The following is a 106377-nucleotide window of genomic DNA, read 5'->3' as shown; positions in this document are numbered from 1 at the left end:
TCTAAAATTTAAAAAAAAAAATACGTAAATTCTATTGTTAAATCCAAATTTTTTTTTTACTTACGGCAAAAGTGAAGTCATTTCTCTCTTTTAATGACCTTCAGTAGGTGATCTATGCTGTTGTTTTAGGAAGACTGGATGGACTATTGCAACTCTCTATATGTGGGTATTAGTCAAAATGGCCTGAATAGATTGCAATTAGTACAAAATGCGGCAGCGAGACTTCTGACAGGGACTCTCAAGTATGAGCACATATCCCCAGTTCTTTCCTCTCTGTGCTGGCTGCCTGTTAGGTCACGGATTGATTTTAAACTATTATTTTTGTTTTTAAATACTTAAATGATCTGGCACCACCTTATCAGATCTCCTACATGTATATAATCCTGGTAGATCACTAAGATCTTCTGATCAGTTTATTTTTTCGTTACCAAGGTCCCAGTGTAAGCAAATTGGGGTACGGGCTTTGGCTGTTATCGCCTCAAAAACGGATCAGGCTTCCACCTCACATCAGACACGCTCCAACTCTATCTGTTTTCAAAAAGCTTCTGAAACTCTATCTTTGTAGTTGGAGAGTCTAAATTTGTTGTGACTGAAATTCAGACTCCTCTATGTGCCAATGCCAATGCCACAAAAGGTTCATAGGGCTGCCATTGACTCCCAGAGAAGAGGAAGAAAAACCAGAATGGAGACAATAGGTGCCTACAGACCTTCGGTGCTTGGGCCCTAATAAACAACTATAGATTGACAGGGTAGCCCATTTCCAAATAAGTGATTTCATGACCTGGATAAGTTATGTTAACAAATAAAGTCATAATATAAATCAGTGTACATTTTTCTAGTTATGCCAATTTATATTATATTTTACAAATTGTAGAGACACAGTGGCCCAGTGGGTAGCACTGTCACCTTACAGCAAGAAAGTCACTGGTTCGAATCCCAGCATTTCTGTGTGGAGTTTGCATGTTCTCCTTGTGTTGGTGTGGGTTTCTTCTGAGTGCTCCGGTTTCCCCTTCAGTCCAATGTCATGTGCTATAGGTTAATTAAACTTATTTGCACATAGTGTATGTGTGTGAATGAGTGTGTATGTATGTTTCCCAGTACTGGGTTGTGGCTGTAAGGGCATCCGCTGCGTAAAACATATATGGCGAAATAGTTGGCAGTTCATTCCACTGTGGCAACATCTGAAATAGAGACTAGGCCAAAGGAAAATGAATGAATGAATAAATGAGTTGCACATATTCGAAAATCTTTATAATAAAAAAACAAAAAAAAAATGCATAAGTCATTTAGCCTTAAACTATTGTTGTGGACAATGGGAGGCAATTTACAGCAAATTACAGCTATTAAACCACCACCTTATGCTTTAAAATAGCAGGGAATTGAGTGTCTCATTTGTGTGCAGAGAAAGAGAATCAACACAATGTGTGATCGATCTGAAGAGAATGTAATTTCAGTTGGTCTGACCATTAATTTTAACATTACAATCTTTGTGACATTTTCCATAATAATACTATATAGCACAAATGTCCTCAGCATTGATCATCAGAAATTGAACAACTCATTTTCTACTCAGCCTAATCTGTGCAGAATGACTGAGTTAAAAGACTGAGAATATATCCTGGCTGTTATCTTCCATCATCTGTCCTCATTCTCTACACTTCAATTGAAACCAGTGTAATGGACGAGTCGTAAGAAAAGATTTCATATCCAGGCTGAAAGGACCAAACATGGAGATGGAAAAGTTGAAGCTGGCAGACAGAATCACACCGCTTGCATAACAGTGCAACACTGGCATTGTTGAATCAGTTCAACCAACTGGTTTCTGCTCATGGAAAATATCCGTCTAATGAATACTGGTAGCAGGTACAGAAAACAAAAAGCACTAGAAAATGGAGAATAAATGAGACCTTTTATTATTTGGTCTGACTGATTCTACATATTTTGTATTAAATCAAAATGAATCTGGTTATTTTTGATCAAAACATTACTTCATGACTTCAGTACAAACACTGCTGCTGCCTGTTAGAGCTCCTTCTCCCCATATGTGAACTATGCAGACTGATTATTCCAGATATCTACACTTTTTACTATCTGTTCTGGGCTCAGCTATACCTCACCTGACAGTCCATCAATTTTAATGGGCTGGCTGGGCTCAGATGCCCTCGGCTGTGGAATGTTGGGTCACCTCGCTACTGTCATGTCATGCCTCGGTGGACATGGTGTTAACAGCAGGTGGTAGATATCCGTTGGCCTTGGTAGGACTGTTTTGTGTTTACATGCAGTAGTGACACTATCTCTGTTCAACAGATGCGCAGCGTTCTTACTAAAACTCCTCCCTGAATGCTGCTTATACAATATATACCTTTACTGTGTGTGTTCAAACTCACAGTAATTTAGTCATCTTGTCATTATTGACTGGTAGTGCTTCACTTTGTTATTATCTACACATATAACTGCCTTAAACCATTTAGGCTTATTTTATCTAAAAAAAAAAACTCTTAAATAATAGATGTTTGTTGGCATTGATGATTCATTGAAGAACCTTTAACATCTGTTTCATTCCATAAAAAGTTTCTCTATAATGAAATAAAGGGTCTTTAGGTCATCAAATTGATCTTAACAGTTATGAAAAAGTAGTTCTTAGAAAAGCAAAGCAAAAGTTGCTCGTCAATGGCATCACTGTGAAAATGCATAGATTTATCACACATTTTTTTTATAGCTTTTTTCCAGACTTCTGTTTTCCAGGGATATAGTTTTTGGTGCCCTGTGCCTATCCAGCTGGAGCTGTACATGGAAAACTCCAGATTTTAAAGCTCACAGTTACACTCACATACATACAGTTGAAGTCAGAATTATTACACCCCCCCCCCCCCTGTTTATTTTTTCCACAATTTCTGTTTAACAGAGAGAAAAAAAATCAGCACATTTCTAAGCATAATAGTTATAATAACTAATTTCTAATAACTTATTTAGTTCATCTCTGCCATGATGACAGTAAATAATATTTGACTAGATATTTTTCAAGACACTTCTATACAGCTTAAAGTGTCAGGGCTTAACTAGGTATAGGTTAACTAGTGAGGTTAGGGTAATTAGGCAAGTTATTGTATAATGATGGTTTGTTCTGTAGACTATCGAAAAAATATATAGCTTAAAGGGGCTGATAACTGTGTCCTTAAAATGGTTTAAAAAAAATAAAAACTGCTTTTATTCTAGCTGAAGTAAAACAAATAAGACTTTCTCCAGAAGAAAAAAATATTATTAGACATACTGTAAAAATTTCCTTGCTCTGTTAAACATCATTTGGGAAATACTTAAAAGAGAAAAAAAAAATTAAGGGGGGTAATAATTCTGACTTCAACTGTACATGCACTGGCCTAGTAAGTAGATGGATGGATGAAGGGACAGGCAGATAAATAGTGTTGTGAGTATGCATGGGCTGGTCTATGATTTTGATGGTATGATAACCTTGGATAATAATATCCAGGTTTCAGGGTATTATGATTATTGCACTAAAGTTATTTTTAAAAGTCTGTGTAAAAAAAAATAATTAACCCTTTAGAACACAATATATTTTATTATGAAGAACATATTAAATATTTTGGAGCAGTAAACATGTCAAGCTAAATAATTAAAAATAAATCATTGACTTCTGGTGCCTTCATTTGAACACAGATTTCTCTACATGTTAAAATTGCATTTTTTTATGTTTTTTTTTTTTTGCTGGAGAGACTGTTGTCCTAAAAAACAAAACAAAAAAACAAAAACTTGAATAAACAACGTACACATACCTTAGGAATGGTATAACAGAAAACTTTGCCAGTTTTAAAACCTTGACTTTTCCAAACTGCGGTATACCTTGAAAACAGGTATCATCCCATGCCTAGTATTAATCCATTTTAAAAACAGAGTTGTCCCAGAGCAATCCTGATTGCATACTGCCCACCGCCTAGGCCTACTGTAACTAAGTAAAACTGGACCTGGAACAGAGCTGCCTATATTTATCATCAGGTTCTAAATGGTCAAGTTGCAAACTAACTATTACTTTTACTGTTTGTATGTGATATAATCTAAACACACAATTTTATTTTTTATAATTTGCACACAGTTTGAAACATTAAACATTGTCCTAGCCATTCAAAATTTAGACACTAGCTTAACTAAAAACAAAATTAATTATCAGCTAAATATTTACAGTTTTCAATTAGCCATTACTTTTTTTTAAAACCGTAAAGAAAAAAAACTAAAAGTTGTTATTCAGAAAATGTTAAAATATTTGTTAAATACAGTTTTCACTCATTTATTTTCTTTTCGGCTTAGTCCCTTTATTAATCTGGGGCCGCGAAAGCGGAATGAACCGTCAACTTATCCAGGATATGTTTTACGCAGCGGATGCCCTTTAAGCTGCAACACATCTCTGGGAAACACCCATACACTCTCATTCACACACATACACTACAGCGGATTGGACTTGATGTGCTTGGACTGTGGGGGAAACTGAAGCACCCGGAGGAAACCCAAGTGAACATGGGGAGAAGATGCAAACTCCACACAGAAATGCCAACTGGCCTAGTCGTGACTCAAACCAGCGGAACTTCTTGCTATGAAGTGACAGCACTAACAAGTGAGCCAGTTTTATTGTTATCAATTTCATTTTTTATTAAAATGTTATCATATTTTTATTATTTATTTAATTTTTATTTTTGCAGTCATGCATTTGTTAGCACATAACCTCGTACTTATTCAGATTTATTTAATTGCTATATCTTAGGTTATAATTAATTAAACAATATGACATACTAGTTACTATTATATGGATTAGTTATTATAAAAAGCTTTACTAAAAATATAAAAGACAAACCTTTAGCCACCCAGACCAGCAGTCTTTTATGACCGAACTGCTCAGTTTGCTGACATAATACGCCCTCTGGTGGCCATCAAACGAGCCGCGCCACATAAACAACATCTACTTGACTTTTAACTAATAGTATGTTAAAGCATCTATAAGCATGTAAGTTACATGCGTAAAGGCTAGGTAGTTTTGCATACAGTATTTGTGAACCTTAAACTCCATCATTGCCATGTTTTGAAAAGTGACAGGGGGTGGACACTCCCCCTGACTTCCGCCCGCTCGTGTCAAATTGCTCTTCCCTCAACTTCCTGTCGCTGTAATTCCTCATTGCTAACGGAGGCTCCCTTTTAGCCTAGCCAGCTAACTCCAGAGAAAAAAAAATACAGAAAAAACAGCAATGAACTTGCTTTAAATTCACGTATGATATTAAATTGTTAAATAATACAGTCGTAAACCGTGAACGATTATAGATCGATTACATTTTCTGAGTCAAAGCGTTTCCGTTAGATTCATACTGTACATAATAATGCTAGAGTGGGACTCTAGATGTTTAATTAATGGCAGCTGACGGGGAGATTTGCTCATTTTTGTTCATGATTAATGTTTTAATTGTCACCCGACTAATTCAGATTATGACTCGACTGTGAAAACGAAAGTTTCTCCTTTGTAGAGCGATATCGATTTGAGTTGACACCTGTTAGCTAGCGCGGCTAGCTAGCGCTCTCCTCGTACTGATTCTACTGGAAATGGTGAGTGCTTCTGCACTGCTTTATTTTATTGTGTATTCGCGAATGACGTTGGGTTTGTAAGATATGCTTGTATTGAATGGCGGCTGAGCCTGTTTTTGAGATTAACTTGATAAGATAGATTTTTGAAAAAGTCTGGCCTGCATGCTAGCTGATTTTTGGTAAGTGTGTTTGAAAGGCAGAGATATTCATTTCAGCTCAATGTTTTCTGTGTAAACTGCAGAGTGCTGTGTTAACATGTCAGCCAATCCGTCGTGGAGATCTCACCTTTTTCTCTTTGAGGCACAATCATACGTTTACAGTAATATTCAGGCTCTACAACAAGTACGTTACTAACGTTGCATCAGTATCTTGTTATATGCCACCAAGCAATATCAATGCAATATATTCAGTTTTAGGACTCTTGATACGTCTAAAAAGTCCTGCTTGATGATATGCTAAACACAAGTTGTTATGTTGTACTAAAAATTTAACTGCTATTTTTTTTCTCTCTCTTTTTTGCTTTAACAAAACAAAACAACAGACACTGACTAGAGATCACAAGTGCTCAGCATCACATTATCATCATCACAGCATAAACTGCACCTCAAAAAGAAGACAAAAAAAATACACAAAGTATTAATAATACAAGCATAGACTAATTAGCAAGGCTTAATGCTCATCTACAAAGGTTTTGCAAAATAGTACCTGATGTCCTGGGAGCTACATACTTACAGAGAAGATCTGATAAATGGTATACATTTTCTCCTTAGTTTGTGGGTAATATATTCCAATGACAAAAGATCAAATACTCTCTCTGCCATTCTGATACTGTTGTATACTGTGGTTTATAGGATATTCATTTAAGAAATGTATTTGTATGGGCAGCATAAAGTAAGGAGGTTAAACAACTTACTGTTTGCTGAACCCTTTAAATTAATGTCCTTAACTGAAAATTTTGAGGATGAAGGTCACGTCTTGTGGTAAATAAAAGATTTAATCTTCCACAAATCTGTTCCCAAAAGTCTTTAATATGTATACAAATCTAAGTACATTCTTTCTTTCTTTTAAATGCAAACAAATTGTAAACTCCAAATTGGAAATTTGCGGTTAATTTACAAATTAATTTCTTAATCCTGAGGTCATTAAGAATCTAGATGACCTCTTTAGTCAAATATTAAGGATTTCTTGCTAGGGCTGGGTTATTTGGCTTAAAATCAAAATCTCGATTAATTGTAGATTTTAACTTGATTACTGTTAATGAACAATTAAAAAAAAAAATTGCCCTCTCCGCGCCGCCCACACTAGTGAACGCTACTAAGCTGAATAATCAATGTAGTTACATTTTATGATAGGTCAGCGTGGGCATCAGTTACGGCGAGGGCTATGTGACCGTGTGAAGGCTGCACCAGGCCATACGCTGTGCTCACTGCAGAAGTGTAAACAGAGCTGGGTCACGTGACTTCACACATGGTAGGGAAAGTAATTGAAAACATTGACCTGGAAAAATCAGACCTATCATAGGTTCTTAATGTCGATTTCGATTAATAGCCCAGCCCTAATTCTTGGATTTTCACAAAAGGCAATGGCTGCTATCTGTCACTTTAAGGGTAAAGAGAAAAAAACACACACAGAGACAAAACAAAAGGAATGCCTATGTTGCCTACATTATGAAGTAAAACAAGTGCAAGAAGTTGAACATTTTTTACCACATCAGGGCTCGAAATTAACTTTTTTACTTGGTAGCACCGGTGCTCCCAACTTCAAATATTTAGGAGCACCAAAAAAGTTTTAGGGAGCACCAGAAAAAATTTAGGAGCACCCACCAAAAATGAATGAGCACCGCTGCAAATTGTTTTTTAAGGGATTTATTGTATTTTAAAACAACATTAATAGGACTGACAAAAACTAGAAACAACTGTCTAACTAATGCTGCGAAGACATTGATATTTGTGTGCAATAATTCCAAAATGAATGTCTAATAATTACGCCATAGAATATTAATGATGATAAAAAATGACAATAATAGTAATGAATTCCATTTCTCATTATGATACTGCCTTGAATGTGCATGAATGTATGTTATCTGCTATAAAATGTCTGTTACTTCATGAAAAATAATTGTATAGTTTGCATCAAACAAAAATGAAGCATTGCAGTAAGAAATTTATTTTGTACTGCTGTTTTTATATGCATGTCAATTTAATAAATAATATTTCTGCTACAAAACAAACAAAAGATTATAATAAATCATTCAATTCAATGATGAAAGCTGCAAAGCAGTCATCAGTAAATAAATAAAAAAAATATATACACCTCAAAAAAGAATAGACAAAAGAAATTAAGTAAAGTCTCGCTTCTATCACTCTTTAAAAGTTTTGGTTTCAGTTTGTGTCAATTTAAAGGTTCAGTCTGAGCTGATCTTCATTTTTCTGTGTTAGTGGAAAAGCAGGCGAGTCAGCCGACCCAATATATGAGCAGGCAGAGCAGGATTCTTGCGCTAACCGTCGGCGCAATACCGGTCTTTGGTTTGAGCCGCAGTTTCAGTGTAAACTTAGTAAAGGCGAGCTTCTTTGGCGATGATATGTACAGTATTAGATTTGACTTTTAGTGGACATTTGCGCTGAACACGCAGTGAACGCAACGCATGGAGATTCGGGCACCTTCTCCAAGAAGCGCGTACTCAATTGATCTCAGCTGGCGGATCATTATTCACCACGTGACGTGTCATGATCGCTTTTATCTGCGCCTCAACTTTAGGTAGGGTTTGCAAACCTGTGTGCTTTAAGTTTTTACTCTTCAGCCGTTTGCATTTCCCGTGGTCATAAAAGCTCCTTCCCTGTCATCTGACAGCGAAATACCTTGAGTGAATGACAGCTAATATGAACCAATATAGCGGCAGGGAAGAGCGATTCAGCACGTTTTTACAAAAAATCAAAACAGGTCGCACTACAACCATTATCTGCAGTCGCACTAATGCGCCCAAATATATTATGAGGTCGCATAGATAAATTTTCAGGCGCATATGCGACCAAAATGGTCGCAATTTCGAGCCCTGCCACATGCTTTAACGTTATTTGTGGAGTCACCTCCAAAGTTGAACTATAATGGAGTGAATCTTCTGCATGTGTTTTCAAGGCCTGTGAGTAAGCATTTCATGAAAGATTAAACCATTCAGGCCAAATAAACCAAAACGCTTCTAGCTTCAAGAGAGATAAACATTATACAATGCTGTCTTATATTTAGTCATATAGACTCCCTAGAAAATCATAAAAGACTGTCTATTTTATCTGTATTTTTGCTCTAATCTATGAATCTGTGCTTGAATTTAGTTTTATTATATTTTATGTAGATGCACTGCCCCACAAAATCTAAAACTATGTCCAAATATAGCTAAATAGTAGGGCTGCAGGATTAATCAAAAAAAGATCACAATCTCGATTCGACCCTACACACGATATTAATTCAGCTTTTCTACTATTCAGCTAATTATATATTCCAAAGAATATTATATTCAGGAGAGAGGAGTAAAGGCGGACGGACAAGTCTTCACAGCAACATGGACACCTTCAAATGGTGTTAAAAGTGTCACACACTGTATTTATAAGATATAATTCACCCAGAAATCTTATTTCTGTCTAAATGTAATGCATTTGCGGCTGGGAAATCATATGAGGCGACCATGAGCTGTTTGTTTATTTCCAAGAACGCGCGCGTGCATACCAATCACGGCTACTTTAGTGAACAGAACATACATATGCCGTGAATAACAAGTATTAAAGTTGTAAAAACGATTCTGTTTGTTGCACAGAGCGATTGTTTGAGAGCCGCGCTGAAAGAATGATTTGGATGGGGAAGTGAAAGTGAAGCTGGTGTTACACCAAATTCAGTGATGATCGTATTCTGTAACCATAATAGGCCAATTTTGGGCTTGAACTTGCACCCACAGCCACCGACGTGCACATCATTTAAATGATCATAACTAATTTTACAGTGATAATTATGACAAGCATTTGATATGTTTTTTCTTCCACAGCTAACAAAGTGTGTTATGCATAAAAACAAATGATTACTGTGTCAGTATAACAACTCTAGCCTATATATAATGTTGAATATTATGCAAGAAGGAATCTGGTAATGACAAATGTCTCATTTTACCAGTGAAAACAAATGGTATAATAATGCTGTCTATGACAAATGACAAGCACATGTCTCAAACATAATAATTTAACTTCAGAATTATGAATAGATATATTCTGATGTCATCCTTTTACTGTGAATTAACAAACAGGACATGTTGAAAGTCTGATTAAGTCCACCATAATGACTATACAAAACTTTGCATTTTAACCAACAGTAGACCCGCACACAGGCCTATTATTATTGTTATTATTATTATTATTATTATTATTACTTTTTTACCATATGTTTGAGAAATAATAATAATAGCCTACCAATATTAACCTTTATTTTACATCTACAGAATCTTGAGAAAATCGTAAATGATTCACATTTTAGCCAGAATCATGCACCCCTACTAAATAGCTATAGCTAATAGATATCGCAATGCCAGATTTTTCCAATATTATGCAGATCTATTTTAATTCATATGTAGTTCAGGAATCACAGGCATTAGTTTAGTTTTGCCTGTGCATTTTTCTTTACTCTTAGAGTTCTAGTAGCCAGTTACTTTCATTTTATATATTTGTTATATTTTATTTTTTATATTTTATTTTATGAATCAATAAGGACTGCAGTTTAGGCAGAGATTATTTCTTAATGTTCTGCTGAGAAAAAAAAGTCACCCGTGTCGAATTTTGATTAAAGAAAGGTGAATTAACAGCAAGTTGTCATTTTGATTGAACAATCCCTTCAACCTGGTCATTGTATCGGTCAACAGGTAGACGCCCTCATGTGCCCATGGAGAAGGTGGCTTTTGAGGGGTGGCTGGAGTCAGTTTCCACCTCCTTCCTGGTGCTAAGTGACCAGCAGCGCAACCAAACCCTGGACCACCTCATCTCACTGAGCGGTGCCGCCCAGCTGCGACACCTGTCCAATGGCCTGGAAGCACTGCTCAAGCGGGATTTTCTGCGCCTGCTGCCGTTAGAGTTGGCCTTCTACCTGCTGCGCTGGCTGGACCCCCAGACCCTGCTCACCTGCTGTCTAGTGTGCAAGCAGTGGAATAAGGTGATCAATGGCTGTACTGAAGTGTGGCAGAGTGTGTGTCGAGACCTTGGCTGGCGCATCGATGAGTCCATTCAGGACGCTAGACACTGGAAGGTAATATATCTGAAGGCCAAACTGCGCATGAAGCAGCTGAGGGAGGAGGATGCGTTTGAAACCAGCTCTCTCATTGGACACAGTGCTCGAGTATATGCTCTTTACTACCGGGATGGGCTCCTCTGCACAGGTACGTTACCATTAGGATGTCTTTGCTTTGGTGCTGTGTTAAGACTTTTTTTTTTTTGTTTTCTTTTGTTTTGTTGTAAAATATTTTTCATTAGGATCTAAGTGGGATGCTGACTGGTTCTTTTAATCAGTTGTTTGCAATTATGTGGTTCTGGTGATTCAGATAGAGGCAGCAAGTAAAAAACTGAATGAGAGACATAGAGAAAACTCCATGTTTTTGCGATTTATATCAATAGAGATAGAAATAGAAAATAGCCACATGTGTTGGGCATGATCCTTGTACATTGAAGAGGGCCGAGTTTTCTACTGAACTATATTTGCCTGTCATTGAGGCGGTAGATACTGCGTAAGCAATTACATTGCATGAAAAAATACTATAGTAAATTCTATAGTATTTGGAGAAGCCGTTTTAACATGAAGTGACACAACATCTGATGTACAGATCCCACTGGCACATATGCTAAGGAGTGTAGTGAGACTTCTGGTGGCATGTCCGGTTTTCACTGTCATGTGTTACTCGGTAGTGGCTCAGTGTTGCGCTGCATGTCACTGCAGTGACATCGACACCCGGCGAAGCTTAATGACACTAATCAACACGCGCAAAGCAATATTTAGTCATTACGCGACTTTTAACATGTTTTATTGCGTTGCAACTTAGTTTTTATGCTAAACTACTCCATGATGTTGAATTTAAAAGCATTTATTTTATGTATTTGTAGTTATACTTCTGGTATTTATTGCTACTATACATGTCACTGGTTATCAAACTTATTGTGCCATATATTATTGCATCATGGCAGTATTTGGAAGTATGCTAAAGATAATTATTTGAATTAAACTGACATAGTAATTATATTGTTGCTGTGGTAAGACACAACTGTAGAAATAAACAAGTTATTGAATAGGCTTCAGTTTTCTACACTATAATTATATATCATCATCAGCTTGTCGGCGGGGTCTTAAAGTATTAAAAGTTGATAAATCAATGTTGAGAAATTTAAGGCTCTTAAAAAGTCTTAAATGCTATTTGCATGGTATCAAATTTATATATTTTTGATTGTAAAATGTATAGTTTAATGCTAAAGTTTGCCTTAATTAAATCTGCCAATATCAGGATGCTGTGTAGTTTATGAAAGCAATAAAATCCTGTTAGGTTTGACATCATGCTGCTTTGTTTACTGCAGTAACACCATTATTTCTGCACCTCTATAGGCGCCAACCTGCTGAATTTGCTAGATTAAATAGATTGTTATTCAGTATATGAATAAAGTTTGAGTTTTGGGTTTGTTACATTAATATTTAGTAAATATACTTTTAAGTTAATCTTGCCAGTGTTTCTGGTGAAAACCTTAAAGAGCCCATATTATACATGAAATAGGGTCATATCCTGGTTGTAAGGGTCTCCAACAACAGTCTAATATGCATGCAAGGTCAAAAAACACTTTCATGGTCTTATAATCTGCATTTATTTTTACCTAATTATCCCAGCGACTCCTGTATGAATCGTCCAGTGATTCATTTGTTCCCAAACCCCTCCTTAGCGCGAAGCTAATCTGCGCTGATTGGACCGATGACAGTCTGTCGCGATTGGTCGACTGCCTTCAGTCAGAGAGGGAAATGGCCAATAGCTAATCAGCAATTTAAAAAGTAATCACAGTTCATACACGCTCGATAGTGTAGACGTGGATTTTAGCTGCCACACTATGGCGAGTGGATAGTGCCACGGATAACCGAACGAAGGAGACAGTCGTGTACTCGCCATACCACACACACACAAAAACACACACACACCTCCGGATGACAACGCTCCCGCTTCCGCCCGCACCCGCCAGGTTTTAGCCTAAGAACCCGCTCCGTTTTGTGCCCGCCGCGCCCGGTCCCGCTAGAGCGGAGAACACAACCAAAAATCACTGTCTGTATAAACACACACACACACAGCACTCTCTCTCTCTCTCTCTCTCTCTCTCTCTCTCTCTCTCTCTCTCTCTCTCTCTCTCTCTCTCTCTCTCTCTCTCTCTCTCTCTCTCTCTCTCTCTCTCTCTCTCTCTCATACGCGCGCGTGCGCACTAACACACACACACAAGCACCACGCAGACTCTCTCTTTCTAATTCGCATAGCAATATCCGTGATATTGCTAGACAGCCCGCTCCCGTCCCAAATTAAACCCGTTACCGACCGCTCCCGCGGTTTATTCGGAAATTTATTCCCGCGGCTGTCCCCGCGCCAGATTTCTGCAGCGCGGGAATAAATTTCCGAATAAATCGCGGGAGCAGAACTCTAGCACAGAGCTCCATAAACAAACAGCACGCGTCGCGTTTTTAACGTGACTTTGCACGCGATAAGATAAAATATCCAGTTAACCTGATACAGTACACGCGGTTACAAGTAACAAATCACAACTAAATACATTTGCAAGCTAGAGTCAACGAGGCAACAACTTTAACCGCACGTACTTACACTTGAAAAATGGAAGAAACCCATCCTGACGTCCATCAGTTACTCTTTACTGATCCTTCCTTTAACAAACTCAGATGAAGTATTCTTTGTAGCATGTAGCTTCCAGAAGTTTCCAACTGCTTGGTTATAATGCTGAGGTTTCATCTTTGGGTAGAGACTCAATATATCCATCTGCAGTGTGACTTCAATCGACCGGCATGTTTGTGTGCGTGTGTTTGTGGGTGTGCGTGTGTTTGTGGGTGTGTGTGTGTGTGTGTGCGTGTGTGTGTCTGGGTTTCTGCGTCAGAGGGCGGGGCCTCAGGTTTGAAATCTCCCCGGTTTGCGCGTGCACGTGAATAACTTGGTTTCGTTCGTACGTCATGGCGAAACACCTAATGAGTCGGTATCAAGGCGACTCGTTTGAAGCACTATGAGTCGACTCTTTTATAGATGAATCAACCGTTTTAAACACTGTACTCTTACAGATTTAGGCCTTAGCTGGATACTTCACTTCACTTAGAGCTGTGTTACACACTACATGAAGGGGAATTTTCAAAAACCCATAATATGGGCTCTTTAAGAGGTTTTAAAATCTTTAAATGAATGAAAAGAGCCTTAAAAAGTGTCTTGAAAGGTATTGAATTTCACTCTGATTTCTGTATATATTCTAATAATGCATCACAGTTTACACTAACGTCACAGTGTTTATTACAGTTTATCAGTTTACTGTGCCACAGTATTCGGTAGCAGTCATTAACAGAGTTGTACACATTATACACTTGGTTCAAAAACATGTTTATTATAAATAACTATACTTTTTTCCCTATGCGGATATCATTCAGACATCACAAAATAACCAGTGAACGCATACAAAGGGTGGATGCATTGTCTACATTATTATTATTATTATTATTATTTTAGAGGGGAAAAGTGCTCCTCATGAATAACTGTCTAGTTTTGCTCACATGGGCATTTCTTTTTTGTTCTGTTATTGAACTTACTTTTAAACATTCACCGCTGCTGCACATATAGACGTTAATGTTATGGTTGTTTATTTTACCAAAACGCCAGTAAAGACTTGGATTATTGCAAAACAAAACAGACATTTCATTGCAGCGATTAAATGGCAGGGCACGATTTTGTATACATGTAGTGGTGGTGTTTGTATCTGATTTTTATATAGCACATATTTATACACATAGTTAGGCCTGTATATAATCTTTATTGGTGCTGTCAAACAAATTATAGCATTCAAATAAAATATGTACACACGGATGTATTAAATAAATGTTTGTTACATGCCACCTTTTCCTCCCCCCTTCAGAGGCAAAAACTTTTGGAAGTCTATAAAAGCTGTTTTGCATTTCTTATTTTGGCCGATGTAAACAATTATAATTAACACAAAACATAAACATTTACATTTTCTGATAGCGATTTCTGTGGAGAGGAATTTTGCACATCATCAATGACAACATGTGAAAACCTATTATGAGATGTAGTCACTTCTGTATGTAAATGTGAGGTCGAATGTAAGCATGTCACAAAAGAGACTTTTCCATTTCACAGTTACATAAAGATATAGTTCACCCAAAAAGTTACATTCTACCATCATGTAATGAAGTTTTTCCAAACCAGTTTGATGTTTTTTTTTTTTTTTTTTGTTATGTTGAAGAAAAAAAAACAACAACAAATACTATGAAAGTCAATGGTTACAGGTTTCCTGCATTCTTTAAAATATTCAACAGAAGAACAAAAATCAAACTGGTTTGGAACATGTCAAAGGTGGGAGACTTTTGGCGGAATGTATATCTTTTTATTGGTTTAAACCTATTTATAATAGAAAATTGTTATTTATAAACTGTTTATTTATCAAAACACTATCTGTTTTTGCCATAAGATAGCCATTGAAGGTGAAATGGCAATACATGCTAAATTCTCTCTTCCTTTTGATTACATCCCAACATTAAAAGTCCTAAATTAAAACTGTCAAAATTGACTCACCCATGTCATTCCAAATTAATTTATTTATCTTTCAGAGTATAAATGAAAGTCAGTTTTAGTGTTTTTGTCTGTCCATTTGAAAGTATATTTAACCAGATCTTTAAAAAAATGCTAAATGTTTGTAGAGAGATCAAAAACAAATTAATTGGAATCAGGTGATTTAATTCAAGTCTGCTGGAGAGAAATGATTGCTGTATATAATGGACAGATTTTTGCTTTAGTTCACAAACAAGCTCTGAGCAGTGGACATTACCAAAAGCTCAGACAGACTTGGATTATCTGCCTAGTTCTTGCAGAAACACAAATGTGCTGCATGACACTGAAGAATTAAGAATATACCCTTTTTGCAACCCTGTTATGACTCGTTTAACAGTCATCATAATCTTAAATCCCAAGGTTTTTAATATTTTGATTTTTAAAAACTGTATGATTGTTCATATGCATTTATGAATGAAGTATATTATCTTTGTGTCAAATTACAAAAATTAATCGCTTTTTTTTGCGATTAAAAAAAAATCGTTTTTATTTATTTTATTGCCTTTTTCTGAAAGTCTTTGTAACACCATCGTAACATGTTTCTTTTATTATTTCAGCAATTAGGATAGATTAAAAAAAAATAATTAGTTGTATTCTCCCATTCACTCCACTCTTAAGTTTATCCAGCTGTGACATTTTCTGCTTCTGAGAAACCCGGAAATGTGAAAAGGGTCTATTGGATCTTGTGTCAAACAAGCATTCTTTAGCTTCCATGAGCACATTTAATGCTGTGAACATTTCTTGCTGGTCAGTATTCATGTGTAAATGCAAGCCAAATATAAATCAGTTATTTATAGATGTTTTTGGTTGGACTAAAATAAACTGCTCAGGGCTGTGATGTATCTTGGCTTTTAAGAGCATTGTGTACGTGCAAGGTTACATGTTTTTCTTAAACATGATCGTGCCAGAACTTGTTCCATGTGCTACTTAGGAGTTGCTGTCCATTTAAAAAGTGCTGAAATATAACCTTCTCTTGTGGGTTAGCTATTAAGACAGGTCTATATAAAGCACCTACCAGCAGCAGACAAAAGGCACGAAAAGAAACTTAAGGTTAAAGAAAATAAAGTTCTAAATAGAAAATGTCCAGTATTTGGATGCATTTTATGAACATACATAAAAATCTTTTTTTAAAAGTTATTAATCGCTATTTTTTTACAGTCTTTCAACCATATTTTATTTCAATAGTTTTATTCTTTTTTTGTTTTTCAGTCATTTAGTTTAATGCGTATTTCTATTATTGTATTTTGTTTCTATTTTGTTTGTTTTCTACCTTTTTTATTTAATTTAAATTAATAAATAAAATAAATTAAATTTAAAAAGCATAATAGCTTACAAAAAATTACAAAAACTTAAATTATAATCACACTCTATATAAAGATTTGACATCACATCCAATTATAGATTGATAGATCATAGATTATATTGATTTCAGGGTTCAACGCTAAGGATTGTTTTCTACTGGCCCAATCGGACCAGTGGTTCAGATTTTTACTTGCCCTGCCAATATTGTCACTGGCCCCACCAAAAAAAAGTTAATAGCTATTTCTTAGCCATAAATAAAAAAATTTCAAAATGTTTGTAAATCTAGAATTTAAATAATTAAAAAATGTTTATAAAGTGTTTTGCAAACAAAAGTAGCAAAATGTGCAGGTATTTTTTTTGCAAAACAAAAGATGACTGACCTGCCAAACTAACGGCAAACTGGACAAAACATCACTTCATTTTTTTTTTTAGTCGTGGTGTACCCTCGTAAAAGTCTGGTTCCAAGACGTTATACACAAATGTTTTCGTTTAGCATCATCACTCGATGTTGCCGCCATGTTGCTGTCTCTTAGCTGTACTGGTTATTATGGAAAAAAATAACATGCTCACAACATCCAATCAGATAAGAGGAACCGAGAAGGTAGCATTTGAAGGCTTAAAAACACAAACGGTTTCTGTATTCTGTCTGTATTTGCACGCAATTGACAAATAGTCACAGGCAAATTAAACTAATAGTGACATGGCATTAGTGGCCCAATCGGGCCAGTAACGATCCTGTCTACTGTCCCGAGCATCTCACACGCTGGCCCCGGGCCATCGGGCAGTCCTTATTGTTGAGCCCTGCATTTGTAGATGAGTATATTTCAAAATGTTGCAAAAAAAGGGTTTTACATAGTAAAAAAAAATTTTCAACCTTCAGAATTGCAAATATAGGCTGCTTGTTTAAATGTATTAGCTACAGATTTATATATGTGCTCGCCTATGGCTATAAATCATGTAATCTGCCGATTGTTCTCATCACTTTGTCTTTGGATGCACGTAGGGCTTTAACAAACACAACAGAGCACTAGTAGATCTACAAAATTTTTTGAAGTGCTGCTTAAGTTACAATCCTTTTGGGAAATGCAACCTCCAATGCAACCTCCAAGTCTCTTGGATTTTTTTTTTTTTATTGATCTTATAGGTGTCTATTTCTGTGTAAATAGACTTTCACTCAACTGACATATCTTTTGTAATTGTATAAATAATATCATTGTTAGTATTCCGAAGATTAACACATTTTTAGAATAACATAAGGGTTTTCCTTTTTGGGGTAAAAAAATGTCACTACTATTCGTCTGTAAATGAGCTCAGTATTTGATCTCCAGTTTGGAGGAGGAGTTCATTACATATTAAGGATATATTTGGCACTACATCAACACTGTTGATTGAATTTATTTATTTGGTGATAAATGCATCAGCAAGTAATAGAAATCAGGCTTAGTGTCACACTGATCACACTGATTATTTTCCCTCAGGTTCTGATGACCTGTCAGCCAAACTATGGGATGTCCGCACAGGCCAGTGTGTCTATGGCATCCAGACCCACACCTGTGCCACTGTCAAATTTGATGAGCAGAAACTGGTGACTGGGTCTTTTGATAACACCATTGCATGTTGGGAATGGAGCACTGGTGCCAAAATCCAGCAGTTTCGAGGACATACTGGGGCAGGTTGGTTTCAGGCTCTCAAAGTAACATCATTATTCCTTTGTTTTTCTTCTCTGTTTTTTTGTGTCATGTTTATGGTTATGTCACAACATATCAATAGCAGAATTTTAAAGATTGACTTTTGTTGCAGTGTTCAGCATAGACTACAATGATGAGTTGGACACCCTGGTCAGCGGCTCTGCAGACTTCACTGTCAAAGTATGGTCCCTTTCTGCAGGAACGTGTGTCAACACTCTTACTGGACACACAGAGTGGGTCACTAAGGTAAGACTCGTATAAACCAGATCTCACTGTGGAACGAAACATAGTAGTTTTTATTCAACTGATTTTTATTTTGGAGTTGGTGATCAGTGGTAACTGTTCGCTTTTCATCTGTGCTTATTTAGGTGCACCTTCAGAAAAGCCAAGTGGAGTCCATGATGCACAGTCCTGGTGACTACATACTACTGAGTGTTGATAAATATGAAATAAAGGTAATGCATGCCATTTTTAAGAACCAAAGTGTTTTGCAGACTGGTGTTCCGGGTTAAGAATAGTGTTTAGCACTTATAAAAGTAAGGTGTCTTAAAAGTCCTGGTAACATGGTCAAAAGAAATATTTAAAAAACAAGATGCCATGAGACGTTTTAATTTGTATATATATTTTTTCTTTATTTGTTTACAAATAAATTACAATTATGCACATATATATATATATATATATATATATATATATATATATATATATATATATATATATATATATATATATATATACACATACATACACACACACACATCAAAAGCTTTATACAAAATCATAAAAATATTAATGCGCACTTACTGCAGATGGGATCTCTAAGTGCTGTTTTCTTAAAATTTCCATGGACTAAATCCAATCATTTTACTTGGAATTTCATTGCGCAACAGTTTTTGTTACTCCCAAGTTTGTTGTTGTCCAAGAGAAAGCTTCTTATCTTAAGAGTCACTTCTATTTGAGCCCTGTTCCATGCATTGGTGAAAAAGTCAATGAAACACATTTGCATTTACTTGACAACTTCAATGTTCTTTATTTTTTGCTGTATCCAAAACTCTTACACCATTTTATCTTGCTTTCAAATTTGTCACAGAAACCAGTGTTATGTGCAATCCTGTATTTGTGAGTTTTCTGTGACTGGATGTGCAACTAATCCTGTGACAGCAATGTTTTCTTTTTTGTTTTGCTTTTAAATATTATCACCATTAAAACAAATATTTTTGCGATATCTCTATTGACCTTATTCTTTAATGCAGAAGTGCACTCGTTTTTGCAATTGTTGTAGAATTTCCACTTTAGTCGCCTTTGGGAGAAATGACTAGGAATACTAAACAACAGAAAACTGTCAAACCACTTACTCTACAAACAAGTGTTTGCATGACTATACAGACCAAGTAGAATAATATAATAAGAAAATATATAATTTTGCAACATCAAGCAGCATAATGAGCTGTTTTTAACGTCAAAAAATAAATGGCAGTGAATGAAACCGGAGGTCTTGTACAGGAAGAATAAGGTAAATAATGAAAGGATGACTTTGTAAGGACACAGTATTTATGTGATTTTTGTCTCTGTTTCTCTGTAGGTGTGGCCTATAGGCCGTGAGATTAACTGCAAGTGCTTAAAAACTCTATCCGTGTCAGAAGACCGCAGTGTTTGCTTGCAGCCACGATTACAGTTTGATGGCCGGTACATTGTGTGTTGTTCGGACCTTGGCATATACCAGTGGGACTTCGCAAGCTTTGATGTCATCAGGTTCATGCATTTCATCTGTCCGTTTACATTATCTTCATTTTATATTAGAGACATAACTTTTAATATACATTTTAACATTTATGTCTGTAAGTAAATAATTAACATGATGTAAAATTAAATGTAAAAGGATTTGTGCAATTTTTTTTTTACTAATTTCACTAATTAAATAAGCTAAATTGTTTTATTGAATTGATCTTCTCAGAGTCATCAAGCCACAGCAGGACCCCTCCAGCCTCTCTCTGCTTAGTTTTGGTGAGGTTTTCGCTCTTCTCTTTGACAACCACCATCTCTATGTTCTGGACTTGAGGACTGAGGTTACTGTGGGCCGCTGGCCACTGCCAGCCTACCGTAAATCGAAACGTGGCTCTAGTTTCTTAGCAGGCGTCACTTCCTGGCTCAATGGACTGGATGGCAAGAATGATGCAGGCCTAGTGTTTGCCACCAGTATGCCTGACCATAGCATTCATCTGGTTCTCTGGAGAGAGAATGGCTAGGACATGGAGGAGGCAAATACTAGCCCTGTGCTTTGAAAGCAGGCAGAACTTTACAGCAAAAAGAAGAAAAAAGGGTGCTTTTCATTAAACTAAACAGCCAACATTGTTAGATAATGCATGGACCAAAGTGTTTCCCCCTCCTCAACTTTGTTTCCATTCGCATTATGGATTCACTCTTGCTTCACTTTCTTTCCTAGTTACTTGCAAACCATGCATTCAACACTCATAGAAAAGGAGACCACTGGAGATTGGCAGTAGCTTTTCTCCATCATGTGAATCCAATTCAAGGGTTTTGTTTGTTAAAGACTTGAGAGATTTCTCGCTGAACTTGAGTTGAGTCGCTTTTGCTTTCACACCAGTGAAAGTTGTTAAAATGCTACTGCACCACCAGAGCGCAGATCGCTCCACAGCAGGCACGAGCAGGGGAGGTGGCATGTTTTATAGCACAATCACCAGGATTGACAATGAAGTACGTTGTTTGTTTTTTAAATGTTTAAAGTGTTACCTTTTCAGCAACTTTAGTTCTTTTGGACAAAGAGAAATGTTGCCTTAAATCTATGATTTCCTTTCGAAGAAACTGAATTTGCAGACCTGTGTGGCTATAGGCGCTGGATTGCAGCCCAAACATCTGTGTTGGTCATTTTGCTGGGTCTTAAAAAGGCTCTGATGAAATGCTGTCTGAATGAGTCAAATGGGCTTTTGTATGTAGGTCCTCGCCGTTACTGACCCTTGGTTTTTAATTTTCATTCAGTTTATTAGTCATGTGCCTTTGTTTTAACACTTAACCGTTTGCATATACAGCGTGTCACATTTTGAAGTTCAGTCCTCCCTCAATGAGAAAAGTCTGTTTTATGCTTATTTTTTTAACCTAATGTAATCAACACTGTAAGAGTTAGTCTTACCACTATTTAGCCAGACTAGATCACACAAAAGTGTTTCTTGTGAAAGTCGTTGAATGTTCATTTTTAATCTTTATTTTTAAAGACTGATCTTATTTTTGCATAATCCAGGGCTAGCCAGCCTTTTGTCACTTTATATAGCTGCTTCTGTAGTTCTGTATATCCCACTGGAAGATTAGAACAATTTAACTTTAATTTTCCTTCCCCAAACCATCAAAACAGATAGTTTAATGCATTTTCACTGTATTGCTCACTTACTTCAGAGTTTAGATGCTGGGTAAAAGTATGATTACCATTGGGGGGTTACGACGTCTGTATGCACTGGTTGTGTTACTTCACTGAAATGCAAACCTCACAGACAGTAATGCCATCCGTCCATCGCTAGCAGAATTCAGGTCTGTTGTTTGTATAACAAAACATGCTGTCTCACAAATAAACGACAGTAGCTAACTATAAAAGTTGACTTTTCTGACTCTGATTGGATGTTTTTCATTTTTATGACGTGTCTTGTATGTTTTGTGTTTTATGCGCATCTATTGATAATCGTAAGTATAAGTTATGAACTTTGATCATTTCAAAAGTATGTTCCCGCTCGACGGAGAGGCTGGAACGCGTTTCTAGAATCATTGTTTACACCTGTTGTTGCTGATCCGTCCATTAGGGGGTGAAGGATATACTGCCAAATAATCTATTTTCAGTTAACACTTACCTACACCACCTTTTACCTGTTTAACACATTGGGATAAAGGTAGGGGTGGGTTTGGCTAATTAATAAGAGGTTAAAGGTTTTTCTTTGGGGAAAGAGGACTTGAACTTTACCACCTTCTCTCCCACTCTGTCTTCGACAACCAGTTTTTTAACGGTCAGACATCCGTCGTATTGGCCAACCATCATATCAAAGTTTTGGGCTATTGCCAATAACTGCTCAGATGTAAATAACAGGGTATTCAATAAACATGTGAAATATACAAATAAACATTTCAAATATGAAATACTTGGACCACAAAGAAAGCTGGAAAACATGCACTGAAGAGCTGAGAATAATCACTATAACACGTCCAGCACCACTACAGCTAACCCACGAAGAGCTTCTCAAGTTTGCAGGGCTTTAAGTACTGTTTGGAACTACGATTGGAACTGAACACATTCTACGCATCACAGCTTACTGCACACGTTTTCTTTTAAAGACAAATGCCTGAGGATGAATGCAAATGGGATAAAAACAAACACAATTCAAATTAATTATCCATTTAAAACGGCTTTTGTCACCTAGATCAATTTCAGCTATAGGATAAACTGAACTTGGGGACAAAAGCTGTTTTAAATGAATATTGTTTGAAATCTATAGAAAAAGAAGCACAACAAATGAAACTTGAGAGGGTTTTGTTAAACTCATACCACAAAACGGACATTTATTGATTTAAATAATTTGTAATACATTAATTTGAAGAATTTTGCCTTAATCCATACACGTAGATATGTCATTACCGCAAGAAAAAAAATAAATATTAATTTATTTATAGTAAAAATTGTAGTGTTTTCAAACCATTTACAGTAGAGAAATGCGAGCGAATCCTGAAACTGCAACCTTTCCGGTGCCTGTTGCCAGACTGTAAATTTTAATGTGGTGGAGTAGTGTGATATGAAACCGTAATATCGCCCTTACCAAGATAATCCCTAACACCAACCCCAGTATTATTCAAATACAGTGTCGGTAGCATAATCTGATGTGTAGGAAAAAATGTCAGGGCCCTGTTTGTGCACGAACACCCTTCTCGATAGTTTGCATTTCTTGCTGCTTTTAATCATTTTGCACACTAGAGGACGATGCTGCAACAGATAAATGGGGGTAAAAATGTGGAATGAACTAGTAAACATTTATTGCTGTATCACGACGTTAAATTGAAACTTGTATGGTTTTAACATTTGATTTTCATAGACGAAAAAACCCGTTTGTTAATACGTAAAGGTGAGTGAATGGTTTCGTTTCTTTTAAGGCTCAACTATCCCAGGCTTGTCTCAATATATAGTGCTCGTAAAAGATTAACGTAATTTCCACAGTTTGACGTTCTCCTTGCAGTTTCGGTGTTGTGCTCAATTGTCTCTCAACTCGTTTATATTTCCCCTCTTCTCTTCTTTGCCTTCTTTTCTTCCGCGCTCCTCCTCCCTTCAAAAACTCCAGAACTCACTGGAAGGAAGGAGTTAAATCCAGAATAACATGCCATTCCCAATGCTTCCTATATTGCCTCTCTGTCGCAGTGCCACTGCTGAGTTAATGGACAATTTGGGTTTGGAGCATTGGCGTAATTCCAAACATTTATGAACATCACAGTTTACACAGTCTGGTCCAATTGCTCATCCATTTTGCCAAACAATACAGTTTTTGTCTGTGACGAAATATGAATGAAAAAAATGTTAGTATAAGCTTTTAGGGATGGGAAAAATTATTAATATATGCTTTGTGATTGATTATCTCTGTATTACATTTTAATCTATTTTAAAATTTAAATTTTATACTTTTAGAGATGTATTTACTCTTTTTTACATGCTGCTTTGACCTTAAATATTGTTTGTTTGTGTGTGTGTGTGTGTGTGTGTGTGTGTGTGTATATATATATATATATATATATATATATATATATATATATATATATATATATATATATATATATAGTACTTTTGTCAGAATTTCTATAGGCTGTCGCATTTATTTATTTTCTCAGTAAAGATTTTTATGGATCCTAAAGATAAAAATATCTATTTCTATTGCTAACACATTGACTATAAAACAGTTAATACAAGAAACATCTTATTGACCCATTTTAAAATGCACCTATTTTACCCATTTTTCAAGATTTAATTAAAGTATTTTGTGTCTCCAGAATGTGTCTGTAAGGTTTAAGCTCAAAACGCCCATCAGATTATTTATTATACCTTTCAGAATAATGTGATTTTCTGCCCTGAACACAATGTAGCTGATTTTATTGCCTGTGCCTTTAATGCTCTCCCTGCCCACTGTTATAATTGTACTGACATGCGACTGTGATGATAAAGACGGCAAAATCGCTGTGAATCATTACTGTTTGAAAACTTGTGAAACTCATTCTTGATCACATTTGATAATGATTGTTAATCACAGAGAGCTGAACAGATCTGTTAATCCTGGTTACTTTGCGCACATCCTGTCTTGTTGATATGATCATACGTGTTCATATGCAAACATAAGGAAATACGGTTAATATGGAGACATGTTGCTACATGGCTGTCAGTCAATTCGGTGGGCGAGAAAACCACACTCCTACGTCACATTGCGGTGGGCCTCAAAATGGAAGGGATTTGAATCCTATTTTAACATCAGGAAACTTAAAAAAAGAGACTTGTTGTATTTATATCACCACAATATGACTGTGAACACACTATACCTACAAACAGTTCTGTCCATCAGCTTACAAATGATGATTTTCATCATGGGTGCCCTTTAAATGTGCAGCCAAAATTCATTCTTACGTTGAAATGATTATTTAATAGAATTTACTTATATAATTTCTGATATTGTCCTAAAACAGAGCTTATGGGTAATGTTAACCGAATAAAAGAGAGAGTGTAAATTTGGCTTCAGTTTAAATTGATGTTTTCAATCCTAGAAATGTTTGCTCAATGTCATTTCAGTGCCGGAAGGATTGAGGAAAGTTACCCGCGGCAAAGGGTAAATTATAAAGATATACAGTAACAAAGATGAAATCAAAAGTCAAGCATACCCTTCGAATGAAAGTAAGACGATTTATGTTGTTGTTTCAGTGCAGAAGGTCTTCTCATTCTTTAGACCACCCACGTGAAAAGATTTATATCAGTATGCACTGAAACCACAAGCAACTACAATGCAAAGGATCACGCTGATGAACTCCATATGCTGAAAATCGCAAATGCCAACAGCAAGCACAGCATATTAAGTCCTGATGAGATGTGCTTTTCTAATGCTTTTAATTATTTGTGCATGTTTAATTAGGAGTGCTCTAAATGTATTGAAAAGGCATGTCTGCACTGTTTCTAATATTGGATGAGAGAATACACTCATACCCACGCACACACACATACACACACTGGTGTTTATTTTCACCCTGTCCGCAGACCAAACATGATTACAAGTTGTATAGTCAATATTTAGATATTGTGGTTAGGCCCTCAGCCATGCTCTTTTCTCCTCCCCTCAGTGTGTACATGTCATCAGACAGGATATTCCCACTTTTACTGCGCTGATCTCAGTACTGTGATCGTTGTAATCTCTCCCAGACAGTTGTATGTTCTTTTAACTCTAATGTATTTGTCAGGGCATGTGCTCAGCAGGGCTGATAACTTCCCATTCCCGGTCACTGCATCAATCCAGGCTTAACACTCACTCGCTTTCCTTCTGATTAGTCCCTGATTTATTAGGGGTTGTCACAGTGGAATGGACCGCTAATTACCCTGGTATATGTTGTACATTAAAAAGTGCCAAAATACACCAGTTGCCATATCATCATGATATTGTTTACTTGACAAAATGTACAGATATGGCAGAATTTTTCCTCTGATGTACAATTTTTGTGTACAGTGTAGCAATGTTTTATCTGATTTGCTGACAGTGGTGCAGTTTCTTATTGATATCAAAATTTAATTACAAAACTCACTACAGTCAAAGACTTTAAAATATACAAGACATGTCACTCCTATAGTTTAAATGGGGAAAAGTGTAACAGTCAACATGGCAAATGAATCCCCACCTACTAGTAAAGGAGCCAATCATTGATCGATTTAGACTGACGATTCTCTGGGGGAGATGCTCAGACCAGATTTGTGCTTTTACGACAGTTTGGTAGTCAACAAACGAACTGGATTCTTAGTGAACACTTTCTTCACATACATAAGAAATGTATCCAAATAAAGCTTAAAATCTCTACTTTTAAATGAACCAAGTGCACTTGAAAACTAGGGTTTTCTGGTTGACAGTCCGTCCTGTCAAACGCACATAACATGACAGCAACCTCTCAAACGCCCACAAAACAGTAAACAAAGAGTCGCTGGGATTTCTGGAGGAGATTCGCCATCAAGATTAAGTTGTGGATTACTTTAGAACAGCAGCACGATCAGATGATCATTATTCAGAGGTTGATCATGTGTAACCTGGCTATAAATGAGGTTGGTGTCGTGATCTCGTTCATTTCGGTTGCGCATTAGCTCAGGCACCCTGAAAAAATGCAGATTTTGTTTTATTCAGACGTCTCAAACTTATGAGATAGATATTGTTTATTTTTATTGGTGATTCCAAGTATGTAATGCATACTGCTCGAGAGGCGTTTCATAGATGGCTGCTGAGTGAAACGAATTGCCTTCAAGGCACTTTGCTACAGTTTTACCAATACTGCAGCTGTTAGACCACATACTGTACTTTTAAAACTTTTTTAGCAGAGTATTTAATTGTTTAGATTGCAAATACGCGGTTTATTTTCAAGCATAGTGCCTATTTGCTAAATGCGTTTTGATGAGTTCAGAGATGGGACTTCCAGCGTAATAGCCAGCCTCTCTTCGCCCACTGAGAGCCACCTCTGGTGGTTAATTATTTAGAAGTATAAAGGATGACTAATTACAGCATGACTGTAAAGTAGCAATATTATATGTAGTAGGCATGGGACGATATCCGGTTTCAAGGTATACCGTGGTTTGGAAAAGTCAAGGTTTTAAAACCGCCAAAGTTTTCTGTTAAACCGTTCCTAAGGTATGTGTGAGATTTTTTATTTTTATTAATTTTTTTTTATAACAACAGTATCTCCAGCAGAAAAGAGATTCCAGAGATGCTGTTTAAAATTGTAATGAAATCTGTGTTTGCACAGAAGTCAGTGATTTATTTGAATTATTTTGCCTGACATAGTTGTTGCTCCAAAATATTTAGTGTTCAAAATATATCTGTCCATGAACTGTGCATATATTCATTCATTTTCTTGTCGGCTTAGTCCCTTTATTAATCTGGGGTCGCCACATCGGAATGAACTGCCAACTTACCCAGCAAGTTGTTACGCAGCGGATGCCCTTCCAGCCGCAACCCATCTCTGAGAAAAATCCACACACACATTCACACACTCATACAATACAGACAATACAGACAATTTAGCCTACCCAATTCACCTGTACCACATGTGTTTGGTCTGTGGGGGAAACCGGAGCACCCGAAGGAAACCCACGCGAAGGCAGGGAGAACATGCAAACTCGACACAGAAACACCAACTGAGCCGAGGTTCGACCCAGCGACCTTCTTGCTGTGAGGTGACAGCACTACCTACTGCGCCACTGCCTCGCCACTTTGCGCATATATATATATATATATATATATATATACAGGACTATATGTTTTACAGCTCAATATATTTTATGCCGAAGGAATAATTGGTCAATCAAAATCTGAAAAAAAAGTTGATGTGTGAGGGAAACAATACAACTCTCCAAGAGTATGCATAGTTTATCCACACCTATATGTAGGCCCACACGGAATCTGTGCGCACAGACGTCCTCAGATATTTAGCCCATCATTGAGTCTATGTATTTACCTGTGTGCAAATTTATATTTATTCAGTTTTTAAATTACATTCAGCAATATTAATGACCAAAATCAATGTAATAGAGATGATTTATTTACAGTACAGTTTATAAAGTAATATAAATTAGGAATAGTAATAGAAACATTTTTTGAGAGACTTGCATTGTTTTCCAAATAAATCGATCAAATTGGGATCTAATTTGGTTACATTAAATAAAAGTTTAATATGTATTATTATTAATTTAACATATTAAGCTTTTATGCGATTCAGAAATAGCAAAAAATGTCCGCCAAATCTGTTTGGCCGTACCTGATATAATGTACTTTTCCAAAAAGATGATATAATTCCTCTATTCTGCCATTGTTAAAGTTTATATTCTGTTATTTGTTTCAATTAGAAGGATTTTTTTAAATTACATGTATATTGTCATTGCTATTGTTATAGCCATCAGCTTTGATGTGAACTAGTGTATTAGAAAAATAAAGACCTGACTCTTTTTGGGGTAAATAAGATATACTCGCTAAACAAGGCATACTCACCAGCTTTTGAAGTTCCTCAAAATGGTCAACAGAAGCTTGTCCAACTTTGTGAGCAAGACTGTAATATAAACGAACTAAATTACAGAATGCACAACCCAAAAAATGTGCATACGGGAATTTAAGGCAATGCAAGGAAAGCTCATCTCTGTAGACATACACATCGATTTATTAGCACAAGAGATGGCATTTATCTAACCATGGTATGCTAATGTTGACATGAAAAATCTGAGAGAAAGAGACCGAGCGTAGAGGATATACATGTGGTGGAACAATTTGGGACAGTAAGTGTCTGTAACCTTGTGCTACCCTAAACGTTTTGTTCATTATTTGGATTGCAGATGTTGTTGAGAAATAATAGACTGATAAAAAATGATGTGTTTAAGGGCTTATTATTTCAACATCTCCAGTGAATCACTTAAATAATTATTTTTCTTTATTTAAATGTCTCATTCCTTTATTTGAACAAATCCTTCAAACACATACCGATGCATTAAAGGTATGTAAACATCTCTAAGTTTTGTCTATTTATTTTTTTTTTTCATTTTCAGAAACACTCTTTCATTGGTGTTGACGTTGGCAAGCACAAGGCCCAAACAATTCAGCTCTCCTCTGTCTTTCCAGCCCTCCACGGACAGACAATGGATCATTCACGTTGCCCTGCCTTCATGCCACTGATTGGCTTACGGTAAAAAAAAAACATTCAGGCCTCGTGGGAACTTTCCAGCCGAGATGATAATCAGCAGGGGGAGGGAAGGGAGAGGGACAGATACAGGATACAATAGGCAAAAGAGACATTTACATCTCATTTCCCCTCCCCAAACAAATCAACAAAAACATAAGCCTAATGAGAGGGACAGAGCTGGTGTTTTTACACTCATTGGACTACTTAACCACTTGCTCTTGGTGGAAATGTGATGTATATGCATTTAAACGTGAATGCAGCTTGTAATACAAAATGTTTAGGCTTGTTTTCTGTCTTGAGTTTTACAGAGAAAGAAGGTAACTGGATGTAGATTTGGAAATTGGAACTGGCAGCCAACAAACAGCTGCCTAAAATATTTCACAGAATAAGTTTATAAATTGTTCAAAATTGTAAAATTATACAGCGAGAATGTTAGAGCTCCGCTCAGGACCACCGTGAATTCTCTTAATCAAATCGTCCTGGCACATGAGAGCTGTGATGTCATTTAGCTCACATGGAACAGATTTGCTCTGCTCTGCGATTGAAAAATTGGTAGGACGTTCCTGAGAATTTGTTACATCACTTGGAAGAGCTGCTCACTGACATCCAAATAATCCGCAGTGATATTTGTGCAGCAAGGACAATCAACATTACAACAAACTTTCATATGAGGCCAATAACTAATGAAACAATAGAACAATAACTAATGAAAATCAGACAAAAAACTGCACTTAACCGTTTTAAAAAAGGCTCTAGACACAAATCAACTGAAAACATGTTTTTGCACGTATCCATTGAATGTATTTCATCTGTATTTTGAAATAGGCGTAAATACACTACCGGTCAAAAGCTTAGGATTTTGAAATGTTTTAAAATAAGCTTATGCTGCTCACCAACACTACATTTATTTAATCAAAAATCCAGTACAAATTGTAAAATTATGAAATGTTATTGCACTAGAATAACTGTTCAAAAGAAGTTTATAATTTAATTTATTCATTTATTTCAGTGGTTTTGAAAGAAGATGAATTTTCAGCTTTATTAATCCAGTCTTCAGAGTCACATGATCCCTCAAAAATCACTCTAATATTAATTATTATAACTATTATTATTAATATTAATAGTGATATTAATAAAAGCAATAATGACTGGAGTTATAATTTTATTTGAAACTACATACAATAAGAAAGCAGTTATTTAAATTTTCATCAAATATTTAACAATTTAACAATTTTTTAACATTTAAAAAATGCCGCCTTGATGAACAGAATAACCTAAATTTTCTTTAATAAAAAAAATAAATAAATAAAAAAACTGACCCCAAACTTTTGACTGGTAGTGTATTGTAAGTTAAAAGAGAAAATATATATTTGAATGGGGCTAAAGATGATTAGTGCAGTGCTTCTCTGTCCTGATCCTCGCACCCCACCACTCTGCACATTTTATATGTTTCTCTTTTCACTTCAGACATTTGTTCCAACTCAAATAGTGCAATGCAAAGTGACTCCACGGGATATTCTGCTATGATTTCAGTTTGAGGGGGATATATGTTTCATTCAAATTACATTTTAGTGTGTGATTTGAGAATCAATTTTTTTTATATTATATATTTTAACATTTTTGTTACTGTATATACACTACCGGTCAAAAGTTTGGGTTTAGTTTTTTTCATGGTTTTTATTTTAAGAAAATTATTCTGTTCATTAAGGTGGCATTTATTATATGTAAAAAAAAAAAAAGTTACATTTTAAAATATTTATCAGAACTGTAAATAACCACTTTCTTATTATATGTGGTTTCAAATGAAATTATTACTTTAGTCATTTATTGCTTTGTTTTTAACTACAAAATAACAGTTATTTCATAGAGCTATAACATTTTACAATTTTACAATTTGTAGTGTGTTTTAGATTGAATAAATGCAGCTTTGCTTTGCTGAAGCTTATTTTAAAACATTTAAAAATCTTACTGACAACAAACTATTGACCAGTAGTGTATTTTGCTGTGTATAGTGCTCAGGTAGAAAACAATGAAAGAGAAAGAGTAGGGAGCAGGGAGCAATGCACACTGCCAGTCGGAACAAAATTCATGTGTGGAGCTGATCTAAAGATGATGTTTTCTAAGTCATGGGTATTATATAAGAGAAACATGTAAAACATGCGTGAAACACTGGATTAGTGGATTTTGGTAATGTGATTTTGTTCTTTCTGTGTGTTAATGCAAACAATTGAAACAATCGATCAACAAAACCAGATGCTGTATATATCAATTTACAACCTTCAAAATATATTTTTCAGAATCTCAGTCATTGCTTCAAATCTAGTTCCCTGTAGAAATACATATACAGTTGAAGTCAGAATTAATAGCCCTGTTTATTTTCCCCCTTTTTCTGTTTAATAGAGAGATTTTTTTCAACACATTTCTAAACATACTAGTTTTAATAACTCATTTCTGAAAACAGATTTATTTAGTTGATCTACTTCAACTGTATTTATATATTCATTTCAGGAGCAAACTGTTCCGCTCTTGAGCAGTTATGAATTAATGACACTTTAATAAATATTGATTTAACAGTATTGTTAGACAATAGTAATTATAAAAGTTTCTTTTAAAGTTGTCAAATTCTAAATTGATTATACGTTTTATTTGTATCTATTTATTTATATACATCATTAATGGAAAATTACAAATGTGATACCTGCAACATTTTTAACATGTTGCAGGCACAGAGCCGGGATAATATGTTTGTACAGGATTGTACTGATTCAGTTACAATCATCCATTTCATTTGCAAAGTCTGTTTCTTCTTAATAAGTTATTAAATAAAATTCCATCCTGTGCTTTTTTTACCCACTTTACTTGGATATTGCAATTACTGTATGTGGAAACAATCAGTTGCAAAATAAAATTTCACGTCAACTGTAATGTCTTAATTGCTTTGCATTGCAGCAAATGAGAAATTATTAATTACTTAATAATATAACAATTTTTTTGTTTTTGTTTTAAATGTAAATCAAACTAATCCGTGTGGTCCAGCAATCTGATTTTAATTTTTAGTTTCTTTTTTCAGAATATCAGCAAAACAACTAATCCAGGTTTGGAACAACTTGATCTATCTATGTCCCTTTCAGTGTATCTTCAGAATTCATATTATTCAAAATATTGACTTTTAAAATATGTCTGTACTTTTGGTTTTATGTGAGAATATAGGCTCAATTTATTACAGTATAACACCTATAATGATATTAGTCTTACATTTTCAAAGAAGTTGCCATGTTATTAAAGAAACATTTTAAAATTCTGATCAAGAAAACCTCTTTGTAACTGGTACATCCTTCAGCTCTGTTCTATTCATTTCACAGATACTTTGTAACTATGCCCATACTCTTTAAAAATTACCAGACCATTACTTTAGGGTCAAGTGCACTTTACAGGTTGTCTAAGTGAGGGCGTTAACGGGCCAACAATGCATTTAACACTTCTAGCTAAGATATATGATCAGGCTCTTTACACACACACACACACACATGGTTTTATTTTGATAGCCAAGATGGATATGTGACATGCTAACTATTAGTAACAGGGAAAGAAATTTTTTTTATCATTTACCCAGGTCAACATGTGGTAAATGTATAAACAGGGTCTTCCTTATAAAATGACAGAGGAAATGGCTGCAGCAACTCATTCAGAAACATTTGCTTAAGATATGAAAAAGAAAGCAGATGGTAAAACAAATATAGAGCAGTGAAAGAGAGAAACGGTTAACAGCTGTTTCCATTAAATCAGCAAGAAAGGCCGAACTGGTAGAGACGTGCTGTTCTGGCAACAAACTGATATCACAGTGTGCCTTTGAGAGCTTCTTGAAGAGAGAGATCCTGGTGAATATGTTTTTGCCAATGAGGCTTGCTTGTGTGTAATCATTTGTGACAGTGGTGGAGACGTGAAGACTGAGACTTCTTGAGGGCCGAGAGTGCTGTGTGTATTTTTTCCCAAAAAGAAAAAGAAAACTCAGCATTCCTATTCTGGAGTTATGATCTATTGTCATTGTGGGCAATAGTACAAAACAGTTTTAATAGGAAAATGAGTTATTGCCTTATAGAGAGTATATGTCTTTGTTTCGTTTGGTATTTTTAGTGCTTTATTAAAGATGTTTAAAAAAGATAACGCATTTAAAAAATTTTTTATAGTTTTTGCAGACATAGAAAAACAAGGGACAGAAAGACAAACCTATCATCAAACAATAATCTGTGCAAAATGTCAATTAAATCATGAAACAAGGGAAAATGGAGAAATACAAGACATATACTATGCATCTGGGTAGTATTCATAGCACTTCACTTTCCACATTTTTTATGCCTTATTCCAAAATGGATTAATTTCCTCAAACTTCTACACACAATAGCCCATAATGACAATGTCAAAAAAAGAGTTTTTGAAATTGTTGCAAATTTATTAAAAATAAAAAACCTGAAAAATCACATGTACATAAGTGTTCACTGCCTTTGCTCAATACTTTGTTGATGCACTTTTGGCAGCAATTACAGCCTCAAGTCTTTTTGAATATGATGCCATAAGCTTGGCACACCTGTCTATGGGAATTCTTGCCCATTCCTCTTTGCAGTACCTCTCAAGCTCTATCAGGCTGGATGGGAAGCGACGGTTTGCAGCCATTTTCAGATCTCTCCAGAGATGTTTAATAGGATTTAGGTCTGGGCTCTGGCTGGGCCACTCAAAGACATTCACCAAGTTGATGTGAAGCCACTCCATTGATATTTTGGTGGTGTGCTTGGGATCATTGTCCAGCTGGAAGATGAACTGTCACCTCAGTCCGAGGTTAAGTGCACTCTGAAGCAGGTTTTCATTTCGCATGTCTCTGTACATTGCTGCATTCATCTTTCCCTCTATCCTGACTAGTCTTCCAATTCCTGCTGCTGAAAAACATCCACACAGCATGATGCTGCCACCACCATGCTTCACTAGCCTGGTGATGAGCGGTGCCTGGTTGTCTCCAAACGTAACACCTGGCATTCACTCGAAAGAGTTCTGGTCTCATCAGACCAGAGAAGTTTGTTTCTTATGGTCTGAGAGTCCTTCAGATGCCATTTGGCAAATTCCAGGCGGGGAGTGGCTTCCGTATGGCCACTGTACCATACAGGCCTGATTGTTGGATTGCTGCACAAATGGTTGTCCTTCTGTAAGGTTCTCATCACTCCACAGAAAAACGCTGGATCATTGGGTTATTGATCACCTCCCTGACTAAGGTTAAAGCTGTAACATAAAAAATGTGGAAAAAGTGAAGCTCTATGAATACTTTTCAGATGCACTGTACAACCTACAAAAAGAAACAGCAATGGATGTAATAAGAGAGAGAAAGAGAAAAACGTACAAATTAAACAATACGATTAGACTTTATGGTGTTTTAGAAAAAAAAAGACTGGATCCCACATTTTATTAAATTCCTTATAGTTCCCAAAAGTGGTACATTTAAAGCTTTCCAAATGTAAAGTGGGGGTGAGTCCAAGAAGCCAGTCAGAAAAAAGAGGCCTAACTAGCTAATGGCCTAATTAGGCCTAATTAGCTATGATCACAGACAACCGGTTAAGAGTCTCCTGGAAAATATGACCAGCCAAAAATTGCTTTCATTGAGATAGAGAGTAAAACACAATTGTAAACGTTGGCAAAGAACTGAAATATTTCTTATCAAAAATGCTGAATTTGAACACAGGACTAAAAAAGATGTGCTAAGGTACCCTCAGCAGTTTTACACAACGTCGCATGAAGGGTAAACCGAGGGATAGAATATACTAAGCTTAGTTAGAGAACAGTGACGTCTGTGTAATACTTGGTACTGCATAAGGTTGTACCTAGAATTTATAGAACATGAATAAAAAGTTAAAAGGCATTGATCTCAATCAGTCTCAGAGATTAACATCCCCATGTCTTCATTCCAAGCGACTTTCAAATGAAGAGAAGAAAAATCTGTTCTGTTTTTAAAAGCATTAACAGATAAAAAGGTTAGGCCCGAATATAAAGCATTTCATTAATTAAAAATGATGCAGCAACTGGTAAACTGAAGTTTTTCATCTGTATTAGTATTATATACACAACTTAAGGTGAAGAAGGGCAGTGAGAGACATTTTGGCTTACTTCATTTCTGGCGTGTGTCCAATATTGACTAGATTCAGACTGAATTACAACAGCATGCATACACAAAAACAGCTAGGGCTTTTCTAAACCCCAAATTATACAAATAATTACACCAAACTCTGATCTAGATCTTTCCACTGAAAGTCCTCTTTTAGTTTCCCCCCGAAATCGCAAAGCCTGGGCTACTTTTCAGGAAATAATGATAAACAGGTCTGACAGCTTGGCAAGAAGGGACAACCGACTCCTCAGAGAGATTCTGAATACATTTCACAGCAGTCCTCTCTATAAGAAAAGGAAATGCCAACATCTTGCAGTAATAGTCTCACCAGATCGAACAATTTCGTCCTTTGTGAGCAGTGAAGCCCTGAGCTCTGGAGTTGCTCCGAGTCCGCTGTGTGAGTGAAAATACATGGGGCTCATGTTCTGTTTTCTCACCGAGTTAACAGAGTTAAACTGAGTTTAATCAGACCACATCGCAAAACTGCAGAACTTTCTCATTACCGTTAATCTAATGGTATGCCATTGAACTGCTTTACTTTACTAAAACATATTTAAAAGAAAGCAGCATCAGAAATGGATGTGCTGTATTACAGTTATGCTGTGGAATGTCAGATAATTTGCATGAGACTGTTTGCTCCTTTCCTCCCAAATGGGCCATCTAATCTCTCTAATTGGGAAAGGGAGAAAATGTTGAAAGGTGGGGGTGGAGGGCATTTTTGGCCAGCTGCCCAAGCTTTGTGGTTTGAGCGCAGCAGTGTGATAGGGTGTAGCATGGATAACACAGTCCCCTCTGTTCTCCAAAACTGTCTGTTCTCTTTCTGTAAATTTGGGCCAGGCGATGATTGTGATCAATCACTGACAGATAGAAAGCACTCACATTTTCCATGAAAATGTAGTGTACAAGAAATCAGTGCTATTTGTTTCAAGGATTTAGGTTGTGTAACACATCATATGTGACTTCTTAAATATGGCCATTTGTTTTGTATAAAGCTGTGAAGGACACAATGGGGCGAAGATTTGGGGTGAGAACAAATGCAAAAGAATAACTGTGTGTTGTAACAGCTGCTATTTTGCTCCATCAGCAATCAAACTGACGAGAGGCTTTTCACTTTGCACTTCATCTGGAGTGATTGTTTTTCTAAGCAATGCTTTTATCTTTAAGTAAAGAAAGGTTTTACTTTGTAACTGAGAAACTATGTTAGCACCTTGTTTTATCACTGGGGTATGAAATGCAGCTCCATGTGGTGTCAAACATGTGCAGTGTAAAACAATGGTGTTTAAAAGTTATGAGGCTTAACAACTGACAGTCTATCACATCTCATACTCTTTTGCATTAGACTGCAATGAAAACACCTTGTGTTATAGAGAAACCGTTGACAAAAGCAATGGGAGATGCAGCAGTTTGAGAGAAGAGAATGTTTTATTCTTAGCTGTATAGTTTGTATATTTCACTGAGGAAACTTTAGGCAGCAATATATATTAACTGAATGCACAACCGTTGAGCCTTTATGTAAAATGGTTGTTTGATGCAGTCATCCAGCTGGTAAAGGCAATATTGCCTAGTATTCTATTTACTTTTAGAATGACCCACAGTTATCTTTTTCAAAGATCAAAGGATTGGTCATGGCCATGGGACCTTGCTGACCAAATGGCAAATGAAGTGCACACGGCATATCTTCACAGAAATATCAACATTATTAAACTACAAGTGTTTACCATTAGTACATAAGCTTTAATGGTTTAGCAACATCAAGCATAACTGTTGTGTATAGGTTTTAAAAATCTAAACAACAGTTATTTTGGGCTTTTAGGACTTGTATGAGATCCACTGAGGACATATTGAGAATTTATTGCAAATATTTACCCTAAAATATTCAGGCCATTTATGAATATTTACAGAGTGTGAATTATCCCAAATAACACTTGATCCCCTATGTTAGTAACTTTAGACTTTATTAGTAAGAAATAACTTTCTTCAGTATTAGCTTTCTTAAATATTATTAATCAAAAATGTGTCGTATAAATATACCCCCCATTATAATTCATACCATTGTGATGCATTCAATCCCGCCAATAAATGGAAAAATATTATTCAGCAGTCTGAAACTGGCAGTTCTAGAGCCCAGACTGACATCTTAAGTATTCACAAAACACTTTTCTAGTAAAATAGGTGTTTTTATCTGCATGCAGCCTAAAAAAAGGAAACAGAAAAATTAGACATAATTTGTATAGTTTGACCTTTACTAACCTCTAAAATAGGCACTAAATATTTCTCAAACGCTGAAAATGTATACATTTTGTTAACGAATTAGATGTAATTTAAATACATTCATAAATTTCATTTACCAAAGTATGTAAAGTATGTATTACCAAACTACTACTAAAAAGTTGACCCCCTCTCCCTCTCGATTATCAATGTGTAATTTGCAAACTGGCTATTTCATCAAAATCATTATTGCAAAAACATCTTTGAAATCTTTTTGTTCAAAGAAAATCCAGCTTTTTAAATTCTTTACAGAAAAATAAAACATCTGTCTGCCAAACAGCTGTTAAATTGTGTGACATAGAAAGTCATAAATCAGAGTAAAACTAAACTGTATGAAACACAAAGACTTGTTGAAGTGTGTCCCATTTGTTTTGGAATTCAATCATTGGTGAATTAGGAGGTTTAATTTAGTTAAAGAATGTTTTTTTAAACAAATGCAAAGTGATAATTTTCCAGAAAAAAAAAACCAATTCCAATTATTATCTAAGATTCCAAAGCAGACTAAAATCCATTGTTTTAATCAACCAAATTTTTAAAAAGCTAATTTGAATAAATCATAAATAAACAGATTGTGCTTAAACTGAAATATTTCTCTAGCTTATAAAAGTTGTCTCTTCGTTTTGACAGGCTGAGGTCTGTAATACAAATAATTGGCAACAAGTTAAAACAAAAGTTTAACAGTTACTTCTGAACATGACGTTTGTTTTGCTGTTTTGGTGCTAAGGGTTGGGCAAAGGCATCAGATGAGACATGCAAGTCACTTTGATAGCCAAATATTCTGTCTTGGGGTAGACGGCATTCTCGACCTTCATCGAACTCTGACCGCCACCCTCCAGATGACGTCAGAAATCACAACAACTGGTGGGACCAATAGTGTGCTGCGTGCAGATCTCAGGGGTCTGTGCGACTGCATAGACGCAGCAAAAGTTGGCTTGTCGAAGTTAGTTCAACTTTTCCTACTACTTTGATTTGAATAAGACGCAGTGCGAGATTGCATTTGAGATGTTTTGATGTCATTTAAACTCTTTGTTTATTACTGGATTACTGCAAACTGTCTCAATGCGCATCAAGATACCTTGCACGTTTTGCCCTCGCGGCAGTGAGCAAATGTGATTCATTTCAAGCAGTTGGAAGTTTTGTCCACTGTGGGATTTCAGTGCGTGGAGAAGCAAACATGAGCACCTTTACTAGCGTAAACTGGTTAACAACTCGCGACCAGGAGGGGGTATGGAACAAGGGGAGCTGTTTGTGACAATTTCTCTCGAGAAACCTGGATTACGGACCAGCAAATGGAAACATTTGATCCAGAAAGTTAACTTTTAAGCTGTTGCATGCGGGCACATGAAGGAATGGCAAACTCTGGCAACTCAGTCACTCCCTGCCTGTGGATATTGTTTTTGTCCATCGGCATTGTGTTCTTTAATGCTTTATCCACCGCGTCTCCGACACACAACCAGCGTTTGATATGCTGGCAGGCTATCATGAAGTGCCAAGGAGAGCCTGATTGTCATTACGCGTATACTCAGTATGTTCACGCGTGCGATCCGGTGATAAAGGGCAACAAGAAGGTATGTCCCAGCCACTGCATTTCTTCCATCATTCAGCTCAACCTAACAGTGAACGGCCCTGCACTGGAGGACTGCGAATGCGCCTCGGACACGGTGTGTATGATGACTAAGCGAGCCATCGAGCCCTGCATGCCCAGGACCAGCCACATGGGCTGCACCGAAGCCCGCAAGCAGTGCGAGAAGGACCCCGAGTGCAAGACCGCCATGCTGGACTATCTGTACCACTGCAGGAAACTTTTCGGAGGAAACCGCTGCTCGGACGACTGCCGGACGCTCATCGCCAACATGCGCTCCAACCCCAAAGCACAGCTCCTGGACACCTGCGTGTGCGACGGTAACGAAAGGACCACATGCGAGTATGTCAAATTCAGCATGAAAAACTTATGCTTTGGCGACGGTTATGGCGGGAGTGGCTTTTCAGATACCGAGGACGATTTGGAGGAAGACTACGAGATGGATTATGAGGACGAAGCGAGCCATGCCCGGGAGTTACGAACACAAACGAGTTTGATTGTGTTGTCCACCATTTTGACCTTTTTTCTTGTACTGTATTAAGATACTGTTTTCATAATTTGGCCTCTGAAACTTGTTCCCATCACAAATAATCGGGCTAAATTTAAAATTCAATTTTAATCTCATACTTCCCTCAATGCAACATCTCAACGTTTTGACCTTTCTTCTCAGAAAAAAACTATATAAAACTTTATAAAAAGAGTTTATATAGTTGTAAATTTCAAGTTGTGCTATTTATTTGGTTTGTATTGTTTTTATTTAGGACTCTAAACTTACATTTCACACTTTAGCCTACGTTAGTCTTGTGAGATATAACTCGGATTTGTGAGAAATAAACCCAGAATTATGAGAACGCAAACTCACAATTGTGAGAAATATATTTACAATACAGAAGGAAAAATGTTTAGACTCATTAAGAGTAGTTAACTAGAAGTAAAATTGGCAAGAAAATTGATATTATGCAAAAAAAAAGTAAGAATTCTGAGATGGTAACCCAAAATTGCAGTAAGTGAGTAACAAAAAAAAGTTCTGTGGAAAAAAACTGTGGGTTTCCACCACAGTTCAAAGACATGCACTATAGGTGAATTGGGTAAACTAATTTGGCCTTAGTGTATGAGTTTGTGTGTGAATTGCGAGAGTGTATGCATGTTTCCCAGTACAGGGTTGCGGCTGGAAGGGCATCCACTGTGTAAATCATTTGCTGAAATAGTAGGCAGTTCATTCATTTTTGTCTGCATAGGTATCCACGTATTTATCCTGGATGAAAATAAACGGTAATTTGGTTACTACAGCAAAAGTACACATGCATACGTTCCATGATCTGTATTGGATACAAGTAGCTTCTTAGCCTACTTATCACTTATCACAAAACAGGCTTAAGTTGTGCAAAATGACATTCTCGCACTGAAAAACCCAAAAAGTTAAGGTAACTCAAACTACTTGAGAAAACTGATTGTAACAAACCATTTGAGTTAAAAAAAAAAAACTTATCCTAATGAGTATTGTGAACTTAATAAGTACACAGTAAAACCCAATAAATGAAATGACTCAAACCAACTGAGTACTGTAAAACCCAATAAGTTAAGTCAACTCAAACCGTTTGAGGAAACCAATTGCTACGAACCATTTGTGTTAAAAAAACTAAACTATATGAGTACTGTGAACTTACTTCATTTAAGTTGAAGTAATGAGGTATTTAATTAACTCATTACCTTCAACACTGAGTTCAAAACTCTTTTCAAAAGAGTAGAATTAATTTTCAGTAAATTTGGAGTTAAATACACTCATTTCATTTGATAAAGTTCACTGTTGGGTTTTACAGTGTATGAAAAACTATTAGAGTGACAGAATAGAAGCACCCCTTAATAAGTGATCAAATATTATGCATAAAGCATTTCACCCAATTTGCAGCCTTTCATTAAGTGATATTTTTTTATTGAGCAGAAGGTCTTGTCTTGAGTTTGTTGTTGTTGTATGGTGACTTTTCTTTACATCTGCTTTTGATTAATGTACAGGTACACTAGAGAGATTGCCAACTGTAAAACAAATCAGGAAAAGTGGTTGAGCCAGAATCACATAGCTAAAGGTCTTTCCAAAACCTAGTTGAGCTGCCAAAATCTACACAGAATGAAAATACTCCAGTTGTCTTTGATGTAAAAAAAATATGTGCTCTACTATATATTAAGTTATTTTGAACTATATGGTTGAAACCGTAGATGAAAATACTGGAAGTTTATTTTTGTATGAAAGATTGTTTAATGTAAATTGTAGGTAAACAACATATTGTAAATGTGTATAGTGATTCTGTATCATATAATTGTGTAAAAAATGTTGATAATGCAGTGTAAACCTCACAATGCTCATAAAGATTGCCTTCAAATTATTTCAAAGATCAAATTACTTTTCTTGCCTGGTTATTTCATACACAAAAAGTGGCTGTACATTTTTAATAAAACAGCTGAAATAATTATACATATGAAGAGTTTAGAATCAAAAACCTCTAAATGCCATCTGAATGTTCCTCTAAAATGAACGTTTGTATTAGGCTCCTGTGTGTATGTGCAGTAACATCACTCTCATGGCAAAGAAAAAGTCATTTTCCTTGTCTTTAATGTGAAATATCCTAATATAAACAAAGGAAAATGTTTTTTAATGGAAATTTCCAATGGCACTTAGAGTTTTTAGCATCTAAACTCTTCATATATTTATCTTGCAGGCCTTTTTTTTGTCAAATAAATTAAATTTTACCATACAATTGAAAGCAGATTTAAAAAAATTACATACTGTTTAGTATTTATGCTAACTATATAGCATAATAAATATTATAAATTTTAAAAGGAGATTATAAAATGTATGGCTTTCAATAAGAAAATAAAATAAAATTTAGTTTCCACCTGACATCCGCCGAAGTTTAGAAATGTTAAGGCATTATCATGAGCATGTGCTAGTCAAACATTTTGGCTCTGCTTCTTCCTGCACTTGACCTTGTAAACATAAATGTTTACAGAGGGAGTTAGTCTAAGTTCCCAGAGACTTTCCGTATTTAAGGAAACAAATGAGGTTGTCTTTAAACGGGATCAGGGTTGAGCATGAGCCAAGCAAGGCCTTGACTGGCTTATTTGTTCAAAGCCTGAGTGTTTATTTAAAGTCTTCACTCAAGCTGACAAGGAAAAAAGCAGAGCTCGCGTGAATGAAGCCTCAAGTAGCCATCACAAACACACTCGCTCAGCTACTGTGTGTGTGTTTAAGTGGGCTTGTCATTGAGTTTGCTTCTCAGCGTGAGTAGCTCTTGGCTAGTACAAATCTCCTCTTGGATTCCATATGCCTCTTTGTTCTCTGAAGTTTAATATAACAATGCCAGCCTGATACCTAGTTTGCATTCCAAATACAAAAGCGCAGAAAGGTATTATCCCGTAAAATATAATAGAAGCTGCCCTTCCCCCAATACCTGGAAACTGCTAGATTCTCACAGAAGTGAAGCACTGGGGAAAATAGTGAATTTTGATGCGTTTATCAGGAGAGCTGTATCCAAGATGGCAGACGCGGTGCTCAGTTCAATTTGAGGGAGACGCGGGACAAGGCTTCTCAGTGTTAATGAATGAAGGAGAAGTCGAGTGGCACTTCTGTCATGCTAATACTAAACACACAATAGAGGTGGCGCACAATGAGCAGGCACTTCATTCTGTCTTCTAGTGACACCTCTAGAAAGAGCGCAGAGAACTTTCTGGAGAGAGCAGAAGGGAGAGATGGCACAATGTGAATTATGTTAATCTTGTTCTGTGGAGGAGGCTACTTTTTCACACACAAATAAAGTAGATTCTCTAACACTTTTTCTACCTTTTATTGGTTTCACGAAAAGTATCATGTAGAAAAGCATTCTGCTTTATATAAACATGCTTTATATAAATAAGGGAGTATGTCAGTTTTTACAATTAATGTAAAATACAAATGTGTTTATTTAAAGCATAAAATGACTTGGTCAAAAAAATGCCATGTCATAAGTAGTTTTTGATGGAATATACCAGATAATCAATCATAACAACAAAAAAAATTATTATTATTTTTTTTACCAATAGTCATTTTCTGAAAAATATCTGAATGGCCTTTTTTTTAAGAAATGCTAGAAGACCTTTATAGAATAAAACTAATATAAACATTTTACTCAAACGTATACAGTTGAATTGGAATTATCAGCCCCCTGTTTATTTCCCCCCCAGTTTCTGTTTAACTGAGAGTAGATTTTTTTCAACATATTTGTAAATATAATAGTTTTAATAACTCATTTCTTATAACTGATTTATTTTATCTTTGCCATGATGACAGTGAATAATGTTTTACTGGATATTTTTTAAGCCTCTTCTATATGACCTAAAGTGACATTTAAAGGCTTTACTAGGGTAATTAGGTTAACTAGGCAGGTTAGGGTAATTAGGCAAGTTATTGTATAACAATGATTTGTTCTGTAGGCATTCAAAATATCTATAGATGAAACCAGAAGTTTACATACACTCAAAAAAAAAAGAACATAATTTTATTTTAAAAAATGTGTGACAGTAAATCATACTAAATGTTTACTATTTTAGGTTCAATAGGATTACCTAAATGATTTACATTTGCTAAATGCCAGAATAATGAGAGAATTTTTTGAGAATTGTTTAGCTATTTCTAGACAGTCAAAAGTTTACATACATCTCTGTATTTTTAGCTTTGCTTTAAAAATATATCTATGGTCAAATGTTTTGGGGATCCTTCCACAAGCTTTTCACTATAGTTTGATGGAATTTTCTATAGGATTGAGATCAGGGCTTTGTGATGGCCTCTCCAAAACATCCACTCTGTTGTCCTTAAAGCACCTTTCACCTTATTTTGCAGTATGCTTAGGGTCATGGTCTGTTTGGAAGACCCATTTGTGGCCAAGTTTTAAGTTCTTGCTGATGTCTTGAGATGATGCTTCAGTATTTCTAAATGTTCTTTCTTCATGATACCATCTATGCTGTGAAGTGGACCAGTCACTCCTGCAGCAAAACAGCCCCACAACATAATGCTGCCACCTTTATACTTCACAGTTGGGATGGTGTTCCTAGGCTTATAAGCTTTGCCCTTTGTCCTCCAAATGTAACACTGGTCATTATGGCCAAACAGGTCAATCTTAGTTCCATCAGACCACAGGACATGTCTCCAAAAATTATTCATTTTCTCAGTGTAATTTTGCAAATTGTTATCTGCCTTTTTTGTTGATTCTGGCTTGTTGATTTTCCCATGTTGTCACACAAGAAAGCAGCGTGTTTGAGGTTTTCCTTAAATACTATTCTACAGATGTGCCTCGAATTAATTCAAATTTTGTCAAATAGCCAATCAGAAACTTCCAAAACCTTGACACCATCATCTGAGCTTTTTCAGAGGCGTAATAATCTTATTGCATGTAAACTTGACTTTCAAGAAAAGTTATAACAATTTCTCAAAAAAATATCTCTTTAATTATTCTGCAAAACAGAAACAAATTTGATAATCTTAACTTACCTGAAAGAGAAAAAGTTTAGTCACATTAACATGACTTTTTAAACAGTGTATGTAAACCTGTTTTCAACTGTATAGCTTTAAGGGGCTAATAATTTTTAATTTTGAATTTTTTTATTCATTTATTTAAAACTGCTTTCATTCTAGCCAAAAAAAAATTAACAAGACTTTTTCCAGAAGAAAAAAAAATATCCTACATACTGTGAAACTCTGTTAAGCATCATTTGGGAAATATTTAAAAAAGAAAAAAAAACAAAGCTAATAATTCTGACAATAATTCTGACATCAACTGTATATTTAGTAAACACAGAGCATCCAAAATAAGTGGTTTATTAAATTATGTATGTCAAAGCATAATAATCCATACTGACTCCTTACTGAACTTTTCAATTGTTTGCTGTGAGTTAGAAGTAACAATGTGAGGTGAACGGACTATTCACCCTCGTCAGGTGAAGGGCCCCACCGTGACTTTGCAAAAAGGGAGCCATTTCTCAGATCAGGCATGCTGTGTTAAACCTGTCACATCCAGTTTTTGCTGAGAACAAGCCCCTTTAAACCTGACAACACTGCTGTTAATCCAGTTATATCTGCTGATTTGAGTGCATGAGAAGTGAAAAACAGCAGAGTTAAAAACATGGTTCTATTTCAGTTCTTGTGCCAGCATGATGAGCAGCTAGAGTTGAATTTGATGCAAGATTCAGCATGTGATAAAAATTCCCAACCATCCTCTTATCTGAACTGACTTTATCTACATCAGAGATCATAGCATTACGTAAGCTGCAAGACAGGGACCGATCTCTTATTGTGGATTGTTTTCCCAGATTCTATTTCAGCTGTTGATTGGGGCTTAAACCAAACATAAAAACCATTTGAGATTCGGTTGTTAGGCCAGTGGATGGGAAGATGGGGGTTGGTTTTAAAGGGGGTTCTTTAAAAGAAGGAATTTGGGGGAAGGGCTGGCTGTGAAGGGCCTTTTCTGAATGACCCTACATGGACAAACAGAGAAGACCCCTCCACACCATCATAATATTTCAGGCTGCATAGTGACAGGACTGCATTGGTGCTTATGACTTGATTGCACTTCTATGTCCATTTTTTTCTTCAATCCAGGGGATGAAAAACGAGGAAAGCAGTGAAAAAGAGTGCGAGAAGAGAGACAAAACTGTGCTGACATGGGGCATAACTTAATTTTCACGGTGCCGAGACAGATGGGAAAGGTAATGTGGCGTGACGGCTCTTAGAAACTTTAATAGATGCCTTGACCTCAGGGAAAGTTCCAATCTGACTGCACTAAGACATTTTTCTTCTTCTTTGGGGGTGGAGCACAAGGTGCACCTTTCAGCTTGGTGCTTTGAGATATTTTCTTTTTCTCTAAAAAAAAAATAAAAAAACTTATTTATCATACAGAAAAATGTGTGTGATGGAATTTTACCATCAAACTGCTCCAGTTCAGTAGATTCAGAATATGTGAAATAATTTGGAGTCTTGTTTTGGGATGAGGTCTCAGTCCAAAGCCATTCCCACCACAAGCTGACTCTTGAAGGGTATTGAAGCTGAAAGGAGCTTCTCAGAGGCTCAATAGGGAGTTAAGAGAGCTACTCTATTAACCTGACCTCTAGAGGCCCAAGACGAGTGAAAAGTGAGCCATCTACCTAAACTTCACAGCTGTTCCTTGTACATTTATTCCCTTTGTGTGCTTTTGTATGAGCAAATTCTTTGTCTTTATTGACAGATGGCATAATAACTAGTTTTACCTTCGAATTTTGATCTTGCTCTTGCAGTTTGCAATGTGGGAGAGAATAAAAAACAAATGGCGAATTTAGCATGAATCTAAACGGGTTAGTAATGTTTTATTATAATTTTGGTGTATATGTATAATAATGTATAGAACATATGGTGTATATTTGTTATAATGATTTGGTTTGCTTTTGTAATTTTGTATTGTAGTTTATTTAAAAACCCTTTGTGAAGACATGGGTAAACAGACTGTAAACTTTGTGATACGTTACCAATTATGACCACAAGCTGGCAGTGTTGTCAATGTCATAAAACAGTCTTTACGAGAGTAAATGAATGTTAATACAAACCAGCTTGTTTATTTGTAGTTTTATACATATATATTTTTTTAAAGTAGTGTAGTTTTCTGTGTCTTAACAGTAGTCTTCACTGGTCTTGTCTCCTTTGCAAATTCCATTTGTCAGACCTCGATTATTGCAAGAGCGTGAGCGCGTGCGGCGCCCTCCAGAGCAATGGGACCAAGCAGACCAGCAGCCCCAGTTTCCCAGCTGCTCAAAAGTCTTGCCTAATAAACAAAAAACAGAGTAAATGGTCCACTCGAATCAGCAGAAATGAAAAGTTTGAAGGTTTCACCGCCTGTTTCATGAAACACACACCTTTCATCATTTCCATGTCAATGATCTGACACGCAACACCTTCAGAACCTGGTAAACACATGCATTTACACTGTCCATCTATCTGGATCACAGTGCCACCGTTCTGGCAAGGCTGGCACTTGCACACACTGTACTCTGCCACATATTCATCCAGAGCTCTTTTAAGATTGTCCCGCCTCGGCTGAGCATCAGGAAAGCTCAAAGGGATGGCATTGTAGATGGGTTCAGGCTGCCATATAAAAATGAAAACAAATTTTTTTAATTACACGACATGTCATGTAAAGCAAATTTGAGAAGAGTCTCACCTCACTCTGAATGAGTGCTGGCAGAATGGTGATGGTCTTTGCCCATTCCACATATTGGTTGTAGTCTAGAATGCCATCTTTAGTGAGCTGAGACTTCATGGCTACTGCTGAGGCTGCACTGCCCCCTTTCACTTCAATCAGGACCTTATCAATAACCCCCTTGTTGTTTTTCTCATCTGGTGAGCAAGTTTGTGCACAATAGTTTTTAGAAATATTGTAAATGAACCTTTTTATAATGAGAAAGCATGCATCTCAAAAACCTAAAGGTTCCTTTTAACATGTCCTTCATGTAACACAAATGAGAACTTGAGGAAAAAAACGTAAGCCTTTAAGATAACAAATAAGAAAACAGATTTTTAGATGTGTGTATAGATGTTTCCCAGTGATGGGTTGCATCTGGAAGGGCATCCGCAGCATATAGCATATGTTTGATAAATTGGCGGTTCATTCTGCTGTGGCTAGAATAATAAGGGGACTAAGCCAAAAAGAAAACAAATAAATGCATTTTTAAGATGTAATTTCTAAGCGAGCCATACTTTTACAAAGGCTGGTTTACTTTCAGATGAAATTCTCTGATTGTCAGGCTTCAAAATGTTTATAAAAAGGTGATGATAATAATAACAATAATAATAATAATAATAATATTTCCCAGAGACGGGTTGCAGCTGGAAGGACATTCGATGCGTAAAAACTTGCTGGATAAGTTGGCGGTTCATTCCGCTGTGGTGACCCCGGATAAATAAAGGGACTAAGCTGAAAAGAAAACGAATGAGTGAATAATAATAATAAAAATATTATTAATAATAATAATAATAATAATAATTTGTCCTTTTGATTGTGCAGTTTAATCCAAGTCTTCTAAAGAGACATTCCCCCAGTATTACAGACAAGGCTTAAGCCTCAAGCATACATTATACTGCAGTCCTGCAATAAAAGAAAATTATTTTTTACTTTTTTTCTGCATTTATGTTTATGTAAAAATATGCTTATTTTTTGTTATAGGTAATATGTCTTTTACTTCACTAAAAATATCACTGTAGTCAGATCAGACCAACTAAAAGCAAAGAAAATATGGAATGGAGATGGCTAATGATGGCATAAAAATATGAAAAAGTGAACTACTCAAATGAACTTCCTACAAAAAATTACCTTAATACACACAAAAACTGGACATGATTTGGCTGTTTTAAACGAGTGTAAATGAAAAATAATATTGTTGGGGGTAAAATTTAAAAGACATGGGATGGTTTTAGATTTATTTGCTCAAGAGAAAAATTAAACCCGTTATAAATTTAGAATGTTTTTTTTTTTGTTTGTTTATGCAGAGGCCTGGCTCTGGAGCACAAATAAAAATGTAAACAAAGGTTCTCTTGTGTGCACGCACATTATTATTGAAATTGGCAAAAATGTACAAAATCTGAAAAATATTCATGAATAATCGAAGGCCTAATATTAAAGAACAAAATCAACATGGAGTGTGTGTCACATAGTTGTCTTTTTCTTTTTTGTTTGTTTGTTTGTTTGTTTTTAGATTCGGTACATTAAAATTGGCTGTTTTGTTTCCAAAAGCAAACAGAAAAATAGATTTCTAATATATTTTAGAATGTTCAAATGTATATCTAATATATAGGCCCACCCGGAATCTGTGCGCGCAGAATTCCGCAGATTTTCCGCAGATTTTTAGCCCATCCTTAATTCTGTTTATTTACATGAGTAAATGTGTGTAAATCTAAATTTATTCTGTTTTTTAATTAATTTCATTAATATTATTGACTAATGTGGAAATGTTGATCTGATTTATGTACAATGCAGTTTTTACAGCAATATTTTTACCAATATTCTCTGCAGAAATAGCAATTTGTGAGTAAAAAATTTCTGAAGTGTCAAGAAATATAACCTTAAAATGAATTAATAGAAATTGACCCCTGTTGGATATGAAAAAATTGCTTTTATTCTTTTTTTTTTAACAATAAATCTAAACTTTTTTTCCCCTCTTCTCACCTTGGATTTCAGTATTTTATTCCTAAAATGCAAACCAATGTCCAGAAACCTTTTACATTAAATGTAGGTTAGAAGTTTTATGTGTTTTCAAAATTAAAATATAATGTTTAATAAGCCAGCTTATGGCGTAACTGCGTGCTTGGGTAAATAGATAGAAAAGTACAAAATATCCACACAAACACTGCATGGTTTAGTAGTGCCTGTAAAAAAATCATATGTAGTTTATCTAATAAAAAGTAATATTTCTCGAGGTAATTGGAATGTAAATGTTTGAGGACCCCATGGAGCCTAACTGTGATTTTTTTTTTTCCTGGGATGCTCTGGGTTAATTATCCCAATTAAACTATGCATTATTCAGGACTTAAGCCCTGTCTGTGAAACCAAGCCATTATCTCTATATAAAATGAACAGATTTAATTAAGGCTTTTATTCAGAGCAACCAATGTTACCACATTAATCCAGTGTTTACTTTATGTGTGAATAAAACCCTAAATTGAATCAGTTAATCTTTAGAAGATGTGTATGTTTAACATATAGATTTACTGATGTATATCGCTTTAAGTTATTTAAGTCAGACTCATACACACCTGTGTCTGTGTTTGTTAAACTATTGCAGTCGTTTAATGGTTTAACTTCTCCTCCTCCTTCTGCTGCTGGGGTTAATTGGAAGTCTGCTTTAAGTCCAAGCTCAAAACACTTTTTGACCGTGGCTTCAGTGACATCTGTGGTTAAAGTTGAATCAAAAGAAGCCATTATAATTTAAAAACACTTTCAGGCTGAAGACATATACCTCACATTAACATTGTCATTTAAATACCATGTACAGTATTTTCACATTTCAGTATTTTGATCTTATTTTGAAGTTATAATAGAATGTTCTGATGTTGCACAAAACTTCCAGTTTTCACAGAAAAAGAAGTATTGAAATATTTGATAACTTACGCTTTTGTTTGCGTATATCCTCATTCATTACGTAAACAAGTTGATATTCTCCACCAGACTTTCCGTTCTTAGTAAAATGTGTTCCATATTCCTCCAAGAAACTAAAATACTGCCCCTTCTCATACTGTAGTGGCAGAGCATCAACATCATCCAGGAACGTTGAGGACACTTCTAGCCCGCGCTGTCTCATGCGGTATGTGGCCAGCTCCACTCTGCCTTTTACTCTCATGAAGGTCTTTCTCTGAAATAGAGAAGATGTGCTGGTCATAAAAGCATGAAATATATATATATAAACCTGAGAAAATTACAGATTTATGCCAAAGTTTTATGCCAGCAGGTGGCGTTATGACTGTGACTCAATATTGTCATGTTTATGTTTTTTTAGGAGAGAAATCTCATCGAACTTGTAAATTTTCAGGCAGATCGGATATTGTTTGGCCGAGTTAAAAGTTGTTCGCCATTCATGACGAATACACTGAACTTTGTCAGTCTGGCACGGACATGCTCTTGCATTATACTGACAAAACTTGAATTTAATCTGATCAAATTTGTGGGAAGAGTTTGTTACAGTGTAAAACATGTCATTTCCTGTTGCCAACAAGTGGCGCTATAACTGTAACTGATATTGGCATGTAAACGTGTTCAGGTCAGGACTGTTATCAAACATGTGGATTTTGAGGCAGATAGGACAATGCATGTCTGAGTTATAACAAATTCCTGTTTCGGGGCGAATCATCAAAGTTTGACAGACACAGACACGCACTTCTACGAAAACTCTAGATCTTCACAATTTAATGTCGCTAAGGCTTTTAGATAAAAAAAAGCCAATTTCTGTAATGATCTGATAAAATCCTTAGAAGGAAAATTCCCTAGAACGCCTGGAAATGGCAAAACTGCACTTTTTCAGCAGAGGAAGTTTAAACTATCCAACTTCCTTTGGGGTTTGAGATTTCGCTCCAAGACACTTTTTTTGTGGGTATTGGCATGTTTGATGTGTGTCAATTTTCATATGTGTGGGGGGCCACTCAGTAAAAAGTCTATAGGTGGCGCAGTCAAGTAATTTCGCCACATTTCTGAAACTTATAACAAACGTAAATTGTCGCCACTTCTGGTGCGTGTGCAAAGCTTTGTAAGTTTTCGAGCATGTTTAGACCCTCAAAAATGCGTTTCATTTTAGAAAAGAAGAAGAAGAAGATTAGGCTCAGCCCCTAATAATGTCAGCCAAATGCGGAGGCGCTAAGCCATGCATAATCTTGTAAAAACTATACAACAGTTTTTAAACTTAGTGATTTTCTCAGATTTTTAGCCCATTAGTGAATCTATGTATTTACCATGTGTGTAAATTTATATTTATTCAGTTTTTAAATTAATTTCACTAATATTATTGTGATATAATAATAGTAATATTATAAAATGTCCATACACTCTTAGAAATAACGGTACGCGAACTGTCACTGGGGTGGTACCTTTTCAAAAGGTACACATTTGTACTTAAATAGTCCATAATGGTACCTCAAAATTATAAATTAGTACCCAAAAATTTTAAGAGGAGCACTTTTGTACTTTTTAGGCACTAATTTTTACCCTTGAGGTATTAATATGGACCTTATAAAAATGTGTACATTTTGAAAGGCCACGCCAGTGACAGCTCGCATACCTTTATTTCTGAGTGTATCATTTATTTTCAATACAGTTTGTAAAGTACTATTTTCTGTCTTTTAGCAAATCTATTATATCAGAGACTTGCTTTGTTTTCCAAATAAGTGGATCTTGTTAGATTTGCATTGTAAACATTAAATAAAAGTTAAAAATGTGTTAATATTTTTTTATTTCATTTATGAAGTTTTTAGTTATGATGCTCCTAAAATCAATCCACATAAATCCGCAGATTAAAAAAAAAAATTCTCCATAGAAATAGCCAAACATGTCTAAAGATTCTGTCAGCCCCTAATCATGACATATGAATTTCAATGAATAAAAAGCAAACAAGTAGAAAATAGTTATTCAGAAGAAAACAAGCAACAAACAAGTAAACCTGAGTCTCATTCACCTTGGTTGTCGTGAGTTCTGATAGCTGTTTGATGATATTTGTTGTTGTTTGCTTATAATTAGCCCCTGCTGATCCACTTATACCAAATCCAGGAGCGGCATCTGGGATCCCACCCGAGACTCCTGGATCACCGCCAACACCAGCTCCACCACTCGTAGCGGGGCCTTCACCTCCACCACCCTCAACGGGACCAGCAGCTGCACCACCTTCATTGGGACTGGCAACCTCTCCACCCTCACCAGCACTTCCAGCATTGCCACCCTCACCAGCACTGCCAGCATTACCACCCTCACCAGCACTGCCAGCATTACCACCCTCATCATTTTTGGAAGTCTCAGTAGGTGTAAATTTGAAGTTTAAGCCTATTTCAAATGTCGATGAGGTCTCCCTAGTTATCTCTTTTATTAAAGAGTGAATATCCTCATACATCTCCTTAGAGCTGCTCTCTTCCACCTTTGTCTGAAGATAAAGAGACATGGGTTAAGACTAAATATCTTTGTCAGAATTTAACTTGTTTTATGTCATTTTTGTCATATTTGTCGTCTTATCCCTTTAACTGGCCCACCAAGAAAAAATGTTACTAGTTAACACACTCAAAGCAATTTTTTCAACACGTCCAATAATTATAATACAATAACATCAAAACATGGTCAATCATTTGGTAGAGCGGGCGGGCAGTCAAAGGGTTAAGGTCCTTTTTATTGCATGTTTAGTGGCTTCCTTGCAATAAATCCTCAAAGCATTTGTACAACTAAAGTTGAAATCATTCAAAGAGAAAGCTGAAAGGCCTACCTCATAGTGGAGAACTCCAACATTCCAGGGTAGTCGGTTATATTCCATTGAATTAGGATCTCGGATCCGGTTACATTGGCCATTATAGACTTTGTTATCAAAGGGGTTATTTCGAGGTCCAGATCCCAAAATATTTATTCTGTAAAGACATAACTGTTTACAATGATACACACAGACTTTGTTTATGTAAGAATGTGGTGACACTTGCAGTCTTTGTGTTGTTTTGTCAGTCATTTATTTATGTATTCTATTTTTTTTTTTTTTTTGCAATTTTACATTTTATTCATTCTGTGTCACAGTGGTCACTAGTTCTAGCCCTGGCTGGGTCAGTTGGCATTTCTTTGTGGAGTTTGCATGTTCTCCTTATGTTTGCGTAGGTTTCCTATGGGTGCTCCGGTTTCCCCCACAATTCCAAAGACATGCAGTATAGATGAATTGAAAAGGCTAAATTTGCTATAGTATGTGTGTGTATGGATGTTTCCAAGTGTTGGGTTGTAGCTGGAAGGGTATTCACTGCATAAAACACATGCTGGAGAAGTTGGTGGTTCATTCGGCTGTGGTGAGCCCTGATAAATAAAGGCACTAATCAGAAAAGAAAATGAATTAATGATTTTATTCATTCATTCATTCATTTTCCTTCGGGTAAGTCCTTTTGTTCATCAAAAGTTGCCACAGCGGAATGAACCGCCAACTTACGTTCCAGCATATGTTTTACACAACGGATGTCCTTTCAGCTGCAGCCCAGTACTGGGAAACATCCAAACACTCATTTACGCACATGCACTATAGCCAATCTAGTTTATTTAATTCACCTATAGCTCATGACAAACACGGGACATGCAAACTCCACACATAAATGCCATCCGAAACTCAAACCAGCAACCCTCTTGCTGTGAATCAACAGTGCTAACCACTGAGCCACCGCGTCGCCGTCACATTATTTCGGCTTTAAAAAATTATAAATATTTTTCTTTCTTTCATTGAAAACAAAATCGTTTTTGAATAATGTTGTTAAAGGAGACCCTTTTATTTGTATTTATTTTTGTATTATGGAAGACAATAGCTACCAGTTATTCATTATTTAATATTATTTTTTGTGTTCAACTTAAAGACACTCATCAAGGTTTGAAACCCCATAAGGGCGAGAAAACTGAAATTTGTAGGTGAACTATATTTAAAGAGTTTAGATTCAAAAACCTCTAAACGCCCTCTAAATGTTTTCTTAAAGATGAGCATTTTTATCAGGCTCCTGTGTATATGTTCAGTAATATCAAAGACTAAGTCCTTTTCCTGGTCTGTAAAGTGAAATATCTCAACATAAGCAAAGGATTTAAACATTTAAAATGCAACTCTGCTGCATAAAAATATGTATTTTATTATTATAAAAATGCATAACTTACTTACTTCATGAAATCCTGGTTAAGTATTTCTTTTGAACACAAAACATGATGTTTTGAAAAAGGTTGAAAGCTGGAAACTACTGACTTACACAGTTTTTCTTTTCCAACTATCAAAAATGTTTATCATTTCCAGCTTTCTTCAAAACATCTCCATTTGTGCTCAAAAGAAATGTTGTGTTCATAAAGAAACACTAGTGCCTTAGGCTATGCTCACACTGCTGGCAAATGTGGCCTGAATCTAATTTTTTTTGCCTACATGTGACTTAGATGTGTTTTTGTCATGACTGTGAGAACAGCCCAAACTACATTTAATCTGATCTTTTCAATTCCGATTTGTGCCACTTTCATATGTTGTTATAAATATTACACAAATCTGATGTTTTGCAATTCGATCACAGTGTAAACGGTTATGCAGGATTTCATGTGACTTTTACATCATTTTTGATTGACACACATTATTATTCTGTAATGCTGCAAACACCCTTACTCATCAGCTGCATAACAGATTAGCACACAGGGAAAATACTTTACCAAAAATTAAAGTTATTCATTTTGAATATTTTTAGAATGACAAAAGGCTGCTCATTAACCCTTGATGAGTTCAAATTACAAGTCATCAGTGTTTTCAATCACAAAATACTTATTTTAGATCCCAAACACTGAAATGCACATTAGTACTAGAAAAAAAAAAAAAAAAAAAACATTTACAGCTGATAAAAACACAGCAGTTGTCTATGAACATGGCAGTAATCATATTAAGCCTAATCTGACAACAAGCTTTATTCATACAGTACACACACTCTGTGCATATATAACCCCACCAGTCCTACACCACCCAACCTGATCCGAGCTGGGATCGAAATGATGACCTTCCGCAAGTGAGTTGGTTGCACTAACAAGGAGGTGAAAGACCATAGCCTCTAGCATCTGTCGCTAGAGCACCTGTACAGGTCAAAGGAGTGAGGTTTACCTGCACAGCACTTCACTTGCTGGCCTTCGGTACACATGATTGGACCATTATGTGCTGTGCGTAGTTTTACTTTTGCACATTCTGGTTAGTTTAGGACCATGATCTGTTCACACTGGAAGGCTGATATTGGCCACATTTATAACAACAGTATGAACAGCTATGCTAAAAACATCAGATTTGGGCACTTACAGCCTCGAAGTATGAACGTAGCCTTAGTAAATAGCAATCACATTTTCATTTTAGGGTAATCTATCGCTTTAATATCATGAGTCATAGTCATAAAGAGATTAAAAAAATGCTCCAACCCGTATCCAGCTTTGAGGGCTATGTCAGACTCAAATACAGCTGTCTTGCCGCAGGGTGACCTTATGACATCACAGTCTTCTTCATCTGACTCATCGGTCGGGCCACAGTCGTTATCCCCATTACATCTGAGATTTTTGTTTATGCACATTCCTGAGGGGAGAGTGACAATCTTAATACTTAATATTGTGAAGCAATTCTCCCTACAGCTAAACAGCTGTTGGCCATCTTGCCACAGTCAAAAAATAATAATACTGACTTGTAAAGGTGCACTGCCACTGAGAGCTTTTGCAGACAGGAGGATCGTCCATCTGGCATTTGGTTTTGGGTACACAAAGTCTCCGGTCTCCAATTGGATTTGAGCAGACAGTGCCCTTAAACTGGCCAAAGACTTCAATACTCCTAGAGCGATACTGGGTTACACAGACACAGGGGAATGCCAGATATTTCTTCAATTTGGTGAATTATTATTAAATGCAGAATGATTTCAGATGACAATATACATTCAGGAGAGGTAGAGAGATAGAGAGGAGAAGAGGAACTCCAGTACCGTGGTGTTAGTGCAGGGGTCGCAGGGTGACCACTGGGACCAGGCACTCATTTTGCAGTCAACTGGTGGTGGATCGTTTATTTGCCGCACCTCCCGTCTGGACCCTTGACTTTAAGAAAGATACATAGTGATCAGATTTAGCATCTTTGCAATTCTCAAACTAAAAGTAAACAGAAAGGAATACACTCCATTGTTTTGTTGTCAAATTTGCGCATACATACACCGGGTCTGTTATGCTCTTTCCATTAGCCTGATAAAGAAGACATATTGTCACACATAAAGCAGCTAAAGCCTTCATGGTGAAGCTCTGGACAGGTCACTGAATGTAGAAATGTGTACACTTGTATTTAAGCATTGGTTCACTGTTAATAATTAACATGAACCTTTCAGAGTTGACAAGAGGTTTGTGTACATCTCTGTGCTTTCCCAAATATCACATGATCACACACCATTTACCATAACCGTCTAATGCTAAACTGTTACATTAACATATTTAGAGCTGTTTTTTTGCCTCGTTTTAACTGCAGATTTTCGTTTACCGTATCATTTCTTATGTTTTTCTTTTTTTGATTTCTTTTTATATTTATTTTATTTTTCACAGATTTTACCATTTTCTATATTATTATGTACAATAAGTTTAAGGTTATGCACATTAACAATATTTTATCTGGTAGTTTTAAAGAACTTTTCAATCAAATATATTCTCAGTCCCTAATATAACATTAAGTTTGTTCTTTTTTTGGTGCAGAGCATTTCAAACGTTAAAACTGCTTAAATAATTGGGAGATAGGGAACAGATGCCAAATATTGCTGAAGGAGAGTTCACAGTGATCATGTTGGGGATTTCAGTGACAGCAAGAGTCATCTTAAAACACTGAAAAGCTCCCAAAAATTCAGAGTTAAAAGAATGGGTCAATATAATGACTTAAACAGCTTTGTATGAATGTTTAATTAACAAATCATATAATAAGGACAAAGCAAGGGTCCCTGTACAAATCCCAGCATGGGAAGACTTTTAGTCTTATGTGACAGTGTCTTGTAACAATTTATTATTACTCACCAGGTTTTCTTTATAATATTGTACTTCTGTATATAGTACAGTTGTTAAATCTATACGTCCTGGCTTTACATTTAGTAGACCAGTGATCATTTGTAGGATGTGTTTGTATTATTGTCATGAACCAGAAGAAAACAATAAAAAAAATCTTAAAAAAATAGAAATGCTTTAATGATAAAACAAGTTTTAAAATAAACAAAAACATAAGCAAGTATGTCAATGCACAAAGCAGCCTTTTTTCTGGCCATGAGAACATTGATTTCAGATGCATGTTGAAATCTCAAACAAATACTATTGACACATCTTTCTTTTTTATTGACAAGTCCAAAAGTTTTTAGGGGGTTGAGAATTAACTGTTTACTTGGTGGATGTGTAGAAATCTTAATATTCACTCAAAATCCTCAGTATTCCAGCATCACTTCCCTCTGAATTCTTGAAATTAAAAGTATCAGACACAAAGAAGGGTTTTTGCTTCATTTACAGGATTTGTATTGGCTTTTTGGTAGAACAACATGGACTGTCCTGTCATATAGGCTTTTTACGCTTATTTCACTGGGTGTACTTAATAGAGAGTTCCATTGAAATTATTTGTATTCCCTCTATTTGGTTTAGATCATAGGTCTCAAACTCAATTCCTGGAGGGCCGCAGCTTTGCACAGTTTTGCTCCTCCAACCCTGATCAAACACAGCTGATTCAACTAATAAAGGTATTCATGACTCTTTTGAACACCTCGATTATTTGGATCAGCTGTGTTTGGTAGAGTTGGAGGAGCAAAACTGTGCAAAGCTGTGGCCCTCCAGGAACACTGTAGTTTAGATCATATTTATTAGGTTGGACTCAATTTCATTTATTTTCCTTAGGCTTAATTCCTTTGTTCATCAGGGGTGGCCACAGCTGAATGAACCGCCAACTTATCTAGCATGTTTTATACAGCGGATGCCCTTTCAGCTGCAACCCAGTACTGGGAAACTCCTATACACACTGATTCAAAAACATACACTATAGCCAATTTAGTTTATTCATATCACTTCTAGCACATTTCTTCGGACTGTAGGGACCCGGAGCACCCTGAGAAAACCCATGCAAACATGAGGAGAACATGCAAACTTCACACAGAAATGGGAATTGAACCAGCAACCTTGTGTGACAGTGCTAACCACTGAGACACCATTTTGCCCCTTTGAACTCAAATATGTTAAATAAATACAGTTTGTTCAAATTAAATGCTTCAGATCCTGGATTTATTCTCACAGAAATAGCATGCCTTAGGGCAGTGGTCACCAAACTTGTTCCTGGAGGGCCGGTGTCCTGCACATTTTAGCTATAAACCCTAATCAAACACACCTGAACAAGCTAATCAAGGTCTTGCTAGGTATACTTGAAACATCCAGGCAGGTGTGTTGAGGCAAGTTGGAGCTAAACCTTGCAGGGACACCGGCCCTCTAGGACCGAGATTGGTGACCCCTGCCTTAGGGCTTGGTTTCCTACTTTTAATAATAATTTTGCCTTTAGCACTTATTTAGCCCACATTTGTTATAGATTTCCAGTGTTTCTCGAATGACACCCAGTTTTGATGGCTCAAAACTACAACCTTCCTGTCTTTTGGTTTATTTATTTGAAATTAAAGTGCACATTTTTTAACAGTGAGAAGACTGCTAGCAAATAGTGACTATTGACACTGAGTACTGAAAGCTCTGTTATCTCTCTTTCCCTGTTTTCAGAGTGACCTATAAACATGCACTAAATCTGTGCCAAGTCAGCTGTCTTCTCCGCACATCAAATTCAGCCATGCCACAAAACAACACAGCTCTGAGGGATTCTTTGTGCAGGGTCAAAGAAGAATGTTGTCCATGCAGGCAAAGTGGAGATCCATCAACGTGGATCCTGTCCTGTATGCTAAAGCTATGTGCTGAGAACACCACTTTTTAATGTTTCAGACACTTCCTCTCGACTCACTCAGGAAGGTGCAGGGGGACGTGAACTGCACTTATCTCCTCTTTTCCTGTTTTTGGCCACTATTCTTATGCAGACTTTGTGCAGTTTTCTTCAGATTAGCTAAGCTTTAAACCAAAAAATTACATTTATTTAAGATATTTTTTCACATCAAGGAGACGATTGGTGAGGAGCAGTATTAAAAACTCTAAAATACACTTAGACCTTTTTTGCTTAGTCAGTTCTGTGATTTATGCACCATTAAGACATATTCTTATTAAATGACAACTTATTTACATTATGGGATGTTTTTTTTTTTTTAAAGTTGTTTACATTTTAAGACTTTTTATTCATAAAGCAAATGTTACACTCATATTGTTTGGTATGTGGAATGCAAAAACTTTAAAGCTCAATATCTCAAAATAATATCTTATAATTCCAATGTGATGATATGTCTCGCTAAATTCCTAATTTGAATTCAATTAAAAAAAAAAAAAAATTCTGTTAGATTATGTCAACAAAACTTTTTTTTTTTCATTTGGCTTTTAGAATGCATGTGTCTAAATTTCAGATAAATTATCCTTATGACTGCCCTATTAAAAATAAATAAATAAATAAATAAAAAATCTGTTATTTTACGGGGTTTTTTTTTTCGGCAGCTAGGGGTAAAGGCTATATCTGATACATGGGCGCCAGAAGTGTGATATGCCAACACAATCTCACGGCAATTAGTAACTTTTTCATTTAGTGGCTAATTCGTATGAATTCCTGGCAAAACGTAAAATACTTACGTTTTCTCGTGAGATCAGGCTGGATATGCACATCAATATCGCAGCATTTTTTTGTGACACTGTACAGTTGGGTTTAGGGTTGTGGTGGGGGTAGACGTTATTAAGTTTCAATAAATGTGAAATTTAACAAATAATGAAAACAATTATCATTAACTTTCTGCCAGAACCATATCCAATCTAGCTACTAGGGTGCTGGAAAAAACAACGTAAAATAAATTACAAACATTTACCATAAAATAACAGACGGTAAATTACAGAAATTTACCAGAAATGTAAATTTTATTGTTATTTTATGGTAAATGTCTGTAACAACTGTTATTTTACTGTTTTAAAAGAAAAGTTTTTTTTTTTTTTTTTACTGTGTGCTTTCTGGTTCAGGGTCACATATAGCCATAAGACTTGATGCACACATTTCAGAATATAGTCAGTCATTCAGGTAAGAGCACTGTGTTCGAACTCCTCAGGAGTGGGCTTTTTCAAAATTATTATTAGTATTATTATTATTATTATTTTTTAAATAAAAGGTATTTAAATTCGCTTGATTTATCAATGGATGTTTCTAATGAATGTGATATCCTAAAGTAATTGAGGGATTATGAAAAATCTATAAATTTTCAGACAATACATGGTTTTAATATGTGTTCTCCAATGATAGTAAGATAGTTACTCTATTATATTGATTGTCTGATCAGCCTTCAGAAATGACTGATTTCAAACTGATGTTATTTAATATGCAGTGTTCTTAAGATTGGCCAATCTTTAAACCAAAAATTAGATTTAGTTAAGATATTTTTGCATGTTAAGAAGAAGATTGGTGAGGAGCTATTGAAAACTCAAAAATACACCATCTAGACCTTTTGTTGCTTTGCCAGTTCAGTAATTTATAAGAAAAAAAAAAGTAATATATAAACAATGCATTTTTAGCATTTTATTCATTGTAGATTGATCGAACTTGGGAAAATGTGTTTTAAAGCATCATCACTTTACATTTACATTATTTTTAGATGATTAAAATTTGTTCTGTTTCAGTAAATAATAAATAAACTAAATTAATGGAAGAATTATATACAGATGAAGTCATAATTATTAACCTCTTTGAATTTTCTTTTTTAAATATTTCCTAAATGATGTTTAGCAGAGCAAGGAAATTTTCACAGTATGTCTGATAATATTTTTCCTTCACGAAAACGTCTTACTTGTTTTATTTTGGCTGGAACAAAAGCAGTTTTAATTTTTTTAAACACCATTTTAAGGACATAATTATTAGCCCCTTTAAGCTATATTTTGTTTCGATTGTCTACAGAACAAACCACCACTATACAATAGCATGCCTAATTAACCTGCCTAGTTAACTTAATTAACCTAGTCAAGCCTTTAAATGTCACTTTAAGCTGTATAGAAGTGTCTTGAAAAATATCTAGTCAAATATTATTCTCTGTCATCATGGCAAAGATAAAACAAATCAGTTATTAGAAATGAGTTATTAAACTATTGTGTTTACAAATGTGTTGAAAAAAATCTTCTCTCTGTTAAACAGTAATTAAGGAAAAAATAAACAGGGCGGCCAACAATTCAGAGGGGCTAATAATTCTGACTGCAACTGTATATATATATATATATATATATATATATATATAAAATTTTTACCTTGATGAACGGAAAACACACTATAGTGTAGCAATAGTTTATATACTTTAAAAAATCATGGTTGCCTTAAATTTTTAAGCTGAATCAAATTAACCTTATATGAGTCCATTAAACTTATAATCGACTTAAAACAACTTGCGTAACTTATAAAATTAAGTTAGACCATGATTAACTTAGTTTAATAAGTTACAATGAACTAAAAAAAATGCTGTCATGACTAATTGATCATATATTTTCACAGAGTACACTTTAAAACCCCCAAAGTTAAGGTAATTCAAACCATTTATGAAAACCGATTGCAACAAACTATTTAAGTTTAAAAACTAATCCTTATGAGAACTGTGAACTTAATCATTTTAGGAAAATGAAGCAATTTAAAAAAGCTAATTAAAGCAAATTAAAACCTGATAAACGAAGAAAACTCAAATAAACTGAGTACTGTAAAACCCAATAAGTTAAGGCAACTCAAATCGTTTGAGGAAACCAATTGCTACAAACCCTTTGAGTTAAAAAAACTAATCTGAGTACTGTGAACTTACTCCATTTAAGCTGAAGTAATGAGGTATTTAATTAACTCATTACCTTCAACACTGAGTTCAAAACTCTTTTCAAATGAGTATTAACTTTCAGTAAATTTCATTTCGTTAGAAAATGTTGACTGTTGGGTTTTACAGTGCAGCAAAAAAAAAAAAACTTTTAGGACATATTTAAAACAAGAATCTTTTGACATATTAAAACATTTTAAATACCATTTAACAATATTTGACATATTTTTAAATGTCTTTATTTGTGTTTAATAGAAGGTTTACCATAAAGGTTTAAACTACACGATAAAGAGTAGGCTAAAAAGTAAGGTAACTTTAATTTTTGGGTGAAATATCTATTTAATTCCTTTCTCTAATTCAGTTTTGCATGGCCTTTCTTAACCATTTTCTTGCAATTTTTCTTCCTCTTCACCCACTCTGACTCTTAAATGTCAGCAGAGGAGCGAAGGATAGAAAGTTCAATTTGTGGGATTCAGAGTTTCTCAGTGCTTAATGATTTTTTCTAAAATATAGGCTGTATAAACTCTCATTTTAACAAACCTTTTAGGAGACGGTGTCTCGGAACAAATAGGTTTGTGTTCATCAGCCGCTCAAGGTTGCGGTTGTGGGAAATGTACGGGCAGAAATGGGGTTATAAAGGTGGAGTGAAGGTGCGCGATACCTGCGGGAGGCGCTCGAGTCTCTGTCAGTGAGTTTGGTTTGAGGAGGCCGAGGAGCGCCTGTCTCTGCTCAAAAGAGTGCTTTTGGTTTCTCACTCATTCAAACTATCCACGCAGCTCATCTGCACCATCCTGAGTTTGTTATCATTGTTTCAGGCGCGGATTTCAATAATGCACGATTGCGGTAAGCGCAGCATCTGATTTTACTTTTGGCTTTCTGCTATTTGTCTGAATATAAGTTTATCAGTTTGGCGCGTGTTGGTGTATGAATATCCTTATCAACTGAGATAAAAGTAAAAAAGAAAAAAGGTTCGAAGTTTGGTTGTATTTAAATGGACATGGCGTGGTTACAGGTGTTAAGCTTAGCTTGAACTTGGCCACGTGCCATAAAATACCACGGGCATTAAATACAAACATGTGCAAACAATTGTGTGTGTGTGTATATATATAGGCTATTGTTTCCACAGAACAAGTTTTGAATTGTACCACAATTTCCAGTACGTAGTGGTGAAAAACGTGTCAGTAAAAATAATGTTTAACAAGTTATGTTAAGTGTTATGCTTTGCGAAAGGTTGATTATGTATCATTTTTTATTCTGTGCTATTAGTAATGCATTGGGCATTTTGTGCATGGCTAATATGTAACTTTGCTGGTTGTAATAGTGCTGATGTGCGTCAGTTTATGAACACCCTCAACTGTTGCTGAATCCTCTGTTTTTAATGAAACTTATGTGACTTTTGGGTTCATTTAAGTTACTGAACAACCAGGACCACTCGAACAAGTCCTCATCTCAGTATAAACAAGTTGTTATGCGAGGCATTTCACTGAAATCCCTGATGAAAAAAACAAACCCATCGTAAAATAATAATAAAAAACATTTCAGTCTAGTACCATATTTTGTTGATATTTTTTTATATATATTTAAATTCTAATGATCCCTGTGGGTTTCTACTAGAGTTTTTAAAAAATATTTTATTTATTTTATTTGTTTTATTATTTTGGAGTATGGAAAGGGATTATTCTAGATAAAATATTAGGAAGAAATAGTTGAATACAAATTGTTTCTAGATGGTATGTACATCATCAATTTGACAACAGTTGTTTAAATAAATATTCGAAAATAGGGAGGAATATGTTAGATAGGCCAAGTCCTGTTGATTGTTTATTTTTAATGCAGAAACAGTTTTTTTTTTCTTCTTTGACCCTGCAGTGGTGTACCCTTTTTAAATCGAAGACTGAGTCTCACACATTTGAACATCATAAGTGTTTTTTTTTTTCTTTTACATTTTCAATTGGCACTTGAGTGCATTACTTTGCTAATTTGGGTTGGTTTACATATGACCCTGCAGCCTTGTTACATGGGTATAACTTAACAACAGCCAAAAATATATTGTGTGTCAATTCTACATTTTTTTTTTCTTTTATGACAGAAAAAAATCTGATAAAGTATATTGTGTTCCTTAAAATGTACCTGGTGAAAATAAGTTTTTTTTTTTTTTTTTTTTTGTGAAATGCTTTGCTAGAATCTTAATTTGAAACCAATTTAAAAGTGTTTTTTTTTTTTTTTTTACCTGATAGACACATACAGTATTTACGAATATAAATTAATATATCTAGAACTCATCCTGAAGCAAGTGGGCAGTTAAACAATGTATCCAATTTATTTATTTATTTTTTGATTAATCAATGGATGTTTCTAGTGTATGTAATGTCCTAAAATAATTGAGGGATTATGCAACATCTATGAATTGGTAGACATTACATGGACACCCGTTAATTTTTTTTAAAATTCTTTTTAAATACCTGTGCTTTTAATGATAAGCTGTAAGATATTTTAACTCTCTTGATTAGCTGAACAGCTGCAGGAAATGACTGATATTAAGCTGTTTAACTGGTTGTTGCTTGTAAAATATGTGCATTACAACTGGTATGAATATATTGGCCCCAAAGCTGCATGTTAAAAAGTAACTTATACTTCCACTTCACAGCAAAAAGATTTATTAGTCGTGTAAAATGTTATCACTATTATATCATGTCCTCATGTGAGATGGGATGCAGATTTGAACACTTGTAAAGCAGAAAACTTCTCTTTTTTTCACATCTCTTGCTACTCTTGTTTTATGGTTGTCTCATGTTTGACCCTGCACAACCTGCTGTAATGAGTTATCTTACAGCAATTGTGCCACTGTTTTCCGCTCTTGATAATCATAACTCTGCTGATAAACTGTTCATATCTCTGCTTCGGGCTGTCTTTGTCAGCTGTTGAGGGTCATAAAAACATCACCGTTTTACCATATCAAGGTTTACCTCTTTTAAATTTTTCTAGAAGTAATTTTGTTGTTTAGTCAATAACTAGATTTAGCCTATTTCAGATGTTGTTTAATCTTATTTAGGGTATGCGAAATATGTATTTCTACTTGAGAAATACTTTCTACTTTAATATGTTCTTCTACTTAAATTTATTTATTTATCTCCTTGTGCAAGAAACTGATGAGCACGCTGCTGATGGTCTTATGACCAGATAGTACTTTGGGTTAATTATAAAACGTTAACGCTAGATGGCAATTGGCATTCGTTTGGATGTGTCTGCTATTGGAATGAGCCCTTGTATATTTATCTTTCAGCTATTTTCACTGCATTTTGGCATTTGCTGCACTAGTTATGTAAATGCATAAGCTTGTCTACATATGGGTCATTACAAATTCATCTTGGATCAGGAACAGATAATCTGAGTTCATCAGATTTGTTTCCCTCCATAGAAACTGGGAAAAGTAATTCTGCCCCAGGAGAAACACTGATAGATGTTTGGTTAATCTTGAGAATCATGAGATTTGCGATGTGTTTTTAGGGCAGATGAGCTGTTGGAAAAGGATTAACAAGTTTTAATTGCTCAACCTTTGATCAGTCCACCTTTGCTCTTGCTGTCTCGTTCCTCTCTCTGCTGAGAAATACACAACTAAGCGTTGTTTTCTGCTCATAAGGTATGTCTTTCAGACTATTTAATTTCTCTTTCTCTTTTTTTTGTCAAATGATCCTGCTTTGTTTGAATAAGGTGGTTCAATTAGATTTAACTGAAGTCTTTGCAGAAGTTACTTGTTTGTTGGTGTATCTTCTTGAGTGGCGGAACTGATTTTGGTTGGGATGAACAGCCTCGTCCTTGTTCTGAGTAAATGGTGGTTGTGGTGATGATGATGATGATTCTGTGTTTTTTATCATTTCTTATGGTTACAGGATATCGGTTTTGATTTAAATTGCACTTTATTGATTCCATGATGGAAATTTGCTTTTACATTTGGAGATTAGGTGTACTCCTTAAATGAGGGACTATACTTGCAGCCTTGTGAAGATTTTTCCCTTAATGTAATTTTGATTCCTGTATTATATTTCAGGAATGGGAAAACTTATTTGACACTTTTTTGTTTTGTTTTGCCTACTAAGCAGGAAGTGTTTTCCTGCTGACATGGTTTCCTCTTCTTCCTCTGCCCTTTTCACTAGCAGAATCTATAGCTCTATGATTCTAGCTTGCAGTTGTATTTGATGTGCGCATTGAGACTTTCTGAAATGGAACATGTTAATGCATGGTTGTTGGTTTTTTTCTTTTTCAAATCAGCTAAATTGGTTGTATGTGAAAGCAGGGGAAAATTGTTCTTGTGACTGAATACATTTTTAGAAATGCACAGTGTTTTTTTGACATCTGTATCTGCCTGATATTTAAAATTGTTAAATGATTGATCATGGTGTAAGTTGGACACTACAGGTACTTTGTTTTTCTTTTCTTTTTTTTTTGTGTTCTAACAAATTTATTTTTTATACAAGATCTGTTTCCTTGTCTGCGGGTTTATTGATATAAAATCAGCTTACACTTCTACTTTTTTATTTATTTATTTGTTTATTTATTTATTTATTTTTTAATTATCAGGCTCTGACAATCATCACAATCTTGTCCTATATGTCTGTTTTATCTTTCTACTTATTGGCCTACAAATATACAGTGTATTTGTAGTTTGTATTGCAGTGAATGACGCCAATGAAAAATGATTTCTTTCATTTACAATATATATATAATCTAATTTTAGGCTAACTCTGTCTGTCTATTTTTATTTTTTTTTTATCTCCATCCAGGCCCAGCGCTGAGAATGTGTGCTTGCTGAATATCCCACCTGTGTTTCCCCCCCTTCATTTTTGCCTCTGGGCTGCTGTTTCCCCCCCCCTCCCACACTTTTTCTTTCATTTGTCCTGTAACAACCACTCACCATGTCACAGTCACCTGAAGCAGAAACTGTTACTGTGGTACCAGCAGAACCAGCATCGACCACTGAATCAGCATCTGTCACAATAACCACTGCACCCGTGACCAGAACTTCATTCTGGAAAGAAAGGAGAAAAAGTACAGTCTGCCTTCATCTATATCTAGCAATAACTCTGCACAGATTTAAATTTTTATTTTTTTTACTATTAAATGAGTTTGTCTTTTTTTTTTTTTTCCTCCTTTTCTTTCTTCACAGTCCCAGAGAAGACAGACGAGTTCCTCTTGGCCAGATTTCAGGGTGATGGAGTGAGATATAAAGCCAAACTTATTGGTGTGGATGATGTTCAAGATGCAAGAGGGGATAAAATGTGTCAGGATTCCATGATGAAACTGAAGGTACTGCTACAAGATGGCTGCTTGTGGTTTGTTTATTTATTTATTTTTCATGTGGATCTAAAACCACCCCTCTTTCAGTTCAAGTCTATCTCAGAAGTGCTTGAAGAGCATCTAGCACTGCAAGAAGCGGGAGTGGGTGTGGCAGGCAGAGCAGAGGAAAAAAAAAGGGTTTTTGTCAGTGAGTCTCTCTCTATCTCTATCTATCTCTATCTATCTCTCCCTATCTCTATCTCTCTCTCTCTATCTATATATATATATATATATATATATATATATATATATATATATATATATATATATATATATATATATATATATATATATATATATATATGAATATATATATATATATATATATATATATATATATGAATATATATATATATATATGAATGAATGAATGAATGAATGAATGAATGAGCTGGGAAGCTCACTGACAAAAACCCTTTTTTTTTTTTCCTCTGCTCTGCCTGCCACTCCCGCTTCTTGCAGTGCTAGATGCTCGTCATCTCACATTTTGCATCAGATTTTATATATATATATATATATATATATATATATATATATATATATATATATATATATATATATATATATATATATATATATATATATATATATATATACATATATATATACATATATAAATAATCTGATGCTAAATGTGAGATGACGCATGATTTTAGTTTACAAAAGTTAAATTGCAAAGAAATAAACAGTAATTTTAATGCTGTCTCGCAGTTTGGCTGGTCTGGTTTGTCCATATTAGTCTGTCATCGGAGTGCAGTCATGAATAAGTATGAAGCAGGGTCTTCTCATAGGATGGGAAAACTCGCCTATGAATAATAATGAGAAACCAACACGTCATCACTCCACTAGCAATTGTGTGCTACATCACTGATTTTTATCCCACCCCAAAAATGTTTTAAAATTCACAAGATGAAATTGGCACACACATCTGTTAATCTCAAAAGTACTTGAGGTTTTTTTTTTAACCTTTAAAGATGTGCAATATTGAGGGTAAATGTGTTTCTGTTGAGGTTTTTGACAATAATTAAACTTTTTTTAATTATTTTTTTTTATTTATGCTAGTAACTCCCTTTTCTGGTTTAGGCTTATCAAGGACAAACGGGGACTAATACAAATCCCAGATTTAATGTATGACAATAATCGTCTTTAGACACTTAGCAAGTGAGTCTTTTAATGAATTTAATAATTGAATCATTGACTCATTCACAGATTCATTTACACAATGACAAAAATGGTTGCTCTTGGTTTTTATTTTCATTGCAGAAGTTAAAAAAAAAAAAGCTAAAATATATATTTTGTTTGTCTTAATTTAAAGTCACAATACAGATTTATACCATGACTCTTGCTGCATTCTAACATGCATTGCATTACTTTGTGAGAATTAAATCCCAATTTTAAATAAAACTGATGTAAGTTTACAATTTTGTCTTTTTATAGAGACATGACTATGCCGTTATTATTATTTTATCATAATTATTGTTGGTTAATTGTACAGTTTTTTTTTTTTTTTTTTTTTTTTTTTTTTTTGTGTGCAGGGCATGGCAATAGCTGCTCGTTCTCAAGGCAAGCACAAGCAAAGAATATGGATAAACATCTCTTTAACAGGAATCAAAATTGTTGATGAGAAAACTGGGGTGAGCGGTTCCAGAGACTTTTCAGTAAATCTAAAAGTCAGAACTGAATTTTTTTAGAAAGCTCTTTGTCATCATGCTCTGTGCATATCATCTCTCTGTCAGGTGATTGAGCATGAACATGTGGTGAATAAGATCTCCTTCATTGCTCGTGATGTCACTGATAACCGGGCATTTGGCTATGTCTGTGGAGCAGAGGGCCAGCATCAGTTTTTTGCTATTAAAACAGCTCAGCAGGTTAGTCTATCGAATGGGAAAATATCAATGAATACAGATTTGACGATTGGATGTGATGGATTATGCAAAACGTGGAAGAACACTTGATTATCTTCGCACAATTTGTCTCTTGCAGGCTGAGCCTCTAGTCATTGATTTGAAGGATCTGTTTCAGTTGATCTTTAATATGAAGAAGAAAGAGCAGGAGGCTGGACAAAAGGTGATGTGCATATAATATTTATGATAAAAGCTAAAGTAACTTTTAGATAATGTTATAAATTTTTGCTTTTAAAAAATAAAGCAATATTGTTCTGAAAAATGTTGTTTTATTGACACACATTTACTGTTTTTCAGGGTGAAGGAAATGGCACTGAGGTGGGTGTGAACACTGTGTACAGTATTAGAGCAGTATTTATTTTAACGTGGTCTTTCATGTGTTATTTGTCTTTATGTTCTGATATTAGAATGGTGGCGATGCTTTACTCGCTGTGGATGGAAATGAAAACCCTGTAAAAGTAAGTGCTTCATGGAAAATTACATTGACTATATTCCACAGAAATTGACTTGGATGACTTTTGTGTGTTCTCAGAGTGTAGAGCAGATGAACCTGTTTGGTGATATGTCCACTCCACCTGACATTCATTCTCCTACGGTAATGACCCTACAGTGTACAAGCTTGCGATGTTTATGGAACACATTTAATAAACTTTAAACATTCTCAGGTTTTAGAGTGGGGTGAACTAAGATTGAGACATTCGTAGCATGATTTCTTGTCATGTTTGTTTCTTTGCATATTCCAAATATAGTTTATTTATTACACTTTAACAAAGGCCATTCAACAGTCCTTGATTCAAGGGACTCGAGCATTTTTAGTGCCTGTTTTTAACATGAGTTAAAAGCTCATTGGCAGGTTTTATTTTTCGGAAGGTCCTATTGGCCAGCAGATGGCTCCCAAACACAAAAAATAAGGAAGAGTACACTTCAATTGCATTGTGTTAGAGTGTGGCTCAAAGATGATACGTCCTGTTTTGGTGTTGAATTACTATTAAAAAAGACTTAAAATGCAAGTAAAAGCATTCACATTTCTAGTAACTTATTCAACTTATTAGTCTTTAGTGGTTTGAAGGAGAGGGTCATTGCAGTCGTCTAGAAATCATGGTAATATGGTACTTTTTTTGTTTTTGCTAATAAAAAAATAAAGACATTTTAATATGGGGTAAAAATGAATAAAGCTGTTGTATGCTTTTAATGTTTGAATCTTTCATCTCATATTACGGATGCTGTATGATTGTACAATCAGAAATTGTTCATTCTAGCCAATTTGTTTTTTCAGTTTCACAGAATCTACCTATTTTTCTTTCTCTCTCTTAAACCAGCCTGACAGTGTTCTGCTGCTTGAGTTATCCGATTTGTTTGATGGCAATCAAGTAAATCAAGACAATCCTTTCATCACAAACCCATCTCCCCTCTGCAATAAACCATTTGACAAATCGGCTTCATCCACATCAGATCTTTTCCCAACTCTGAGTTCAGATCCCTTCAGCGACGATCCCTTTTCTCCCTTGAATGATCAATCAGATTCTGTGTTTTCCTCCAATAACGAGTCAGATTTTTCTAGTTTTCTTCTGAACGGGCCAGACTCAAGTGAAGACCCCTCTCCAAAAAGTCAACAGTTCAATAAACTGTTTGATTCTCAGTTATCAAACGAGAGTCCAAATAATCAAGTACAGCAGCTACCGATAAGTGATCTGAATGGTGGCACCAATTCCATCTTTAGTCAGAATCCTTTTTTGAGCATCTCATTGAACAACCCACCCATCGTAAATGGGTTATACAGCTCAGATCCTCCTGTCCTCCAAGCTCCTCTGTGTAATGGATCCAATAAGCAATTGGCATTGTTCCAAACCAACCCCTCAACTACTGTTCAAAACGGAGGTTTGACAGCCCTCTGCCCTCCACCTCAAAACCTAAAGCCTAGATGTGCACGGAGGAGAGAGAAGGTGAACGTTTGATTAAGAGAAACTTAGTGAGGTCTCATTCTGGGGTGCATTTCCCAAAACCATCGTTAGTCAACTAAGGTTGCAAGTTCCGTCGTTACAAACATAGTTTGTTGGTTTTGCCGTTTCCCAAGTCTGTTGCTCCAACAAACCTTTGCAAACTGCGTCGCAAACTTGAGCATTCTCAACTATACCTCTGGAGCTGTAGTTCGAAACCTAGTTCCTGGCTGTGTTCTATTCCCACTTATGCCCCCTATGACCTATTCATTTAGAACACTAACATTCAAAGTTATCCAAAGCATCAAGGTCCTCTCTCTTAGGTGTAATTTGCTTTTCAAACTATTTTTACAGTTCAGTTTTACCTATCTTGATGTTTACAATTGTGCTCATTCACAGTTCACTTTGAAAACATTGATAGAATTTTAAACACGGCCTCATGGCGAAAGCTGTAAGTGACCTATTTAAAAGCAGAATGTTACCTCTCCAAAGCTTGTGAAAACAAAAAGCATACGTTAATTCTTTTAATAATAATTATTCCTTACATTTATATTGCGCTTTTCTGGGCACTCAAAGCGCTTTACACACAATGAGGGGGATCTCCTCATCCACCACCAGTGTGCAGCATCCACCTGGATGACGCGACGGCAGCCATTTTGCGCCAGACCGCACACCACACACCAGCTGATTGGTGGAGATTTATAATAGGTTATTTATAGTAGGTTATTTATTAAGTATCTGTTCTGTACATGACATGGGCCTGCTGGTTAGAACCTTCTGCTGTGGTTTACAAGTGTCAAATTGTAAAAGTAGACCTTTAAAAAAATAAATAAACAATATCCTACATAATAATAATAATAATAATAATAATTAAGAGTTATAAAGGTATGTTTTTTTATTTCTAATACACAATTATTAAATTTCATTTCTTGTTAAATCGCCTAATTTATGAATTTATTTATATAATTTATATATGATATTAGAATACGTGTTTGCTTTTGTAAGTGATTTTATGTTTTAGAATATATGTCATTGTCAATAACATTTGTGAAGGAATCATAGGCCCTATATGTGCCATATATTTTAATTAATATGGAAAGCGAGTGATGTTTACCAAATCTATTATTGGATTTTATTTTAAATTATTTAAAATTTGCACAAAGAAACTAAAGGGTTCTTCTCTAAAGAAGTTACTCCACCCAGTTTAGAGCGTCTTTATGGGCGTTTTACGGTATAACTAACGTGGTTCAAGCGATGGATCTGCGACAGAGAAACTGCGTTTTGGTAAACACTAGTCACTACATCGTTCTTTTCCCAAATGATGCATCGTACCATGATAGTTCAGCTGGGCGTTACATCGTTGTTTGGGAAATGCACCCCTGCACGACTGCACATCCAAATGCAGAGAGAGACTAAAAGGACTGAAGTTTAAAAAATCAGGATATTCTATGTTCCTCCTGTGTCTGTGCAGTGAGGCTTGACAAAGAATGCGTTGATTAGGCATGAGCTGGTATAGGTTTCTGAAGGTATGATAACTTTTGGATAAAAAGATCACTGTTTCATAGTATTGTGATTACTGCTCTAAAATATATTCTTTTAAATGTCGGTTAAAAAAAAATCAAAAGCTTTGTTTTCCCATTTAAACACCTATTTTAGGAAAAAGTTATACAATTTTGGAGCAGTAAACGTGTCTTCTGCTCTCTTTAGTTTAAAAAACAGATTTCTTTACAACACATTAAAAACCTTTCATATACCTGAGGACCGGTATTACAGAAAATTTTCGCAGTTTTAAAACCTTGACTTTTTCCAAACCGCGGTAAACCTTGAAACTAGTCATCTCATGCCTAGTGTCGATTTAATGATTTTTCCTAAAGTCCTTGTAGTCTGTCTCCTAGAACACTGGAATTATGGTTTTGGCAAAGGTGTGCAGCTTTTTTTTTTTTTTTTTTTTCTTCTTCAGAGACACGTGGTGAAATAGGGATTTAAATTGCCACAACCTGTTGAGTGACATGACATTGTTGTCCTTGTATAGTGAGTTGACTAAGTTTTATGCTCTAAACTAATCTGAATTCACTGATTCCAAAGATCTTTTTCTTAATTTTGGTTGTGCGCAGCAATGTCATGGCAAATATTAGTATTAAGATTAGCTGTATTTTCATTTCATGAGCTATTTAGAAGGGCATCTATATATTTTTATGTATTTTATTTATATATTGTTATTATAATTTTATTTTTTCCCTTCAGTTGAAATGTGTGGTGTAAGTACTAGATATAGCTATAGTTGTGGGCTCTTAAGTATTGTCTAATTTATCTTAAAGTATTAAAATGATCAATGTGTATCTGCAGTCACCAGGAAATGACCTGTTTGGATCTGGACTGTTTGCTCCACCTGCCCAAAATGAGTCTCAGGCATCAAATCAGAACGCCTCCATTCCAGCAGACCTGTTCAACTCCACACCATCCTCCACCATCAATGCTTTTGGTATAATGCAATTTATTATCATTATACTCTAGCATGTGAGAAACTATTTCAAAATTTGTTTAAATATTGTTGTTTTTAGAAGCAGAATGAAAATGTTTTTATTTTTATTTTATTTTTTTATTAATTTCTTTATTACATTCCCCACATAGCAAAGGCCAAAAGTGATGTTTGCAGGGGAAACCATTAGCTTTCAAAAGCCAGTCAGATCAAAACAATCAAATCTATGAATATGAGTAAAATCAAATTTGAAGGAGCAAAACATGAAATTAGTTTTTTTAATGACATTTATTTGGCAATTTTGGCAACATATTAGCTTTTAAATCAAATTAAAAATCTAATTTACTGGAAATAAAGCGTTCTTTTGTTCTCCTTTGTATATATGATTAGCAGCCGTTCTCTATGCAGAGACATAATAAATGAATGCAATTATAACATTTAAAGTGTGGAACACATGTCAAAGTTTTATACCTTTCGAACTCATTTATGCAATGTAATTAGCAAATCTATATCCACACAATGTTTTAAATCAAGTTCAAAGATGTAAAATTTCCCCCTGATTTCTGTCACTACGTTACTCCTTTTGTCCCACTTTCCCCCCCCCCCCCCTAAACATTAACTGTTTTTCGTATTTTAATATTTTCATAATTTGTAGGGTCCATGTCTCTTGGCCATGCTCCTGGGACAGCTCCAGTCTCTTGGGGTCAGACACCCACAATGTTCCCCCCTCAGGCCGGTGTTCAGGTAACAATTCCAGGACCTCCAAGACCTTTTCCTCAGCCGTCTGCCTTTGGAGGCCTGTCTGCACCTGCATGGGGGCAGCAAGGAGCTTCGCCTTTCGGTCCACCAGCTGGCACACAAGCCTGGGGTCAACCGGGAGCCGCAGCACCTGTTGGGACGTGGCCTGCTCCTGGTCCTGTGGCTAGTCCTTTCCAACCAAACCAGTTTGCTCCCATGATGCCTCCCAATGCCATGATGGGAATGCAGCAGGGTGCAGTAGCTCCTCCTCGCCCTCCACCCCGTCCTCCAGTGAAAGAAGAGCCCCCAGTGGTCAAAAGTGCCTTTACAGCTTTGGACCCCCTCGGGGAGAAGGAGAGTAAATCTGGAAAAGACATGTTCAAAAATTTCCAGATGGTTAAACCCCAGAAACCTGAACCAGGGCCTGATCCAAACACCAATGGCTCATTTGATCAGTACTTTTCCAACAAGGTTGGCTTGGCTCAAGATGCAGCAGATCATGATGACTTTGAAATAAACCAAATCTCAGCTAACTCCAATGGTATACATTTAATAATCATCAGCTAATTAAAATGAGGTGCTTGTTTGGTTATCATTTGATAATTGCAGTTGCTCTTATGTTTAGGGACTTCCAAACCTGCTTCTCAGCTGATCCCTACTATGGATGCAATACCTCAGGCAGCAGGTTTGATCCCAGCTCCAGCCACAGGGCTTTTGGATGTGGCCTTCTCCTCAAATCCAGTCCCTGCACCCACAAACCCAGCTCCTGCAGCAGGCACAGATCTTTTTGATGACACTTTTGGAGTGAACCCATTTGGGGCACCACTCATGAACACAGTATGTACATTTGAGTTCGGACGTTTCATAGAGTTGCTGTGTATTACTGTTGTACTGTGTAGCCATGGGCCGGTATAAGATTCTGATGGTATGATAACCATCATGGTACTGTGATTACTGCTCTAAAATATAATTGTCTGGGTAAAAACAATATATTTTGTTTTAAGAAACATTTTAAAGTATTTTGGAGCGTTAAACATGTCAGGCTAGATAATTCAAATGAATCATTGACTTCTGCTGTCTTCATTAGTTTCAAAAACACAGATTTCATTACAATTTAAAAACACATCTTTGGATATCTTTACTGCTGGAGATACTGTTGTACTAAAAAAAATAAATAAATAAACCTGTAAACCTTAAGCCCTGCTCACACTGTGAAATTTCAGCGTCAATTTTGTCATGCGAGACAAATTCGGGAAATCTTAAAAGAGTCAGTTTTTGTGATTACATGTTTAATCAGGTTTTGTGTGTTAATTTCATTGTGCTTTTATATTATAGAGCACTCCGGCCACTCAGAATGCTGCTCTTGCAGATGCTTTTGGAGACCCGTTTGGGGGAAATCCCTTTGCCTGAAAGTTACCACTGCTGGTGAGAATCTGAATACATTCTTATTGTTAATTTGTTTATGTACAGTTTTAGATTATAAAAATTGGATTGATTTAGTTTAATCTATTATTATTATTATTATTATTATTATTATTATTATTAAAAAATCCATAGCTTTCATAGTTCAGTTCCAACATCTATTTTTAATCTGCCCGCAGCATGTTAAGAAAAATTCAGTCTTTTTAAATCTTAGAAAAGGATGAACTTTTTTTTTTTTTTTTTTTCAGCCTCTGGCACATCATCAAAAAACACTTCACCCATGCATTGCATTCAGGTGTTATTTGGGGATTTGCATCATTTTATATTCACTGAAAGAGCAATATGGAAGTTTGATTCTCACTCAACATATTTCTCTTTGATTACATTCAATCATGCATTATATAATGACTTTTTTTTTTTCAGTACGATACATGGGAATTATATATATTCAGACAAGGAGTTGCTTTTGAGTTCTGAAGCTTGCAGTATTTATTTGTATATCAAAGAACATGCTAATGAAATGTCAATTCAGCTATATGTTAGGGTTAAATATAGGTAGAAATATAATTTAAAAAAATTATATTGCAGAAATCAACCTCAGTTCTGATCAAAACTACTAAATTGTTAAATTACAGGATTTTAACTGTTTAATTGCCAAGTTGGTGAAAAAAAAAAACACACACAAAATGACTTATTTCCAATATAAAAAGTAATTGTGGACTGGATTTTTTTTAACCTTTTGTCACAGTCTTGGACATGTGAAAGATTTATAAGAACATTTCCTTTGATGTATTGTTAGATTTTTCACTTTCTTTTTCCCTCCCTAAATTTACAGTCAGTGGCTGTTTTTGCCCCATTTGCTTCCATAATAACCATATTTGTGCGCAGTCTTTGTTTTTGTTTACTCCATTTCTGAGAGCTGCATGCATGTTTTGACTTAATGACATCAAGGGAAGTGCACAAAGGTCACTGCCACACATTCAGATACATACACACTTTAATTTTCTGTTATACTTCATAAAATATCTAGAAACTAAGCTTTTTTTTTTTTTTTTGCACAAGCCTAAAGGGTGCTACCGGATAATCAGCAGTCAAAATTACTAATTTTACATCTTCCCAACAGGAAAAACCATCAAAAATCAGAAATGCATCATTATATGGTGTCATTGTTTTGTAATCAAAAAACGCCGTTATAATGAAAGTCAATGGAGAAAAACAGCCACCAACAGTAAATTAGGGAGGAAAAATTAAAATCAAAGTCAATGTTGTCTTGGTTGTCACCAAGACAGGGATAAAAGCTTAAATCCAGTCCACAATTACTTTTTTATATTGAAAATACGTCATTTTGTTCTTTTACCAAATCAATGACTTGATTTATGAATTTGGCAATTAATAATGACAGCATTTTAACTCTTTAGGTAGTTTTGATTCAGAACTGAGGTGAACAGATTTTCGCAAAAAAAAAAAAAAATTTGTAAAATATATTAATCTGATGCATTAATGTGTTGTAGTAAATTTGGCTCGAGTTTATTTTTTTTTATTTAAAGATTTTCAAAATAAGATTTATCTAAAATAATTTTGCTAGCTAAAACGCAAAAAAAGCTATGGCCGAATTGACTCAATCACCCCAGAGTGGATCCCCAACAGTACATGAGGTTTATTATAAAATCTAAATTAATTAGGTGTTGTATTTTATTTCAGTACACTCCTGCTGACCCAGAGCTGCTGAGCGAGAGGGCCACACAAGCACTGCAGCGTTCTACTACTTGGAAAAGCACTGTTTAGAAAACTCTTGTATTCTGTGCTCTGCTGTTCTCATTCACACTGTATATCTCCTGTAGTCTATTTCTGTGCCTTTCTCACTGATCAACCCCAAGTCACATGTGAAATGAGCTGCACAGTGAAGTAGCTGATGTAGGGTTGTAATTGAAGGAAAGTAAAAAAAAAAAAAAATTCATGTTAATGGACATGATTTTCCTCTATGCAAGTATTCCTGTGCATTCATAATTAAGTAAAATGCTTAATCCTAATTATTCATTAAAAAAGACAAATCTAGCGCTGTTTGGGTTTATTTTTTGTTGTCTTTTGCTCTTAATTTATAATCGGGTACAAAAATAATTGGTGTTGCGCATGTAGTTGTAAATGTTGTTTACAAGACTGAGGGATTCTCTAGAGCTGAGATAGAAGCTGTGAGTACATGCTGTTGTGCAACAAAGTTCATCACCATGGGAAAGAAAAGTACTGAGATGTGACCAGAATACAGAGGCCTCTGTTATTGCCAGTGCACCTATTGTCATGCGCCAAGAATTTGCCATTAACCCTCCACTTCTATTAATACAAACAGGATGGCATCATTCTGTGCAAGTCAAATTGTAACACTGGAGTGAAAGCCTTTTTGTTGACGTTTGGGGCTGGATAACTGTATAATCTGGGATGAGGTTTTAATAGACAAGGAGAGTATAAAAGAAGTCAGTGGCAACTTCCTGTAGATTTTTCATAAGTCTGGGTAATTGTTACTGTCTTGGCATCAGGTATTAAGACCAAAACAGAGTATTTTTCTTTAAAACATGTCTCGTCCTTTGTTTTATCGAAATGGTTGCTGGGACCCTCTTCACGAGCAGCCACAAAAGACTCTTTTCAGCGAAAACGGCAACCTCCCCCATTTTCTTGAACCTGATGAGGTTAGCTGGATAGAATCAGCCAGGAAGAGACTAGGGACATCAAGTTGGCCAGGATCGATGCCTTTTCCTCTCTTCAGCTCATTGTGCAAGGAGATTCCATCTAAACCATGTTCTGGATCTGAAGGACACGTTTCTGATGCTGTGTGTGAACAAATGATAGGAGAGCAAGACTGGAAAGTTTGTCTAGATGTCGGTCCTTTTTCTCCAGAAGAGATAAGCGTCAAAACCAGGGACGGATACTTGGAAATAACAGGTATGTGATGGATATAAATGTTGTCGGAGGAATCTTTGAGGCATGTATTTGTTTATTAAAAAAAAAATAATAATATATATATATATATATATATATATATATATATATATATATATATATATATATATATATATATATATATATATATATATATATATATATATATATATATATATCCCAAGGATTTCAGTGGCATGTTTGTTAAGTTAACATTTTTCTTTTACAGGTAATCACGAGGAAAGACAGGAAAATCACAGGCTGATCTCAAGAAGCTTTGCAAGAAAATACAAGTAAGCCTGTCGGTCTCTACATGTAGTATGTCCTGTATATAAAAAAAGTAATTTAAATAAGTTCTGTCTAAAACTCAACAGAAATGTTTTTTTTTTTTTTTATTATTTTATTTATTTTTACTCAAAACATTTGCATAAATTATAGTTCTTCAGGCTGTTGCTCCAATCACTTTTTTCTTGTGTAATTTATTAGGCTTCCGGCTGACTTAGACCTAAAACAGATCAGCTCCATGCTGTCTCCAGATGGTGTTCTCTCAGTTGAAGCTCCATTAACGGGCTCTAATATCAGTTTCCCAGGAGAGATTGTCATCCCTATTCACATGATGGACAAACGGTTACCTGCAAAAACGGATGAACTATGCCTCACCAGTAACCAGAGACATTCAGACTCTCAGTAGTTACTGGGTAAACATAATCAGTTTAACAAATTGTCACCTTGGAATTACAAGGTTCTGTCTGCGTTCTGAATGATTTTGAGCTACAACGTTTTTGCATTTAATAGCAAACTGTGTGTGTGTAACATTATAATTATTATTATGTTTTTTTTGTTGTAAACGACTTGTATAAAAATGCCATAATGTAAGTTGTCATTTAATAAGAATGTCAATAATTATTTTGACACATCAGATAGAATCTTAATTCTAAGGTGACTAAATGTACAGCTTCTTATGTACAGATCACTTCAAAGTTGTTAATAGGTATTAGTAAAATGTAAAAGATCTCAAAATATGAATCTACTAATTTTGCATTTTTACAGACCATGAAAATGAGTCATTATTAAAGAGTCTGTTTAAGACCTTGAGTTTTCAGCATTCCTTTTTGAAGATACATTTTTATCTGTTAAAATTCAACAAATGACAATTAATGGCAAATCTAAAAAACAACTTTGAGGCGATCTTTAGAAGCATTTGTTAATACTGGCTTTGAAAGAGAATAATTATCATTATAAAAATAACAGGCATTACTAACCAATGGTAATAGGCAAAATTTATGGGGTTTGCTATTTTGTTTTAAGACTTATGAATAATGCACTTCTTGCTGTTTATGTATAAAAATATCTCAAAGATGATCATGCCTATGTAACCAGTACTGACGGTCTAAAAAAAGAAAAGGGAGAACTTTTCCTAGATTCTCATGCTAGAACGATATATATTTAGTTAAGGCATCAAATTGGAGCTTGTGTTGTATAAGGCCGGGACCATCTTTTTGTTTAAGCAAAACTGTTTTAATGAATTTGTTACTTACAGTCTTGTAAATTATAATAAACCAGAACTGTTTTGAGAAATTGTGAGAGGATCACATTAATTTACCTAATTACTGTTCATGTAGCCTGGTAAAGTTTCTGTTCACATCCTGTAGATGGTGCTGGTATTTAAAGCATGCAGCTGACAACAGGGTTTCTGTGTTCGTTCTGCTCGTGTTGCAGATCAATGACACGCTTCTGAAACCCAAAGCCTTCCTTTTAGTTTCCTTCTTTGGATGATCAGATGTATAGAGGCAGGTTTCTCCTTACCCGCACAGTTGTACCTTTACTATTTTCATACATGTTCCACAGCTTTCATCACATTACTCTGTAGTCATCAAACGATATATCTGTTACCCTATGCTTGTAGGCGGTGATGGGCAAAAATACATTGAAATGTATTTTAAAATAAAATACCAAATAACTCAAATTTACATGTTTCAAGATAAACTACAAATTACAGCAGCCACTAAATATCAAAATAAAATATTCTATTTTGGAAATACTACAGAATACCTACTTTTACAAGAAAGAATGACATTTCCTTGCAAACCTTCCATAAATAGGATATCTGATTAGTCTCTTCCTAAACCCTAAACTGACTCCATCTTTGACAGCAATAGCATTTCTCTGAGCAAATTTGATTAGCTAATCTGCCAGCTCATTCACCTCTAACTTGTTTCTCTTTCATTTTAGGATACATTTTGTACAATTTTTAATACAGAAAGTCCTGACTTCAAGAGGTATAATCATTGTAAAAACCATGAAATGTAGATATAGAGTTGGAATATAGCACTATATCTCTTTGTTTCCATCCATTGTGTGGCTGGTAAAGTTGCCGCAATTTCTTAACTCTTATAGTTTATAAGGGTGATGTGTGAAAAGGTTTAAAAAAAAAAATAATTTCTCACTTTTTTGGTAATCTAGTTTATTGCCATTTGAAAACTATTAAAATGTCCAGTTTTAATAATTTTCATAAATAGGGTTTTTTTTTTTTTTTTTTTTTTGCAGTTGTACTCTTAAATGCACAGCATAAAACATATCAAAAAGTTGTCTCTTTGCAAATTGACCCTTCATAAACATTTTAGGTTCATATTTATTTGGAAATCGACACTATTCTAACATTTTTTGACACCATACACTAACAATGGATTTGAAATGAAACTAACAAGATGTGCTTTAACTGCAAATACCCTCAAATTAAAGCTGACAGTCTGCATCCAAATCAGGTGAGCGCTGAAGGAATTACAACAGTTTGCAGATGTGCTTCCCACTTGTTAAGGGTCCAAAAGTAATTGTAACTGTTTGGAACATTCTTACAAAGGTAGAACACACCAGTGAGCTCAGCAACACCCAAAGACCCCGAAAACCACAGAGAATAATTGTGGTGGACAACTAAAGAGTTCTTTCACTGGTGAAGAAAATACCCTTCACAACAGTTGGCCAGATCAAGAACACTCTCCAGGAGGTAGGGGTATGTAGTGTAGGTGTTCTCTTGATTGTTGACTCTAACGCAGAGTGAATACAGAGGGTTTACCACAAGATGTAAACCATTGGTGAGCCTCAAAACAGCAAGGCCAGATTGGAGTTCTAAAAATCCTATGCACAGATTAAGATCAACTTGTAGAGTGATGGGTGGAGTATGGAGAAGGAACTGCTTAAGATCCTTAGCAGTGGTGGTAGTAGTGACATAGCGTGGGCATGTATGGCTGTCAATGGAACTGGTTCTCTTGTATTTATTGATTATGTGACTGCTGACAAAAGCAGCAGGATGAATTTTGAAGCGTTTCAGGGAAAGTTTTCTTCTATTAAGCCAAATGTTTCAGAACACATTGGACAGCGCTTCACAGTACAGATGGAGAATGACCCAAAGCCTTCTGAACAAATAAAAAGCATCCAAAGGGGAAAAAAAAAATAGAATGTTATGCAATAGCCAAGTCATTCACCTGACCAGAATCTAATTGAGCATGTATCTCGCATGCTTTAGAAAACCTGAAGGGAAAATGCCCCAAGAACAAGCAGGAACAGCAGACAGCTGCTGTAGAAGCCTGGCAGAGCACCACCAGGAATGAAATCCAGCTTATAGTGATGTTTATGCGTTCCTGACTTCAGGCTGAAGTCATCCACTAGGACTGCAAAGGATTTGCAAACAAATATTAAAAAGTAAAAATTTGATTTATGATTATTATTCTGTCCAATTCTGCACATGCAAACTGTTGTAATTCCTGCATTGTTCACCTGATTTGCATGTAAATACTCTCAATTTAAAGCTGACAGTCTGCAGTTAAAACTCCTTTTTCATTTCAAATCCATTGTGTTGGTGTATAGAGCTTAAAATTAGTATTGTGTCGATGTCCAAATATTTATGGACCTATGTATATCCTGCTACTGTGATGTAACAGGAGTCTAGAGTTTCTGACCAGTTTGTATAGACTGGAGTATTATGAACTGTGTTGGATATACTGTATTGTGCCACTGACATCTTTCCCCTTTATTAATTATAGAGAACATCAGGGCCTGGTTTTTCAAAACCAATCCACTTAGGGTTTTGGATAAGGGATTGGATCAAATCTTGAAACCTAAAGGCTACACTTAAGCAGGTCGCACACCAGAAGCGCCGCTCGGCGGCGCGCCGCGCAGCGCCACGCAGCGCCATGTATTTTAGAATTCTAAACATAGGTTTCTATCAGGATACACACACCGGCGCCGCAAGTCGGCGGCTGTCGGCGGCGCCCGGCGACGGCTCAGGACGCAGTTCATTTTTCAGCCGCGCCACAGAGCGCCATCTGATTAGTTTCATGTTAAATATCATTCGAATGTGCGCGTCTGGTGTGTGATACCTTAAACTGTCATGTACGCGCCGTGTCGCGGCGCCGAGCGGCGCTTCTGGTGTGCGACCTGCTTCAGACAAGCTGGTCTCTCCACATCAGATGAGGAAGTCTGAAATTATTGTTGAGGTTTTAACATTGTCTTTTTTTTTATTTAATACATCTATATTTGAAACTTATAAATGTCCTCAATGTACAGTGATCTCAGATGAGCGGACTGCTGGAAGAGGATAGGGTGGGGTTTTCTTGTTTTTAGTTTTTTTTTTTTTTTTTTTTTTAAATGGGTGTGTTTTAATTTCAAATAAAAATGAAGTTATATTGACCCCAAACTGGCTATTCTACTTGTTGCTCTTTACAAAGGCCTATCTATAGTTCTACATTGTGATTAAGCACTGATAATCCAGATTTAGTAATCCTGAAAAGTTCCTATCCGAATCAGATTGATCCAATCCGATGTTGCTTTGAAAAACTGGCTCAAAAAGTAAGCTGGATCATGGATCGCAAAAACAGGATTACTAAATCCAGATCAATTTTATCTGGATTTAACCTTTTGAAAAACCGGGCCCTGCAAACCAATTACTGCCATTTGAATCAGCCAATAAAGTATTGTAGGAATCGTCAGTGTAGGACTTGTTTTTTTTTTTGTTGTTTGCTGATGTAGATACCAAGAAAATGAGACTATCAATCTAAAACTACTATTATTTGTGCAGTTTACTCATTCTACCACGTTTTCTTCATGCATATTGCATAATTCCATCCATACCAATCATTGACCATTTTCATAACCCATTTTCTGTTCTGATCTCAAGCCTTGGCAAATAACTGAGAAAGCACCAATCAGAGGCCGCATTATGATGTAGACTTCTTAAAGTATTTAGATACCAAATATTAACCCTTTTTCATAAACCTTATCAAATACAAATAACAAAGTAGTATTTTGTTTTTGAAATGTGTATTTGATATGCATGTATCATAAATGCTGCCCATCCCTGCATGTAAGAAACTGATTTATGTTTTGTACCATCAATTTGGCCTCTGTTACTTACCTCTTAATGTGTGTTGTCAACCTCATAAAGACCATGTCGGTCGAAACATTGTATGAGTGATATTAAAGACTAACGACCAGCTAAAGTGGCAGTGTGCCGATTTTTATATTTATTTATTTAATTAATAAATACATTTTTTATGTTTTGCTACAAATGTTTATTATTGATCGAGCACCTGCCTTCAAGATTTTCTAGATGTGCGCACATTTCTGTTTTTTGTTGACGAAAGATAAGAGCATCTGTCTTAAACGTTATTTCACCAGAAGAGCTCCACTGGTTAGCAAACTTTGTAACTGTCAGTCCCTGGATTTCAACATGAGTCCAAAAGATTTACTTAAGTCTATGGTGGTAATTAAACTTCCGCAAGACAATGCATGCAAAGGACACCTATAAATATCTCTGTGCATATTTGACTTAATTTAATTTGTTGCTCAAGGTACAAAATGACTTCCACTGTCATTTTATTTTTGTCCAGCGATCAGTATGTTTGCTCCTAATGACAGTAGCTTCATTGAGTCACTTTAGACAAATAACTGTATGTGATTTACATTGTCAATTAAAATATTTATGATGATCACTGTTTGTTCATGACAGATTAAATGAAAGACTGGAACTGGGCCTGTAAATATGCAACATATAACACCATAGCACAGCACCATGCCATTTGGCACTATCATTTAAGTAACTTGCTGCACACATGGTGGACGTGCCAAAAATACAGCACAGGGACTCTCTGGTTACATGACAAGTCTTAAACTATTCAGGAGGAAAGAAGGTGTTGAAACGGTGAGAATGTCATCAGGCTCTGCGGGGGCCACTTTCCACCGTCTGCGGTATGAACAAGTGTAATGGCCAAATGAAGATTTACAACACAATAAAAGTTTAGTTTCAAGCATGCCAACATGTCAGAGTTGCATAGACAACAACAAAGCTTAGGAGTACTACATCTCAGTTAATGATATAAAGAGCTTTCTGAGTTTAGCTTGGGTTTACTTGGAGCACACATCTTAAGAAGTTGTAAAAAAAGATAAAGTAATAACTGCTTGTGAGTAATTTGCGTGACGGTGACTACATGAACATACTATAACGTATATGGAGACTGATAAGATTTCAATCACAAATACAAGTTATTGAAATGTAATATTTTTTTTTTTTCTGAAGCATCTCCTGTAGTGAAATGGATTTTTTTTCCTCTTATAGTTTCTTTTTCACTTGTCCTACAGCCCTAACCTAATAAACACTGTGCATGTTAAGAATGTACAGAGCTCAGTGTTTATTTACCCTGCTGTAAAATAAAGAGCAAATGTCATGCGAGTGCTGATTTTAGAGGGAATCGGGCAGTAAATAATAATATTCATTCATTTTTCTTCAGCTTGGTCTGTTTTAGAGGTCACCACAGCGGAATGAACCACCAACTATTCCAGCAAATGAATTACACAGTGGATGCCTTTCTAGCTGCATCTCAGTACTGAAAACAAAGTAATAACAATATATATGCTTAAGCCAGACGCACGTTTCATGTCAGTGGCATTTTGAAAAAAAAAACGGATATACAGAATTCAGATTTATTCGCCCCTCTGTTTATTTTTTCCCCTAATTTCTGTTTAACGATGAGAAGATTCTCACAACATTTAATTTCTAAACATAATAGTTTTAATAACTCATCTCTAATATCTGATTTATTTTATCTTTGCCATGTTGACAGTAAATAATATTTACCTAGATATTTTTCAAGACACTTCTATACAGCTTAAAGTGACATTTAAAGGCTTAATTAGGTTAAATAGCCAGGGTAGGGTAATTGGGCAAATCGTTTTATATCGATGGTTTTTTCTGCAGACAATCTAAAAAATATATAGCTTAAAGGGCTAATAAATTTGACCTTTTAAAGGGTGTTTCAAATTTTTTTAAACAAAATAAAACAAATAAGACTTTCTCCAGAAGAAAAAATATTATCAGACATACTGTGGAAAAAAAAAACTTTGCTCTGTTAAACATCATTTGGGAAATAAAAAATAAAAAAAAAACTTCAGAGAGGGGGGTTGGGCTAATAATTCTGACTTCAGCTGTATATATACTCCCACATAACATTATCAGTGTGAAACTGAGGAAATCGGGTAGCTAGCATTTGTTTGTTTGGTCTTATATTTTTCCTTTAGATAGGTATGACTAAAACATTCCCCTAAAATGCTTTTTGAAATTATTGGTAATCTATCTAACTTTTACAAGTCACTGTTACTGTTATTACAAGTTACTGGGAAGGTGGACAGCAGTACAGATCATGAGGAAATGGGTATTTGTGATGACAGATGGGACGAATGCTTGAGTAAAGTACATTCATGTTCTAAGAACGCAAGAAATCATCTGATCCAACACAAGGTCAATCATAGGCTCCATTATTCTGAATCAAAACTTCATTAAATATTTCCAACAGTTTCTTCATGTAGTAATAAGTGCAACAGGAACTTTGTTTCATTCTTTGTGGGCATGCGGTAAATTACAACCATTCTGGAAAAAATATATTTAAATTTCTTCCTGAAGTGTATTCAGTGAATTTGGAAACGGATTCTGGTATTGGATTATTAGGAGCAGAGGACAGCTCTTGCAGTAGAAACTAAACACAAGCAATTTTATTTTGTATGTGTAAAATGGAAATCTGATGCTGTACCCACCTTTTGAAGTGTGGGCTAGAGAACTTGAAAATATGTAAGAAGAACTGAGATTCACACCGTGACAAATTGTCCATTTTCAGATAGATTTGGGAACCATTCATGCTTGCAGATAGACTGAACCGATAAAGACTTTTACAAGACTATTGTATGTTAATTAATTAATTTCATTATTTATTTTATAATTATCTCATAATTATTTTATAATGTCTCTTGGTTTCCTTATCCTTGCTTAAATTATTATTATTTTTGTCCCAGCCTGTTCCATATTATGATTCCTGTATATTATGCCTTTAATTATTATTTTTTTAAAGAACCTTCTACAAACATTTTGATGAGTGGGGTGGGAGGTAGTGTTTAGAGTTTCTTTTTGTAGTAAGCTAAATTCATTGTGATACAGTACTTCCAGGAGAACTTTCATATATGGTCAATCTCTCTTTTAAGGATTTAGGCTGTATGTATGTATTTAGGTTTTTTCAATGAAAATAAAAATAAAAAGTAAAAGCAAATGCTTTTTGAGGAAGATATATGCAGAATACAACTAAAATGATGAGCATCTTATACGCTGTGTAAAATGCAAGCCAGGATAATTGGCGGTTCGTTCCAGTGTGACAACCCCTAATCAATCAGGAACTAAGCTGAAAGCTGTAAAAGTGATGAGCAGCTTCTGCTTTCACGTTCAATACAACAGTATATTTAAAAATTGCAATGTAATCTATACTGAGACTTTTTCAGCACATAAAATGTTCATACATCTTTCTACAATCAGGATGTTTTCTTCTCTTAACCTTTTCACTTGTAATGTTAGAATATCTCAACTTTATACCCACAATGTTTTTACCAGCTTTAGAACACTATTATTTTTTGCATTACATGAAAATACATCAAACTTCAGTTAAGAAGTGAGGCTAATTTGAAATTCTGATCACATCAAGTGAGTTGGCATCTTCGAATATTCTAAGTTATGCCTTGAGCTTGGCCCAAACAAACTGCAAAATCGTTCATAAGCAGAGATGAGGCTACATTTCCGACATGCAGGACCCTAATCTCTGTCCATTGACAGGCTTAAGAGTTTACACAGACCTCTCTAGTTTTTCAGACAATCTCTTGGTTTGCTTTGCTTGATTGTCTAAAAGACCGTCTCAGACCAGTGACTTTCTTGCTGAGTATTTGATGCAATTGTACTGGCATGTCTCTCTGTCAGCTTACAATGTCCCATAGGAGAGAGAGAGAGCCCACTCCACTAGGAGAATGGCATCTTCCTGGGCATGGATCAGTGGGATTTCTATTCACAATCAAATGGTCATCAGTAGGGGTGCAACAATTGACATCTCACAGTTCAGTTTTGGGGTCAGAGTTTGGATCTGACTTGCTTCCCTGAGATAAAGGAATGAGCGGTACATCACCACCAACAAAAGACAATGTAAATAACAATTTAACAAACATACAACATTAAAAACCATTCTATTCCTATAATTTACAAACAGATTAATGTATTACAAACACAATCCTCAACTCTCTGATACACTAACTACTGAAGTTATCGTATTCTTTTAACCATTCATTCATTTTCTTTTTGGCTTAGTCCAGTTATTAATCTGGGCTCGCCACAGCGGAATGAACCGCAAACTTATCCAGCATATGTTTTACGCAGTGGTTGCTCTTCCACATGCAACCCATCACTGAGAAACAACCATACACCCTTATTCACACACATACACTACGGACAATTTAGCTTACCCAATTCACCTATACCACATGTCTTTGGACTTGTGGGGGAAACCGAAGCACCTGGAGGAAACCCACACCAACATGGGGAGAATATGCAAATTTCATTCAGAAATGCCAACTGACCCAAACAAGCATTGAACCAGCAACCTTCTTGCTGTGAGGCGACAGCACTTCCCACTGCGCTATTGCGTCATTCTTCTTTTAACCATACAATCGTAAATGCTCAATTAAAAGATTAAAATAAAAGAGTATTGAATTGAATTGAATTGAATTTTATTTGACAGATTTTAGACAAACTGTACAAAAAGTATTCCATACACTTTGTTAAAAAAAACTGTAGAGGATAAAAACACAATAAAGCCCTGGGCTTATTTCCATTGTGATTCTCTGTTAAATAAAAACAATGTATGGCTTCAAAATACAAATGAAGAATAAAACAAACAGTTGCCACTGCGGTACGAACAGTCAACCTATCCAGCACATGTTCCACACAGCCAATGGCCTTCCAGCCGCAAACCTATTCACACTCAAGTAACATATAATTTAAAACATCCTCGTCCACCATGCAAACTAATTATCCTCATCAAACAACCATCTTTTGATAGCTTTTTTTGAACAACCTTAAATCTTTTATTTCCTTAATTGATTTTGGTAGTTTATTCCACATGATTGCACTTGTATATAAAAACATATTTTTTCCCCACTAAACTTCTTAATTTAAATAAGCAAATATTAATATCCCAACTCCTAGTACTGTATGAATGCTGTTGCCTCACCATTTGAAAATAGTTCATCAAATAGCTAGGAACCACATTATTAAACATTTTACGTACCATACTCCATTAGTAACAGTTAACATACCTAATTTATTAAAAGACTCTTTGTGTAAATGTGCTCTAGGATGCATTTTTAAAATTATTCGTACTAATTTATTTTGTGCCTTTTGCAATTTCTCCTTCAAATTTTGTGAGCAGCTACTGTACCAAAATGACGTAGCATAATCAAAATGGGGTTGAATTAAAGCTCCTGCCAACAATTGTAAAGAATGAACATCCAAAAGATCAGATTGCCTTGCTAAAAACCTAATTTTTCCACAAATCTTCGTAATAACTTTTTTGCCATAGCATCTCCTGATAGTTTATTATCTATTGAACAACCCAAATAGTTTATCACATTTTTGACTGAATTTTCCAATCATTAAACTTAACTACAAAATTATCATCTTTTTTAATTTCACTCTTGAAATTAAAACAAATAAAATAGCCTCTGTTTTACCCATGTGTAAAGAAAGTTTGTTGTCTAAAAACCAGTTGTAAACACTTTTTAACTGTGAACTCATAATTTCTTCCAGGGCCCTTTTGTCATGATGAGATACTAAAATTGCGGCATCATCAGCATAAAGATAGAGCTCCTCTGAACACGCTATTTTTAAATCGTTAATATATAAAAGAAAAAATAATGGACCTAAAATACTTCCTTGAGGTACTCCACAATTAATTGATAAGGGAGCAGATAATACACCCTTTATATCAACTCTCTGGTTTCTATCATGCAGATATGACTCAATCCACTTTAAAGACACTTTATCAAATCCAATTGCCTTTAATTTATATAGTAAAATTTGATGGTCTACAGTGTCAAAAGCCTTCTGAAGGTCCAGCAGCACCATTCTACAATATTTGCCACCATCTACAGCTCTCCGTATTTTGTCTGTCATATGTAATATAAATGTCTCAGTGGAGTGTAATGCTCTAAAACCTGACTGTAACTCATACAAAATATGTTTTTTAGTAATATAGTTGACTATCTGTTCGTGTAAGATTTTTTCCAGAATTTTAGACATAACCCCTAAGATTGAAACAGGTCTATAGTTAATCATATCTAACGTACATCCTTTTTTATATAATGGTATAACTCTAGCACTTTTAAAATCACATGGTATTTTCCCTTGTTCAATACATAAATTTTAAAAATATGTGACACCAAGGGGGCAATCACTTTAACTGAGTCTTTAAAAAATCTAGCAGGAATATTATCAACTCCAGGAGCCTTATTTAATTTTAACTCACTAATAATTTTTAAAACTTCACTTTCTGTAACCCGTCTCAGACTAAAAGAAGCCGGAAAAATGTCCTGTTGTCTATAAAAAGAAATCACTCTACCTTCATTGTAAATATCAGGTTGCCCTGGAAGCTGACCACATAATTTTTTTGCTAACAATATAAAATACTGATTAAAAGATTCGGCAATATCCTTCGGATGAACTATTAATTTGTCTTCTACCTTTAAGTTAATTTTAGATGATTTCCTTCTTTTAGCATTTGAATAACCTAGATTTCTCAGTACACCCCAAAGTTTTTTTTGGATCAAATTTATTTTCATTTATCTTATCCTTAAAAAAAAAAAAAACCTTTTTGCTTCTCTTATTTTGTTCCTAACCTCATTTCTCTTTAATTTATAAAACTAATAACTGCTACACTCACTATGCTTCCTAAACTTGGCAAAACTCGCATCTCTTATCTTTAACAGTTGTAATAATTTCATCTGTCATCTGTATTTACTGTAAATAAACTACATGCATAATGGTACCCGGTCTCTTCTGCCAGTATTCATCAGCTCATACTCTGCTTAAAATAACACACGTGAACGTTACTGCTGAAAGCCGAAACACTGAAGAGAAACTCCACAGATGCACAGCTCCACAAATTTTACCAAATGACTGAAGTGAAAGAAAAAAAAAAATCTCGGGAGAAACCAGGTTCAGCTGGGCACAATTATTTCTCCTCTGGCCAAATGTCTTGTGCAGAACTGAAGTCTGGTTGCCAGAAGCTTGAGAAAGATGGATGTCCATTGTGTGGGCAGGGTCACCGGCGGGTGTTCAGAGGGATTTAGTCTATCGCTCTTGACTCACCCATGACCTTAACCACATCTGCTCAGGTTACGAGCTGGATACAGATTATGTAGACTTCAAAATTAGGAAAAGCAGGCTAATATAAGCGTAGATGCCATTAAAATTTTGTCTTTTTATGAAGTGTTCCCAGCTTCAAGTACAGTATCAACAGAAAGGTTCAGAGTGTACAGATTTGACTGCTGACTGATACACTCACTTGTATAATAATTAATTTTCAAACACCAGTCTCTGTACTGCATGTTGCTACATTAGACAATACTGAAATAAACTTCACCTGTTGTGTCCTATCTATTAATAAATAAAAGCAGGACTGAAAGCACAGAATATTATATCACTGCAATGTCACAAATGTTTCTAAAATCACTGTCAAGTCCACTGGTCGATCTGTTGATCTGTCTTATAAATGAAATGAATCTAAGAATTCTGAATTTAAACTAAACTAACTAAAATGAACAAAAGGTTACAGTGCATTTGTACTGGAACAATTTCGAACAGTCATTCTTATAAAATCATAACTTTTGTAACATGTAAGACAAAACAATAGATGTGACCCTTGCACATGCTTGTCTATGGAATGTAAACTCAAACAAACTCTTTAAAAGTTTCAAAAATCTAAATGATTTAGCAGTGCCAACGAGAGTTTAATAAAAATGCCAAATTATAGAAAACAATCGCATTCTAAAATCAACTAATTTTGCACATTTTGAAAAATAATCAGCCATAACGTAATGATCTAAATATATAACGTGATTTATTTAGTTTTGATCAATGTAACCTTATACAGGCAATCTCATCAAGAAATAGACTATACCTTGAATCATTTTTAATCTTTTGTTTTCTGTTTCATGTTTACAGATACAATATGTATCACCTTAAATGTCATCTGTAATCTATATATATATATATATATATATATATATATATATATATATATATATATATATATATATATATATATATATATATATATATATATATATATTATCTCACAGTTAACTCTTTAAAAAAAGTTGTTTCCATTTTGTGGTCCCCAAGTATGTTTGCAAACTCCACCTTTAGCCATATTTGGTACATGACATATTTAACTTCTGCACTGCTTGCAATTCAAGTACAGTATAAAGAGCTTGAGCTGGACTGGAGATCTCTGCGTTCAGAAGATCAGCCAGGCTTGATTGTGGTGAGTTTACACAGTTTTTTTTTTCTTCAGAAAATATGCAGTTTTTTAAAAAAAAAAAAAATAAGGGATGTTATTTGATAACTATCAATTGTTTGGAATAAAGTTTACATGTTACTGTGTGTTTTGCAGTGTTGCAGAATTTCATCAGAAACTGTGGGAGTGTGGTCAGGTAAATATGCAAAAAATTGTATTAAAGTTAAACATAAAATGCATTAGTGCTCTGGTGCTGTGTAGGAATAAAGACATTTATATATATATATATATATATATATATATATATATATATATATATATATATATATATATATATATATATATATATATATATATATATATATATATATATAAAAGCAATATCCATGCTTTAAACTACAGTTCTCTGTGCATAAATCTGTAGAGTTTAGTTCAAATCCTCCTCAATCCTATGTACCTGTAACTTGCTAGTAGGTTTGAAGACCTTATTAGTTTGCTCAAGTGTCCTTGATTATAGTTGGAGCTGAAATCTGTAAGTTAATAAGTAACCTTAAGTAGTAAATCAAATATATTTAAAGTAAGTTAAGGGATTTTAACCTAACTGTAACTTTAATAATTTTTTGATGATTGTGACAATCTTTAAATTTAGAAGTAAGCCGCCATCATGAGTACTGACGCGGAGATGGCCGTTTATGGCAAGGCTGCCATTTACCTCCGTAAGCCTGAGAAGGAGAGAGTTGAGGCTCAGAACAAACCCTTTGATGCCAAAACCGCTTGTTATGTGGTTGATGACAAAGAGCTGTACGTCAAGGGAACAATCAAGAGCAAAGATGGTGGCAAAGTCACTGTTATTACCCTTGACACTAAGGAGGTAATTTTTTTTACATTTCAGAATGATTAAAATAAATTATTATTACAATAACACAGTCTTGATAAATCTATTATTGACTGTATGACTTTTATAGGAGAAAGTTGTTAAGGAGGATGATGTCCACCCAATGAATCCTCCCAAGTTTGACAAGATTGAGGACATGGCCATGATGACCCATCTCAATGAACCCTCTGTGCTGTATAACCTCAAAGAGCGTTATGCAGCATGGATGATCTACGTAAGTTCTGAAACAACCTACAACAGCACTTCAAGACATTTAGTCTGTGTGTTTGCCATCTGACCACTTCTCTCCTCATTTCAGACCTACTCTGGGCTGTTCTGCGCCACTGTGAACCCCTACAAGTGGCTCCCAGTGTATGACGCAGAAGTGGTTGCTGCCTACAGAGGCAAGAAGCGTATGGAGGCTCCACCCCACATCTTCTCTGTCTCTGACAACGCCTATCAGTTCATGTTGACTGGTGAGATCTCATTTACAAGATCTGAATTACACACAAGTTCACATTTATCATTTTAACAAAACAATTGCTAAAACATTATTACCTTTGCATTTACAGACAGAGAGAACCAGTCTGTCCTGATTACGTATGTATCTAATCTAATAGAGATGCTGAGAACAGGTTTATTTTCCTCTGGTGCAACTTCTACATGTCTTATCACCTTCTGTCTTCTTGTCTCTCATAAACCAGTGGAGAATCTGGTGCTGGAAAGACTGTGAACACCAAACGTGTCATCCAGTACTTTGCCACTGTTGCAGTTCAGGGCCCTGAAAAGAAGAAAGAGCAAGCTTCTGGCAAAATGCAGGCATGAGATAAAAAAATATATATAGAAAATATTCTGAAAGCAGTGTTTAGAAATGAATTAGAAAATTTATGAAACCTTGCCGTACAACACAGGGCTCTCTTGAGGATCAGATCATTGCTGCCAACCCTCTGCTTGAGGCTTATGGTAATGCCAAGACTGTGAGAAATGACAACTCCTCTCGTTTTGTAAGTCACATCTTAGTCAGTTGGTTTTTCTATAAATTGGTTTTATTTTGATTCTAATTGTTGTTATTATTGTTTTGTTATTATGTTTAAAACAGGGTAAATTCATCAGAATTCATTTCGGCACGTCTGGAAAACTGGCTAGTGCTGACATTGAGACATGTACGTGGACGTGATTTAATCTGTCTTTGTCTGTCACTCTTCAGATGATTGTGACTCAAGTTGATTCTCTCAACAGATCTGCTGGAGAAATCTAGAGTGACATTCCAGCTTCCAGATGAGAGAGGCTACCACATCTTCTACCAGATGATGACCAACCACAAGCCTGAGCTGATTGGTAGATGCACATATTTTATTCAGTGCATGTAATTGTAAATGTAATATTGTAAAACTGCATAATAAATGTTCTGCTCTTATTTTACAGAAATGACGCTCATCACCACCAACCCCTATGACTTCCCTATGTGCAGTCAGGGTCAGATCACAGTGGCAAGCATTGATGATAAAGAGGAGCTGGTTGCTACTGATGTGAGTCAATGTTTGATTATTGATATATTCTATATAGATATGACAGATCGTGGGTCTCATTCTTCTCTGTAATCTCCAGACTGCTATTGACATTCTGGGCTTCAATAATGAAGAGAAAATGGGCATCTACAAGTTCACTGGAGCTGTGCTTCATCATGGTAACATGAAGTTCAAGCAGAAGCAGCGTGAGGAGCAGGCAGAGCCTGACGGCACAGAGGGTGAGACTCAGATGCACTAATGTGTGTCATCCCATGCAGATCATTGTTTCTGTTTATAAGCAAAAATGGTTGAATTTTCAAGACAAGAAAAGGAATCATATTTTCAAATGTTTGTATTGCAGAGGCTGACAAAATTGGTTACCTTCTGGGTTTGAACTCTGCTGATATGCTGAAGGCTTTGTGCTACCCCAGAGTCAAGGTCGGAAATGAGTTTGTGACCAAAGGACAGACTGTACCACAGGTATGTAGTAACATTTTCAGCATGCTGTTGTCTTTTATTAGAAACTCATCTAACTAGTTATCACTAGATTTATATATATATAAAGCTAACATTCTGATACAACTGTAACTTTGTTCAACTTACAGGTGTACAACTCTGTTAGCGCCTTGTCCAAATCTATCTATGAGAGGATGTTCTTGTGGATGGTCGTTCGTATCAACCAGATGTTGGACACAAAACAACAAAGAAATTTCTTCATTGGTGTGCTGGATATTGCTGGTTTTGAGATCTTTGATGTAAGAAGGATTCTTTCATTTCTTTTTACTTCAAACTGAGTCATATTCAGTAGTCAGTAAGTAATCCTGTTTCCTTCTCTAGTTCAACAGCATGGAGCAGCTGTGCATCAACTTCACTAATGAGAAACTGCAACAGTTTTTCAACCACCACATGTTTGTGCTGGAACAAGAGGAGTACAAGAAGGAGGGCATTGTTTGGGAGTTCATTGACTTCGGCATGGACTTGGCCGCTTGCATTGAGCTCATTGAGAAGGTTTTTACTGGTTTATGTATTTGTTTCCATTGTCTATTCTCAGATTCATTCAATTCTTATTAACAAACAACCTTCTTTTATAAACAGCCCTTAGGTATCTTCTCCATCCTTGAAGAGGAGTGCATGTTCCCCAAGGCTACAGACACTTCCTTCAAGAACAAGCTGTATGATCAGCATCTTGGCAAGTGCAATGCTTTCCAGAAACCAAAGCCTGCCAAAGGCAAGGCTGAGGCCCACTTCTCCCTGGTCCACTATGCTGGAACTGTGGACTACAACATTTCTGGCTGGCTGGACAAGAACAAGGATCCACTGAACGAGTCTGTTGTGCAGCTTTACCAGAAGTCTTCAGTCAAACTGCTGGCTACTCTCTACCCACCTGTTGTTGAGGGTAATTAAGCAACATCAGTTTAACTTTGAGTCAAATTTACAATTATTACTCTTTCTGTTAATTACAATACATGCTTTTTTCCCATTAAATTAATAGAGACTGGCGGCGGAAAGAAGGGAGGAAAGAAGAAGGGTGGTTCCATGCAGACTGTGTCTTCCCAGTTCAGGGTATTTGTTTCATTTTTGTTTTGAGACCAAATGCAAACAATTATCAAAGCTGAATACATTGAAATGATTTTTTCTTAAGAAATAATACATCAAAAACTAAGAATGTGAATACAAAATCTAAAACTTTTTATGACTAAACAGGAGAACTTGGGCAAGCTCATGACCAACTTGAGGAGCACTCACCCTCACTTTGTGCGTTGTCTGATTCCCAATGAGTCCAAGACTCCAGGTAAATAAATAAAGGGACAGATGTGTTGACATGAACACAGCATGTAATGTTGATCACTATAATGCTAAAAATTACCAACATCATAGAGTAAACTGTTTCTTATAGGTCTTATGGAGAACTTCCTGGTTATCCACCAGCTGAGGTGTAACGGTGTACTGGAGGGTATCAGAATCTGCAGAAAGGGTTTCCCCAGCAGAATCCTCTATGCTGACTTCAAGCAGAGGTAAATGTGACTTCATAAAAATGTAATTTACTGTAAGAGTCTGTTAATTAAAGGTTATAAACCACTGTCGAATTTTCCACAGATACAAGGTGCTGAATGCCAGTGTTATCCCAGAAGGACAGTTCATTGACAACAAGAAGGCCAGCGAGAAACTCCTGGGATCTATTGATGTTAATCATGACGAGTACAGATTTGGACACACAAAGGTTCATATTTTGATCTACAGCAAGTGAAACATTCAGTAATCATGAGTTTTTAAACAAGCTCACTGTGTATAAATCAATATCCTGTGACATATTCTGAATTCAGGTGTTCTTCAAAGCTGGTCTTCTGGGTACTCTTGAGGAGATGCGTGATGAGAAACTGGCTAGTCTGGTCACAATGACTCAGGCTCTCTGCCGTGCTTACCTGATGAGGAGAGAGTTTGTAAAGATGATGGAGAGGAGGTAAGGAAAAGCATGATAGATACATACCTCTGATTCAATTAATTATGTAATTAATTTGGTACAAACCTTGTTAGTGATTTAAATACAAACAACAAATACTCATAACTTATCAACAAAAAATTATATACAGCAGAAAAAAAGCTTTCCAAGCTATTAAATAGTAATTTAAGCAATAGTTCTAACATGTAATCATCTAAATTGTTTCATTAGAGATGCAATTTACACCATCCAGTACAATGTCCGCTCATTCATGAATGTCAAACACTGGCCATGGATGAAGGTATACTACAAGATTAAGCCTCTGCTGAAGAGTGCTGAGACTGAGAAAGAGCTGGCAACCATGAAAGAGGACTTTGTCAAATGCAAAGAAGATCTAGCCAAGGCTGAAGCTAAAAAGAAGGAGCTGGAAGAGAAGATGGTGGCACTGCTGCAAGAGAAAAATGATCTGCAGCTGGCAGTGGCTTCTGTGAGTATTCTTAATTTAATAAACTCAATTTCATCTCCATTCAAATTGGTTTGCAATAACAGAACAATGTGCTTTCTTAACAGGAATCAGAGAATCTCTCAGATGCTGAGGAAAGATGTGAGGGTCTGATCAAGAGCAAAATCCAGCTTGAGGCTAAACTCAAAGAGACAACTGAGAGACTGGAGGATGAGGAAGAAATCAATGCTGAACTGACAGCCAAGAAGAGGAAACTGGAGGACGAGTGCTCTGAGCTGAAGAAGGACATTGATGACCTGGAGCTCACCTTGGCTAAAGTGGAAAAGGAGAAACATGCCACTGAGAATAAGGTTTTTCTTTTTAGACATAATCTGTCATCTTTTAAATATGCAAATAATAAATAAAACATTACTGAATATATATGATACAAATAATCACACAGGTCAAGAACTTGACAGAGGAAATGGCAGCTCAAGATGAGAGCATTGGTAAGCTTACAAAGGAGAAGAAAGCCCTCCAAGAGGCACATCAGCAGACTCTGGATGATCTCCAGGCTGAGGAGGACAAAGTCAACACCCTGACCAAATCCAAGACAAAGCTTGAGCAGCAAGTTGATGATGTAAGTTGTTGTCATGGGGTTATTATTTTAGTATTTGTTCATACCACACGAATAATGGTATGGAATAAATATTAAAATAACAATGTATTAGACATATTGCTATTGATTTTAAAATGAATCATAACGATCTAATAATAATTTGTGCACCTAATTAATGTCATGTCAACTTTACAAATAACATAGCTGGAAGGTTCCCTTGAGCAAGAGAAGAAGCTCCGTATGGACCTGGAGAGAGCCAAGAGAAAGCTTGAAGGAGATTTGAAATTGGCTCAAGAGTCCATCATGGACCTGGAGAATGACAAGCAGCAGTCTGAAGAGAAGCTGAAGAAGTAGGGATTCTTTGTAAATTCTATATTAGAGTGATTGTTAATTTGTTTTCAAATCACACATAACGTTTTCCTATTTTACACACAGGAAAGACTTTGAAACAAGCCAGCTCCTCAGCAAGATTGAAGATGAACAATCTTTGGGTGCTCAGCTCCAGAAGAAGATCAAGGAGCTTCAGGTACATTTTTTTTTAATTAAAATGTATTAAAAACAACGTTAAAGGCAAAGATGAAACAAAGACTAAACAGGCTTTATTACTGTCTGAATTCATAGGCTCGCATTGAGGAACTGGAGGAAGAGATTGAGGCTGAGCGTGCTGCTCGTGCCAAGGTTGAGAAGCAGAGAGCCGATCTTTCCAGGGAACTTGAGGAGATCAGTGAGAGGCTTGAGGAGGCTGGAGGAGCCACTGCTGCTCAGATTGAGATGAATAAGAAGCGTGAAGCTGAATTCCAGAAGCTGCGTCGTGATCTTGAAGAGTCCACCCTTCAGCATGAAGCTACTGCTGCTGCCCTGCGCAAGAAGCAGGCAGACAGTGTGGCCGAGCTGGGAGAGCAAATCGACAACCTCCAGCGTGTCAAGCAGAAGCTTGAGAAAGAGAAGAGTGAATACAAAATGGAGATCGATGATCTTTCCAGCAACATGGAGGCTGTTGCCAAAGCAAAGGTTTGAGAATTGTTGAAGAATTGTAAATTAAGTATTTTTTTAATTTGGTTCAAATTTATAACAATCAAATGACTTCATTTTTACAGGCCAATCTTGAGAAGATGTGCCGCACACTTGAGGACCAACTTAGTGAAATTAAGTCCAAGAATGATGAGAACCTTCGCCAGATAAATGATCTCAGTGCTCAAAGAGCAAGACTTCAAACTGAAAATGGTAACTTATGATGACAATGAACAATATGCATTTTTTTTTATTTATGTCAATGATTAATCAAGAAAAAGGATAATTTATTAGTCAAACGAAGTCATATTTCAGCAAACACAATTTTAAAAAATTCAGTAGTCAACTGATAAACTATTAATTACAAAGAATATGTTTGATATTAGCTAATAGAGTTACTGTACTAATCTGACACAACAATGTAAATCTTAAAAGGTGAGTTTGGCCGTCAGCTTGAGGAGAAGGAAGCTCTGGTTTCTCAGCTCACAAGAGGAAAACAGGCTTTCACTCAGCAAATTGAGGAGCTTAAGAGACAGATTGAAGAGGAGGTTAAGGTAATACAATATTAAATATACATTTATATATCCCACATTTACTATAGAGCCAGGTTAATAGTATGTGACTTTGCCTTCTAGGCTAAGAATGCACTGGCCCATGCTGTACAATCAGCCCGTCATGACTGCGACCTGCTCCGTGAGCAGTTTGAGGAAGAGCAGGAGGCAAAGGCTGAGCTGCAGCGGGGAATGTCAAAGGCCAACAGTGAGGTTGCTCAGTGGAGAACCAAATATGAAACTGATGCCATCCAGCGCACAGAAGAACTTGAAGAGTCCAAGTATGAACTTCAAAAGAAATGAGACTTCGTTTTTTTTTTTTAAATTTGGGTGACTGCATGCATTTTTATTTATGACCGTGAAATCTTTAACAGGAAGAAGCTGGCTCAGCGTCTGCAAGAGGCAGAGGAACAAATTGAGGCAGTGAACTCCAAATGTGCATCTCTGGAGAAGACCAAACAGAGACTCCAGGGTGAAGTGGAGGACCTCATGATTGATGTGGAGAGAGCCAACGCTTTGGCTGCCAACCTTGACAAAAAGCAGAGGAACTTTGACAAGGTTAAATTTAGAGTCATGTTGTGATGTGATGTTCTATTTCAGAAAGTAGTATTAGCTTTCTTCTGGAGAATACAAGTTGAACAAACCTGATATATTCCACCCTAAAGGTCCTGGCAGAATGGAAGCAGAAATATGAGGAAGGTCAGGCAGAGCTGGAAGGTGCCCAGAAAGAAGCTCGTTCACTCAGCACTGAGCTGTTCAAGATGAAGAACTCCTATGAGGAGACTCTGGATCAGCTGGAGACCCTCAAGAGAGAGAACAAGAATCTGCAGCGTAAGAATCGAACAGTTAAAATAAAAAATCTGATGAATGAATGTTCTTTGTGATACAAATTTTATTTTTCATTCTACAGAGGAGATTTCAGATCTGACAGAACAGTTAGGTGAGACTGGTAAGAGCATCCATGAGCTGGAGAAGTCCAAGAAGGCAGTGGAGACTGAGAAGGCAGAGATTCAGACTGCCCTGGAGGAGGCTGAAGTGAGTATCCGGAGATGGAGATTTATATGGGGTTATCTCTAAAACATTTTATACTATAAATTATTTATCTTTGTCATAGGGCACTCTGGAGCATGAGGAGTCCAAGATTCTTCGTGTCCAGCTTGAGCTAAACCAGGTCAAGAGTGAGATCGACAGGAAGCTTGCAGAAAAGGATGAGGAGATCGAGCAGATCAAGAGGAACAGTCAGAGAATTACTGATTCCATGCAGAGCACTCTGGACTCTGAGGTCAGGAGCAGGAATGATGCTCTGAGAATCAAGAAGAAGATGGAGGGAGATCTTAATGAGATGGAGATTCAGCTGAGCCATGCCAATCGCCAGGCTGCTGAGGCCCAGAAACAGCTCAGAAATGTTCAGGCACAACTCAAGGTATGTCTTTCTCTTTAGGTGCATATATATATATATATATATATATATATATATATATATATATATATATATATATATATATATATATATATATATATATATATATATTTCTTCTCAAATTTAATCTACACAACACACAAAAAGCTTACTGTAAAACTGTTGTTGTGTTTAGGATGCCCAGCTGCACCTTGATGATGCCGTGAGAGGACAGGAAGACATGAAGGAGCAGGTGGCCATGGTGGAGCGCAGAAACACTCTGATGCAGTCTGAGATTGAGGAGCTGAGAGCTGCTCTGGAGCAGACAGAGAGAGGACGCAAAGTGGCTGAACAAGAGCTGGTGGATGCCAGTGAGCGTGTTGGGCTGCTGCACTCTCAGGTAAAAGCATAATGGCTTCGTTTTTTGCTTTCTGTTGCGCAATGTCATTAATATAGTTGAAAGCATCTTCCAATACATTTATCTTGTTGCTTCCATGTTGTAGAACACGAGTCTTCTGAACACCAAGAAGAAGCTTGAGGCTGACCTTGTTCAGATCCAGAGTGAAGTTGAAGACACTGTACAGGAAGCCAGAAATGCAGAGGACAAGGCCAAGAAGGCCATCACTGATGTGAGCAACAGAACAACAGTTTCAAAGTGTATTAAAAAAAAAGAGTCTAATGGAGATTTGTGTTCATGTAAAAGGCTGCAATGATGGCAGAGGAGCTGAAGAAGGAGCAGGACACCAGTGCTCACCTTGAGAGGATGAAGAAGAATCTTGAGGTCACAGTTAAGGACCTGCAGCACCGTCTGGATGAGGCTGAGAATCTGGCCATGAAGGGAGGAAAGAAACAACTCCAGAAACTGGAGTCAAGAGTAAGCAGGATTTTATTCTCATCTTAATCATTATCATGTTAAAAGTAAATCAGGTTGGAACACTCAGAAATAGTCATAGTCAAAACTTATTTAAGAAAATAGTTTAATAATGTGTTTTATTTAGGTTCGTGAGCTTGAGAGTGAAGTTGAGGCAGAGCAGAGACGTGGAGCTGATGCTGTTAAAGGCGTCCGCAAATATGAGAGGAGAGTCAAGGAGCTCACCTACCAGGTAAAGACATCCAAGAAAAAGTTTAGATCATGTAAACATAAAATTAAAGTTTGTTAAAATGGATCATATTAATCTGTTCACTATATACAGACTGAGGAGGACAAGAAGAACGTCAACAGGCTGCAGGATCTGGTTGATAAGCTTCAGCTGAAGGTCAAGGCTTACAAGAGACAGTCTGAAGAAGCTGTGAGTTCCTCATTTGAGAACTTAAACACCTGTGAACTTCCAAGATGTTCTTTTACTGATGCAGTTGTATGTGACTTTGCAGGAGGAACAAGCCAACTCTCACCTGTCCAAGTTGAGGAAGGTGCAGCATGAGCTGGAGGAGGCTGAGGAGCGCGCTGACATTGCCGAGTCCCAGGTCAACAAGCTCAGAGCCAAGAGCCGTGACAGTGGAAAGGTAATTGGTTATTTTTGATTCATGTGTTTTTAGACTTAACACAGTTTGGAACAATCACGTCATATATTTTGTTTTATACTGATCATGTGTTTGTTTACTCCTTTTATTCAAGGGCAAAGATGCAGCTGAGTGAACAAAGCTGAAGGAACCTGCTTCAGCACACCTCTAAACCTGTGAAATGAATAAACCTGGACTAAAATCAGCAGCTTTTATTGTATTTCATTTTCTCCATTTTATTGGTTCATTCACTAGTTGTTGTGGTTTTACCCTTACATATTTCATGATAAACTAGAACACTTGATAGGTATGTGACTTAAGAAGCAGTTTATGAAATAGGTTCAATAAACAGAACTTTGGTGTAATATTAGATTTTATATTCCTCATTATCATTTTGACAAAAGGAAAGCACTAAAAAACAAGCAAATAATAATGCAAAAACAAAAATGAAAAAATAAAACTACAAACAGTAGCAAGTTTCAGAACATTATTCAGAACTTAAACACATTAATGGTTGATATACACAGCTTAAAACAATTTAAAAAGCATTAATTTAGAGAGAGAGAGAAAAAAAACACAGATAAGCCCAGTCCACGTGGTTTTGCTCTTTTCCAAATCTTTTTTGTGTAAATATGATATTTTATTCTAACTATATCAATACAAGTATTGAATACAGAACAGCACATACAGTGTGGCAGAAATGTGACTGGTAATGGTTCTGTGCTGTATAATGTTTCTGTGCTGTAAGCCATATTGTGATGACTGTTTTTTGCACACATATTTTGCAATTGTGAAAATTAACTCAGCATATCTAACACACCTATACTGCCCTAATTTGCAAATGCATATCATTAAAGTTAGGATGGTGGTAATACCTAAATTACATTTCTAATCTAATTTTAACATAAATGAAATGAACACTGCATGGGTATGACTGAGTAACACCCTTAGCCATAAAGTGAATGTAGAATTTTAGCAACTTTACAGTTTAAATAATAATAAAATGAAACACCGACTTATTAGCCAATTCAAATCATTAAAAAGTAGATTAATATATAAAAAAATCTGAATTATAATGTTTAATAACTAAAATTCATTCTAACATGGTATTACAATTTCAGATTCATTCTAATATTATATTATAGTTTATTATTATTATTATAGAACTGACTGATCATTTCCTCAAAAGGCAACATGGTTGCACACATATTAAACACCTCACAGTACACATTATAGATATTCAATACTTGTTTATGCTTCAGTAACTATAATCACAGCCTTTTGAACTTTATTTTTCCACACTTAGCCATATTGTGATAACTGTTTTTTGAACACAAATTTTACAAGTTTGTCCCTTACCCTTGGTAATGAAGACTCTTCTTACATGTTTAAAGGTCTCCTATCATGCAAAATCAACCGTTGGAAATATGTGTAGGAAAAGTGTGTACAGCAAACGCAGGTCTTTTTAAACCAATTTTAAAAACTAAACTAGGACCCAAATCCAAGCTATTTTGAGGCCCACCTGCGGTACTATGATGTAAAGGTGTGGTTATCCCTGACTACCGATATTGATTGATTATAAGCATTAATACAATTCAGGCTTTTAATAAAGAAAAGTCAGTAAAATAACTATGTAATTCATAGACTCTCTAACCACCCAATAGTATCTGGATGCAGCCTTTATAATGCAAGCTGAGATTGCATCTCTTAGCGATGCAATGTCAGAAACAATGCACTCAATAGAGCGGCTAGAGTTAGGGTTGGGGTTAGGTGAGCGCATCAAAAAGCATTGGATGCGGCTCAGATTGCACTGTACCAGGTCTGCATCCAGACCCCTCTCTAACAACCACAGCTGCATGTCAGTACATAACTATAAACAACGATACTTCAATCACACATCAGGAATCCCAGTTTGTGGACATTACTTCATGTTCCTCTAACATTTGCTACAATAAGATGTGCAAAGACAACTGTGTGTTTGAGCACGCACAGCAGAGTTTGTAACAGCATTTGTGTGAGGCTCATTCATCGCTGGAGAAAGGCTGAATAAGCTCCACAACTATCAAATAACCATGATCACTGTGGTATTTGGGTTTCTGCTTCATCAGTGTAATTGCTGTCCATGCTTGTGCTTTTTATCTGATATCCTGAACCACACATGCCAGAACAGGGGGCGGGGAGAACTAGTTCATTCAAAGGCACAGACTCAAAACAGCGTTCCCTTTCACCCAAAAATGATTATTTCAACAGGGTATTATAAATGATCTGATGGGCATTTTGAGCTGAAACTTCACAGACACATTCTGCCTATACACTCTTAGCAGTTGCACTTTTTATTCATTCATTTATTTATTTATTTGTCATTATTTTTTTTTTAACCATAGCCTCACTCTTTTTATTATTTTACCGCAGCTACACTCTTTATATATATTTTCTCGCAGTTCCAAGATAAGAATGCAGCCTGCAGGTCAATGAAGACGTAATTATTATTCGACTTCAACTGCAGCACCTTGCTCATCAGCCAAATCATTTAAGACATACGCAAGAGATGAAAAATTTATTATAAAATGCACAAAGGTGGTGCTGAAAAGGCCCGAAATAAAAAAAAAAGCTCTAGATACTGACGAGGGCAAATGTAGTAGGCTGAGGAGTTTTTTTTTTTGTTGACAGTGGGAGTACAAAAACACATGAAGACGATGAAATGGCCGGTAAGTTAATGCAAAGCTAGTTAGGAAAAGTGCAAAACAACAATGTCTGCAAATTATTGTTATATACCAAACTTTTTCCTTGTACTGTAACCCTTCAGCAGCAGCAACTTCTGGTCCAGTTTGATGCTAACAGTG

At 35.7% G+C, this 106377-nt stretch overlaps 6 protein-coding genes across 13 annotated transcripts; 5 read left to right on the top strand and 1 right to left on the bottom strand.

Annotated features, from left to right (window-relative positions):
* The first annotated feature begins 5165 nt into the window (after positions 1-5165).
* On the top strand, positions 5166-22053 carry fbxw2 (F-box and WD repeat domain containing 2). Its single transcript, NM_001018165.1, is given in 7 exon segments — positions 5166-5601; positions 10478-10987; positions 18241-18435; positions 18563-18696; positions 18819-18905; positions 20033-20202; positions 20405-22053. Coding segments are annotated over 6 exon segments (1368 nt in total). The 5' UTR covers positions 5166-5601; positions 10478-10497; the 3' UTR covers positions 20697-22053.
* Positions 22054-38738: 16685 nt separating this feature from the next.
* gas1b (growth arrest-specific 1b) lies at positions 38739-41775 on the top strand. Its single transcript, NM_001077801.1, is given in 1 exon segment — positions 38739-41775. A coding segment is annotated over 1 exon segment (792 nt). The 5' UTR covers positions 38739-39129; the 3' UTR covers positions 39922-41775.
* A 5190-nt stretch (positions 41776-46965) lies between these two features.
* Positions 46966-56929, bottom strand: c9 (complement component 9). Its single transcript, NM_001327926.1, has 11 exons — positions 56823-56929; positions 56602-56710; positions 56311-56464; positions 56054-56204; positions 53379-53517; positions 52587-53045; positions 50537-50777; positions 50182-50316; positions 47594-47769; positions 47289-47517; positions 46966-47197 (listed from the first exon to the last, which is right to left on the bottom strand). The coding sequence occupies exons 1-11, from the start codon at positions 56897-56899 to the stop codon at positions 47046-47048; spliced, it is 2022 nt and encodes a 673-aa protein (NP_001314855.1). The 5' UTR covers positions 56900-56929; the 3' UTR covers positions 46966-47045.
* A 6308-nt stretch (positions 56930-63237) lies between these two features.
* Positions 63238-78443, top strand: dab2 (DAB adaptor protein 2). 7 transcript variants are annotated; one of them, NM_001327871.1, is made up of 16 exons: positions 63239-63417; positions 66082-66214; positions 67356-67620; positions 67739-67878; positions 69444-69542; positions 69645-69776; positions 69892-69975; positions 70110-70130; positions 70220-70270; positions 70345-70407; positions 71132-71755; positions 74096-74231; positions 74884-75507; positions 75592-75803; positions 76302-76391; positions 78090-78443. In NM_001327871.1, the coding sequence occupies exons 3-15, from the start codon at positions 67488-67490 to the stop codon at positions 76374-76376; spliced, it is 2394 nt and encodes a 797-aa protein (NP_001314800.1). In that variant the 5' UTR covers positions 63239-63417; positions 66082-66214; positions 67356-67487; the 3' UTR covers positions 76377-76391; positions 78090-78443. The 7 variants fall into 7 exon arrangements, with proteins under 7 accessions (XP_005171876.1, XP_021331726.1, NP_001314800.1 ...); XM_073950089.1 differs by lacking the exon at positions 63239-63417 and adding an exon at positions 65195-65534 and having other exon boundaries at positions 78090-78433; XM_005171819.6 differs by lacking the exon at positions 66082-66214 and having other exon boundaries at positions 63238-63417; positions 78090-78433.
* Positions 78444-79074: 631 nt separating this feature from the next.
* hspb15 (heat shock protein, alpha-crystallin-related, b15) lies at positions 79075-80897 on the top strand. The gene is made up of 3 exons (NM_001098732.2): positions 79075-79322; positions 79549-79612; positions 79806-80897. The coding sequence occupies exons 1-3, from the start codon at positions 79127-79129 to the stop codon at positions 80008-80010; spliced, it is 465 nt and encodes a 154-aa protein (NP_001092202.2). The 5' UTR covers positions 79075-79126; the 3' UTR covers positions 80011-80897.
* A 12251-nt stretch (positions 80898-93148) lies between these two features.
* Positions 93149-103742, top strand: myhz1.1 (myosin, heavy polypeptide 1.1, skeletal muscle). 2 transcript variants are annotated; one of them, NM_001115089.2, is made up of 41 exons: positions 93149-93217; positions 93347-93386; positions 93840-94061; positions 94156-94299; positions 94384-94540; positions 94637-94664; positions 94769-94883; positions 94976-95068; positions 95164-95227; positions 95304-95402; positions 95490-95593; positions 95673-95811; positions 95934-96052; positions 96178-96327; positions 96410-96580; positions 96668-96968; positions 97065-97135; positions 97277-97364; positions 97470-97587; positions 97670-97793; positions 97897-98033; positions 98244-98499; positions 98583-98825; positions 98918-99094; positions 99278-99423; positions 99509-99599; positions 99695-100084; positions 100171-100297; positions 100520-100638; positions 100720-100916; positions 101010-101193; positions 101301-101466; positions 101546-101670; positions 101750-102058; positions 102231-102434; positions 102538-102663; positions 102738-102908; positions 103033-103137; positions 103228-103323; positions 103406-103537; positions 103650-103742. In NM_001115089.2, exons 3-41 carry the CDS (start codon positions 93855-93857, stop codon positions 103668-103670), a joined length of 5814 nt encoding a protein of 1937 aa, NP_001108561.1. In that variant the 5' UTR covers positions 93149-93217; positions 93347-93386; positions 93840-93854; the 3' UTR covers positions 103671-103742. The 2 variants fall into 2 exon arrangements, with proteins under 2 accessions (NP_001108561.1, NP_001124138.2); NM_001130666.2 differs by lacking the exons at positions 93149-93217; positions 93347-93386 and having other exon boundaries at positions 93838-94061.
* The last annotated feature ends 2635 nt before the right edge of the window (positions 103743-106377 follow it).

Source organism: Danio rerio, chromosome 5 (genome assembly GCF_049306965.1).
Source record: "Danio rerio strain Tuebingen ecotype United States chromosome 5, GRCz12tu, whole genome shotgun sequence".
Taxonomy (NCBI): Eukaryota; Metazoa; Chordata; class Actinopteri; order Cypriniformes; family Danionidae; genus Danio; species Danio rerio.
This window is presented reverse-complemented; position numbering and strand designations above follow the sequence as displayed.

Excerpts from the sequence above, each read along its gene's own strand:
- c9 (NM_001327926.1), bottom strand. The coding sequence starts at position 56,899 with ATGAAGGCTTTAGCTGCTTTATGTGTGACAATATGTCTTCTTTATCAG. Across the intron at positions 56,465-56,601 it reads ACCCCTGCACTAACACCACG|TATCGCTCTAGGAGTATTGA; the intron begins GTACTGGAGTTC and ends TGTGTAACCCAG. Across the intron at positions 50,778-52,586 it reads CAGAACTCACGACAACCAAG|AGAAAGACCTTCATGAGAGT; the intron begins GTGAATGAGACT and ends TCTCTATTTCAG.
- dab2 (NM_001327871.1), top strand. The coding sequence starts at position 67,488 with ATGTCACAGTCACCTGAAGCAGAAACTGTTACTGTGGTACCAGCAGAA. Across the intron at positions 70,408-71,131 it reads CTGACATTCATTCTCCTACG|CCTGACAGTGTTCTGCTGCT; the intron begins GTAATGACCCTA and ends CTCTTAAACCAG. Across the intron at positions 75,804-76,301 it reads GGGCACCACTCATGAACACA|AGCACTCCGGCCACTCAGAA; the intron begins GTATGTACATTT and ends TTTATATTATAG.
- hspb15 (NM_001098732.2), top strand. The coding sequence starts at position 79,127 with ATGCCTTTTCCTCTCTTCAGCTCATTGTGCAAGGAGATTCCATCTAAA. Across the intron at positions 79,323-79,548 it reads CGGATACTTGGAAATAACAG|GTAATCACGAGGAAAGACAG; the intron begins GTATGTGATGGA and ends TTTCTTTTACAG. Across the intron at positions 79,613-79,805 it reads AGCTTTGCAAGAAAATACAA|GCTTCCGGCTGACTTAGACC; the intron begins GTAAGCCTGTCG and ends GTAATTTATTAG.
- myhz1.1 (NM_001115089.2), top strand. The coding sequence starts at position 93,855 with ATGAGTACTGACGCGGAGATGGCCGTTTATGGCAAGGCTGCCATTTAC. Across the intron at positions 100,085-100,170 it reads AGGCTGTTGCCAAAGCAAAG|GCCAATCTTGAGAAGATGTG; the intron begins GTTTGAGAATTG and ends TCATTTTTACAG. Across the intron at positions 100,639-100,719 it reads AGATTGAAGAGGAGGTTAAG|GCTAAGAATGCACTGGCCCA; the intron begins GTAATACAATAT and ends TTTGCCTTCTAG.